Source organism: Chenopodium album, chromosome 1 (genome assembly GCF_948465745.1).
Source record: "Chenopodium album chromosome 1, dcCheAlbu1.1, whole genome shotgun sequence".
NCBI classification, from domain to species: Eukaryota; Viridiplantae; Streptophyta; class Magnoliopsida; order Caryophyllales; family Amaranthaceae; genus Chenopodium; species Chenopodium album.
Genome location: NC_137834.1, coordinates 46392497 through 46536675, shown reverse-complemented (window position 1 = coordinate 46536675; position 144179 = coordinate 46392497). Strand labels below are relative to the sequence as shown.

General features: G+C 39.7%; 1 protein-coding gene, 1 non-coding gene and 1 pseudogene across 2 annotated transcripts; 1 reads left to right on the top strand and 2 right to left on the bottom strand.

Annotated features, from left to right (window-relative positions):
• Positions 1–36162: 36162 nt before the first annotated feature.
• On the top strand, positions 36163–72331 carry LOC145632115 (uncharacterized; annotated as a pseudogene).
• A 506-nt stretch (positions 72332–72837) lies between these two features.
• LOC145555754 (uncharacterized) lies at positions 72838–90044 on the bottom strand. The gene is made up of 9 exons (XM_081617484.1): positions 89020–90044; positions 85689–85744; positions 85518–85600; positions 85333–85411; positions 80102–80212; positions 76593–76702; positions 75092–75175; positions 73632–73669; positions 72838–73224 (listed from the first exon to the last, which is right to left on the bottom strand). The coding sequence occupies exons 1-9, from the start codon at positions 89972–89974 to the stop codon at positions 73154–73156; spliced, it is 1587 nt and encodes a 528-aa protein (XP_081473610.1). The 5' UTR covers positions 89975–90044; the 3' UTR covers positions 72838–73153.
• Positions 90045–133755: 43711 nt separating this feature from the next.
• On the bottom strand, positions 133756–133862 carry LOC145565214 (small nucleolar RNA R71). The gene has a single exon (XR_014094990.1). It is a non-coding gene; the product is annotated as a small nucleolar RNA R71 (small nucleolar RNA).
• Between the last annotated feature and the right edge of the window lie 10317 nt (positions 133863–144179).

Sequence of the window (144179 nt, the reverse complement as noted above, 5' to 3'; positions counted from 1 at the left end):
CCTTTAAGTCAACCCGGATTTTTATTCCCGTATACTGCACAAGCGTCAACTTGTTTTGATCATAGCCGGAGTTCTAGAAAGAACTACGAGTCGTACAACCTATGGATCTGTAGCCCCGAGTTTTATCTTTAATTTGGCGTTGGTTTAATCCAAATCAGAGTCACAGATAAAAAGTTATGACTAAAATACCACAGTCTGTCCAGTTTAATGCATATACGTGAAGTCTTAACTTAGTCTTTGCTTGAGTCTAGTCACATAGTCTAGCCACATGGTCATGAAAAGAGTCTTAACATGTCACCTACACTCACTAGTCTTAGCACACACTTTGTATATGTCACCATGGCCATGTCTTAGGTTCATGCATGAGTCGGTCTTTTCCGTCGTTCTAGTTGGGGGTACATTTTATTCCTAATTCGTCATACCCCTCCATCTACATCATTCTTCTTTCACATTCTATTCCAATCTTTCTTCACTTCTTCCATCCATGTGTGTTGAATCGAGTTTGATTCATATGATTGACAAACAAAAAATGAGGGTAATGATGAAACAACACAAGACAAGAGGCGAGCTTCAACGACAAGATTTCGTGACCTCTTTTTCTATTTCTTTTTTTTTTTTTTTTTTTTCCTTTCCCCAATAAGTCTAGCATAGGCACCTTTCTTTTCCCTTAGATTATTTTTGTAGATTCCTTATATATTTTATTTTAATAAAAATGAGCATTTATTTCCTTACATATGATCATTTCATTATATTGCATGAAAAAAAAAAACAAAAAAAAAAAACAAAAAAAAAATTAAAAATCCATGTCGAATTAAGCACAAGGTATACCAATGATTTGAGGCACCCCTTGTAACTACATCATATCTCCTTTCACCCTTCAATAATACATCCTTTTTTTCATAAACCACTTTGAGCCTCGTCTAACAATAGACCTTTCTTTTTTCAACCTACATCTACCTAACCTTGGGATGGGATGGTGTGTAACTTATGCAATTCTAAAAAGATTGAGTGATTTCAAAAAGATTAAAATAGCAAAATAATAGCAAAAAATAAATAAAGCGTACAAAAGGGCAAGTGTTCCAATGACTTTGATATGAAAATATCTTCGATATGAACACGTCTCAAATTGCGTCTCTTATCGAGTGCTCGGTACCATGCCTGAGAAACATGAATTCCAAGTGAGTAATAGACTGCATGATCGGGATTGCCCATGCTTATAAAAATAAAATAGATGCTAAAGCAAAAAATAAAAGAGAGCTAAAAAAGAGTAGAAACTCAAGCATAAAAATACAAAGATTCAAAAGCAAGGTTGCACACCTTGGGGGCTTATCTAGGGTCTTGAGCCTTCATCCCCTTCTTCTTCAAACCTTTAGCCTAACCACGTTACAACCCTTGAAAAGACCTTTTTGAGGTATACACACTTGTGCGAGGTTCGGCTAGAGCTACGTTCGGCTTGATTCCTAACGGATACGTAGGCAACCTCACATCGAGGTGCGGCCGTTATAAACATGCATTCATATTCACATTCACGCACTTACACCATGATCATATCAAGGGATCTCCAATGCTCATCCCTATTCATTTAGAGCTAGACTTGGGGGCTTGATCCCTACATCATTAGCTTACCTAGCCTAAGAGTCACCATTATTTAACTCTTCTAATAATAATATTTTCCACACACTTAGCTCTTGCAACCTTACTTTAGTGTCACTTTCACACACATCACAGATACATGACCAAATATACTTCCCTTAGGAGCCCTTTGTCATGAAATCATAACGATGAAGCATGCCTTATCATATCAAAATCGCTCATCAACCATAATTGTCATTCCATCACGAAGTATGAAGTGCTTAGCCTCCGTGCCTAAGTTACCTAAATACTTTCATTGAGTTAACCATTAAGATAGCCTAGGATGGATTAATCCTTGCACCTTGAGAGACAGTATCAAACAACATTTGACTAAGCTCATTCAACATGCATCTTCAAACTTTCGATTCTTTTTCACGTCTTTCTTTTTTCGGGAGAAAGTCGGTACCCTCCACAAAAATGACAGAAAATTTTTGTTTTTTGCATTTTTCGAGTCACACAATCATAATACAATGCACACACGAGTCATGTACACATTGAGTCATGTCGTGTCATATCACTTTGATTTGAGTCTAACATATGTGTCATTTTACTTCGAGTCGAGTCAACCTCAAGTCAGTCAATCATCGAGTCAAGTTTATGCCTTGAGTCGTGTCAAGTCAATGAGTCAAGCAATGCTAAGCCTTAGGTCAACCCTAAGATAATTGAAAAGATTGGCAAAGTTCTATGGTCAAAATAAATATAGGTGCAGCAGAATAGGGAGGACCCTACTCCAATTCTTGGCGCCAGAGATATCTCAGCAGCGAAAGAGCTCGAAGCCTCTCAGAAAGGTGATTTTGACCTCATACAGCAATTTCGGGTTCCTTAGTACGCCAGTTAGCCCCTATAAGCAATTTGACATGATTAAGTAGTCGATTTGATTACAACAGCAAATAAGTGATCGACCTGATGAAAAATCGTCTCACTTAGCTTGAAGCGCCTAAGCATTGGCTCAAAAGCAGAAAAGGCACCGACATAAAGGTTCAAAGCAACGAAAGCGCTGACGTACAGGCATAGCGGAAGCAAATTTCAAGCGAGCTTTAAGGATCGACAAGTGTTGGTCTTCGGTAATTTTCTTCAGAATATTATCGCAACTGTTTTGGGTGTTTTTGTCCCTCGGGAGAGTTACAACACAAAGACTGATCCGGGATGAGCTGTACCTGCAAAACAAACGGAGACACCAGTTGGGTGGTGCTCCGCCTCCGACGCACAAGTTAGAAACTTGAAGGGAGAAAAAAGGTGCGGAAATTTAGGTAGGGATCTGCTCGGATTCCAAGCTTAGGATGTCTCTATCAAAGAGTAAATGTGTAAATAATGATAAAACGTGCTCTCGAAATGAGGGATATCTCCCTATTTATAGGGTCTTTGGGAATTGTGCCCCTGATTAGGTCACTGAACCCTAATCATTGGTGGGCTGCGCCGTTTTGCAGCATTCTCGGGATTTGGGCCTGAAGGCCGCCTTTTCCCTTGTTTTCTGGAATGATACGTGTCAAGCAGGGATTAGTTCATTTCAAACCAATCGGAGGCTGACACGTGTCAGCTTCTGATTGGGCCACACGGCAGGGTAAAATTACCCTAAACATTTGCCCCTCACAGATGTGACGTGGCACGCTGCGTGGCATCTGTGACACATGTCACGCTTCGGTTGGCGGTAATTTTACCGTTACAGAGTAACCGTTCACCTTCCGGGTAAATTACGGAAATGCCCCCATATTTACCCTCTATATATAGACGTTTTACCCTCATAATTTTGTACGTTTACAAAAATTTTCTAGAGAGAAAAACTTTGAGAGAGCAGAAGTCATCCGTTTGAGTCAGGCGCGAGCAAGAAACTTTGTTCTTCCGCAACCCAGCCGGACCCGCCTTACTTCAGATATCAAATCCAAAGGTACCATCTCTGTCTCTCTCATCTCTTTTCTTTTTTCACCGCTTGTACATATTTCTTGCAATAAATGGATGCATCACCAACACACACGGCACAGCCTAGGTTAGAGTCCTGCCGGTCACCAGGGACGGATGAGTCTAGGACTGGGAGTGCTGGCTCGGGGTGTTGGGACCACCCTTTGCCATGGATTCCAACCAGTTATGTATCTGTGCAGGACACCATGGCACGGACAATGCAGACGGCCACTGATCCAAATTACAGAAGCGAAGGCTCAGGCGGCCAAACGCCTAAGGGAGAAACGTCTGGTCAGGGAGACCAGACGGCTCTGGAGAGATCCCCTCCGCGCGCCCCTTCAACCCCTGCTGACTCTTTCTTGGAAGAGTGTGACCAAGGCGGCGACGAGGCCGCCTCTGCCCCCATGGACCAAAGTGAGGGGGAGACGGAGAGTGACAGCTCTGCCTCTACCTCTGAGAGCAGCGATGACTTGCCCCCTCTTCCGGATAGCGAGGAGGAAGAAAGGAAAAAGTGGAGTGAGAAGGACGATCCCTTCAGCATCCACGTCTCCTCCAAAGACCGGATCCAAATGGGGGAGAACTTAGAGAACTTTAAGAAAATGCACCCGCTTGGGGACGGGTATAAGATCCGGGTGCCGCCTGAGCTGGGCACCATCGCTTGGGGGGATGATCAAGAGAACGCCAACAGCTATTTTGGCTGTTATGAGGCGGCGTTCAAAGCCGGCCTTCGCTTCCCCCTTCACCAGGCGGTGAAGGCAATTTTGAGAGGCTACGGCCTTGGGCTCTGGCAACTTACCCCCAACTCCTAGACCAACATTCTGGGGTATGTTGCCGCCTGCGAGTTCCAAGGGCTTAACCCCGGCTGGAAGGCTTTTGCAAGCATGCATTACCTCAGCAGGAGCCTAGGCGGCTGGAGAGCGTGGTATACTCTAACCACACAGCCGCAATACATGATGACCTTGGACAAGGTCTCAAAGTTCGATGGCTAGAAGCACAGGTTCTACCTGATGTCAGCCCCAACTAGACGGGAGAATTATGAATTCCGTCTGTACAATAAGAAGACTGACTTGTTGGGCAGGAAGTGCGCTCTTCCCCGGATCCCAGAGGAAGACTTTGACAAAATAATCGAGGCAGACTTTTTAGGCCTCACAGACGCAACTCTGTCAACCGGGGAAACAATAAAAGTCCCTAAGAACTGGATTCCCAAGAGCGCCTGGTTCAGGGATGAATGTTTCCTAGCCGCCTGCGGGCTAGGGCACATGTTTAACAAACGTATGCGCCTGATGTCACACCGTCTGTAGTATTTTTCTATCGGAATTGATTTATGATTGACCAATTTCTTTCTTTTTGCAGAAGAAGCGCTAAACATGTTGCAGACGGAGGAAACTCCCAAGCGGTCTTCTGCGGCCATCCGCAAAGAGCTTGCGGAGAAAGCTGCGGCCGAGCTCAGGGCCAAGGTATTGAGCGCCTGACCCTTTCTTAAGTTTATTCTATAAACTGTCTTGCCCGGATACTAACCTTGACTTGTTTATTTTCACAGGGGGGAGAAGTTGGGAAATCGTTTGAGAGAACCTCAAACGGGCTAGAGAGGAGGCCCCAGCCGTTCTTAACAAGATAAAAAAGTCCGCCTCTGCGTCAACTCCTGGCGCCTCAGCCGGGGCTAAGACGATGCGGATAGCGGAGCGACTCGAGAAGGTAGGCAGCAGCCTGTGCCTTGATCTTGTCAACCCCTCAGCAGCCGCGGGGTTCACCACGCCTGCAAGCGTTTCCCGCTTGGCCGGCTCTGAAGGTAAGAACCCTTTTGAATCCCCGCTTGAGCTGGGGTGGCCTTTACGGGTGAAATCCCACTCCCAACAGACGTCATCCTCAGACGGTCGGCAACAAATAGGTGCTGCCTTAGTTTCGCACTCATCACGTATTGATTGTGGTGCAGATCAATCTCCCCGCTGGCCAGACGTCCAGAAGCACGCCAAGGCCATGCTGGACGCCGTTCGGAAGAGGGATAAGGACAATATCCCTGGGATAGAGACGTTCAATCTTGAACGCATTCTATCCCTTCTGGCTGAGGTAAGAAACTTGTCAATTCCATGTTATATTTTTCAAGTAATTACCCCGCCTGCAATTCTTATACCGCCTGCTTTTTGCAGGCCATGCTGCGGGTGGACGGGCTCAAACATCCTTATTCCCGCAAACGGGAAGAGGTAAAAAGGGTCAAGAAGTCTGCCATAGACGCTGATAATATTGCTTTCCACTCAACTATCGTAAATGAACTTGAAACTAAAGCAATAATTATGACACAGGCGTCTAAAATCCAGCAGCTGGAGCTAGATCTGAAGGCGGTCGACCAGCGGATAACGGATGCTGAGACGGCCAAGAAGGGGGCGGAGGAGGCTTAGAAGAAAGTAGACGAGAGTGCTAAATAGGCTGAAGAGGCGCTCAAGAAGGCCCAGGCGGACCTTGGCAAACTGAAATCAAGGGTTGAGAGGCTGGAGAAGGATGTTGCTCAAGCTCAGAAGAACTTTGCAGCAACCTTGGAGGCAGAGCAAAACCGCCTTGTTGCTGAAAGTGATGCTGACAACGACGCCCGTATGAAGATTGCTTGGGCTGCCTTGTATCCAGACGCTGATTATAGCATCTGGACAATGGCACACAGCTATGCCGAGTACGTGGTGTACTTGAGAGAGAAAGGTGAGCCAGAGCCTGCTTCCTTTGAAGCCTGGCTCAGCAACAATGAGCCGTCCGCGCCTGAGCTTCCTGGTCCCGGCGAAGCGCACCAAATTCTCTCAGATGATGAGGAGAAGGGGGAGAACCAGGAGGCTCCGTCTGCAGGCCAGAAGTGACTTTTCAGCGGCAGTATGCCAATCTCTACTTTTGTCTTTTTCTTTTATTCAGCAGCTGTATGCCAAAACTTGCTTTTTCCGGCCTGCGAGCCGAGTATTCTTGTATTTACCGGCTGTGGAGCCGTGTTAATTAACAATTTCTTTCTCCCGGACGAGGTCCGGTTAACATTTGATCCATTACAACCGTTTGGTTGGATGGACTTTTATGAATTGTACCGACTAAGTCGGTTTTGATTATTTTGCATTTGAATTTTTAATTTTTTCCTATCTTATGAAAAGCATGCGGCGATTCTTTGCCTAACTAGTCAATAGTCTGGTTGTCCTTGCCCCTGGACGGCTGTGTGATTGGTTTCAGTTGGAGCTGGTTGATTGACTTGAAAACGTCTGATGCTGCAAAGAGCATGATATGTTTGTAAGTCAATCAATCACAGTAGTGATTGCCCCAAACCAAGTGCACAGCCGTACACCCACAGGCGTTTCGGTCACTACCCAGACGGGTTACGCCCGTCTTGGTAGAGATTTCATAGCCATTGAACTCTTGCCCCAATTGGGGTGAGGTGCAATTTTTGGAATGGATAACCTAAGTGAGAACTTCAGCCGGTGACCGACTAATGCCAATGGGCATCCGGTTATGAGTTGACCAATTTGGTCGTTCAATTTTTGTCGTCTGCATGGATACGTAGAACCGACAGATAATCTGTTCTCTGCGACGATTGCACCCGGAGGGGTGTCGCCGGACGCCTTTGTCCATGTTGGGACAGGCGATTTTATAAAAAAAGCAACCATCCGGCCATTTTAGCCTCTGGTCTTGTTTGAGACCGGTTGTGTAGCCACTAAACGTTTTTGTGCTTAGTTTCTTAATCAGTGTTGAATTTACACTAAGTATCGAACTTAGTTTTTTAATCAAACGAGTCTGTCTGGGTATTACCCAGGCGGATCATGCTAAGTATCAAACTTAGTTTAGAAAAATAGAGAATCCGTCTGAGTATTACCTAGGCGGATCATGCTAAGTATCAAACTTAGTTAGAAAAATGGAGAATCCGTCTGAGTATTACCCAGGCGGATGGTTAAGCAGTTGAATAAACAAAGTATCCAACTTAAGTAAACAAGGGATCTGAGCTTAGTATCGAACTTAGTTAGGTAGATGGGGAATCCGCCTGGATATTACCCGGATGGATAATCAAATGATAACTCAATTTTGCAAACAAAGGCTGAATCTTCAATAATTGACATATTGTTTACAAAGAATTACATTCTCAGAAGTAGTACTTTTTTAGATTGTCAACATTCCAAGTTCTAGGCAGGCGCCTGCCGTTTGGGGTTTCCAGGCGGTAGGTGCCGCCTCTTACTTCTTCATAGATCCGGTAGGGGCCTTCCCAATTTGGAGTTAGCTTTCCTAACTCATTAGCCCTACCGGTTGCCTCCATTTTTCGTAACACTAAGTCGTCAACTTTCAAAGGACGCTTGTGTACTTTTTTGTCGTAGGCTCTAGTCATTCTCAGACGGTAAATCTCATGACGCAAGGCGGCATTGCCCCGGCGTTCTGGAAGTGAATCCAATGCCAGGCGCATTGCTTCCCAATTTGCCTCTTCATCATACAGCATGACTCTGAGAGTCGGCTCATAATGTTCGATGGGCAAGACGGCTTCAACACCGTAAACCATGAGAAATGGGGTTTCACCGGTTGCCCCTTTCGCTGTTGTCCGGATGGCCCATAGGACATGGATTAATTCTTCTTCCCATAAGCCACCGGCTCTTTCTATTTTCTTTTTAATGCCGTCTGAGATAAGTTTGTTGAAAGCTTCAACTTGGCCGTTTGCTAGGGGCCGGCCTACAGATGCAAAATAACTTGAGATCCCCTGATCTCCCAACCAAGTTTTTAGCTGAGGCGTCTCAAACTGAGGACCATTATCAAACACCATAGACATGGGTACTCCGTACCGGGTGATAACATTCTTTCAAATGAAGGAAATGACGTCTGAGGTCTTGATGTTTTTAACCGCCTCAGCCTCAACCCACTTGGTGAAATAATCCACAGCCACTAAGATATAGCGCTTTCCGCCTGGAGCAGGCGTGTAAGGACCTAAAATGTACATGCCCCACTTTGCAAACGGGATTGGACTGTGGATGGCCGTCAGATCAGTAGCCAGACGGTGAATAATTTTTCCAAACTTTTGGCACTTGTCACATTTTTTCACCAATTCCTTGGCGTCTACTTCAAAAGTGGGCCAAAAGTAATGTCGTCTGGCTCTGACGGCTAGGGACCTGCCGCCTATGTGAGAGGCGCAGAATCCTGAGAGCAAGTCTTCGAGAACTTCTTTCCCCTTTTCTGGGGTGACACACTTCAACAAAGGCTTCAAAAACCCCGCCTTGAAGAGTTCTCCATTTTTCAACTCGAATCTTGCAGCTTGCTTTTTCAGGACGGCTGCTTCCTGTGGCGAATCAGGAAGTGTACCGTCTGAGAGATAGGCCCGGATGCCATCCATCCAGGTAGAGCTTCGGTCCAGAATTCCAACGGGATCCTCATAGATGCTTCTCTTTCAAGAACTTCCCAGAAGACTGACCGAGGCGTATCATGGCAGGCGGAAGATGCTAGTTTCGACAATGCATCCGCCTGGTTGTTTTCCGACCTAGGCACCTGATTCAGCCGGAATTCCTCAAGTGCCTTGGTCTCTTCTTTGACTGCCTGAGGATATTTAATCATAGCCGGATGGGTAGCCTCATAGCTTCCCTCATACTGGCTAACAACCAATTGAGAATCAGAGAAGGCGTCAATTTTCATGGCCCCTGCCGCCTTACACATGCGTATGCCGGCTAGCAGGGCTTCATATTCCGCCTCATTGTTAGAGGCCTGAAACTTGAAGCGTAGTGCATATTCAAATCTGTCTCCTTCAGGAGACTCATAAATTACGCCTGCACCACAGCCGTTCTTTGTAGAGCTCCCGTCTACATACACTTTCCAAACCTGATCAAGATTATCCGGAGCCACCGGACGAGTCATTTCTACAATGAAGTCGGCAAACGCCTGACCTTTCACTGCCTTTCTTGGTTCGTAAGTGATTTCAAGACTTTGCATTTCAATAGCCCATTTCAACATTCTCCCGGATGAGTCCAAGGTAGACATCGGCCGCTTGAGTGGCTGGTCCGTGTAGATCACCACCGGATGTGCCAAAAAGTAAGGCTTCAATTTTTTGAATGTCATATACAAAGCAAGGCCAAATTTCTCAACCATAGGGTACCGGAGTTCAGCATTTTTAAGAACATGACTAATGAAGTAAACCGGGAGCTGCACGCCGTCTCTCTCAGTAAGGAGAACGGCACTGAGGGCATGGTCTGAGACGGCTAGGTACATATACAACGTCTCTCTAGGCAAAGGACTGACCAACCTAGGAAGAGAGTGCAAATGCTCTTTCAACCTCTGGAACGCCGCCTCAGCATCATCCCCCCACTCAAATCTGGTCTTCTTCCAGATTGCTTGGAAGAAGTAGAGGCATTTATCGCCTGACCGGCTGAGGAACCTCCCCAAGGCGGCCAGGCAACCGGTGAGTCTCTGGACTTCCTTGACAGAACGGGGTGACTTCATGTCTATCACCGCCTATATCTTTTCAGGGTTAGCCTCTATCCCCCTTTGATCAATCAGGAATCCGAGAAACTTCCCAGACTCAACACCAAAGACGCATTTCTTAGGATTTAACATAACCTTATGCCGCCTGAGGGTGGTGAATGTTTCTCGGAGATCATCAAGGTGATCCGTCTGTAGCTTGGATTTGACTATCATGTCATCAATGTACGCCTCCACATTCCTCCCAATCTGATTAATGAAGACCGTATTAATCATCCGTTGGAAAGTGGCAGGCGCATTTTTCAAGCCAAACGGCATCACAGTATAACAAAAAAGCCCCTGATCAGTGACGAAGGCCGTCTTCTCTTGATCTTTCTTCCTCAGGGGTATCTGATGGAAGCCGGAGTAGGCATCCATAAAGCTCATCAAGGCGTGACCGGCTGTTGAATCGACCAGACTGTCGATCTTTGGAAGCGAGTAACTGTCCTTTGGACACGCCTTGTTGAGGTCTGTGTAGTCAACACACATGCGCCAGGTCCCATTCGGTTTCTTAACAAGGACCACATTGGCCACCCAGTCGGGAAAATTACAGGGCCGGATGAACCTGGCGTCTAGCAGCTTTTTTACTTCGACAGCTGCCGCCTGACTTCTTTCCTCGCCGCGGTTTCTTTTCTTTTGCCAGATGGGCTTCTTTTTAGGGTCCACGGCGAGCTTGTGGACATCAAGATCCGGGCTGACGCCTGGCATCTCTTCCACTTCAAAGGCAAAAATGTCTTTGAATTCTTTCAGCAGAAGGTGCAAGCTTGCACCCAAGGTAGCATGAGCTACCGTCCTAACCTTAACAGTACGTTCTGGACGGCTGTCGTCCAGAACGAGATCAATGCTTTCACCAGCCGGTTGGGGACGGAGCTCGTCTGACCGTTCACCGGTCAGTGATTGCTATTTTTTCTCTTTCTTCACCTCCACCGGCAGGGGAGCCTTTCTTTTCTTCCCGGCTGCTGATGGGGCGGGAACTGCGTCGGCATCCTTGACGTTGTCAAGGCCTATTGGTTCCTGGCTGCTTGGGGTCACTGTATCTCGGACGGCTGAGAGATAACACTCTCGGGCCGTCTTCCGATCCCCATTCAAGGAACCAACAGAGCCGTCATCCCTCCCATACTTGATGAGCATGAGAGACGGGATGATTACGGCCTTGGCTACGTTGAGGGTTGGCCAGCCAAGGATGATGTTATAGGCGGTCAATTCCTCAACGACCAAGAATCTGACGACCATATGTCGTCCCTGGCCTTTCTCTCCCAGCCAGATGGGTAAGTCAATTCTCCCGGCTGGGTAGACCATCCCACCCCCAAAACCAACCAAGGGGTGGGTGACCGGTTGCATGCTGCCGACATTGTATTTCAGCTTTTGCAGGCACCGGAGGCTGATGATGTCTGATGAGCTGCCGCTGTCTATAAGGATCCGCCCAACCAGCTGGTTGGCAACCTTACATTCGATAACAACCGGGTCATCATGCGGGCGGCGGACGCTTCTCTTGTCCTTCTCAGTGATCAACACGTCTGGGAAGGAGGAGCTGGCTTCCGCCTGCTCATCATCATCTTTGTCCATCTTTCGAAGATGGCTCTTGGTGCCCCGGATGGTAGGGCCACCACATGAGAACCCGCCCGCTATGGTGTAGACCGGCTCCTTGTCGGTATCCGAGCTACTAGCAGGCTGGGGGTAGTCTTGGAGGACTGACCCTTGTTTTTATTTTTTGCCCCGGCTGGGGACTTAGAAATGTAGGACTTTAGCAGCCCTTTGTCAGCCAGACGGTCCAACGCCCGCTGAAAACTAAAGCAGTCGTTGGTGTCATGGCCAACTTCCTCATGGAACTGACAAAATTTATTTTTGTTCCGTGACTGGACATAACTTTTCATAGGATTCGGCTTCTCAATGGACAGCCGGTCCTTTACCTCCATGAGGATGGAGTTGCAATCTTTGTTAAACTCGTACTTGGGGACGTACGGTTTAAACTCTTTCTTTTTCTTCTGGGACGGCTAGTCAGACTCAGTAACCGCCCAGACTTCTTTTATTTTCTTGCTCTCTTCTTTGTTTTTGGCCGGCTGAGCTGACCGGCTGACTTTCTGTTTGTCGGACTTCTTAGAGTCCGACTAGCTACCAGGCGAGCAGAGGTCGGTAGCTTGGATGTAGCTTTCCGCCTCCCTCAGGGCCGCCTGTAAGGTGAAAGCCCCTTTTCTGACGAGGTCGAACTTAAAAGTCGACCCGTCTCTCAGACCCTTGAAAAAGTCTGTAAAAGCTACCTCGTCAGACAGTCCTTGAATCTGAATTCTTATCAGATTGAACCGCCTGACATATGAGCGCAGCCCTTCTTTCTCTCCCTGCTTAACAGTGCTCAAATCAAGGCTTGTTTTCTTAGCAGGGATGATCATTGAGAAATTGGAAGCAAACAGGAAGGCAAGCTTCCTGAAGCTGTCTATGGACCCGGCTGGCAGGTTGCCAAACCATTGTTGGGCAATTCCCTTCAATGTAGTCGGGAAGCATCGACACCAGGCGGCATCGTCCAACCCCTGCAGATACATGAGGTTGGTGTAAGCTATGAGGTGGTCTTCTAGATTGGTGGTGCCATCATAGGTACTAACCAACACATTCTTAACCTTGGACGGCTGTGCCGCCTCGGTTATCTCCCGAGTGAACGCAGAAGGCTGTTCACCTAGGCGCAGCAGACGAAGTTGCCAGTCCAATGGTTGGACATTTGGATATGCCGCCTGACCCCCAAAGAAGGTCGGCTGCATGAAGTGAGGAGGATACTGCCCGTAAGCCGGAGTAGGCACATACGGGACAGCTCCAATCATATGAGGGCCAGAATGGATAGTATTACCGTCTATCTGACTCTCATGCAAGGAGGGTGCACTCCCTGCAGAAATGTTGTTGAAGCTGTCTGGAAAGTTCGACGTTGAAGCCGACTCAGACAGCGATTGATTCCTCTTCCGGTTAATAATTTCCCGGGCATCAGAAGTTGGTTTTTTACTTCTCACCGGCTGTTGGGGCCGGCGAGTGTTATTGGTGTTCCTCCCAGGAAGGAGAATCTTCGACCAATCAATGGTCCCGGCTGCCTTCTCCTTTGGATGAGGAGTGGGCTGCCGGTTTCTGACTAACTTCCCCTTCTCTAGAGGAGTCTTCTTAGCCGACTGACCTTTACTTGGGCCAGCCCGGCTTTTGGTGATCAACTCTGTAATTTCACCCTTGAAACTAGTCATGAACCTCATGAGTTCGTCTCGGGTGATAGGGGCTGATCCAGCTGCCGTTTAGGTTGCCCCTTCCGGCTGCCCAGTGGGTCTGCTCGGACCCTCCTAGGAGGCACCCCGCTCCAGAGTCTCTCTGGGCCGGATGCGCTTGACTCTGAGAGAGACATCCTCGGCTGTAGATGTTTCGACCTGAGGATCCTCATCCTCCTCATGGTCTGTAAAAACTTCTTGGTCTTCACCCAGACGGTTAGGTGGTACAAACTCTTGAACCATCTTCGAGGTACTCTCCCCACAGACGGCCCCAAATGTTTTGGGTGTTTTTGTCCCTCGGGAGAGTTACAACACGAATACTGATCCGGGATGAGCTGTACCTGCAAAACAAACGGAGACACCAGTTGGGTTGTGCTCCGCCTCCGACGCACAAGTTAGAAACTTGAAGGGAGAAAAAAGGTGCGGAAATTTAGGTAGAGATCTGCTCGGATTCCAAGCTCAGGATGTCTCTATCAAAGAGTAAATGTGTAAATAATGATAAAACGTGCTCTCGAAATGAGGGATATCTCCCTATTTATAGGGTCTTTGGGAATTGTGCCCCTGATTAGGTCACTAAACCCTAATCATTGGTGGGCTGCGCCGTTTTGCGGCATTCTCGGGATTTGGCCCTGAAGGCCGCCTTTTCCCTTGTTTTCTGGAATGACACGTGTCAAGCAGGGATTTGTTCATTTTAAACCAATCGGAGGCTGACACGTGTCAGCTTCTTATTGGGCCACGCGGCAGGGTAAAATTACCCTAAACAGCAACAAACGTTCAAGCATCGAAGCTCTTTGCTCCAGAGACGCGTGTACATATCATCAAAGCTCTTTTATTCAGAGACGAGTGAACATTGAAATAGCAAAACGACATTCGCTAAGATTGTGGAAGTTGTCACTAAAGATTTGAGAAGATAGCACGAGATGGGCGGTCTTCAACGGCATTCGCTAAGATTGTGGAGGTTGTCACCAAAGATTTGAGAAGATAGCACGAGTTGGGCGGTCTTCGACGGCGTTCACTAAGATTGTGGAGGTTGTCACCAAGATATGAGAAGAGCGGTTCATGATGAGGCGGTCTTCAACGACTTTTGCTATGATTGGAAAGGTTGTCACTATGATTCAAGAAAAGGCTCAAGATGTAGCAACATTGATCGACGGCGTTCCCTAGATTGCAGAAGATCGTCAAAACAAACGGCAAGGTGACGTTCCCTAGATTGTGGAGAGTTTTCACAAACAACTGAGGATTGTTTCAAGAGAAGCAATCTTCAATAGTATTCCCTTGGATGAGGAGTATTATCAATGCGGATGGGGATTGTTTCAAGAGAAGAAATCTTCGATAGTATTCCCTTGGATGTGGAGTATTATCAATGCGGATGAGGATTGTTTCAAGAGAAATAATCTTCGGTAGTATTCCCTTGGATGTGGAGTATTATCAATGCGGAGGAGGATCGTTTCAGGCGAAGCAATCTTCTATATTGGAAGCAGTTACGGGCGTAGCGGTTTTCAAGCGGGATAGAATTCTCTAGCTTGCAGGAGGTCATCAAAACAATCGGTTACATTCAGAGACGTGTGCTCGACGGTGCAAGATATGCGTTTCTTAACTCTTTTATCTGTTTAACTAATGCTAGTTTTGCAGGTATTGGCGTTGCAGGAGTGATTTAGGATCGCAGAACGTTCTGAATCATTCTCCGTCCCTATCGATACTTTGACTTTTGTTTTCGAAACCTGCGTTTCTCCAAACTCAGTTAAAGAAGGGCTTCTGTAGACACCCATTTGTGTCTCCCCAAAACCAAACCCAGTGATGAGTACCTTTCATGTCGAATCATAATCGAATGAAGCGAAAGTGTGGAAAGTCTAGTGTTGCGGATAGTTTTTAATTCTTTTCTCTTCTCTCTGTTTTTGAAAACATATTTTAAGAAATCAATCAATCCAGTTCGGTTGGTCCATGTTATGGGTCCAATAAAGGTGTAGTTGGATGGGGTTTTAAAAGACCTTTCCAACGATATATTATAAGCCCAAATCCGATGAATATCGAGGAAGTTATGGCCAAAATACTAAACTGGGCCCGATTTGGTTTTATATGCGGCCCAATGATCTAGAGGAGGGTCTATTATTAATTATCATTCCTAAAGCTATTAGGATTGATTATAGTCTTTTAGAATATGCTAGAAGGTTATTTAAAATCCTAATGGAGTTAGGATTGATAATTATGTTTTAAAGAGTTTGAAATTGAATAAAACTACTCCTTTTAAGAATCCTTGTTTTGTACGAAGTGGAATATATTCAGATTTTATTTTCGTACCTCATAATATTTATCCAAATTTTATATGGTTGGATAGATCTTGAAATTATCTTTCCAATGATATATTATAATATTAAATCCAAGTTATAACGAAAAAGATATGAATGAGACATGAAACTTTATCCAAAACTGACACCCTTCCACTATTTTTTCATATCTTTTTATCTACATAATATTTTAATCTGATTCTAATTGGGTTGGAAAGTAGACTTTAAGAGATTTCCAAAAACATATTATATGCCTTATTTGGACTTTTGGATCAAAAGATATGATAAAAACAAAAACGCGTGAATTTCTGAAATCAGCGCCTGGAACCAGGCCTGGCGCCAATAAGCTGGTACTGGCGCCAGCTCTGTTTTTCGTGCGCCAACCTTGTTTTGTGTGCGCCAAGTGCTATAATACCAATTATCATCATCTACATTCATTCACCAATTGATTTCATTCATCTCTCTTAAAACATTCAATTCTTTCATTCTTTCTTACCTTGTTTTCATACAAAATTCCGCATTCGCAAGATCTAGAAACACCTAGCCATATTCGAAGTTGCCTTCGCCCTAGACGTGAAAAGTTTTTATTTCTGAGGGTTTGGTCCCAAATCTCTATTTCCAATATTTAATTTAATTGTTTGATTTATTATTTTCCTTGAAGTTACTAACGTGTGTATTTTGTTATTTAAATACACACGCTAAGTGTAGCGCCTGGCGCCACACGCCATAGTGTGTCGCCAGCTGGCGCTAAGTTGCCAGATCAGCCGCGCGTGCTCAACTTGCGTTTTTAATATTAAACTCGAGTCGGTTAATGACTTTATGGCTCCGTTTATTTTTTCCTAAACATCTTTTTTTTATCCTTTTTTCTTAATTAATTAAAATAGTTATCATTTTTAATTTATATTATTCTTTTTGGACTTTATTCTAAATTCCAAACCCCCGACATTTTATTCGATTTTTTCCCTTTTTATTTTTTTCTTTTAGGGGGAGAGAGTCGGATACCCTCCATCAATAATAAAAATGACGGAATTTTTGCGCAAAATTGTTTGTCACACTTTTTGCACACACTACATACACATAATAATAACAATCAAATGAATTCATAATAGCATAAATATACAAAATGTGTCTATAAATAATGAGTCTAAGGCAAAGTTCTATAAAAAAAAGTCAAAATAAAATACACACAGGAACAAACTACGGCGCTGAAGGACGTAGGCCCATCATATCATAAAAATGCGCCGTACAAGGAGTCACCTCTCCACCAGCTCCAGCTCCAGCTCCAGTCTCTGTAAGAGGAGGAAGACTCAATGTGGGACCACTCCGGCCAGGATCAATCTGCGGCTGAGGACGCGGAGGCTGATGCGATGACGAGCCAACCTCGTACATCCCACCACCTCTGAAAGCCGAGGTAGCCTCTCCTACCGGTGCAGCATGAGCACCCTCAGAAGAAGATCCCGAGCCCTCTGCAACGTCAGCTCGAGCAGCCTCAGAGCGACCGCCTCTACCCCCTGACGAAGTACGACGACGTCTCGAACTGGACCTCGCTGGATCCCTCCGCCCCTCAGGTCTCGTGCGGGTGCGAGAAGCAATAGGCTGGCCCTGCAAAAAGAATTAAATCAAAAACAAGATAAAATTGAAGCAGCAATGCATAAACAATGAGTACAGAAAGGCTACCTCTCGGATGACATCATCCCGACGGCAGGTGGCCGCATTCCTCATCCGGACGAGCTGGCTCCGGAAAGCATCTATACATCATGCCATCGCCGAACCCACCTCGCGTGAAAACTGTCAGAAAAATAAGTCAGTAAAAATGCATGCTATATGAACACAAAAATTCTGAAAAAACTAGGCTTACTCGAGTCTGGTGGCGAGGAATTGACTGCTCTACGAAGCGATCACCCTCGGGAGCTGGAGAAATCATCTCCTCAATCGGCCCGTACATCCCCTTGTAATGGATGGACATACGGGGTGGCACGAACTCAGCAGCACCATCTTGATGAAGGAGAAAAAATCAGTAAAGCATTACTTGGGGGCTACTTAGTGGAAAGTAAAGCTAAAAAAATCTTACCCTCACATCCTCAGCCAGTACGGGGGCTGGAGCTAATAAAGGTAGTAGCTCCTCAGCATAACACCGCCCGAGGATCACATGGGACCGCCAAGGGGTACCAGCTCCCTCAGACATGCTCGACAACCGCGCCTCGTCGAACATATGACGTGGTGTAGCGGCAGGAACGACCAAGACATCAGAAGAATGCTGTCTAGCGACCCTCTCTCCTAAGTACGCGACCGCTCCATAAGTCCCCAAGAAATAGCGACGCTCAGCGGAATACTGTGCGGCTAACCCAGGGACTGTCCAACCGCCCCACGGCCGGTATACCACCTCAAGTCCCTATAAAGAGCATCAATCAGGCAAGAATATGTCTAAAACACCGCGGAAAAGCAAGATCAACAATAAAAGTCGTACCGAGATGATCCGGTTCCGGACATGTGCAGTAGACATATCCACATGACGACCGCCCCTAGAGGCGCTCACTGGAAATCCCCGCGGCGATGGTCTCGCCGGCGCAGCAGAAGGAAAGTACTCGTAGAACCAGATCTACAAGGGTTCAAAAGTGTGAGTAATGCTAACTAATATGTAGAGCTAAACTTTATAGGGAATAAATGTTTACCTCTACGACCTTCCAAAAGGCAGACAAAGCAACGTTCGTCCCAAAGGACCGATGTCGACACGATTCCCTCAGCGCACGAATGAAGTCAGCATAGGCCACGCTGGCCCAGTCACAAGTCCCGATCCGGTGAAGATCACGGACAGCAGGAAGATAGTAAAGCAACGCCCTACTACCTTTATCAGGGGAGAATGTCCCCGACAACAACATCAGCGCAAAGATGCGCACCCGCTGCTCTCGGGTGGTCACATCGTCATCAAGAGCCGCTGCCAGCGTCGAGCGGCGAATTCCCTTAGCACTAAACTGAGTCGTCTCGACCTCAGCTCGGGCCCGAATAGCGATCGGCCCCAACAGCTCCTCGACCTCCGAAGAGAAGACGTCGATTCCACTGTAAAACGGCAGTGGCAAAGAAGTGAACTTCATTCCTGTGATGAGACTGAAGTCCGTAGGGGTGACCATCATCTCGCCCTAGGGGAAATGGAAGGTGTTGGTGGTGTCCCAGAAGAACTCCACCAAAGCGCGCACTAAATGATTACCCCCGCTGGAGGCGACCATAGCCTCAGAGGTCTCGAACAGAGTAGCTAGCCCGCAAGACTCCCATAGGAGTCTCGTCTCAAGATCCCTGGCGATGTACATCCTGTACAAATCGCCCAAACCATCACAGCCAGAGTCGTGATGTCGTGTCCTCCCGGGCGCGATGCCTTGTCTCACCCTCTCAGAAATATGGTGGACAGGGGCGAAGAACAGGGTCCGCTCATCCCACTCCGGAAGTCGACCAAGTCTAGTGTTTCGGGACCGTGAACCCGAGCCTCGCTATCTAGCCATGCTACATTGTGCAAAATTATCATGAATTAAGGTTCTATAGCATCTAATGTTCGCCTAGCCGCATGATACTATGTTCGCAAAAAGAGAGTACGTAGTACTAAAACAGAGCACAAATTCAAATTGAGCATAACAGCATTTTTCAAGAAATTAAACAATTTCTTGCAACACTATAGTGATTATTGTGACAAATTGGACAAGAATTGCTAGCAAAAATGTCAAGAACAAGCCACATTGTTCTTCACGACCTTAAGAGGTCCAACAATGGCAAATTGCTCATTTCTTCACCAAATTGAGTCAAACAAGTCTCAAATTACTCCCAAGGCAATATACAAACATAATCAAGCAATTTCATGACATAAAACTTGACAAACAAGGCAAATTGAGCATTATAAGTTTTGAATTTTCATGAAATTCGTGAATAAACATGCCAAGAATTCATAAAAACTGATGTGAGTTTGAAGAAAACTTACATAGATCAGGAAAATAGATGAAAAGAGCTTTGATTTGCAACAAATTAGAGCAAATTCGGTTGAGAAACGAGCAAGCACCGAGCAATTAAAGTTTTCGGACTTCTTTCGAGCAAAATGAAGAGGAAAGGGGTATCAACGCCTGGCGCTAATGCTAATAAGGTGGCGCTGATGATTTTTCAGCGGCGCCAAAGCACCCAGCCACCTGATGAGGTTGTGCTAGCCTTCTGCAACATATTTTTGGGTTCCTTGGTACGCCAGTTAGACCCTCTAAGAAATTTGACATAATTTAGTAATCGGCTTGATTACGTAAAGTGATCGACCTGATAAGAGATCGTCTCACTTAGCTTAAAGCGCCTAAGCATTGGCTCATTAGCAAAAGGCACCGACATATAGGTTCAAAAGCAAAAGGGCACCGACGTATAGGTTCAAAGCAACGGAAGCGCCAACGTACAGGCATAGCGGAAGCAAAGTTCAGGCGAACTTTTAAAGATCGACAGGCGTGGATCTTCGGTAATTTCCTTTGGAAAATTATCGCATCAAATGAGGATGACTTCAAGAGAAGATATCTTCGACAACATTCCCTAGCTTGAGGAGAGTTGTCACAAACAACTGAGAATTGTTTCAAGAGAAGCAATCTTCGATAGTTTTCCCTTGGATGTGGAGTATTATCAATGCGGATGGGGATTGTTTCAAGATGAGCAATCTTCGGTAGTATTCCCTTGGATGTGGAATATTATCAATGCGGATGAGGATTGTTTCAAGAGAAATAATCTTCGATAGTATTCCCTTGGACGCGGAATATTATCATAGTGGAGGAGGATCGTTTCAGGCGAAGCAATCTTCTAATTTGGAAGCAGTTACAGGCGTAGCGGTTTTCAAGAAGGATGGCATTCTCTAGCTTGTAGAGGTCATCAAAGCAGATCGATTACTTTTAGAGACGTGTGCTCGACGGTGCAAGATACGCGTTTCTTAACTCTTTTTCTTTTATCTGTTTAACTAATGCTAGTTTTGCAGGTATCGGCGTTACAAGAGTGATTTAGGATCGCAGAACGTTCTGAATCATTCTCCGTCCCTATCGCTACTTTGACTTTTGTTTTCGAAACTTGCGTTTCTCCAAACTCAGTCAAAGTGGGGGCTTCTGTAGACACCCATTTGTGTCTCCCCAAAACCAAACCCAGTGATGAGTACCTTTTACGTCGAATCATAATCGAATGAAGCGAAAGAGTGGAAAGTCTAGTGTTGCGGATAGTTTAATTTTCTTTTCTTTTCTCTCTGTTTTTGAAAACTTATTTTAAGAAAACAGCCAATCCAGTTTGGTTGGTCCATGATATGGGTCCAATAGTAGTGTAGTTGGATGGGGCTTGCAAAGACCTTTCCAACGATATATTATAAGCCCAATTCCGATGAATATTGAGGATGTTATGCCCAATTTACTAAACTGGGCCCGGTTTGAGTTTTATATACGGCCCAATGATCTAGGGGAGGGCCTAATATGATTTATCATTCCTAATGCAATTAAGAAGGTTCTTTTTATTCCTAATTCAATTAGCATTGATAAATTGACTTTTGTTGACTTTTCAGAGTTTTAATCAAAATCAAATAGCATTTTTGAGGAAATTATATGGTAAACTTATCGGATTTTCGAAAACGCGTTAAAATCAGGTTTGGTGCCTAACCCCAGGCCTTGGCGCCTGAAACCAGGCCTGGCGCCTGGCGCTAGCCATTGGCGCCTGGCGCTAGTGTTGGTGCCTGGCGCCAGCTAGCCAGGGTTGGCGCCAACTCTGTTTTTTGTGCGTCAGACTCTGTTTTGTGTATTTTATCTTTTTGGCTGATTTTCTCTATAAATATCGTATTAAAAACTCCGTTTTCATCATCTACATTCACCTATTCTCACTAATCATTCACCAATTGTCTTCATTCATTCATCTACATCCATCATTCACCTACAATCAGTTTTAATTAGCATTCATCAATTCATTCAATTCTTTCTCATTACTTTGTTTTTTCATACAAAATTCCGCATTCACAAGATCTAAAAACACCTAGCCATATTCGAAGTTGCCTTCGCTCTGGACGTGAAAGGTTTAATTTTTGAGGGTTTGGTCCCAAATCTCTCTTTCAATTATTTAATTTAATTGTTTGATTATTATTTTCCTTGAAGTTACTAACGTGTGTATTTTGTTATTAGAAAGAAGTACGAGGCATCGAAGTAAGTACTTTAATTGATTTATTGATGTTATGATGTAGAAATCATGTTTACATTGTTATTATGATATTCCTAGTCTCATGTCTAGGGTATTTTTAATATTAAATATGATTGTTATGATGCTTCCTATGTTCTTCCTAATGTTTATGATTGCTAGTATCATGTGAGGGCTAAAGATTTGATTTTTATTGCTTAGTGACATGCTAGGGTTTGTTATTAATCTTGTTAGTATCATGCCTAGGATCTTGCTATTTTTATTATGCTTTAATATTAACATGAACATGGTTATGATTGTTATTATGAATATTGTTATTTTGATGATCATTATTTTATTTGTGATGATTATGAATATTATTATTATTTTTATGATGATTATAATTATTATTCATGATGTTGATTATTATTATGTTGCTTGATTATATTTATTTTTATTGCTTGATCACACCTTTTATTGCATGTTTAAAGGGAATTTGTACTTGTAATCACGCTTAACGATCCAAGAGATCGTCAACTCCATAAGGTCTTGAACCAAATAAGGGTTCGGGGATGAAGGTACAAATCCAACCTAAAAGAGATTGAACCTGCCCTAATAATAGGCCTCTATTTTATTCTGATTGTATTCATGTGCGCTTTCTGATTAACATGCAATCAATAGGATTAACCTAAACCTGTTTATCTATGTTGGTTGAATTTAATGCACAAATAAATCTATTATTGGCGCAATATCGTTCTTGCTGGGGTTAGGCGCCACCGTACTTTAGTGTATGATCACAGTGGCCTACCACGCATGCCAAAAATATGCACCCTTTTCTTTTTTCTTTTTTTCCCTAAAATAAACCATAAAGTCAAGTTGATTCGAGTCAAGTAATTAAAACGCAAAATGGTTTAATTTACAGCGCGTGGTCAAGAAAGGAAGGACGATTAATCAAAGACAACCTCTTCGTACAAGTCCAACTTTTCCACAAACCCATAGCTCGCAAGAGAAAAGCTAAGACTATAATGGCAACACAAGAAGAAGTCAATGATCTCAAGAACCAACTGGCTACCGTGACTGAGACACTGAAGTTTCTCGCACTTAGGATCGATGATCCCGTGAAGCAACAACAGATGGACCTCATGCAAGAGAGTTTAAGCAAGTTGTCTAGCGACTACAAGTTTCAAGAGCTTACATCACAAGGGGTCTCGGTGGACAAAGATCTTCTTCCGCAGAAGTTCAACGCCAACGACATCCCAAAATTCAGAGCAATTGACAACCCTTACTTCCATTTAAGAGCATTTGAAACAATAAAGAGTATCAAGGGTATCGATAAGAAGGTCTTCCCTTCTCTGTTCTCACTATCTCTCGAGACCGTTTGCCAACAATGGTTCTTTTCTCTCAAGAAAGAAAAGACCTCTACCTAGTAGTCTATAGCAAACGCTTTCGTTGATAGGTACAAGTGCAACATTCAAGTCGAGACTGACCATAGAGAACTTGAAATCCTCAAGCAAAAAGAGAATGAAGGCTTCACCTCTTTCTTTAACAAGTGGAGAGAAACCTCAGCTAAGATGATTGAGGTGCCAAGTGAAAAAGAGTCTATGAGACTGTTTATCAAGAATCTGCAAGAAAAATATTCCAAGCATCTCAAATATCAAAATAATCTCCATACCTTCAAGGCCATTTATGACATTGGGATCAATATTGAAGATGACTTGCCTAAGTCAAAACCTGCCAACAATAACTCCAACAGTGGCTGGAAAGGAAAGAAGAACGACAATCCTTCTTCTTCCAAAACCGCCCACTCAAATAATGTTAGCACCTTTAATTTAGGAGAAGTTCTTGCCATGAAAAACCAAGGACAGAAGAAACCATTTAGGAGGAACTTCACTCCTATTGGCATGAGTTATGACACCGCATTTGATCGATTAAATGCAAAAGTTCTTATAACTCCTATTGGACCATTTAGGGACCCACCAGTTGAGAAGAGGTCGGTTAACTGGAATCCCAATGCACACTGCAATTATCACCAAGGTAGGGGCCATCTCACTGAAAGCTGTTGGAAGCTTAAGGAAGCTATCCAAGACCTAATTGACAATAACAAACTACCGTTGCCCCCTGCCAGTAAGAAGCCAAGTATTGACAATGCACCTCTCGCTCATACCCTAGCTATCTCCGATGAGGAAAACGAGGTTGACCCCTCCTCTCTCATTAGACCTGTCAAAGAAATCAATGCCATAGAAAAAGAAGAGGAGATCTTTTTCGATGTCAAGGATAACCTTCCAGAACTGGCAAATAAAGACGATACACAACTGCTCACACTGTCTATGAAGGAGGCATCGCAATTACTACGTGAAGCTCTCAAAGTTATGAACGAACTCCATAAGAAATACGATGAGCTTCCACTTCCGAAAGAAGAACCTAAAAGACAATTCACACCAGTGGGACCGACTTATGAGGCAAAACACTTTCCCTTACAAGTCACTAAAAAACCCAAGAAGAGCAATAGAATCTACACTCCGATTGGGATCCCATATGCGCAAATGTTTGAAATGCTCTCCAAGAGTGGCGAGGTCAAACCTCTCGAACCGAGACCATTCGAGTCATTAAAAAGGACAGATACATATTACTGTCAGTATCATCAATCAGGGGGTCACACTTGAAAACTGTTTCAAATTCAAGGATTTGGTACAGAAAATGATTGATGAAAAGAAACTGGTCCAAGTTCAACAAGAAGAGGATACAACCATTAATGGAGTCTGGGACAGTGATGAATGTGTGGAAACTTCTAGCAACATCTCGAGAGCATAGGTTGGCTGTAATGAATGCCTTGGACAAAATCGAGATAGATTCTGACACTACTCCTGAGGGACTAGCCAACTTCCTCACAAGTGACCTTCCTAGTCCGATTAATTTGATCACCTTTTCTAACAAAGAATTACCCCAGAAGGTGACAAACATTACAAGGCATTAAACCTCATGGTAGTTTGCAAAAGGATGAATGTTCCTATGACTCTTGTAGACAATGGATCGGCTATCAATGTCTGTCCACTTAGAACTGCGAGGATGCTCGGCATAAGGGAAGAAGACTTAACTCCGTCTACACAAGGAATAAGGGCCTACGACAACACTCGTCGTCAAGCTCTTGGCAAGATTACCCTAAATGTAACGGCAGGAGCAATAGAACATGCTACTACTTTCCAAGTAGTGGACATCAAAGCTTCATTCAACTTATTGTTAGGACGCCCTTGGCTTCATGATATAAAGGTCGTCCCTGGAGTCACCTGGCCTCCCTAAGTTAGATACTTTCGGACTTGGTTTTGAACCGACTCGGAAGGATCTCAAGCGAGCCCAGGAAAAGTTGATAGCACGTAGGGACGCTCGCATTCAAAAGAAAGCAATTCCAATGGATCAGTACCCTCTTACGCTTAATGGTCAGTTTATAAAAGAAGGAGAGGACTATCCATGCCTTGAATTTCCCGAGCCATTTGTTGTAAACGACATAAGACAACCGAGATTCGAGATTTTCTTGGATTGCTACTTCACTGATGAAATCCCAACTCCCGTCCATAAGGAGAAAGCCCCCCCATGCTTTGACTTTAACGTCATGGGATTACTGTTCGGGCGAGAAAAGAATGAGCCAACTTATGAAGAAGATAACTCCTCACTCATTCAAACGGTCCTACAAAGTGAAAGCTTCGACCCCTCGAAGCTAATTACTCCAGCTGAAGGATCACTACAAGGGTGGCTCAAGACTATCAAAGTGACTACTCCAAGCGGAAGGAAGATATCAATCACGACGGGGCAAGGACCGATGTTTGAGGAGTCGTCTGAGTCAAAGTCCGAGTCAGAGTCTTTCCCTTTATAATCTTCTAAGTCTTCAGTAGTAACACCTCCCCCTCTTATTGCTTCTCCTAGGATAGTTAGTGATCCAGTCCCTGAGGACATATCACTCTTTGATGTAATGATCTCAGAGTATAATAATATTTCTCATTCTCCTTACTTCTTGTGTTCTTCCCTAACCCAAGATGACGAGCATTGCTTAGCTAACGATGAAAAAGACAAAGAAGTTATTAAAGCAATGGAAACACTCGAAAAGAAAACACCGGTAATTGAAGAGACTGAAACAGTTGACATCTCGAATGATTCAACCCATAAAAGAGAAGTTAAAATCGGATTAACATTGAATCAACAAGAAAGAACCGATTTAATTAACTTACTTAAAGAATTTATCGATGAATTTGCTTGGTCATATGAAGATATTCCAGACATTAATAGAGAGATAGCTCAACACACTATACCACTAATTCCAGGAATGAAACCTGTAAAACAAAAGTTACGTCGAATGAAACCCGACGTAGCACTTAAAATAAAAGAAGAAGTTCAAAAACAAATAACTGCAGGTTTCATCAAGGTATCCAAATACCCCGAATGGGTCGCCAACTTCGTCCCAGTTCCGAAGAAAGACGGAAGGGTAAGGATGTGTGTCGACTGTCGAGATCTAAATAAGGCAAGTCAAAAGGACGACTTCCCTTTGCCACACATCGATATTCTGGTAGATAACACGGCAAATCACGCGCTTCTTGCGTTTATGGATGAATACGCAGGTTACAACCAGATTCTCATGGCAGAAGAAGACATGGAGAAAACAACCTTTATAACACCATGGGGCACTTACAGCTACACGGTAATGCCATTCGGGTTGAAAAATGCGAGTGCTACTTACCAACGTGCAGCAACTGCCTTACTCCATGACATGATGCACAAAGAAGTCGAGGTATATGTCGACGACATGATTATAAAATCAAAAGACCGTCCAGGCCATCAAGTAGCCTTAAGGAAATTTTTCGAAAGGCTAAGAAAATATAATATGAGGTTGAATCCATCAAAATGTGCTTTTGGAGTCACCTCAAGCAAGCTCTTGGGATACGTCATAAGCTCTAGAGGAATAGAGGTAGATCCAACCAAGATCAAAGCAATCATGTCAATGCCACCGCCCAAGACTGAGAAATAGATTCGAGGATTTATTGGCCGATTGCAATACATAAGTAGGTTCATATCAAAACTGACGACAATATGTGAACCAATCTTCAAGAAGCTCAAAAAGAATGTACCTGTAATATGGGATGACGAGTGTCAAAAAGCCTTTGAAAAGATCAAAGCCTATCTCGCAAATCCTCCCGTATTAGCGCCAGCACTTCCCGGAATACCTCTTAGGTTATATTTGACGGTTACCAAAGAGACAATGGGAGCCATGCTAGCACAAGAAGTAGAAGGCACAGAGAACTCAATCTATTACCTAAGTAAAAAGATGCTCGAATACGAGGCACGCTATACACCGCTCGAAAAATTGTGCCTCGCCTTGGTGTGGGCCACAACTAAGTTAAGACATTACATGTTGGTGCATACCGTTTTCGTAGTCTCCCGATTAGATCCACTCAAGTATCTATTCAAGAAATCTACACTCAATGGACGCATTTCAAGATGGATAGCCAATCTAGCCAAGTTTGATGTAAGATTCATGCCACAAAAAGCTATTAAAGGATCCGTGGTGTCATACTTTCTAGCAGACTTTCCAATAGAAGACTCGACGCCAATATAAGACAATGAATTTCCAGATGAAGACCTAATGGTCACTGAAGATGATACTTGGACCTTGTATTTCGACGGAGCCTCAAACCAAAAGGGATGTGGCGTTGGAGTACTACTAGTATCACCTAAAGAGGAGCATGTTCCAATCTCCATAAAGCTTGATTTCGACGTTACCAACAATGCTGCTGAATATGAAGCATGCGTGGTAGGCCTTGAAACAGCTTTGGCATTATGAGTAAAGAAGTTAAAGATATTCGGAGACTCTTCTTTGATCATCAATCAGATATCTAAAAGGTGGAAAGTAAGGAGCGAAAGCCTAGCCCCTTACCAAACCTATCTGGAAACTCTTACCAATTAGTTAGAGAAGGTAGAATACACATATCTACCTAGAGAATAAAACCAATTTGCTGATGCTTTGGCAAGATAAGCCTCAATGGTTAGGATTCCCACGGAAATCGAGCAAATGCCTCTAACTATCGAAAAAAGGCACAAACCAGCATATATCCAGGCTCTAGAAGACGACGACTTAGTCCAAGAAGAAGAAGAAGAAGAAGAAGAACCGTGGTACACGGACATACTCAACTATGTCACCAATGGAGAATACCCTCCTCATGCTGACAAAAGAGCAAAACGAGCATTAAGACTTTTGGCTTCTCAATATGAACTCATAGACAACGAGCTATATAAAAGGGTACCTAAAGGTCGAGCTCTCCTATGCGTAGGAAAGAAGGATGCACAAAGAGCAATGCGAATAGTCCAAGAAGGAATCTGTGGGACACATATGAATGGTAAAATGTTAGTCCAGAAAATAATGCGAGAAGGATATTATTGGACTACAATGAATAGGGATTGCCATCAATACGTAAAAAGATGCCCTAAGTGCCAAATTTATGCCAATTTACAACATGTCCCTCCATCTTTGCTCTACACCTACACATCGCCATGGCCATTCTCTACATGGGGAATTGACATCATTGGCAAAATCACTCCCCCAGGAACAGGAGGCCACGAATTTATTTTAGTAGCAATTGATTACTTTACAAAGTGGGTCGAAGCGCAATCGTACGCTAAACTCACTGCAAAACATGTAGCACTCTTTATCGAAAGAAATATTATTTGTCGATATGGAGTCCCACGTGAAATGATAAGTGACAATGGAACTCACTTTCAAGCCGAATGTGAAGAATTGCTACAAAAATATGGCATTCAACACCATCATTCTTCCCCTTATAGACCTCAAGCAAACGGAGCAGTCGAGGCAGCTAATAAAAATTTAAAGACCATCATCGAGAAAATGACGGAAAATTATAAGGATTGGCCTGACAAGCTTCACTTTGCATTGTGGGGTTACCACACGTCAATCCGTACATCAACAGGAAATACGCCATTTTCCTTGGTATATCGAATGGATGTCGTACAACCTGTTGAATTAGAAATACCATCTCTACGCATTGCGCTAGAGAGTAAACTCGATGAAGTTGAATGGACTAGGGCAAGATACGAAGAATTGATTCTACTTGACGAAAAACGACTAGAAGCACTACATCACACTCAGTGTTACCAGACTCGTATGGCTAGGAATTTTAATAAGAAGGTCAAGACAAGAAATATCAAAGTAGGAGATTTGGTATTAAAAGCACTAAGGAAAAACGTTTTAGACCCAAGGGGAAAATTTTGACCTATTTGGTCTGGACCCTACATTGTCAAAACAATCCTGTGAGGAGGTGCAGCAAAACTAACTGATATGGATGGAAATGAATTCTCAAACATGACAAATCTTGACCAACTTAAGAAATACTACCCATAAGTACTTGAGTAAGATACTCAAGAGAGCTACGTTCGACCTGATTCCTTAAGAAAGGATACGTAGGCAACCCTTTGCGGGTGCGGCCACTTTATTTTTTGACATCTCCGCGTTCCAGAATTAATTAAAAATTCAACAGATAATCGGCGAATTATTGGCGTCGTAGAAAAGAACCTGGCGCCAGCCAGAAGTCATCAGCGCCAGCCGATGGAATTGGCGCCTGGCGCCAGAATTAAATGACAGACGCCAAATGCCAATAACTGGCGCCAATCTGGAAATAAGCTCTGGGCGAATTTCGGTGTTTTTCGGAAAATTTTCGACTTCCGTACTCGAAGAGTTTCTGGAAAATTAATTTTTTTTCGATTTTCATTGCTTTAATAAAATAAATTTAAAGTAAATAATTTAATTGACAACTGAAATAAAATTACATTATTGATGGAATTTAAAATAAAGCTTAAATAAATTAACTTTAAATAAAAAATAATAATCTAAGTCTAATAAATTTAAAGTTAAGCAATGCTCTTAATCTTTCTTTTCCTTTTTAGCTCTTTTCCAATTCTTGTCTGCTTCCTCCTCTTCATCCATAACCTTAGCTAGTAGGCATCCTTTAGAGGACCTACATTCAATTTTGGAGTAGATGGTCTCCCCTTCAGCTAACACTCCATGCTTCTTTTCCACCCAAGCCTTTTTATCTGTGGTGTTAGCTTTCCTTTTCCCTTTGTCTTTGGTAGCACCTTTCTTCCTAGGCATTGCAGGTGTTTTGAATTCAATTCTTGCACCTAAGCGTTCCTTGGCAGGAATCACCCTGTCACCTAGACGATTCTTCACATCGGTTCTACCTTGATCAATCGAAGATTTCTTCAGCAACCACTTCTTTACATCATTGGGCAAAGAAGGAGGGACCTTTTGGGTAATCACTTCCCATAAAGGTCTAGCACCCCAGTAAGCATCAAATCTGTCTACTTCTTGAGAAATAGGGTACTCAAAGGGAGGACGAAGATCCCCGGAAGGAATATTCTGAAGCAAGCCGTATTGTCTTTTTACCCTGCAGGGGTAATAATAAGTTACACGAGACATGCTTGGAAGACGGCAGAAAGGTTGCTTGTTAACACCAACCATCCTTTCTATTTTCCACCATGTGACGACCCACTTGATAGCAAAATCACGTGATTCGAAGACTTTTCTCCACCCATGGTGCCCAATTTTAGGGATGCGCTTCTTCCTTCTCACGAAGCAATTGGGAGTATACTTTTCAATATCGTCCGGAGGGCTAATTAATCCTAGCCTCTCCATTAGCCACATCTGTGAAAAAGTTTCAATGCAAATAAATTATTATTACAATACAAAAATATATTTTTTGATTTCTGTAATTAAAAATATTATTTTTCTACCTTTAATAAAATTGGAGAGCCGCGAAGAGGCGCTTTTGGGTCCCTTTTCAATTCATCTAGACTAATCATAGTCTCTCCAACTATCAATGGCATTGGATTTCTCCCTGATTCAATTTGTTCTAAAACAGTGGTTATAATTGATTGGCCCTCATTATTTTTACCACTACTAAGAAAAAATTGATTAAGCATGCAAAACAGGAACGCCTTTCTTCTATATATATGAAAAGATTCAGAAAGAGGTTTATCAAAAAAATGGCATGCGAATTCTTTCAAATTAACTATGTTGCCATCCACTATTTTTGATAAATCCCTTTCTTTTAAATTAAATAAGCGCTCAAAATCCTTATAATAGTATGCGTCTACTCTAGGGATTACTACAAGATCTATTGCAGGGAAGCCTAAAATAGCACCAAATTCCTCCGGCAAAGGGCTAATCTCATCATACCCTATTCTGAAATAATGAGTATCAACATTCCAAAATTCTAAAATGGTATGTATGAAATCTAGGTCAAGATCTACCCCTTTGATGCCATAAATTCCCCCCAAGTGAAATCAATCTAATTCCTTTCTGTCTCTAGCATTAAGAGATCGACACCATTCATGAGTGTATTGAGTGAAGGTTTTGGTGACTAAAGACATGATTATTGTTTTTCTAAAGAAGAGAATTATTTATTCGCTGGAATTATGAGAAGAATCGGCTGGGCAGAGGGACATTTAAACACAAATCGCGAAGAATTTTAATCAGAATGAAATACGGAATCAGCGTAAATTGGTGTCAAAACCCCGTGATTGGCGCCAACCGCCAGCGCTTGGCGCCACACGCTAAGTGTAGCGCCTGGCGCCACGCGCCATAGTGTGGCGCCAGCTGGCGCCAAGTTGCCAGATCAGTCGCGCGTGCTCAACTTGCGTTTTTAATATTAAACGCGAGTCGGTTAATGACTTTATGGCTCCGTTTAATTTTCCTAAACATCCTTTTTTATCCTTTTTCTTAATTAATTTAAATAGCTATTATTTTTAATTTATATTATTCTTTTTGAACTTTATTTTAAATTCCAAACACCCGACATTTTATTCGATTTTTTCCTTTTTTATTTTTTTTTTCTTTTTTGGGGGAGAGAGTCGGATACCCTCCATCAATAATAAAAATGACGGAATTTTTGCGCAAAATTGTTTGTCACACTTTTGCACACACTAACATACACATAATAATAACAATCAAATAAATTCATAATAGCATAAATATACAAAATGTGTCTATAAATAATGAGTCTAAGGCAAAGTTCTATAAAAAAGTCAAAATAAAATACACACAGGAACAAACTACAGCGCTGGAGGACGTAGGCCCATCATATCATAAAAATGCGTCGTACGAGGAGTCACCTCTCCACCAGCTCCAGTCTCTGTAAGAAGAGGAAGACTCAATGTGGGACCACTCCAGCCATGATCAACCTGAGGCTGAGGACGCGGAGGCTGCTGCGATGACGAGCCAACCTCGTACATCCCACCACCTCTGAAAGCTGAGGTAGCCTCTCCTACCGGTGCAGCATGAGCACCCTCAGAAAAAGATCCCGAGCCCTCTGCAACGTCAGCTCGAGCAGCCTTAGAGCGACCGCCTCTACCCCCTGACGAAGTGCGACGACGTCTCGAACTGGACCTCACTGGATCCCTATGCCCCTCAGGTCTCGTGCGGGTGCGAGAAGCAATAGGCTGGCCGCATTCCTCATCCGGATGAGCTGGCTCCGGAAGGCATCTATACATCGTGCCATCGCCGAAACCACCTCGCGTGAAAACTGTCAGAAAAATAAGTCAGTAAAAATGCATGATATAGGAACACAAAAATTCTGAAAAAACTAGGCTTACTCGAGTCTGGTGGCGAGGAATTGACCGCTCTACGAAGCGCTCACCCTCGGGAGCTGGAGAAATCATCTCCTCAATCGGCCCGTACATCCCCTGGTAATGGATGGACATACGGGGTGGCACGAATTCAGTAACACCATCCTGATGAAGTAGAAAAAATCAGTAAAGCATTACTTGGGGGCTACTTAGTGGAAAGTAAAGCTAAAAAAATCTTACCCTCACATCCTCAGCCGGTACGGGGGCTGGAGCTAATAAAGGTAGTAGCTCCTCAGCATAACTCCGCCCAAGATCACATGGGACCGCCAAGGGGTACCAGCTCCCTCAGACATGCTCGACAACCGCGCCTCGTCGAACATATGACGTGCTGTAGCAGCAGGAACGACCAAGACATCAAAAGAATGTTGTCTAGCGACCCTCTCTCCTAAGTACGCGACCGCTCCATAAGTCCCCAAGAAATAGCGACGCTCAGCGGAATACTGTGCGGCTAACCCAGGGACTGTCCAACCGCCCCACGGCCGGTATACCACCTCAAGTCTCTATAAAGAGCATCAATCAGGCAAGAATATGTCTAAAACACCGCGGAAAATCAAGATAAACAATAAAAGTCGTACCGAGATGATCCGGTTTCGAACATGTGCAGTAGACATATCCACATGACGACCTCCCCAAGAAGCGATCACTGGAAATCCCCGCGGCGATGGTCTCGCCGGCGCAGCAGAAGGAAAGTACTCGTAGAACCAGATCTATAAGGGTTCAAAAGTGTGAGTAAATGCTAACTAATATGCAGAGCTAAACTTTATAGGGAATAAATGTTTACCTCTATGACCTTCCAAAAGGCAGACAAAGCAACGTTCATCCCAAAGGACCGGTGTCGACACGAGTCCCTCAGCGCACGAACGAAGTCAGCATAAGCCACGCTGGCCCAGTCATAAGTCCCGATCCGGTGAAGATCACGGACAGCAGCAAGAGAGTAAAGCAACACCCTACTACCTTTGTCAGGGGAAAATGTCCCCGACAACAACATTAGCGCAAAGATGCGCACCCGCTGCTCTCAGGTGGTCGCATCGTCATCAAGAGCCGCTGCCAGCGTCGAGCGGCGAATTCCCCTACAGCTCGTCGACCTCCAAAGAGAAGACGTCGATTCCACTGTCAAACGGCAGTGGCGTAGAAGTGAACTCCAGTCCTGTGATGAGACTGAAGTTCGTAGCGGTGACCATCATCTCGCCCCAGGGGAAATGGAAGGTGTTGGTGGTGTCCCATAAGAACTCCACCAAAGCGCGCACTACATGATGACCCCCGCTGGAGGCGACCATAGCCTCAGAGGTCATCAAAGCAAATCGGTTACTTTTAGAGACGTGTGCTCGACGGTGCAAGATACGCGTTTCTTAACTCTTTTATCTGTTTAACTAATGCTAGTTTTGCAGGTATCGGCGTTACAAGAGTGATTTAGGATCGCAGAACGTTCTGAATCATTCTCCGTCCCTATCGCTACTTTGACTTTTGTTTTCGAAACTTGCGTTTCTCCAAACTCAGTCAAAGTGGGGGCTTCTGTAGACACCCATTTGTGTCTCCCCAAAACCAAACCCAGTGATGAGTACCTTTTACGTCGAATCATAATCGAATGAAGCGAAAGAGTGGAAAGTCTAGTGTTGCGGATAGTTTTATTTTCTTTTCTCTTGGTTTATTTTAAGAAAACAGCCAATACAGTTTTGTTGGTCCATGATATGGGTCCAATAGTGGTGTAGTTGGATGGGGCTTGCAAAGACCTTTCCAACGATATATTATAAGCCCAATTCCGATGAATATTGAGGAAGTTATGGCCAATTTACTAAACTGGGCCCGGTTTGAGCTTTATATACGGCCTAATGATCTAGGGGAGGGCCTAATATGATTTATCATTCCTAATGCAATTAGGAATGGTTTTAGTCTTCTAGATTCTTCTAGAAGGTTCTTTTCATTCCTAATTCAATTAACATTGATAAATTGACTTTTGTTGACTTTTCAGAGTTTTAATCAAAATCAAATAGCATTTTTGAGGAAATTATATGATTTTATCCTCCAGTACGATAAACTTATCGGATTTTCGAAAACGCGTTAAAATCAGGCTTGGCGCCTAACCCCAGGCCTTGGCGCCTTGAACCAGGCCTGGCGCCTGGCGCTAGCCATTGGCGCCTGGCGCTAGTGTTGGTGTCTGGCGCAAGCTAGTTGGCGCCAGCTCTGTTTTTTGTGCGTCAGACTCTGTTTTGTGTATTTTATCTTTTTGACTGATTTTCTCTATAAATATCGTATTAAAAACTCCGTTTTCATAATCTACATTCACCTATTCTCACTAATCATTCACCAATTGTCTTTATTCATTCATCTACATCCATCATTCATCTACATCCATCTTTCACCTACAATCAGTTTTAATTAGCATTCATCAATTTATTCAATTCTTTCTCATTACTTTGTTTTTTCATACAAAATTCCGCATTCACAAGATCTAGAAACACCTAGCCATATTCGAAGTTTCCTTCGCCCTAGACGTGAAAGGTTTAATTTCTGAGGGTTTGGTCCCAAATCTCTCTTTCAATTATTTAATTTAATTGTTTGATTATAATTTTCCTTGAAGTTACTAACGTGTGTATTTTCTTATTAGAAAGAGGTACGAGGCATCGAAGTAAGTACTTTAATTGATTTATTGATGTTATGATGTAGAAATCATGTTTACATTGTTATTATGATATTCCTAGTATCATGTCTAGGGTATTTTTAATATTAAATATGATTGTTATGATGCTTCCTATGTTCTTTCTAATGTTTATGATTGCTAGTATCATGTTAGGGCTAAATATTTGATTTTTTTTGCTTAGTGACATGCTAGGGTTTGTTATTAATCTTGTTAGTATCATGCCTAGGATCTTGCTATTTTTATTATGCTTTAATATTAACATGAACATGGTTATGATTGTTATTATGAATATTGTTATTTTGATGATCATTATTTTATTTATGATGATTATGAATATTATTATTATTTTTATGATGATTATAATTATTATTCAAGATGTTGATTATTATTATGTTGCTTGATTATATTTATTTTTATTGCTTGATCACACCTTTTATTGCATGTTTAAAGGGAATTTGTACTTGTAATCACGCTTCATAAGATAATTAATAATCTTGTTAGGGTTAATTTGATTATAATTCAAGTGATCGCCAATAATAGATTTATTTGTGCATTAAATTCAACCAACATAGATAAACAGGTTTAGGTTAATCCTATTGATTGCATGTTAATCAGAAAGCGCACATGAATACGATCAGAATAAAGTAGAGGCCTATCATTAGGGCAGGTTCAATCTCTTTTAGGTTGGATTTGTACCTTCATCCCCGAACCCTTATTTGGTTTTAGACCTTATAGAGTTGACGATCTCTTGGATCGTTAAGGGTTGTAACCTTCACCTCGTGAACGGTTTACAAGTTCCTAAAAAAACTTGTTGGCGACTCTTTTGCTCTATCTTCTTCCCTTTTGGACGCCACCGTACTTTAGTGTATGATCACAGTGGGGTTCAAGCTAGTGGGATTAAAAGCTTGAAATTATTCCCTACAGTATGGTTTAGATTTAATGAGGTTTAGGCTTTTATTTCATGTAATAGTGCCTCCTTATAAAAGGAGTTACTTTATGATGTAATAGAATAGACTTGTTTTGAATATTGAAAATTTGAGAGTTTTTTCTCTTCTTTGAGTTCTTTGTGATCTCTCCTTTGTGGTAAAATCTCAATCTTTATCAAACTTTGTGGTCGATTAGATTGAAACCCTTGTTGAGGGTTAAACATGGGATCATCATTTTCTGAAGAGTAATAGGGCGCATATTTGTGTGGAATTCGATCACCAAAGTTATGGCATGGAGGAGGTTGAGAAGTATATTAAGGGTTAAGATGGATAAAGTCCTTGTGAGCAATGTTACGGTATAAATATTTCCAATTAGTTACCTACTAACCATTATAATCCTTATACTCGGTATAGTTAGCTACAACATTTGGCAAGTGAAAATCACAAAATCAACTATAAATAGCCTCATAAAGTGGATAATTAGGGAAACAGTGAACAATCATTGCTGAGACATAATCAGGTTGGTCTAGGTGACGCTCCCCAAATACATCAAATCTATAAGTACAATAAAAACGAATTCTGCGAATATAATCCCAAACATGCTCATAGTCTTTCTTGACCAAAATCAAACATCCTGCAAGGTATTTCAGGTTATGACTCAATAAAAAAAAAATATTTACTTAATCAAGTATACATTTCTTTATGCAAAAGTTTAAGTTTGGTGTTCAATCATACAATTTTTGTCACCATCCATAAATATTCTTTCACATAAATACATATTATCATTGAACATGCTTGAATCTGGAATTTTTGTTAGGTGGGTGTTTGGCCTGTTATTTTTCATGTCTTGTGATGTTTTGGTGCTAGTTATAACTTAGCCCTTGTAAGTTGTAACTTTCTCTCTTTGGTAATAAAATCTCTATTTACCAAAAAAAAAAAATTTACATAAAATCTCTATTAACACATAATTACATACTCCCTCCGTGTTTTTTTAACTGCTACAGTTTGACCGGCACATAGTTTAGGCAATTTAATTGACTTAAATAAAATAATGTAAGTGGGGTAGTTGGAGTGTTAAAAAAATTGTAAATGAAATATTGTGGGGTTAATAGTTTATTGAAAAGTAATGAATGTGAGAGGAAAGATATAATAAAAAAGTACAAGTGCGTTTAGGTGGGGACCATGAGAGGAGAGAGATATAATATTTTAATGTAGCTTTTTGCCAAAAAAGGAAGTGTAACACTTAAAAAAACACGCCCGGAAATGGAAAGTGTAACACTTAAAAAAACACAGAGGGAGTACCTTAAATCCATTGCATACATGCACACATAATTTACTTTAAATTCGAAAACATTTTAAAAAATATTTATTTGTGCAAATAAAAAAAATTACGACCTTTTGAAAAAAAAATATTTAAATTGGCCCTCCTTTAAAAAAAAATCGGACCCCCTTAATAAAAAAAAATGAACTTTATAAAACAATTTCAAACTTGTTAAAATAAGGACTTGGCCAAGTTTTTTTTTTAAAAAAAAAAATATAGGTACCTAAAAATAATTATTACAACTTTAAGGTAATAAAATCCAATCAAAACTCCTAGATACCACTTTGTAATATCCCGGAAATTCCTTATTTTAAATTACTCTTTTTATTCTAATTAAAGTTATCTTAATGAAATAACCAAAATATTACCGCCACCGTGATAATGACTAAGTCTATTTTCAAAGTTACACAACAGAAGTCTAAATAAAATAAACAAACTTCTAAAATAAAACTTGAGTTCTCAACCTCAAAACAAAATAAAAGTAATTAAATCACAAATTGGAACCATTCCAAACATGGCTCCTTTAAAATCCAACTTTAAATAACACATAAAGGTTAGTCCATAATAAAATAATTCAAAACATAAACTAGGAAAGCATAACAAGTAACTCTCGGCACTCATTATCATCATGCTCTTCTTGCTTCAAGTACCCGTCACTTCCCCTTTATTTGAACCCTCTACTCACCATATAAATTGGTCATAGTAGGGCTCACCAAAGGAAAGACAAACACAAACACAAAAGGTATGAATCAGCAAAAGCTGAGTACATATGAACCACACTAACATGAATAACCTATCAATAAGAATTGTAATAAAACATTCATATCAATAAGAATAGTAATAAAACATTCTTTCACAGTCAAGTTACCTTTGACTCATAACTAGCAATATTAATTATTAATTTATATCATTTGGATTACGCATCGAACAAGTTTCCTTCCTTAAAAATATAGCCCATTAAAAATGGAGCTTCCAACCAGGGAGCTACCGTAATTGGCACCTGCTATGTCACACCTCGGTGACGGAATTCCAGTGCATAAATAATACTAATAAAAAAAACTCAATAACTCCCCCCATGTGTTCATACTCATGATATATACATTCCAAGAGTTTTGGTGTGTATCCTCTTACAATTTACGTGGTTTATCAATTTAACATGTGAAGAATCCAACAAATCAATCAAGATTAAACATAATAATAATCAACACATATTTCCAATCAATTCTTGAATTGATTAGTGAGAACATACTATTTATTTTAATTAAGGTTCCTTGCCTAATTTTATGCACAAAGTTACACGATTACTACCTTAATGCATAGAATGAACTAATAAACTTTCTTGACTTAATCTCAACTTACTTGTGTGAGAAATTAAATAAACTAACTTTCTTGACTCAACACCAATAATAAATGGGTTAGAATAAAATTCATGAATCATGTTCAATAATTCTAATTATAGTTATTTTAAACAACATAAGCCTTGCTTATTAATTTCATGCGTCCTTGATACACAAAAATAAAACATAATTCCATGATTCACATATATACAACTTGTATCATGCTTCAAATATCATATTCACGTGCTTGCATAATGACTCATGTTCAACCAACATCAATTCCAATGATATTATCAAAAAAACATGCTACTAATTCATCACTTCAATCACAATTCACAATCCCAGCATGATACTACGCATACACCAATATTCTTGTGCACATACGTACCCTGAATAATGCCTAAAGTTGGCCACACTTGCTAGAAATCACCTTGCTCGAAACTTCATACAATTAAAAATACATAACTATAATTAATCTATTGTTCTCACAAATTTCCAGCAACTATAATAATATTTAAACCATACTAATTAACCCCTTTTAATGACATAGAAGCCATAAAAATATTTTATACTCGGTGTAGGGAATATTTTCAAGCGTGAATCCCTTTCTTGAACCCCACAGTGATCATACACTAAAGTACGGTGGCGTCCAAAGGGAAAGAAGATAGAGCAAAAGAGTCGCCAACAAGTTTTTCAGGAACTTGTAAACCGTTCACGAGGTGAAGGTTACACCCCTTAACGATCAAAGAGATCGTCAACTCCATAAGTTCTTGAACCAAATAAGGGTTCGGGAATGAAGGTACAAATCCAACCTAAAAGAGATTGAACCTGCCCTAATAATAGGTCTCTACTTTATTCTGATCGTATTCATGTGCGCTTTTTAACTAACATACAATCAATAAGTTTAGCCCTAAACCTGTTTATCTATGTTGGTTGAATATTAATGCACAAATAAACTATTATTGGCGATCACTTGAATTATAATCATATTAACCCTAAACAAGATTATTAATTATCTTATTAAGCGTGATTACAAGTACCAAATCTCTTTAACATGCATAAAAAGGCGTGATCAAGCAATAAAAATAAATATCAAGCAACATATAATAATCATAATAATAATTATAATCATCATAAATTATAATCATTATAATCATAATCATGTTCATGTTAATATTAAAGCATAATAATAGCAAGATCTTAGGCATGATACTAACAAGATTAATAACAAACCCTAGCATGTCACTAAGCAATAAAAATCAAATCTTTAGCCCTAAAATGATACTAACAATCATAAATATTAGGAAGAGTGTAGGAAGCATCGTAACAATCATTTTTAATATCAAAGCTACCCTAGATATGATACTAGGAATATCATAATAACAATATAAACATGATTTCTACATCATAACATAAAAAAAAAACCATTAAAGTACTTACTTTGATGCCTCGTACCTCTTTCTAATAACAAAATACACGCGTTAGTAACTTCAAGGAAAATAATAGACAACAATTAAATTAAGTAATTGAAAGAGAGATTTGGGACCAAACCCTCAGAAACTAAACCTTTCACGTCTAGGGCGAAGGCAACTTCGAATATGGCTAGGTGTTTCTAGATCTAATGAATGCGGAATTTTGTATATAAAAGCAAGTTTGAAAAGAGAAAGAGAGAGATGGATGAATGAATTAAAAGAGAATTCTTGATGAGAATTAGCGAATGATTAAAGAGAATGAAAGAGAATTGAAAACTGGTTGTAAGTGAATATAATTGAAAACTGATTGTTGATGAATGTTGATAAGAATTGGTGAATTGAAATGGAGTTTTACGACGTTATTTATAGAGAAAATCAGCCAAAAAGATAAAATAATTAAAACAGAGTCTGGCGCACGTGAAACAGAGCTGGCGCCAGCACCAGCTGATTGGCGCCTAACACTAGCGCCAGGCGCCAGGCCTAGCTCTAGGCGCCAATGCCTGGCGTCAGGCGCTAGTCCTGTTTTTGACGCATTTTCAAAAATCAGATAAGTTTGCCGTACTGGAGGATAAAATTGTATATTTTCCTCAAAAATGTTTTTGATTTTAATTAAAACTCTGAAAAGCCAACAAAAGTCAATTTATCAATGCTAATTGAATTAGGAATGAAAAGAACCTTCTAGAAGAATCTAGAAGACTAAAACCATTCCTAATTGAATTAGGAATGATAAATCATATTAGGCCCTCCCCTAGATCATTGGGTCGTACATAAGGCTCAAACCGGACCTAGTTTAGTAAATTGGCCATAACTTCCTCAATATTCATCGGAATTGGGCTTATAATATATCGTTGGAAAGCTCTTGTCAAGCCCCATCCAACTACGCAACTATTGGAGCCATATCATGAACCAACCAAACTGGATTGGCTGTTTTCTTAAAATAAGTTTTCAAAAACAGAGAGAAAAGAAAAGAAATTAAAACTATCCGCAACACTAAACTTTCCACAATTTCGCTTCATTCGATTATGATTCGACGCGAAAGGTACTCATCACCGGGTTTTGTTTTTGGGGAGACACAAATAGGTGTCTACAGAAGCCCCCACTTTGACTGAGTTTTGATAAATGCGAGTTTCGAAAACAAAAGTCAAAGTATCGATAGGGACGGAGAATGATTCAGAACGTTCTGCGATCCTAAATCACTCTTGTAATGCCGATACCTGCAAAAATAGCATTAGTTAAACAGATAAAATAGTTAAGAAACGCTTATCTTGCACCGTCAAGCACACGTCTCTGAAAGTAACCGATTTGTTGTTGTATCCGTGTTTTGATGACCTCCTGCTAGCTAGAGAATGTCATCCCGCTTGAAAACCGCTACGCCCGTAACTGCTTCCAATTTGGAAGACTGCTTCGCCTGAAACGATCCTCCTCCGCATTGATAATATTCCACGTCCAAGAGAACACTATCGAAGATTATTTCTCTTGAAACAATCCTTAGTTGTTTGTGACAACTCTCCACAATCTAGGGAACTCCACCTTGCTGTTTCGATGTTCACTCGTCTTTGAACAAAGAGCTTCTTTTTTTTCGGATATGTTCACGCGCCTCTGAACAAAGAGCTTCTTTTTTATATGATCTTCTGAATGATGTGTCCACGCGTCTCTGAACGAAGATCTTGATAATAGGATGCCCACGCGTCTCTGAGCGAAAGAGCTTGAAAATAGGAGATCTTTGATGATATGTCCACGCGTCTCTGAACAAAAGAGCTTTTGAATGATATGCCCACGCGTCTCTAGAGCAAAGAGCTTTGATGGAAATGTTTACGTGTCTCTGAACAATAGAGCTTTGGTACTTGAACGTTTGTTGCGATAATATTCTGAAGAAAAATTTTCGAAGACCAACGTTTGTCGATCTCTAAAGCTCGCCTGAACTTTGCTTCCGCTAAAACCAGAATGTCGGTGTTTCCGTGATGAGCCTATTCTTAGGCGCTTTAAGCTAAGTGAGACGATCTTTCATCAGGTCGATCACTTATTGTGATTGTAATCAAACTGACTACTTAATCATGTCAAATTGCTTATAGGGGCTAACTCGCGTACCAAGGAACCCGAAATTGTTGTATGAGGTCGAAATCACCTTTCTTAGAGGCTTCGAGCTCTGTCGCTGCTGAAATATCTCTGGCGCCAGGAATTGACTCTGTCGCCAGACGCTGTGATAGGGTCCTGTATTTATTTTGACTATAGAACTTTTCCAATCTCTTTAATTATCTTAGGGTTGACCTAAGTTTTAGCATTGCTTGACTCATCGACTTGACACGAATCAAGGTATAAACTTGACTCGAGGTTGACTCGACTCGAAGTGAAATGACACGTGTGACTCATGACCCGTGTGTGCATTGTATTATGATTGTGCGACTCGAAAATGCTAAAAAGCAAAAAATTTCCGTCATTTTTGTGGAGGGTACCGACTTTCTCCCGAAAAAGAAAGACGTGAAAAAAGAAAATCGAAAGTTTGAAGATGCATGTTGAATGATACTATCTCTCAAGGTGCAAGGATTAATCCATCCTAGGCTATCTCAACTGTTGACTCAATGATGAAATCATTTAGGTAACTTAGGCACGGAGGCTAAGCACTTCATACTTCGTGATGCAATGATGAATATGATTGATGAGTGATGTGACAAGGCATGCTTCAACTTTATGTTAAGATTCCATGACAAAGGGTTCCTAAGGGAAGGTATATTTGGTCATGTATCTGTGATGTGTGTGAAAGTGATACTAAAGCTAGGCCGCAAGGGCTAAGTGTGTGGAAAGATATTATTGAAAAGAGTCAAATGGTGGTGACTCTTAGGCTAGATAAGCTAATAATGTAGGGATCAAGCCCCCAAGTCTAGCTCTAAATGAAAAGGGATGAGCATTGGAGATCCCTTGATATGATTATGGTGCAAGTGTGTGAATGTGAATGTGAATATGAATGCCTTTTTATTACGCCCGCACCTCGATGTGAGGTTGCCTACGTATCCGTTAGGAATCAGGCCGAACGTAGCTCTAGCCGAACCTCGCACAAGTGTGTGTATACCTCAAAAAGGTCTTTTTAAGGGTTGTAACGTTGTTAGGCTAAAGGTTATAGAAGAAGGGGATAAAAGGCTCAAGACCCTAGATAAGCCCCCAAGGTGTGCTACTTTGCTTTTGAGTTTTTATATTTTTATGCTTGAGTTTCTACTCTTTTTTAGCTCACTTTTATCTTTTGCTTTTGCATTTTTTATCTTTATAAGTGTGGGCAATCCCGATCATGCATTCTATCACTCACTTGGCATTCATGTTTCTCAGGCACGATACCGAGCACTCGATAAGAGACGCAATCTGAGACGTGTTCTTATCAAAGATATTTTCATATCCAAGACATTGGAACACTTGCCCTTTTGCACACTTTTATTTTTCTTTTGATTATTTTTGCTATTTTGATTTTTTGAAATCACTCAAGCTCTTCTGAAATTGCATAAGTTACACACCATCCCATCCCAAGGTTAGGTATATGTAGGTTGAAAAACAGAAAGGTCTATCATTAGACGAGGCTCAAAGTGGTTTATGAAGAAAGGATTGTATAATTGAAGGGTGAAAGGTAATAGAATGTGGCTACAAGGGGTGCCTTAAATCATTGGTATACCTTGTGCTTAGTTCGACATGATTTTTTTTTTTTTTTTTTTTAAATTTTTTTTTATGCAATGCAATGTGATGATCATATGTAAGAGAATAAATGCTCATTTTATTAAAGGAAAAAAATATAATGATCCTACAAAATAAATCTAAAGAGAATGAAAAGGTGCCTATGCTAGACTTATTGGGGAAAGGAAAAAATGAAAAAGAAATAGAAAAAGAGGTCACGAAATCTTGTCGTTGAAGCTCGCCTCTTGTCTTGTATTGTTTGCTTTATCATCCTTCGCTCTTCCTGTTAGCTGGAGGTATGCATGGGAAGCTTGTTATTGTCAATCAAATGTTGGATATCCTCCTTTAGCTTCCAACAGCTCTCAGTAGCATGACCCCTACCTTGATGGTACTTGCAGTGTTCGTTTGGATTCCAACTAGGCAACCTTTTCTTAAGTGGGGGATCTTGAATAGGTCCAATGGGAGTAATGATTCCCTTGTCATGGAGTCGATCGAAAGCATCATCGTATCTAATTCCAATAGGGGTAAATTCCCTTTTCGGTTGCTTTCGATTACCCATGGCTAGGATCTCACTAAGGTCGAAAGTACCAACACTATTACTAGAGTAGGTGTTTTCGAAAGAAGAAGGATAGTCGTTCTTTTTCCCTTTACAGCCACTGTTACTATTGTTACTAATCTTGGCCTTCTTGTCGCGCGGAGGAACATGAAGGAGATTTGAATCACTGAAGTCTTGAACACGATCCTTGAGGGCGAGGAACTTTTCAATAGTGTGTCCGCGACCTCTATGGTATCGACAATAGGAATTTGGATCCCAATTGGGAAAACGTTTTTCAGATGGAGGGTCTTGACTGGGACCAATAAAGCGAATATGACCTTGATCATGTAGACAGTCAAAAGCTTCATTGTAAGGCGTTCCTATTGGTATGTATCCTTCAATGGTCCGTTTTGCTAGTGGCTTAGGAGCATTGAGTTCTTCATTAAACTCTTGGCGAGAATTTAGTTCAATGGTCATTACCCGATTTGCTAATCCTTCTACCACATTCAAGGGCATGGCAATGACATCTTGCAGTTTTCAAACGTCCTCTTTTAGACTTGACGAGTCTTCCTTGGTATTATCTAAGAAAAGACTTTCATCCTCCCCAATCATGGCCACCTCATCGAGAGAGGTTATATAAGCTGTCTCGATCATGGGTTCTCCTACAGGTGTGATAAGAAGTGATGGATCGAAGGATGCTTGGTCATCTTCGATGGATAGAACCTCGGAAGTTTCATTGCTATCGATCAGATCTTGAATAGCTTCTTTGAGTTTCCAACACTCCTCAGTGTCGTGACCCTATCCTTGGTGATATTTGCAGTGCTTGTTAGGGTCCCACTTAGGTGGCCTGGCTTCTGGAACTGGATCTTTGATAGGCCCTATGGGCATGACTAGTCCTTTGTGGTGTAGCTTCTCGAAAGCCATTTCATAACTCATACCAAGTTGAGTGAACACTCTTTTTGATCTTTGGACTCGTGGTTTAGAGGCGTTCGTGGCATGTACTTCATTAATGAGAGAGGAAGAAGAAGGATGGTCGTTCTTCTTTCCTCTCGCACCATTATCTTTCAGAAGGTCATCTTCAATGTCAATGCCTATATTATAGATAGCTTTGAAAGTATTTAAATTGTGTTGGTACTTTAAATGCCTTGAATACTTCCCTTGGAGATTCTTGATAAACATCCTCACAGATTCCTTTTCAGTGGGAGCCTTGACCATATTAGCAGAAGTTCCCTCCATTTGTTGAAGAAAGACGTGAACCCTTCGTTTTCTTTTTGTTTTAACATCTCAAGTTGTCTGTGGTCTGTTTCGTCTTGGATGTTGCACTTATATCTATCTATGAAGCGTTTGTTATTGACTCCCAAGAAGAGGTCTTCTCTTTCTCGAGAGAAAAGAACCATTGTTGAAAAACGGTTTCGAGAGATAGTGGGAACAGAGAGGGGAAAACCTTCTTATCGATACCCTTAATGCTCATTATAGTTTCAAAAGCTCTTAGATGGAATTAAGGGTTATCTGTTGCCTTGAATTTAGGGATGTCAGTGGCGTTGAACTTCTGCGGAAGAAGTTCTTTGTCCAGCGAGACCACTTGTGAACTCATGCAATGAAATTTATAGTCACTAGATAGCTTGCTTAGACTCTCTTGCATGAGGTTCATTTTTTGTTGCTTCACAGGGTCATCGATCTTGATCAGTGTGAGTAGCTTCAGTGTCTCAGTCACGGTAACCAATTGGTTCCTAAGCTCATTGACTTCTTCTTGGGTTGCCATTATCTTTTTAGCCTTCTTCTTTTGACGAATCGGTTTATCAAAAAGCGAGACCTGAATAAAGAGGTTGTCCTTGATTAATCGCCCTTCTCTCCTCGACCAAGTACTGGGTGGAAAAGGAAATTGGGGGTATTTATTGTTATATGTCAATTCCCACTTCCTAAGAGTGTCAAGCATATTCACAACATGCTTTAACGTAGGCGCACTTCAAACGACGCCTACAGAGCATATCATACAAATGTCAATAGTGCTTTAGTTTTGTACTTTTAATGTATGAAGGGTATGACTTTCTTAAGGAGGATATAGGCCTCGATCGACTAACAGGGTTGATTCAGTTAAATAGTTGATTAGTGTTTGTATCATAGACTAGGATTAGACTAAGTCGATACACTTAATCACAAGTGCCTAAGTAACCATCTAAGCTTAAAGAAAGTAACAATATGAGCTGTTTTAACTGATAACATGTATTGAAATTTCGAATGTATTGCAGGTTTGGGTACCAACAAATCCACCAGGAGCTGAAAGATTACCCCCTGGAATTGTTGTATCTGAGACTGATTTTTATGAACACAAACTCTGGGGTCTTCCTGAAGAGGTGCATCTTCTATCCAATTCCTAGAGTTTATGTCTTTTTGAAATTATGTACGACCTCAAGTTCATGCTACCTGTGGTCTTAGGAAAACTATACATAATCTTATCTAGTCGTCAAATCATGGTCTGATACTTATTAATTCAAATTTATACCATAATTTAAAATGAAATTTTAATTTGCAGGACCTGAGTAGCAAACCAAAGTACCTCATTGCCTTTACAGTACGCTATGATCTAAGATACAATGGTCATGTTTGGTAAATGACTCTTTGATGTCTTTTTGGTTAGCTTTTAGATTTTGGATTTTTTATGTGGTCAAACAGCTAAAAAATTCTTTGGTAATTGACTTTTTAGTCAGCGAAAAAGCTGGCTTTAAAGCTAAAATGAAAAAGCTACTTTAAGTAGCTTTTTTTTTGTTGGCTATTGGCTTGTTAGCCCACAAATTATCTAATAAAAAACCAACAATTAATTTACCAAACACTTTTATAAACAGCCAGCTTAAACAGCCAATTTCAAAAGCCATTATAAACAGCCAAATATTCCAGCTGGTCAAACAAGCCAAGTGAACCAGCCAACAGCCAACCGCCAACAGCCATTTGTCAAACAAGGCCAATATTGATACTTATGTTAAAAAGGTTTAACCACGACTCTTTTGATCTAACCTCCGTTCCTCAATTAAATATATGTTCGTGTGCTGAATCTGATGCTCACAGTTTTCAGTCAACTTTACTATTCTCCTGTTTCATTATGATGGACGAACAAGTGAATGGGATGAATTTGAGTGGTCAAAGCGCGCTATCCATGTTAGTGCCCAGAAACAAACGAAATGGTGAGTGATTTTACCTTCTAATCCATTCGCCTTTGAACATATAATATTTTCATGTTCATTAGAAGAAATACATGGATTAGAAATTTCAAAGTCGATTTTGTTTTTAAAAGTTGTATATGATAGAATATATAAACCGATTTTAGGCTTCAACCACCAGCTTAAACTTTTGATTGAATCGGTCCTAATGTTCTATAACATAGTATCAGAGCCAACTTGACATGAAGGTCACAAGTTTAAGCTCAAAAGGCTTTGACATGAGGGGGAATGATAGAAAATATAAACTGATCTTAAGCTTCACCATCCGCTTAAGCTTTTGGTGACTTTGATTTCCTTTATTTTCTGTTCAGGTGGTATGCTAAACGATTTTTGCACCCTAATGTTGTAGCTGCATACGATTACATATTTATATGGGATGAAGATCTTGGGGTTGAACACTTTGATGCAGAAGTCTAAGCTGTTTATAACATCGAAATTCTAAGTTATGTACTTTCTTTCATTTGACTTATCTAGACCAGATTAATTTAAGTTACCCTTTAATGTGTTTTAGATATCTTAAGTTGGTTAAGAAGCATGGGGTAGAGATTTCGCAGCCTGGCTTAGGGCCAAACGTAGGTCTAACATGGCAAATGACAAAGAGAAAAGGTGATGGTGAAGTCCACAAGTAAGAATGGCATGAGAATTTATCCCTTTCTCACTCGGCCTTTTAAGCATGACACAAAATTCGTCGTTATTTATTTTTATTTCTCCTTGCATTTGTAGAGCGATCGAGGAAAAGCCCAGATGGTGCCCTGATCCTCAGTCTCCACCGTGTGCAGGGTATGTATGTATATACTAATACTATTCCCTTTTACAAGAATTATAAGTCACGGTTTATTTCATTATGTCTCAGAAAAGTTGTCACCTCTCCTAATATGAGATTGGTTACGATTAGATTATTCGATTTCGCAATACTTGCAAATATTTTTTTTAGATTTTGTTTATTTACAGTTTCATTGAAATCATGGCACTAATATCCTAAAAAGTTGTGACCTTTTTTTATATAAGATTGGTTTTACGATTAGATTTTTTAATTTCGCAATGCTTGCAAATATTTTTTTTTTTAGAATTTGTTTATTTACTGGTTCATTGAAATCATGGCACCAGTATTCTCAAATAAGGCATGGCGTTGTGTTTGGCACATGATTCAGGTGTCCATTCTTTTACCTACCCTAATTGTTCTAGTTTTTGTTTACTAATTTATTAATGACCAAATATTCTTGTGCTTTATGACTTTCCAGAATGATTTGGTGTATGGTTGGGGTCATGACTTTGCTTTGAGGATGTGGGTTGAGGTTTTGTCATTACTTTCATGATTACCACTCTTTGGAATAATTTATGAGACTAAATTACAACATTTACTACCCCTCTCCCTTCTCCTCCTGGCCCCAAGCCTCAAATCTCCAACTCCGACCACTGAGCTAGCAAGCGCGCTTTTTACTTTTGATTATGATATATAAGATATAAACTTATTTTCTAAAATAATACACCCTTGAATTCTAAATGTTTTTGTACGGATACTTTTTTCTTTTTTTTTTTAAAACAATGAATCATCCAAAGGAGTACAAGTTGGTGTTAATCATCCAACTTATTTATACACTTTTTTTAACAATGAATCATCCAAAGGATTACAAGTTGGTGTTAATCATCCAAAGGAGTACAAGTTGGTGTTAATACACACTTTTTTTAACAAATTAATCATCCAAAGGAGTACAGGTTGGTGTTATTTATGATTAATAATTCTTAGGTCTTCCATCACCACTTATTTACTGTATGAGTTCCTGATCTTAATACAGCCAGCACATGAAAAGATTGGAGTAATAGATTCACAGTGGATAGTCCATCAAACAATTCCCTAACTTGGGAACCAGGTGAACTTGTTTTGTTTCTCTTGTTTATGTTTTTTAAAAATATAAGTTATAATTTAGTGTGAACAAATTCATATTGGATTAATTATTTGCACAGGGTGAAGCTCAGGATGGGAAGGGGTATCATCTCTTTTATTCATTAATAAGCATATTATTATCTTCATCCCAAAAAAGCAGGCGGCGTTTCCTTACTAGTTCATTTTACAATACCGTATGTCAAAATTTTGAATTTATTTATGTAACATATCTTTTAGTCATGATATTAAGAAAATGATTAGAAAAAAGAAGAATAGACTAATTAAGCCATAAAATCGAAACCATTAACAACTTAACATTTTCTTTTCAACCAATTTATCCGTTTACTTCATCTAATATCTTCCTTTATGAGTGTGCCAAAATGTGTTGCTAATAAATAAAAACAGAGGTTACATAAATTTTCGTTTTTTTAACACATAAAAGACGATTATATTAATTAATTAGATTTGTTACATAAAAACAAGATCAACCTCATTCCGTAGGCAAAATAAGAGGCTAATAAATAGCTAGAAGTATGCGACCATAATCTAACAACAAAATTTATGGCCTTAACACTAAGTTTATATACTGTGCCCAACCGAAAAGCAAGTAACACCAAGTTTTTTACAGCAACTATAGTATAACCTAGGATAGATTGCAGTAAATTACTCCTCATCCGAGTCCTCCTCAGCATTCAGAGCAGCAATTGCAGCTAACTCTTCATTGTAGATAGGCAGAATAGCATCAGGGCAAGAGAGGTACAAGCGGACCAATACTCATAACTATCCCAATTTGAGCTAACTCATGAGCAACAGTATTTTTGTTTCTTTTCACATGAAGGATTTCAAACGTATCGAAGTACTTGATATCCTCCTCAATATCTTTCACCACCGCAGCCAATTCATGATGGAGATTATTACCTGAGTAAGCATAACCCTCAAAGAAAGAGCATCCACCTCAAGCTCAACATCCTTCACTTCAAGTCTTTTCACCATGGAAATACCTTCTCTATTAGCAAGGAGCTCAATTGCAAAGGCTGAAACTGTATTGTATTTGCTTGAAAAATCCATGATCCACGTACCATCATCCCTTCTAACAACACCTCCAACTGCAGCCATATTGATAGCAGTCTAAGCTCCATCGGTTTTGAGCTTCCCCCAACCTTTTGGAGGAGGACTCCATGACTACAGAGTGTTTGAATTGCTTGGCTTATATGTGATCTTTGCTTTGCCATGTAATATTGTAGACACCCATTTGTGTCTCCCCAAAACCAAACCCGGTGATGAGTACCTTTCGCGTCGAATCATAATCGAATGAAGTGAAAGTGTGGAAAGTCTAGTGTTGCGGATAGTTTTAATTTATTTTCTCTTCTCTCTGTTTTTGAAAACCTATTTTAAGAAAATAGTCAATCCAGTTTGGTTTGGTCCATGATATGGGTCCAATAATGGTGTAGTTGGATGGGGCTTAAAAAGAGTTGTCCAACGATATATTATAAGCCTAATTCCGATGATAATGAGGAAGTTATGGCCAAATTACTAACCCTCAGAAATTAAAACCTTTCACGTCTAGGACGAAGGCAACTTCGAATATGGCTAGGTGTTTCTAAGTCTTGCGAATGTGGAATTTTGTATGTGAAAACAAAGTTTAGAAAAGAGAGAGAATAATCAAGAAAATCTTGATGAGAGTTGGTGATCGAAAACGGAGTTTTTGATACGATATTTATAGAGAAAATTAGCCAAAGAAGATAATTTAACAAAACAGATTCTGATGATCGCAAAAACACCTTGGCGCCAGCCCTGACTAGTTGGCGCTAGGACCAGTGGCTAGCGCCAGACGCCAATGGCTAGCGCCTGGCGCCAATCCTGGTTCCAGGCGCCAAGGCCTGGGGTTGGACGCCAAACTGATTTTCCACGCGTTTTCGAAAATCTGATAAATTTCCTGTACTGGAAGATAAAATAATATAATTCCAATCGAAAATGCTATTTGATCTTGATTAAAACTCTGAAGAGTCCTAATTGAATTAGGAATGATAAGACCTTCTAGAGTGTTCTAGAAGACTAAAACCATTCCTAATTACATTAGGAATGATAAATTATATTAGGCCCTCCCCTAGATCATTGGGCCGTACTTAAAACTCAAACCAGGCCCAGTTTAGTAAATTGGCCATAACTTCCTCAATATTCATCGGAATTGGGCTTATAATATATCGTTGGAAAGGTCTTTGCAAGCCCCATCCAACTACACCACTATTGGACCCATATCATGGACCAACCAAACTGTATTGGCTGTTTTCTTAAAATAAAGTTTTCAAAAACAGGGAGAAGAGAAAAGAAATAAAACTTTCCGCAACACTAGACCTTTCCACACTTCGTTTCATTCGATTATGATTCGACGTGAAAGGCACTCATCACTGGTTTTGGTTTTGGGGAGACACAAATGGGTGTCTACAGGTCCCAAATCTTTATTTCAATTATTTAATTTAATTGTTTGTTTTATTATTTTCCTTGAAGTTACTAGCGCGTGTATTTTGTTATTAGAAAGAGGTACGAGGCATCCAAGTAAGTGCTTTAATGGTTTTATTGATATTATGATATAGAAATCATGTCTAGGTTGTTATTATGATTCCTAGTGTCATGTTAGGGCGTTTTGATCTTCCTAATATCATGTTTAGGGTAACTTTAATATCAAATATGACAATTATGATGCTTCTTATGTTCATTCTAACATATCATGTTAGTATTATGTTAGGGTTAAATATTTGATCTTTATTGCTGAGTGACATGGTAGGGTTTCTTATTAATCTTGTTAATATCATGCCTAGGATCTTGCTATTATTATATATGCTTTAACATGATTATGATAATTATGATTATTTATTGTTATGATGATTATTATGTTGCTTGATTATTTATTGTTATTGCTTGATCACGCCTTTTATGCATGTTTAAAGGGAATTGGTAATTGTAATCACGCTTAATAAGATAATTAATAATCTTGTTTAGGGTTAATATGATTATAATTCAAGTGATCACCAATAATAGGTTTATTTGTGCATTAATTTTTTACCAACATAGATAAACAGGTTTAGGGTTAACCTAATGATTGCATGTTAGTCAGAAAGCGCACATGAATACGATCAGAATAAAGTAGCACTAGTAGAAAAAGGCTCATTTGCGTCGCTCATTTATAGTGTATTTGCGTCGCTTCTATGAGCGACGCAACTGCTCGCGACGCAAATGATTTAAAAGTCATTTGCGTCGCTCCTAGGCGCGACGCAAATAAGAGTCATTTGCGTCGCTCCTTTATAAAAAGCGACGCAAATGACTCTTATTTGCGTCACTCTTTTATAAAGGAGCGACGCAAATGATTCTTCTGATAAACTTCTTTTTTGTTATTTGCGTCACTCCTTTATAAAGGAGCGACGCAAATGACTCTTTTGATAAACTTCTTGTTTGTTATTTGTGTCACTTGTTTATATAGGAGTGACGCAAATGACTGACTAGACAATACAAAATTGCTTTATTTGCGTCATTTGTTTGTTTAATGAGTGACGCAAATGAGGTGAATTTTTTTTTTTAATTATAATAATTGTCTTGTATATGTTTGTAGTACCTGTTTTCCTTACTAGTGGTATAAAGTAATATGCTAACGCTAATATAATTGAAATTAAAATGCAATATTATTGAATAATGCAAATGTAAATTTCGGCAGAGTCTCCTTTGTAATTTGGCCTACCCATAAAATTGGGAATGACGACATTATATTAACAACCTGTCCAATAATTTACATCTCAATATCATAGACATTATACTCATCATCCCAACACTAATTAACCAAAATCATTCATGTCAAGCCTATAATCCAAAACAAGAGTCCAACATGCGCTAAGTGTAAATCTAAAGTTCAACATTACATATAAAATACTCTGCCCAAATATCTCGAATCTCATTTATCTCCTCCTCGGTGTACGGTGTAGTTCTTGAAAAATCCTATCAACACAACAAATATACAAGAGGAAAGTTTTAATTCAAGATTGTAGCTAACATCAAATTGTATTTATCAAACAAAAATCAAATATTTGACAACTCGTACCTGAATAAGATCCTCCCTGCTATGGTGATGTTCAAGTATTTTGTACATATAACGCATGACGTAGTAGTCACACTCACGTCCACCCAATTGTTGAGGACACTACATGTAATATATTTATAAGTTGAATTAAATTGCTATACTTAAATTATTAAGAAACTAAAAGTTAGGGTAAGAAATTAAGGTAACCTGTCCCAAATGCCATGTCAATTTACTTCCCCTAGATTGTCCACTTAATGCCTTGAAACTTCGAAAAGCACTACACATTTGAAACAAATAACATATATATTACCCTTACACACATAAAATCATGACATTAATAACAAACTAGACTTACTTTGTCATTGTAAACTTAATTGCTAAATTTCGCTTCTGCCTCACAGAATCAAAGATGATGACTTCACGCTTAGCCATGCATAAGACCAAAATAACCCAATGATTCCTACATAATAAATTAGACACACATTTGTAAAAGAGTAAAATAATATCAACAATTTGCAAAGTTCAAATAAATACAAGTTCAAAGTTTATACTTTTCATGGTATGGGCATAAGATGAACTGCTTAGATTTTTGTTTTTCCATCACATGTGTCATGTATAGTAGGATACGATCTGTATCACTATGCAAATAGGTTTCTGAAATCATTTCCGGACACATGAATCCAATGGAAGCCACATCCACCGTATCGAGTAAGTCACTCAAGGCACTACATATATATCATGTAATAACATTATAAATGGTAATAAATAAGTATATATGGGAAGAGTGAAATTTGAATATCTTACATCATAAAAACTTGCAAAACTGAAATATTCAGCCAAGCTCCCGTGAGAAGTTGATTGACATCTTCACGTTTGATAATGATGTCCTTACTGTCTTCATAACTAAAGGTCCAAGCATCAACCTTTACCTTAATAGTTTCACCTTCGGGTAATGAAGATAACAAACTATTCAAAGACCCACACTTCTGAGACAAGTTTTCCAAAGCATAATCCATAAGAAAAACTTTTTTTGGATTGGTGTTGGACTCTTTTGTTTCGTGACCACTTTCAACTACTTTCAGTTTGTCTTGCATGTTTTCTTTGTCCGCTTTGTTGTTATCATCGTTCTTATTTGATATGAATTCCTAATCAATAGTAAAGCAAATCTATTTTTAAGAAAAAGCATGTGCTCCTCCAAGTAAGGATGAACCTCACTAAGATTTTGCAACACAAAAAGCTTGATCGGCCTTATTTTTCATTTCAAAGCCCATGGGTATCCTTTTCCTGCCAATATTACCTTGACCTCCAAGCCTCCCATCGTGTCGAGACTTTGGCAACCCAATTTTCTGTGAACGTGCAAGATATTGAGCAACCCATGCTGCCACTTCCTCAGCAACTGTTCGTTGTACAATACTAGCTTCAGGTTTGGCCGGATTCATGACTTTTCCCTTTAAGTCACCCATTTCTCGTTCAAAAGGATACATGTATCTCATACACACTGGTCCACAAAGTTTAATTTCACGTACAAGATGAATAACCAAATGAGGCATCACGTCAAAAAAAGATGGGGGAAAATACATTTCAAATTGACACATTGTCTCAAGTACATCTGCTTGCAAGTCATCTAAAATACTTGGATTTATGACTTGCTACAGATAGTGTTAAAAAAGACACATAATCTTATAATCGTATACCTCACTTGAGGTGGCAAAATTCCTCGAATGGCAACTGGTAATAATTGTTGCATCAAGACATGACAATCATGAGATTTCATGCCACCCAATTTCAAGTCAGACATTGACACAAGTCTACAAAAATTAGAAGAAAATCCAGCCGGGACCTTTAAACCATGCAATGACTCACAGAAGCTAGTTTTTTCCTTTTTAGACAAGGTAAAGCAAACTAGGAGAAGATACCAGCGTTTTCCTCGAGATTCGGGTGCCAACTCTGAACGACCCATAGCAGCCATGTCTTTTCTTACTTTAACTCCATCCTTTGTCTTTCCTGGCATATTATAAAGTTCCCACAATGGCATCACAGAAATTTTTCTCAATATGCATTACATCTAGACAATGTCTAACTTCCAAATGTCTCCAATATGGAAGAGACCATAGCTCAGACTTCTTCTTGTAACCCCCAGTTGATTTTCTTTTGTAAGGCTTACCAAACTCATTCTCAATGTCTTTGACCCGCTGATAAACCTCACTTGCACGTAAAGGGCCACGAGCTTCTCTCAACTCCACTTTTCCATTAAAAGCATCCTTATTGAATCGAAAAGGGTGGTCTTCTGTAAGATGTCTTCGATTATCCATGTATACATGCTTGCCACAATTGTCTAGGCGCAATGCCTCCAAATCATCTTCACAAATGGGGCAAGGAGTTGTTCCCTTCATAGTGTACCCCGACAAATTCTCATAAGCTGGGAAGTCATTTATCGTACAAAAAATCATGGCACGTAAAGTGAAATTGGTTTTACTATATGCATCAAACATTTGGACACCTTCATTCCACAACAATTTTAAATCTTTAATGAGAGGCGCTAGATACACATCAATGTCATTTCCAGGTTGTTTAGGCCCAGATATTAGAAGGGACAACATAATGTATCTAGACTTCATGCATAACCAAGGAGGCAAATTGTAGATAGTTAGAAGAACCGGCCAAGTGCTATATTGGGTACTTAATGTCCCAAATGGGTTCATTCCATCTGTACGAAGACCAAGCCTAAGATTTCGATCTTCTTCACCAAAGTCCTTGAACTTTTGATCAATGTTCCTCCATTGCAAGGAATCAGTAGGATGCCTCATTAACCCATCTTTCTTCCTCCCATCAGCATGCCACCTCAATAATTTTGCAGTTTTTTCATCCGAGAAGAGTCTCCTAAATCTCGGTATAATTGGAAGATACCATAATACCTTAGCCAGAGACCCTTTCTTACGCAACTCGCTAGTATCATTCATCTTGTAACGAGAAACTCCACACCTTGGACACTCATGCAAATCAGCATACTCATTTCGATACAACACAAAGTCATTGGGACAAGCATGTATCTTCTCATACTCCATACCCAAGGGGCACATAAGTTTCTTGGCCTCATAGGTGGAGTTTGGAAGTTCATTCCCGTCGGGAAACATTTCTACTAAGGCTTCTAACAACTGCGTAAAACCCTTGTCGGTCCAACAATTGCTCGCCTTTAAGTTGAATAACTTCATAATAGCACCAAATTTAGTGAACTTAGTACAACCAGGATATAACGGGGTTTCTGCAGCTCTCAAAATACTATCATATGTCTGGGGACACTCTGTGAAATAGTCTTCAACGTCATGCATCATTTCATCTATCCTGTCCTTCTCCACTTCACTCTCACTTTCAACACCAATATCAGCTGTATCGATATCCTCACCTTGGTGTTCATTATCATCATCACAATGATTCTCATCTTCCCTTGGACAATAACTAGAACTTGCCTCAATATATATGCTCTCACCATGCCATGTCCACCTTGTGTAGTTTTCTATAAACCCAAGACGAATTAGATGATCTTTAATATCAACTATATCACGATATCCCCTCGAATTATTACAGTCACAACAAGGACAAAGAATAATCTTTGATTTATTCTTTGTTTGGTGTTTAAGGCAACAGTGCTAAACTCTTCAATTCCTCGTAAAAAACTTGTACAATTTCGTTTACCATACATCCAACTTCGATCCATTTTCAACCACTGGATAACAAAATTAATTTTAAGATAATGTGTATATTTTGTAACATATATAGCTCCTTAACCATAAACAAGAATATAAGGCATCAAACATTTTCATTCAAAGTTTATATCATGTAAATGCAACTTCGGATGATCCAATAAGGTCCTTATCACTCCAACCTAACCCATTCTTGAATGTCCTATCTCACTAATAACTACTTGTAAAGTTTGGTTCTAAAGAAAATCCGGCAGCATTTCCCTATAGTTCTCCAAGCACAAAATGTAGATAATCGGCTATCAACATATGTACCCAAAGAACAATCGGGAAATAGTGAGCCATGATCTTCTTAGACCCAAAAACAATTCAAGTAATTATCACCTAAATGAGATAGAACATTCAAGAACAGTCCCAAACCGGGGACTATTCAAGACTTACTCCTAATGAGTAAGCCCTAAACGGGTATCTAAGCCAATGATGCAAGTATTATTGCAATTCCAATCAATTATATCACAATTAAAAATCTCATACAATTCACAATCATTATACCAACCAGAACAAATAAGTTAATATTGCAAAGAATGGTTCAGATATATATACCACAAGTGAAGACAATCTCGTATGCGTACTACCGCCTTAATCGTTTGTCCACAACCAGAACCTCGAGCAACTTGTGGAATTCACTTCCGCATAATTAAGAATCTGCCATAAAAAATTACATATATTAAACCAACATAGTTGATTCAACTTAATCTGCCATGTGAAATAAAAGTTGTTATTCGGCATTGCTTATTAGCCAATCATGGTGTAAAACTTGAAGACCTGAAACGAGTGTTAAGCCATCCGCAGGTATTTAGATCTTATACTAATCCATGTCTTTATTGCCATCAAAGTTATATTGCCATCAAAGTCCAATGAATAAAAAATCTTATAACAGCTATATATAAATGAATGTAACAACATTGCTAAAATTTGAGGTGATGATTTTAGTTAAAAGGTTAAAATTTCCACGTTTGTTATAAGTTGAAATTTGTGAAATCGTGACATCCAATCCATAAGTTCAATTAATAACATTCCCTGAATATATATATATATTTAACCTTTTAACTAAAATCATCACCTCAAATTTTAGTTCTTCCATCTATTAATTTGTATATGGTAATCAAGATTTAGGATCTAATCTCATCTATGTAAGTAATGTTGTTACATTCACTTATATATAGCTTCCAACAAAAAAGTAAAAGACCATACACATTTATTTTTAAATTTAGATCAAGATAGCATCTATCTTTATGTGCTTCATATATGTTTTCATTGATGCTAGGCCGCTAGGGTACAAAAGCTTATTTTGAGCACATTCCATGAACATTATTGTGTCATAGATTTTACATGTATTTTGTAATTTATTTAACAGCATTTTTACAGCAAATTAAAGATAAGATAGTTGAAAAACAAGGGTAAATGTTACTGAATTTAATGGCCAGGATGACAATCGACAGCACGTGGCTTATCTATTTTTTCAAAACCGCTCACATAGTCATACTATGCACTCGATTTCAGTTATATATTTGAAATCAGTAATATATTGCAAACCAACAGCTCAAAAATCAGTAGCTCAAAGATGCAACCAGTTATATATTCAACTAAAATCTGCCATATATATTTTCTAATTAATGAACTAACACTAAACCTGAAATTAAACTAAGTCATTGTTCAAGTTAAATGCTACATTCTATCTACCATGAAAAGATTGAACATAAATAGAAGCAATCTTACCTTAGGTGAAATTGACTTCACAAATTCAACAATGTCAAGCCGAAATCCCCCCTCAAATTATTGTTGCTGTAATTTCTTGACTGAAATTCGAACAATTTCTATTTATGACTGAAATGGGGGATTTCGAACCCTTAAACCTAGAAAAAAGACGTAATTCGAACAATTATTGTTGCTGTAATTTCTTGAAATCAACTATTGTTGCTGTAATTTCTTGACTGTAATTCGAACAATTTCTATTTATGACTGAAATGGGACGAATTTCTTAGGGTATTTTGCGTCGCTGCCAAAAACCCTAGAAATCCCCCCTCGAAATCCCCCAATCGAACTTGAAGACCGAAATTGAATTTTTTGGGGTTTCTAGGGTTCGAATTCGTATGCTTTTGAGTTGATTTTTTGCTCGAAATTACACTAGGCGAAAAAACCACTTAGCCACCGGTTCAAAACACCCCTAAGCCACCGGTTTTGAACCGGTGGTCATTTGGGGGGTGGCAATAACCCCAAGAAAGGCCACCTGTTCAAAATCAGTGGCAAAAATGATTATTGCCACCGGTTAACCGGTGGTAATATTTATTATGGCCACCGGTTAACCGGTGGCTAAAACCCATTCCCGCTTTTTTTAAAGGGGTTTTTGGCACCGGTTCTGTTCAAAACCGGTGGCAAAAATGGCCCAAAAAAATAAATTTTTTTTTTTTTTTTTTTTTTTTTGCATTTTTTCCACATAAATTGATATATAAACACTAACATATATATATACTTACATATTTTCATTAAAAAAGGCTGTAACATTACAATTTTGGTCCAAAAAATTTAAAAAAAATACTAGTCACTGTTAAATACAAGCTAAGTCACACCAAAAACCTATAATTGTCAGGATTCATGGAGAGCAGCAATCTGTATAGTTTCGCAGCTTCTTCTAGACGATTAAGTTTCAGCAGAAGAGAAGTTTCCTGCTCTTTGTAAGACAATCTATCAACCTATATCCAAACCAACAAAGAAAAAATCAAGATTATAGATCAACACATAGAAACTATACCAGGACAAAAGTAATATTATTCAATCATCTCACGATTTTGATTTCCTTCCGCTGTAGTTCTTCATGAAATTACATATTTGATAAATGTCATTGCTTAACAAAAACAAGAACATAAAATTAAAGGCAGATAGCACAAGAGCAAGCCAGCAAATGAACCCTGTTAACAGAAATTGAACTACCATAACCCACCACCCAGAACACAAGACCCCCTACCACCACCAACCGCCACCCCACACCACCCCAACACCACCAGCTCCAACCCCAGCCCAAACCCTCGCCCAGAACACACGACCCCCCTACCACCACCAACCGTCACCCAACACCACCCCAACACCACCAGCTCCAACCCCAGACCCACCCAAACCGCATCCAAGCCACCAAGACCCATCACCGAAACCCACCACGACCCATCACCCAAACCCACCACAACCCGTAACCGAACCCACAACCAAACCAAAACCCTACCCAACGCCACACCCACCACGACAGCAACCACAACAGCCGCAACTAAAACCCTACCCACCGCCAGAACCACCACGACAGTAACCAAAAAACAAGCGAAAATTTAAAAAAAAAAAAAAAAACCAAAAAACATACCTTTATAACCGAAATTGGTTTGAATTTGGTTTAGTAAGGTCAAATTCGACCATGAAAAGTCTAGATCTAGAAATTTCATGGTCGAATTTAACCTTAAAAACCATTAATTTTTTAACACCACCAACCACAAAAGTTTTTAACACCACCGCCGGCGACGAGAGAGCTTTGAGATGAGAAAGGAGGAAAAAGAAGTGAGACGAGAGAGGGGTGAGACGAGAGAGAGAGCAGGAGAGAGTGAGACGAGAGAGAGAGAGCAGGAGAGAGTGAGACGAGAGAGAGAGAGCAGGAGGAGAGGGGAGGGAAGAGAGAGGCTGAGAGAGGATTTAGTTAGGGTTAGGGGTTTATAAAGGGGAGGGGGCGGTTTTTTTTTTTAAACAAAGCCACCGGTTTGGAACCGGTGGAATTAATATTTTGACCACCGGTTCGGTTCAAACCGGTGGCAATACCCTTCCCACAAAATCCCGCCCATTTTCCCTTATTTTTTTGCCACCGGTTTTTAAAAACCGGCGGCCATTTGGCGGTGCCAAATTCAATTTTTCTACTAGTGAAATGGGGGATTTTTGGTCGGAAACAATCAATTTTTCTGGGTTTAAGGGTTCGAATTTCTTAGGGTTTTTGGTCTAAATTTTTGCTCTAAATTGCTCGGATTTGCTGCCGATTATGGCTCTTCAACTTGACTGCGATTTTAGATGTTAAATTTGCTAGGGAATCACAGTTTTTTGGCCGAATTTGTTGGATTTCAGAGACGAATTTGTGGGTGTTTTGCTGTACAAATTCACTGGAATTGAAGAACTCTTGCTTTTTTTCTTTTTGTTTGGTGAATGTAGGCGTATGTGATGAAAAACTAAGGTCAAAAATCGCAGAATAACCTAAAGCCAAAAGAGTTATTATAAAAAAGCGACGCAAATAACCTTGTTTATAATGTTGTACACAGCTCATATGCGTCGCTCATTTAGTAAAAGAGTGACACAATTTACTCAATCACTTATTTGCGTCGCTTGTTAACAAATGAGTGACGCAAATAAGTTTATTAATTGCGTCACTTTAATAAATAAGAGCGACGCAAATGATAGAAAGCTGAAATGAACTTGAGTTTTGCGTCGCTTCTTGAATAATATGCGACGCAAATAACTTAAAAGGATGGTAAAAATAAACATTTGCTTCGCTTCTTAGAATGAGTGACGTAAATATGGTGACGCAAATGTACATTTTTCTACTAGTGTAGAGGCCTATTATTAGGGCAGGTTCAATCTCTTTTAGGTTGGATTTGTACCTTTATCCCCGAACTACCAGTCATGGTTCCAGACCTATTGGAGTTAACGATCTCCTAGATCGTTAAGGGGTGTAACCTTCACCCTGTGAACGGTTTACAAGTTCCTAAAACTTGTTGGCGACTCTTTTGCTCTAGCTTCCTTCCCTTTGGACGCCACCATACTTTAGTGTATGATCACAGTGGGGTTCAACTTTGGGGTAATACTTGAAATATTCCCTACAGTTTTTTGGCGACTCCACTGGGGAGGATTTCTATTTTAATTCCTGAAATTTATTTCGGAAATGATTTAAAATGAGTGGATGAGACTCGAAAAGTTCTAAGTATTTCATGTGCGTAATTTTGATTAAAATTATTGTCATATGCATAAAAAAGATCTCATTGGAAAGACCATCCGTAATGAGTTAAAAACATAGGATTTTTACGCGTAGGAAATTTGAGGAATATCTTTCACAACTAGAATCGAAATAATGCTGCGTGAAACTGGAAAATTTTATCGAGCTCAGAAAGCTGCTAAGGCATATAGGAACTAGCGTCAGGAAACAGAGTCTAGCGCCACTGATTTGACTTTAGCGCCAGGCGACAGCTTCTGTCGCCAGGCACTAAAGCCAAATCATTGGCGCCGGCCTCTGTTCGCTGGCGCCAAGTTCTTCCAATACCGAACCAGAAATATGCGTTCTAATTTTAACCAGTTTTTAGCACTATTTGCTCGATCCTACTTCCTGATTGAGTTTTTTCTCACTTTTCCGAAACCCATATGTGTTCTACATATGGACATAACCCTCTAGGAATTCATGCTCCATCTACCTGATTGAACGCTCTGTGCAACAAAGGGTACATCCGAGAATGTTGAATTCACCAAACCATGGAAGCGAGTTTTTCTTAACTCACAGTGTCCCATCCACTCGCGCCAACCCTTCACGGTTAGGCTTCAGCGCGGTGCATCCGGAAAATTAACCATGGACCCTCTTTGACTAACCCATATCCCGAACTTTAGAAAACTAGAGCCATGGTTAGGTTGCAAATTCATTGCATCATGTTGTGACTACTTGACTACTTGTGCATCTCTTACTTGTGCATACTTACATGTGACTAAACTAACCGTTTGGTTTGACTTGTGTTTGTAAATAAGTCTTAATAAACTGATTAATGACTAAAGGACTTTGCTTAATTAATTAATTAACTAATTTGAGCTAATAAATATGTCTAAAATCGAGTCATAGTCCCTTTAAGTCAACCCGGATTTTTAATTCCCGTATACTGTACAAGCATCATCTTGTTTTGGTCATATCCGGAGTTCTAGGAAGAACTACGAGTCGTACAACCTATGGATCTGTAGCCCCGAGTTTTATCGTTAATTTGGCGTTGGTTTCATCTAAATCAGAGTCACATATCAAAAGTAATGACTAAAAGATTACAACCTGTCCAGTTTAATGCATATACGTGAAGTCTTAACTTAGTCTTTTCTTGAGTCTAGTCACATAGTCTAGCCACATGGTCATGACACGAGTCTTAACATGTCACCTACACTCAGTAATCTTAGCATACACTTTGAGTATATGTCACCATGATCATGTCTTAGGTTCATGCATGAGTCGGTTTTTTTTTTCGTCATTTGAGTTGGGGGGTACATTCTATTCCTAATTTTTCATATCTCTCCCTATACATCATCTTTCTCCATATCACAACTTTCATTCTTTCTACCTTCTTCGATCCAGTGCATGTTGAATAGAGTTTGAGTCAAATAATTAACAGTCAATATCCCTAATTTCCCTTTCCACAGTACTTGGTCAAGAAAAGAAGGGCGATAAATCAAGGACAACCTCTTTGTTCAAGTCTTACTTTTTGATAAACCGATTCGTCAAAAGAGGAAAGTTAAGAAGATAATGGCAACTCAAGAAGAAGTCAACGAACTTAGGAATCAATTGACTAACGTGACTGAGGCGTTGAAGGCTTTAGTCCTCAAAATCAATGACCCTGTGAAGCAACAACAAATGGACCTTATGCAAGAAAGCTTGAGCAAGCTATCTAGTGATTACAAGTTTCAGGGCATCAGTTCGCAAGGGGTCTTGGTGGACAAGGAGCTTCTTCCGCAAAAGTTCAATGCCAACGACATCCCAAAATTCAAGGCAACAGATAATCCTTAATCTTCACTTAAAAGCCTTTGAAACTATAATGAACATTAAGGGGGTTGATAAGAAAGTCTTTCATTCCTTGTTTTCCTTGTCCCTTGAAACCGTTTGCCAACAATGGTTCTTCTCCCTTGATAAAGAGAAAACCTCTACCTGGGAATCAATGGTAAATGTTTTCATTGATAGGTATAAATGCAATATTCAAGTCGAAACCGATTATAGACAACTTAAGATGCTAAGACAAAAAGAGAATGAAAGCTTTACTTCTTTCTTCAATAAGTGGAGGGAAACTTCCGCTAAGATGATTGAGGTGCCCACCGAAAAAGAGTCCGTGAGGATGTTCATCAAAAACTTACAAGAAAAGTATTCAAAGCACTTAAAATATCAACACAACTTGAATACTTTCAAAGCCGTCTATGACATAGGTATCGAGATCGAAGATGACCTCGCAAAGCAAAAAGCTATTAACAATAGTAACCACGGTGGCTGGAAAGGAAAGAAGAACGACAATCCTTCTTCTTCCGAAAACGCCCACTCTAGTAACAATGTTAGTACCTTTGATCATAATGAAGTTTTAGCCATGGATAACTATGGATCTAAGAAGCAACTAAGGAAAGAATTCACCCCCATTGGGATGAGTCACGATATTGCCTTCGATCAACTCCATGCTAAGGGACTCATTACTCCCATTGGACCTATTCAAGATCCCGCGCCTGAAAAGAGATTGTCTAGTTGGAATCCATATGCACATTGCAAATATCATCAAGGTAGGGGTCATAAAACTGAGAGTTGTTGGACGCTAAAGGAGGCTATCCAACATTTGATCGATAATAACAAGCTTTCCATGCCTCCAGCTAGCAAGAAGAGCGAGTGATAATAAAGCGAACGACACAAGACAGAAGCAAGCTTCAACGACGAGATTTCATGACCTCTTTTTTCTATTTCTTTTTTATTTACCCTTTCCCCCAATAAGTCTAGCATAGACACCTTTCTTTTCCCTTAGATTAATTTTGTAGATTCTTTCTTTTTTCCTTTTAATAAAATGAGCATTTATTTCCTTGCATATGATGATCGCATTGCATTGCATTCAAAAAAAAAAAAAATCCATGTCAAACTAAGCACAAGGTATACTAATGATTTGAGGCACCCCTTGTAGCCACATCATATCACCTTTCACCCTTCAAATATACAATCCTTTTTTTGATAAACCGCTTTGAGCCTCGTCTAACGATAGACCTTTCATTTTTCAACCCATATCTACCTAACTTTGGGATGGGATGGTGTGTAACTTATGCAATTTTCAATTTCATAAAAAGCTTGAGTGACTTCAAAAGATCAAAATTAAAAAAAAAAAAACAATAAAAATAATAATAATAATAAAAGTGTACAAAAGGGCAAGTGTTTCAATGTCTTTGACATGAAAATGTCTTCGATATGAACACGTCTCAGATTGCGTCTCTTATCGAGTGCTCGGTACCGTGCATGAGAAACATGAATGCCAAGTGAGTGATAGACCGCATGATCGGGATTACCCACACTTATCAAAATAAAAAAATGCAATAGCAAGAAAAGAGAGCTAAAAAAAGGAGTAGAAAGCCTCAAGCATAAAAATACAAATATTCAATAGCAAAGTTGCACACCTTGGTGGCTTATCTAGGGTCTTGAGCCTTTGTCCATTTCTTCTATAACCTTTAGCCTAACCACGTTACAACCCTTAAAAAGACCTTTTTGAGGTATACACGCACTTGTGCGAGGTTCGGCTAGAGCTACGTTCGGCCTTATTTCTAACGGATACGTAGGCAACCTCACATCGAGGTGCGACCGTAATAAACATGCATTCATATTCACATTCACATACCATGATCATATTAAGGGATCTCCAATGCTCATCCCTATCTACTTAGATCTAGACTTGGGGGCTTGATCCCTACATCATTAGCTTACCTAGCCTAAAGAGTCACCATCATTTGACTCTTCTTGAAATAATATTTTCCCACACACTTAGACCTTGCAGCTTAACTTTAGTATCACTTTCACACACTGCACAGATACATGACCAAATATACTTCCCTTAGGAACCCTTTGTCATGAAATCTTAACACAACGCTGAAACATGCCTTGTCATATCACTCATCACTTATCATTGCATCACAAAGTACGAAGTGCTTAGCCTTCGTGCCTAAGTTACCCAAATACTTTCATCATGGAGTCAACGATTGAGATAGCCTAGGATGAATTAATCCTTGCATAACATTTGACTAAGCTCATTCAACATGCACCTTCAAAAACTTCGCTTCTTTCTTTTTCGCGTTTTTCTTTTTCGGGAGCAAGTCGGTACCCTCCACAAAAATGACGGAAAATTTTTTCTCTTTTGCATTTTCGAGTCGCACGATCACAATACAACGCACACACGGGTCGTGAATCACACGTGTCATTTCACTTCGAGTCGAGTCAACCTCGAGTCAATCACAGCGAGTCAAGTTTATACCTTGAGTCGTGTTAAGTCAATGAGTCAAGCGACATTAAAACTTAGGTCAACCCTAAAATAATTAAAGAGATTAGCAAAGTCCTATAGTCAAAGATAAATACAGGTGCATCCCAGCGGCAGCAAGAGCAGAATAGGGAAGACCCTACTCCAGCGCCAGACGACAACATCTAGCGTCTGGAAACAAATTTCAGCGCCTGGCGCTAGATCCCAGCGTCTGGCGACAGAGCCAAATCGCAGCGCCAAAGGCATTGCAGCGGCGACAAAACGCTCAACCACTCAGAGCAGTTATTTCAACCTCTTTTAGCAATTTCGGGTTCCTTGGTACGCCAGTTAGCCCCTATAAGCAATTTGACATGATTAAGTAGTCGGCTTGATTACAACCGCAAATAAGTGATCGACCTGACGAAAGATCGCCTCACTTAGCTTAAAGCGCCTAAACATTGGCTCATCACAAAGGCACCAACATACTGGTTCAGAAGCACCGACGTAATGGTTCACAACACCGACATACTGGTTTACAAGCAGCAGAAGCGCCGACGCACTGGCTAAAGCAAAGTTTTAGCGAACTTTAAGGATTGACAAGCGTTGGTCTTCGGTAGTTTTCTTCGGAATATTATCGCAACAACTGAGGATGACTTCAAGAGAGGTTATTTTAAACGACATTCGCTAAGATTGTGGAGGTTTTCACCAAGATTTGAGAAAATAGCACGAGATGGGCGGTCTTCGACGGCTTTCGCTAAGATTGTGTAGGTTGTCTCCAAGATTTGAGAAGATAGCACGAGATGGGCGGTCTTCGACGGCATTCTCTAAGATTGTGGAGGTTGTCACCAAGATTCGAGAAGATGGCACGAGATGGGCAGTCTTCGACGGCATTAGCTAAGATTGTGGAGGTTGTCACCGAGACTTGAGAAGGGTTGTTCGTGATGAGGCAATCTTCGGCAACTTTTGCTATGATTGGGAAGGTTGTCACTATGATTCAAGAAAAAGAAGCTCTTTGTTCAGAGACGCGTGAATATAACCAAAAAAAAGCTCTATTGTTCAGAGGCGAGTGAACATCAAAACAGCAAGATGACGTTCCATAGATTGTGGAAGGTTGTCAACAACAGCAATGCAACAGCAACAAATCGGTTACCCTTTAGAGAAGTGTGCTCAACGGTGCAAGATACGCGTTTCTTAACTCTTTTATCTATTTTAACTAACGCTAGTTTGCAGGTATCGGCGTTACAAGAGTGATTTAGGATCGCAGAACGTTCTGAATCATTCTCCGTCCCTATCGCTACTTTGACTTTTGTTTTCAAAACTTGCGTTTCTCCAAACTCAGTCAAAGTGGGGGCTTCTGTAGACACCCATTTGTGTCTCCCCAAAACCAAACCCGGTGATGAGTATCTTTCGTGTCGAATCATAATCGAATGAAGTGAAAGTGTGGAAAGTCTAGTGTTGTGGATAGTTTTAATTTCTTTTCTCTTCTCTCTGTTTTTGAAAACCTATTTTAAGAAAATAGTCAATCCAATTGGTTTGGTCCATGAAATGGGTCCAATAATGGTGTAGTTGGATGGGGCTTGAAAAGAGTTGTCCAACGATATATTATAAGCCCAATTCCGATGAATAATGAGGAAGTTATGGCCAAATTATTAAACTGGGCCCGGTTTGATGCGACCCAATGATCTAGAGAAGGGCCTAATATGGATTTATCATTGCTGATGCAATTAGAATTGATTTTAGTCTTCTAGATTCTTCTAGAAAGTTCTTTTCATTCCTAATTCAATTAGCATTGATAAATTGACTTTGTTTGACTTTTTAGAGTTTTAATCAAAATAAAAGAGTGATTTTAAGGAAAATATGATTTTGCCCTTTCTGTACGGCTAAATTTTATCTGAATTGTGAAAACGCCTGAAAATAATTGTTAGCGCCTGACGAAAGGGATTAGCGCCTAGCGTTAATGCTTGGTGCCTGGCGCTTGCCTTAGCGTCTGGCGCTAATGTTCAGCGTCTAGCGCTAATCTGTTTTATCCTCGTTGAAACTTTGTTTTTTTTTCTATCCGTTTGGCTGATTTTCTCTATAAATAGCCTCCTAAAACCTCCGTTTTTCATCATAAAAAATCATAAATTCTCCCTAATTCTCATCAACAATCATCAAATATCATATATTCTCTAGTTTTCTTATTCTCTCTAGTTTTTAAGAATTCTTCTCTCTCTAACTTTAAGATTCCGCATTCACAAGATCTAGAAACACTTAGCCAAATTTGAAGTTGCCTTCGCCCTAGACGTGAAAGGTTTTAATTTCTGAGGGCTTGGTCCCAAATCTTTATTTCAATTATTTAATTTAATTGTTTGTTTTATTATTTTCCTTGAAGTTACTAACGCGTGTATTTTGTTATTAGAAAGAGGTACGAGGCATCCAAGTAAGTGCTTTAATGGTTTTATTGATATTATGATATAGAAATCATGTCAAGGTTATTATTATGATTTCTAGTGTCATGTTCGGGCGTTTTGATCTTCCTAATATCATGTTTAGGGTAACTTTAATATCAAATATGACAATTATGATGTTTCTTATGTTCTTTCTAATATATCATGTTAGTATCATGTTAGGGTTAAATATTTGATCTTTATTGCTTAGTGACATACTAGGGTTTGTTATTAATCTTGTTAGTATCATGCCTAGGATCTTGCTATTATTATGCTTTAACATGATTATGATAATTATGATTATTTATTGTTATGATGATTATTATGTTGCTTGATTATTTATTGTTATTGCTTGATCACGCCTTTTATGCATGTTTAAAGGGAATTAGTATTTGTAATCACGCTTAATAAGATAATTAATAATCTTGTTAAGGTTTAATATGATTATAACCAAGTGATCGCCAATAATAGGTTTATTTGTGCATTAATATTCAACCAACATAGATAAACAGGTTTAGGGTTAACCTAATGATTGCATGTTAGTCAAAAAACGCACATGAATATGATTAGAATAAAATAGAGGCCTATTATTAGGGCAGGTTCAATCTCTTTTAGGCTGGATTTGTACCTTCTTTCCCGAACTACCAGTCATGGTTCCAGACCTATTGGAGTTAACGATCTCCTGGATCGTTAAGGGGTGTAATCTTTACCCTGTGGGTGGTTTACAAGTTCCTAAAACTTGTTAGCTACTCTTTTGCTCTAGCTTCCTTCCCTTTGGACGCCACCGTAATTTAGTGTATGATGATCACAGTGAGGTTCAAGTTTGGGGTAATGCTTGAAATATTCCCTACAATTATATGATGAGTACACTAATAATCGATAATGAATCTGCTAAAGACTATTCGAGAATTGAACATTTTAAGCTCAAAAACAGTCGGGTTTCTTTGCTTTCATATGTGCCAAATAGCTATGGTAAAAGTCATTTTCCAATGATTATCAAAGGCAAGATTAAATCGAATCCATTCATTCAAATTCAAAGAAAATAAACTATGAAAGCTAAAACCAGTAGGGAGCTGAATTTTTGCAAAAATATCCTTCCACAGGATAGAAGAAGAAAAGGAGTCTCTAAAAAGATGAATATGAGATTCATCTAGCACATAAAGGAGAAATCAAAGCCATGATGAGAGCTAGCTTTTTAGCCACTGGGAGGATGCTATTAACTAAGTTCCAAAGAATCATTCTATACTTTGAAGGCACTGTGACTTTCCATAATTATTTCCAAGAAGAGAAAAAGGGGAAGGGGATATAGGAGGATGAGATAAGAGAGTGATAAGCAAACTTAATAGTAAACTTACCTGATTTTGAAGCAGTCCAGTGAATGAAGTCATCAAAGTTAGAAGCTTTAGAAATAGGAGTAGCCAGAATTTCCGAAATTAGAGAAGCATGAAGGAGATAATTTATCTCATCTAAATACCAAACCCCATCCTTGATGATATTACTAACTAACCAATGAGATTTGGAAGGGGCACATCACTAGAAATAAGAAGATAGATAGGAGCTTTCCCTACCCAATGGTGATACCAAAGAGATGTGGTAGCATCATTTCCTATCCCAATTTTCAATCCCGAGGCAAGAAGATGTCTTCCCTTAAGGATATCCCTCCAAATAAGAGATTGAGAAGACTTTGGAGTGCAATAAAAAAGAGTCGAATTCTTCAAATATTCTTCATTAAAAATTCTTACCCGTAACTTCGAAGGGTTATTCAAAAGAGTCCAGCCAAGTTTAGCCATAAAAGAGACATTCCATTCCCTAAGTCTTCTAATACCCAAACCTTGCCCGCTAAAGGCATAGTGACATACTTCTAAGCAAGTCTAAGACTGTAATGTATATTGTTTACCTTATTCCATAAAAAATTTCGACACCTTTGCTCTAGTTTGTCTAACACAGTGACAGGAATGAGATTAGTTTGCATATGATAAACAGGATAAGAATTCAAAACCGACTTGATCAAAGTACATCTCCCAGCAAGATTTAAAAGCTTTGCCAGCCATCCCCTATGCCTATCCATACTTTTTTCTAGAAGACCAAAACAATGGGAAGGTTTAAGCATGTTAGGACTAATCTCAATACCCAAGTATTTACCAAACGAAATAGCACATTTAAAGCCAAAGGAATGGGCAATGTTAAACCTAATCAAATGGTTCATTTTAGGTGAAAAATCATGGAAGATTTGGAGTGATTTAACCTTAATCCTTACATATAACCAAAAAGGTTCAAAACTTTCATCATCTCATTAATATTCTCACTATAAGAGTTTCCAAAGAGGAAAACATCGTCTGCATAAAAGATATGAAACATGTGAATGGAAGGAGTAGGCTTAATAGGTTTCCACAGACCTCTTTTAACATGTTGCTCAATCATAATGTAAAGCCTTTCTAAACAAAGGACAAAAATATAAGAGGAAAGGGGATGACCCTGCCTTATACCACGAGAAGGAGTAAAAGAACCACAAATTTCACCATTCCACAAAACTGAGATAGTAGGAGAACATATACAATTCAAGATTTGCTTGCTCAAGGAAACAGGAAAGCCAAAAAAATTTAAAGTATCCTCAATAAGCTTAGTGAGATCAAGTTTAAGAGCACAGATATTTTTTCCTTTTTTAGCTTTCTTAAAAACATGAGCAATTTCCTTCACCACTATAATATTATCCTCAACCAGGGATGAAGCTTGATTGTAGAGGATTAATAATTTTGGTGAGAAAGGGTTGTGTCCTATCTGAGATTAACTTGGTGATCAATTTATAGCTAGTATTACACAAACCAATAGGTCTAAACTCCGAAATTTTGGAAGGAATTTCAATCTTTGGTATAAGGTCTGTGTAAGACCTATTAACACTAGCTAGAACTATTAACACTAGCTAGAACCTCACAGGAAGTGAAGCAGTTAAGCACAAAATTATAAATGGAGGAGCCTAAGTCAAACCAAAATTATAAATGGTATAAGGTATATGTAAAAACTGAGGCTGCACACCATCTGGTCCAAGGCATTTCATAGGATTCATTTTGAAAAGGCATAGAAGGAATTCGAGACATAGCATTACGATTAAGGTCAGTTAATACGAAATTAGGCTCATAATTATCCTGATGATTAAAAGATTGCAATTTTGACTTAAACATATTTGTGAAATATTCTGTAGCCAAAGATTTTAATTTGTCACAATCTTTAATTCAAACCTCATTGACATCCTTAGGCGCCAAATTTTACCTTGACTTTTTTTAAAAAGGTAAAAAAGTTACATTAAATTAATATCTTAGTATATCTTATGAATTACCCAAAACAAATTTAACCTATTATTTAGGATTCTATTTCTGCTTAAGCCGCCATCAGTAACGCAATGCATTTTCTTTTCAACCCCTAAATATTTTTTTCCACGGGTTGGAGAGAGATGTCGGAGAGAATGGTCAATGTTCCAAGATCGCATCGCAGATGCTGAACAAGCCTATTTCGAGTCTTTGGGATTTACTGTCAATAACACAGCTCTCTATCCTACCCAAATGTAGATCTGAAATCACTTTGTTTCCGGAAATAGACAAGTCACTAGAACTGGTATGGTTGGTTGAAGTACAAACATTCGTCAGACAGTCTCCCTAGAGGTATTCTAAGAGGCTATTGAATTGCATTGCATGGAACTCTTTTGTAGAATCCTTTAACATTGCTCAGTTGCTTTGAGTAGAGCCCTGTTTATATAACAGCTACATGTATAATAGATTAATAGTACTAAATAAATTCTATTTTCTGTGGTAAACGTAGATTAAGGGTGTCTATTCAGTATTCATCTCGGATTTGGGCCTTATCCCATCAATCTGAAATAACACTCAATTTTGACATACGCAGTATTGAAAATAATCCTGATACCAACCTGATTCGATCAAATCAAATCCATAGTCCAAATAAATATGTTATAATCGGTAGAAATTTGGCCTAAAACCTCAATAATATATGACAATCAGCCAATGACACCAATCTAGCCCTTGTTTCGCACCACAAAGCTGTTAACATAATGTAATGGTATAGGTAGGAAAGATTTTACATTACTACTTCCACAGTTAAAAGAGCATCAAACAAGCATTGAAAAATAAATTAATGCAAGATACAGGCTTTCAAAAGTGCCTGAGGACAGGACATCTGATATACTAATGTTTGTTTCAATGAACTCGATCTAATATTTCTGTACTAATCTAATATCCAAAATTAACAATGCTTAATATGACTCAGATTTACTATCCGTTGTACTTCTACAAAAAAAAAATAGCATAACTTCCCAAAGTATAAACAAAAAAACCGCTCTAAACCTTTGTCAGAAGCAACATGGATTTGTGCAGCTAGAGGTACCTTTTTGTAATTTGATCCTCTAGTTCTTGGAATTCATAGGCATCATCAGCAGTGTATTCCCCTGAATCAATGAAGAAATACAATTTCAGATTCAAAACACAGTGCAAGTGCTACTTCCAGAACGAAAGTATATAATTAAGTTGCATTATCCATTAATATGTCCCATGTCCAAATTAATACTTCCTCCGTTTCTTTTTAGTTAACACATTTCTTTAATCACGTTTGCCAATGCACAAATTAAATCATTAATATCTTTAATGACCAATAAGCAAAAATTATAAAAAGTTGATATTTTGAAAATATACATTGTGATGAATCTAACAAGATCTCACTTGACTATATTTTTCCTTACATATAAATCACAAAACATGGTCAAAGGGAGGTGTGTGAATAGTGCTAAAGTCACAACGTGTCAACTTATAAAAAACGGAGGTAGTAATATATAAGGAAAAAAAATTGAGACTTTACCAATTGAGTCTCTCCGCAGGGCAGTTAAATGAGCACAGCTGCAACACCATAAAAAAATGTGTGAAAAATTAAACGACAAATGTCATCAAAGAAAATCAGATGTGCAGAAACCGCCATTGGGAGGCAAAGGAGAAATAAGAGAAGGCTGCAGTTAACAGGCACATAAACAAAGATTGAGAGTCTTGATACTAGTAAATCAACCATAATATTGCTATTTGTCTCTGATACGTAGTAATTAAGGAGTAATTAAACTATCCAAGTTTTTTATCTCTAGTTTTATCAATTTAATACTCAATCAATCAAAGCCTTAATCCCATAACGGGGGTCGGCTACATAAACCAAATTTAATTATTCCATGTGGTCATCCAAAAATAACTTCCTCCTCCATCACTTACGATCCAATACCTCATCCTCATGCAAGTCTATATATTTCATATCCTTCCTAACTCCTTCCAACCTAGTCAATTTAATCCTCAATCTATTTCTAACATTTAATAAGTGTTTTTGCTCTTAATTATCTGGCCAATAAAACACCCTTTTTCCAGATCTTTTAATCCCTAGCTGCAACTGATCCTAAACTCTCTCTCTACAGCTCTTCTAGCTCCCCCGGCACCTCCAGTCAATCACCTGCCATAGCTGGGATTAATTCAATTAGATAGTAAATGGATATCACTAAATGTTCTGGATCAACTATCTTGTAAGATTTTGCATCTCCTTTTTGCATATCTATATTCTCACTTCTATTATTTGTTTCCAATTATAATCAGCCTAGTAACGCAGCTACGTTATTGAATAGTGTTATACCCAGGCTAAACAAACACACATAAATATTACAGATTATTGTAGGAGGTAATAATTAACTCATTGTTACAAAATAAAATATAGCACACACACTCTACCTTCAATAGACCTAACCTCGCCACACACACACAGTGAGTTAATGGCTCCATTCCTTTTGAGTGGTTACACTTTTTACATTCGTTCATTCCTTTTGTTGGTTACACTTTCTATATTCATTCATTTCCTTTTGTTGATTACACTTTTTTTTCTCTGTATTGGAAAAAGTTTCCTTAACACAAAGCCACTTACAACAATGTGTCTCTATCTCCTACTTTTTCTTACACGATCATGTACCCCATTTCTTATACTCTCTCCTACTCTCCTTGGTCTACAGCTACAGTTAGTGTAGCACCAAAAAAAAACAGAGGAAGTGCTAGGATGTTGATCTGTTTACAAATTAAGATGAAAAATTATGTCAAATTAAAAAGAATTGCACAATAATTAAAATTCCATTACAGTATATACATACATTACCTGTCTTTTTGCAATCAAGGGGTAAATAAATATATAAAAGAGTGTAGCCTAGGAAGAAGATATGTTAAAGCATCATGATAAATAGCAAAGTAACAAGCCATTCTAATAGAAGGGAGCTTTACAAGATTACAACAAAAATAAATTACCTTCCAAGAGCCTTCCCCAAGTCTGCGCAGAGGGATCGAACGTATGTGCCTTTTGAACAGGTAACTCGAAATATCAAATTCTGCCTGCAAACATATTGATAATGTAAATATGTGGATAGACTCCTTGCTAGCATCTTTTAGCCAACCCTAGATGTGGTCAGATTAATACTACCCCTGTTTTCAAAAGTTCGGAACACTTTGACTTTTGTTACCAGTTACAAATCCACTTACCAATCACCATTCGGATTTATATGCAAGGAATAAGGAAATTATACATAAATGTAGGGTCTTGTTAGATACTTAGATTTGTCTCGGAACTCTGGCTATTTATTATTTTACAAAAACATAATTAGAGATATTATTGGTCAAACTTTCACAATGGCAGTTGTGAATATGTAATGTGTAAAGAACTTTTAGAAATAAAGGTGGTAACTGGTAATAGATTGTCAAAGTTATGTAGATCCCAAAACAAAAAACAATGGCAAGGGCACATGGTACTAGATTTTGGATATCACATGCATAATATCTTGCTGTAACTAACATTTTTTTCACCTAAATTAGTGGTATTGATCATGCTATGAATCTTATGATTGGCATGTGTCCTAGTAATATTTTACAAATTATTCAAACTATAGGATTGTAATTAATGGTAAACAGAAGTAGATTGGAGATGGGCCCTCAATTTAGGACAAAAATTTAAGGCAAGATTAATGATGGCAACCTAAAGCAATAATAAGAGATTCATACAGATCACACTTAAGGTCACTCTTGCCCTTGTGCAAACATACAGAAAAGAACACCAGTATGCCAAAGATTGGTAGAGTTGTGCGAGTCAAGTTAAAGCTCCTCCGACCATTTCTCTCCGTAAATTTTGCTTTCTCAATAATTTTATTAATCTAACTTCTATTCACATTTAACTTAACTCGGGAGGAATTTTTGAAGTATAATTTTATTTAAGGACCTTGTGGCTAAAATTGTAGTTTCAAGGTTGAGCTCATCTCTAGGGTTTTCAACTTTGCTTAAACTTTTGATAATTTCTTTAGCCGACATTTTGATATATTAAATGGTTTAAATGGGTAAAAGACAAACATATACAGATCTTTTAGTTGTTGTATTACTTAACATGCCCAAGACATTCATTGCGTACTAAATATACTTCACCAATATTGATAATGTACTAAATATAATTCACCCACCAAATTCTATTTCCAATACCATAAAAACTCATGCAAGTATTGAAACCCCCGCTCATATACAGCCAAATACTAAATGAAACTAAGCATATTAAGGTGCAACAAGTAAAATTCTTAAAAATTAGATGACAGACACGTAATCAGATGGGAAAAAATAAGACACATGGAAAAATGGAGGTGCTGAGATACATATGCAAAACAATAGCCATAAAGTGCACCTCCAGAATGCAAAAAGATAGTCAAACTATTAACAAAGAAATAGGCAAGTATCAGAATTCTTGCCTTCCTATAGCTGAGTTCTAACTGACCTGTCTTCTAGGCTGCGCTCAATGTCAAACTGAAATATTGAAACTCGTCGAGGGGAAAGTTCAATGCTTTCTCCTCTCCTGGCTTTCTCATACATTTTTTCACCACCAATCTATATATTGGAATACATCAAACAATATCAGCGTTAAAAATTCACCAGCAACAATTACAATACAATGTTCCTAAACAATGTTGTAAAATCTTAAAGGAGGCATACATTTGCATTTCATACTTCATATACAACAAACTACAAACATTTCAAGAAATAAACTCAATCAAAACTCAAATTAAAGGACAGAAAAAATGTTAGATATCTCTATAGGATCCAGTGAAAATTATACTTAATGTGAGAAGGTGAGAAAGATCTAGATACAATAAGTATATACTTGCACATTGATTATAAACAGTAGGTACAATGAGTGTAGACCATCGATACAATTAATATACTTATATACGCAATAATTACGTGTATAGACAAGCAATTCATTAGAATGATTGCACTAACAGCAACATGTGCGCAGTATATCAAGAGTTCTTAGTATAATAGTATGGTTAGACCATCCATAGATTAAGTAGATAAGTCAAGGGGTCGTTTGGTAGGGGGCTTAAGGAAAGAGCAAGGGAATGAACGCTTTTGATTCCCCTGTTGTTTGTGGGATCACTCTTTCCATTCTCTTTACCTTCTTGTTTCCCCCACTTTCCCTTAACATGATTCTCTCCACCCCACCCCACCCCTCCCCCCAACCCACCAAGTGGTTCATCCAAGGGATTAATTTGTTTACAATCACCTACCTTCATCACTACTCAACCACCAATATTACCCAATCATCCATGCCGACCACCTGCACCCAACCCAAACCATCCTACCACCAACAGACCCACTCCTCACCTCAACCAATGCCCGAAAAAACTCTCCCTCCACCCGAAAATCTCCAGCCACCCATTAAAAACCTTGCACTCACTGAAAACCTTCATCTCGTCCACAGAAACCCTCCTTGCAACCGGAAAACCATCCCCCCAACCACGCAGAACCCTCCGGCCTCTGCCCAACCCCGATCACCCCGTCTTAACCATTCCCCACCACGCAAAACACCCACACGAAACGCAAAACCTGAGAAAGAAAGAATGAAGGAGAAATGAAAAGGGAAAGGGCTAATTATGGTAGTCTTCTTGTTGGTCATCGCCACCTCGCTAGAGAGGGCAGGAAGATGTTGGTCGTTGTTATTGTTATTGTTGGCCTAAAAAGAGTAAGATTATTGTGGTTGAATATCTTAGTTGTGATGAATATTGTGCAATGGTGGATTGGTGATGGTTGTTTCTGTTCCCTGTCACCTCGTATCTGTACAAACATCTAAGAAGTAAGATTTTTCTTTCCTTTCTCCTTGTATCCCCCCCCCCCACCCCCCTAACACACACACACACACACACACACACACACACACACACACAATACAAACTAGAGGTAAAGGTTGAAGCTTTGATTTATATTAACAAATGGCTTACAACTAGTAGCTTGAGGTTACCTCTTACCAGTCTCTAAAATAGTGAGTTTAGGTCACAAGTCTCTTTAAACTATACTATAAATCTGCCTATCTTCTTTCTATTTCCCCCACCAGTTTATATTACAAAGTCTCATCCCTAGGTTGATTCTAGTCTTCACTGATTTGTCTCACATGCACAGGTGATGATTGATTTGGCTGCTCCTGCTGTTCTCGGTTGCCATTGGTTTTGTCTTCTTCTGGTATAAGTGAAAATCACGGGTGGCCTATCTTGATCCATCACAATTTTAAAAAGATACAGAAAAGAATGAAGCCTAAACACTCCTAACTGCAGTAGACCAATTCAACTTATGTAGGACACAAAATGGGGCAATTTGGTAAACAGTTATCTCCAAGTCTAACCATTTTAACAATGCTCATTGACTCCTAGCTCATCTGACCCAACCACATGTTTTGCAAATTCACATTCCCGACACATACAACAACCTTTCCCTATGGTAAGCCCCATGACTGACTATCTGCACTTTTCTACCAAATTCCAGACAATTTCCACCAGGAGAGCTTTAGATTACCTACTAAGCACTGCTACTGCTTGTAATTGCATCACATTACAGCCATTTATCAACGGCGTTACAGCTCAAATTACATTTTGTCAAGTTTTGGCGGGAAAATCGGTTACTAGAGTTTGTTAGCCGGTTTTGTCCTTATCCTGGTCGTTAGAAAATAAGATTCTTTTTGCTTTTCTGTATTTAGATTGATTAGCTGGCTATATAACTGAATGAATGTATTAATTTCATTAAGCAATTAATACACTGAATCTAATCTTCTCTCTTTCTCTCTCTTCTCTTTCTCTCTCTATTCTGTTACTTCTTCTCCTTCCTCTCTATCTTTCTATTTTCTGAAACTTTCTGCTGATTTCTGAGCTAAGAAATCAGATAAGGTTTCCGACCTTATCACAATGTCACTAAATATCCAGTTATAGAGACCTGACACCCAGTCAAAGTATCCAGAAATAAGGCAGAGATGGTGAGGGAATAAAAACGATCAAGCATTGGGGGTAGTACTCTTGCCTGTAGTCAGGATGCACAGCAAGATTTACAAATACAATTTTTTACATTTAATTTATCCCTAAGACTAATAGCTCTAGTCCCTAGAGGCCTAGAATAAGACAGACACGAAACATTAGACTGATGACCAGACCAATTGACCAAAAACTAAAAGGAATCACTCTTTGCTATCAGTTTATTCCATATGCATGAACAACTATACACAGTATTTTCATTTCTTCTTTTGTTATCACTCTCCCAAAACCCAACCCTCCTGTTGCCTTCAGACAACACACCAAATTCCATTTCACAAGGTAATCTTATCACACCTCTCTATCCCCCAACTAAAAGTATTCCCTCATCAACTTATAGAAGTCGGCGTAATAGCTGACACCAATACTGTTGGTCTAGTTCAGTGGTTTTTACAGCCTCACCGGAACCACTAGAGAGAAAAGTCGCGTGAAAGAAAACTTGTCTGCATGCCGTAGATATGTCCAAGAGACATTTTCTTGTTGGAGGAGAGGGGGGTGAAATTTCAATGTTATGATGGGGGACGGCAATAGAGTTGTCTTGCCGTTCTTTAGATATCCTCAAAGAACAATGGCGTCATATCCATCAAAGTAATCTGTGCCCATTTTTGGCAAGATGTTCCAGTTACGTATTTTTGGCGTATCCAGCTTATACCCATCCCCGGTAGGCCAGTACTTTCTATGTTTTCCAACCTCCACTTTCGGAGACCTTCACCTTTAGCAGAAATTTGTAAAAAAGAATGCACAAAGTCTAATACTTTAGGATGCTCTTTTGACGATTCAACTGAATATTTTAGCTAAATGAAGGGTTCTTAGAGAATAGAAATATAGAACTATGTCAACAATTGTTTTTAATGTTTGTAGCTTCATCATGCACTCTTGATATCTTAGCTGCAATTTCTAGGTAAATTTAAAGATATAGAATAGCTAGACTTACTTTGATTGCAGAAAACATAGGAGGAACTTGCCAAATTTCACCGGTAAAGGATGCAACAGCCTTTCTTATGTCATCATCCTTGATATGTTCCCATGGTTCCCGTTGAATTACCTGGGAAAAAAACATGTTACATTCTAATGGGATAGCAGCTACAAAATTTAGATGAAAATAAATATCTACAATGCGCATATAAATTTTTTTTCCATCATGCAATAGATCGCAATGCACAAATATAATAGATACTATCAAAAAAAAAATCAGGTACTCTTCTAATGATACAAATTGCAAATGAAACTAACCAGCTATTTAAACAAAAAGCTTGAGAAGTACACTTTTCTGTCTTATGCAATATGAAGGACTATCACAGTCCTAAGACACAATTGAAGCTACAAACTCATGACTCATATACATTTCATCTATAAAAACACAAAAGGCCACAAGTCATTTTTACTTTTTACTCCTATTCTTCTTGGAAAAAATATGAAAAGGAGTAATGAAGATCATTAATGATCATTCGATTTACATTCTTTCTCCTATTTATCTCTTTTCCCTAAATTTATTTTTGACCTAGCCCTTACCTCTCTCATTTTTTATCATCTTTCTCCATTCCTTCTAGATTACACCTCATGCGTTGCACGGACTATAAGAGTGGTTTGATAAATTATTAATTAGTGATAGCAACAATAAGGACTCAAGCAGTCATCTTACTAGTTTGGAATGACCAAAGTGACATTGCATACATCTAGCATTATCAAGACACGTCATTGGGTGCAATTTATACTGAATCACAGTGGTAATGGTAATTTTGAAATTTTCTCTCAATTAGTTAAATTGATTATAGCCTTATACATCCTTTGTTATCCTTAGTTATAATCATTTCCATTTCCATTCGTTTTTCAAGTTCTACTCATTCTCATATATTCCTTTTTATCACAACCTTTTATTCATTTTTTATCATACACAACCCTACATTGAGGCCCAATTATATTTAATAAAACCCTACTCTCTATCTTTCTAAAGCAAAAGTACCCACATGCATGGTCCCTCTTTTCCATTTTCTTGGGTTTGAGGAACTCAATAAAGTGGAGGGAGTATTGATAAGGCTGCAACTATTTGGGCATCAAATCTTGCATAAGGTGATTCACACAAGTGAAGGTTGTTGATGTTGTAGTAACCGCACGGAATTTACAAGTATCCGTCCCTTTTTCTATAAAGAATTGCCTCTGTACACTACGGGGGGAATAAAAAGAAAAAAAAGGAATGAATTTCTCAAAAATAATGCCTAACAAGCATATCGAGGTGAGTAGTAGTATAGATAGGTGATGAGCGTCATTTATGGCGCTCAAAATAAGAAGTTATAGGTCCTTTTTCCATATTTTCTTTTATCATTTTCCTCTAATTTTCTTAGTTTTCTTTGGTATTCCATTTTAATAACTCATTTTGGTTTTCAATTAGTTTTTATGATTTTATCATACTTTCAGTTCTTAATTCATAGTTTTAGTATAGTTTTATTTTATTTTGTTTTCCCCCTTAGTTTTATTTGTGTTTTGTTGGTGAACATTCAAAGTTCCAAGTTGCCACACTCTCGTGATTACGCTTGCGCTCTCATTAATTTTGGTGATGAACAAGCAAAATATGAGCATTTGGGCTGCCTTGCTCGTGGGCATCACGTGAGGATGACGATCGAGAGCAGACGAGCCCACCATACCTTCTCACGCACAACCTCACCTGCTCACCACTCACTTAACTCAGCTCCCCTAATTCACCACCACCAACAACAAGCTATTAACCCACAACCGCAACAAACAACCACCCACCGAGACAAATCGCCGCAGCTCCCTAATCTACATATTTGTGGTAAGAAGGTGTTGCTTCCTAAAGTGAATTTGAAACCAAGAGTGAGTTTTTGCTACAACCACGTGAGGTTTCATTTTTCTAGCCTTCTACCTATCTTGTGTGAGTGGCATGGATCCTTGACTACTGCATTCTCTTATCTAGAACTTGACTATAATCTCCTAAAATCGCGACCGAACCATTTCAGAAGGATAAAGGCATCTTTTTGGGATGGTTATTTTTACTTTCTACGTTTAGTTTTATCATTTTTGGTTTTTGGTTTACATTTGCCACCTTTGCTAACCTTTTGAGCCTTATCCACTCTTTTCTAGCCATATCTAGCTCTATAACCATTTGTTTCATTTTCTTTTCCATTTTTGGTTTTTGTGAGGCATATGGTCTATGGTTTGTTGGTGTTTATGGAGGATTATGTATGGATGTTTGCTTCTTTTAGAGAGCAAGTTTATATTATACATAGTTTGTGAATAAAGGCAAATGCAAGTTAAAAAAGTCGTCTACAATTAAAAAAGGCGAGGACAAAGCACTAAAGCATGAATTAAAAAAGAAAAAAAAAAAAGAGCAAGAGCAAAAGCAAATGCATTAAATAAAAAATTAAAAAAAAAAAAAAAGAGAAGAAAAAAAGAAAAATGAAAAGCATAAAAATATTTTGTTGCAATCATTATCTCCATAATTTAGAGAATTAAGGATAATGCTCCATTTAAGCTTGGGTGAAGCTTGTCTACGCTTTTTGTATATATGTTTGTGATTTTGCTTTGAATAAGCTTGGGGCTGTTAGGTGTTTTTATTTGGTGATGACTTGACTATGATGTTGAGGATTAGTTACCCTTTGCTTTACAAATCAGGTATACCACCAAATTTCAAATTTTAGCCTACCTTTACCCTCTTTGCTCATACATTACAACCCTTTCTATGACCTTTTGACCTTTGTTGTAGAGTCACAAGTAGGTGGAGGGAGATGTGAGTCAAGCCTATGGAGTAAGTTTAAATAATCAAGACGCCGAGTAGCCCTAAATCTCTTCTTTTCTGGTTCCTTCCATGAATCATTAAGATACTCACTAGAGGTGGATTTGAAACTAGTAAGAAGAACGAGGTAAGATTGTTTGGAATGAAGGTGAATTGTGCCTTATTAGTTCTATATGCCTAGCGTATTTTATGTTTTAATCAACCTTGGATATCTTAGAACGTGCAACCCTTTTGCTTGTTTAGAAATCTTTATATCTGTTTGTGTTTGTCTATTTGCGAAGGTCCATTTCAAAAGCATTTGTGTTCTTTTTATTTTTTATTTTATTTTCCTTTTATGCTTTGCCTCGTTTTACTTTGAGAGTTACGGGTTAAGCTCTTTGGAAACCGTTACGAGACCTCACTCGTCCTCATTGGCGACTTTTTGGTTTAAGGGCTTGTTGTAACTAAAAACAACCGTGATTCCTACGTTAGTGAGTTAGTGTATATTCCCAACCCTCTTTCTTTCTTCTCTTTAATTGAATAAGCTATAATGTGAGTGTCATTTGCTTTCTTTTTCCTTTTTCTCGCTTTTAGTTTGCTCAAGGACGAGCAAAAGTCTAGTTTGGGGGAATTTTATGAGTGTTATTAATGGCACTCATTTGGTAGCATTTCAAGACGTTTTCTTTCTTTTTATAGTTTTTTCTCTTTAAACAATGCTTTAGTTTCGTTTGTTTATGTTTTGGTTTCGTCATTTCCTTTATTATGTGATTTCTTATGATTTAAGGGTATTTTCGACTTATCTACTTTACTCGCTTTATTTTCTTTTATTGTAGGACTTGTTCGAGGCTCGGGATTTACTTTGGAAGGTTCTCCAAGTCTTTTGAATGCCCTGGACAAGATCTCATATCATTTGGTTGGCTAGAGTTCAAGATAAGAAGCAAGCCCCCACTCTTGGCATTAGCGCTCTCGTGCATCACCCTCATCATATGTATTGGTCATGAACACACAAAAATGAATGAGAAGCGTTAGTGAGGAGTATGCTTGTGAGCGCAAGCACCAAAGCAAGAAGCCGAGTATGCAAGCTGCTAGGCCATCACTATGGTGCGTGAGGGCAGCAGGGGCCATGAGGGGCACAAATCCATGTGTGTGTGGGGGCAGGACTATGCGTGCGTGCACACCACATGGTGGATGAGCCTCATGGCTAGCTTCCTATATATACTTCTTTTCTTCCTATTTTTGGGAATGATGTTTTTACTAGTACAATTTGTAGTTTTCCAAATTAGTAAAGAGAGAAAGAAAAGAGAGAAACACTTGTATTTTCAATTTACTTCAATAAAGCTTGGATTTCCCCTTAATCAATGATAATTAGTGAGATTTCTTTCCTTTAATTCTTCTCCTTCGGTTTGATCTTTAGTTTTTGATGTTTGATAATTGTTTGCTTGGTTTAAATTCTTGATTAGTTGCTTAATCATTTGAATTTCTCTTAAATCTTGATTTTCTCTTTGACTGGTTGAAAATGATGATGATCATGATTAGTTTGGTTTTGTTTCTTGAATTAATGATGATTAGTGAGTAGATTTCTTAGAAAGGGTGTAGGGAAGCATGTTAGATGGGTAGTTTGATGTTGATTTAGGGATTTTGATCCATAGATTGTTGTAATTAAATTGATTGATGAATTTATGCATGCGTTTAGCATAAGTGGATTGACGAACCTTGAATTTTAAACTTGATTGCATTGATAATCATGATGACATGACCAATTGATTTGAGATTATTAATTTTCATCTTGTTTGATTTGTGATTCTACAAATTTGTCATCTATAGAAGAAACCTAGCTTGGCAATTAGTCTAGATAACCTTTTGAACACTTTGAATGCATTTATCATTAGTCCTTGCAACACTATTTGGCTCAATGTACCCCAATTTAGCACCTCTATCATGAAAACATGTGGAACCTAATCCTTAGCATCTTTGTTGTTGATTTGACTCCTTTTATTTGATTGCTTTAGTTGATTTGCTTGACTACACATTCATACACACTTTCGAAATAGCTTAACACATAGACTATAGTAATTGACCCTCCATTCCTCGTAGATCGACTTGGACTTGCCCCTATACTAAGAGTAGGTTTGGTTATAAATTTTGTTGACTTGGGAAGACCAGCCTAACAACCCTAGTTTCACCCCATGTCAATAGGTTAGGTAAGTCCAAAACTGGTGAATAAAGCCACAAATCAACAACCCTAATTGTTAGTGGCACTCATTTTGGGGGTAGGAAGTAATAGTGATACTCAGCTTGTTTTTCTTTTTTCCTTTTTATTTTTCCTTTTGTGGTTTTAGTTGAATAAAGAAAGACTATAACTAATTAACTAATAGTGTGACTAAAAGAATTGTATTTCAAGAAATACAGTCGATACCAAGGAGCATTGGACAGACCGGTGAATCTGCATCCCAAGTGGAAGTTGCCTCCCCTAGACGGAAAACTCCACTGTAGCCCTTAATCATACCCTGATACCTGCAGCAATAGTATTAAATTCAGGAATCTGATGTCTATGATAGGATGTAGCTCAGATGACCAAAAAAGGATAGTAGAAAAGTCATTGTTATGCTTGAAAACTAACTTGTCAGCCAATTTAGTAGCTTTCCCAACACAAACAATCAACAGGCCAGTAGCCATAGGGTCTAGTGTTCCGGCATGTCCTACCTGTATCACAATAATTATTTGAGAATAATACATTGCAAAGGAAAGAAGCAATCAAAGTAGCATAAAATATAGAAAACAAGCAGCATACCTTTTTGACTTTAGTCAGACGACGCAGCTTGCCACAGACTGTGAATGAGGTCCAACCTGTACAGTACAGGAGTCAATTTAGTTTACAGATTCAAAGCCCATATGATCATCAATTTTGTTGGTTAATCAGCAAGCCAGCATTTATTTGGCCACATCACTACATTTTACAGATTAAACTTACCACAGGCATGATATTGGGCCATGACAGCCACAAAATCCACAATGCCAGAATAATTTGTTCTGCGGCAAACCCATGCATTTCAAACCCAGCCTGAGTTATAACTAATTATAATCTCAAGGTCATGATTGTGTAAGCATATACATAGGCTAATATTAACTACCACTATTTCAAAAGGTTCTCAATTTCTCACAGATCGTGTAACAACTTTTTGTGGCATCTTATCACAAAGTCAATAGACAACAGTGTGAATGACTAGAATTTGTTTTTAAATAAGAAGTAATGCATAGTGCAGTAGTTATAGTACTTCAGTAAAAGCCACATAAATAAGCATATCCCAGCAGAATACTATTGCCATAGAAGCATGGTTAATATAAAAAAAACCTTACTGACCCATAATTAAAAAGAATCATTGAATATTTCATAATGACTAAACAACTTCGCACTACTAAGGGTCAGTTGGTAAGAGCCTTCCTCCCGATTCCAGGGATCATGAGATCGATTTTCATACTCTGGCAATTTCTTGGGGGCTTTCATCCAGTGTACAAAAGCATCGAGGGTACAGTACTTTTTGCTCTAGGCAAGACATATTCAAAGAGGCGCACCAATAGCGCATGAGGCGCACTTCAGTACATATTTTTTAGTTGTTTATATTGTAAGCATCACTTCAAGAAGGCAACCGAAGCGTGCCCAAGGCACACCTAGGCAGCACGCCTTGAGCTATTTTATACATTGATTTCATCCACAAACGCAAAGTTAATGACTAGCTGATATTGCTCATCCTCATTTAGCTATTGCATTAATATTCTTGTTGCTAGTCATACATATAAAACAAACCTTGTTTTTGTTTGAAGATTAAATCTAAACTTCGCTTCATTTAAGAATGATCTGAATCAGAAAATTTACCCTAATAGGAAAACGAGCTTCGCTCTTCTAGGAACTAGGCATTCTCATGGTTCACAAGAAGAAAGCTTGACTCATCCTTTGTCGTGTTTAGAAAGAGATGATGAAGATGATAAGGATGATGATGACGATGATGAGTTTTCACCCTACCTTTCAATCATTACAAATTTCATAGAGCTGGGTAAGGCAATAATAATAGTTGTCTTTGGAAAGAAGCAGCTTATTGGATACTTAGCAAAAGCAGTTATTCTCTAACTTTCTTGGTAGTGACACTTGAATGACCCCTAAAAAGACCTTGCGTCAATCAACAAGATTTAAGTTTGAAAATTGAATTAAGCTCAACCACTCCGCAAGTATCTTATAATATTATAATTCATAGAAACACAACTGCCAATCCTTCGACCATTTCAATATCCAGCATCAACCAAACATATGACTGTCCTTCATAAGAACAATAATGTACTTTTATGTAATTGTCTTTCCCCTTGAAATGTTGAGACTCTTGGGAGTTCCTTCCATCTCCTCTCGGATCTCTTATATTGCTATCCTTACCTTCTAAACTCATGAGAGCCTTCCACATCCATCCCCTAGCCAGCTCATCAACCCACCCGTGCCTTGCAAACAGTTCAACCACTCATTCATTCTACGAACAACAGACAAGTTTGGGACAGGGCAGCCCATGCCCTTTTCCCATATATTGATTTTTTGCCTGCTTTCCTTGCTTATTATGTTCATCAATAGGAGGTTAAAACAGCTATGGCTGTAAACAAAAATGTCCCTATTCAAAAGATTTTATACAATTCCCTTCATAGCTCACATTAAATACACAAACTTCTTGTCTCTTAAAATGGAGATGTGCAATTTTTAACACATGGAATTTCTCCCCTCTTCAGTCCTCAAAGTTGACATTAGATTTTTCCACTGCCACCAAATTATGCATCAATGGTCTCCCCACATGGTTCAGAAAGCAGCTTTATATTCATTGGGGCACTTTATTTCCATCTATTTTCAAAGCTAGTTAGTTCAACAAGTGAGTTGTTACACTAACTAAATTACTTCTATGACAAACAGTCCTTTTGTTCAGTAGACCAAAACCCTCAATGGGAGGACTTTCACTTCACATCCTGAATTGACAATTCGCTTACCAGGAATGAACCACTTAAAGAAAGCAAGTATTCAATGCCTATTACCTTAGCCACAGATTTCATGAATGAGCTCCACTCTACTAAGAGTATATCTCTTCTCTTGAATTTTAATTATCTGAACTAATAAACCCTCAACTCCCCTTACATGAACTTATCAACTGATTGCCTGTGAAGTTTCATTCTGAGCTTATCTGATGAGTTAATTATAGTTTTGAATTGAACTCCTGGTAATATTTGAACAAAATGGAAAACTAGATTTTAAGAAAATAAAATTGAAAGAAAACTAGATTTCAAAAGTTGATAAGAGCTTTATTTGACACCTGGATCATTTAAAGATCCTAAAATACAGCCCCTACAGCAAGAAGCTTTAGAAAAGCACTTTCTTTTGTTAAAAAGCCAAAATACATGTGTGGTGCAATCAAAGAGACTAAGCTTATTATAGAAAGCTACATTAGGATTCAAGAAGCCCAATAATTTGTGAACCACTATTGATTGGGCTCTAAGCAATGCAAGTGTAACAGGCTAACAGCTGCTCACTGCATAATCTTTCACGTGGCCTGTCCAATCTGCCTTCTGTGCTCAAATGCAATCCATGCAGCGGTTGCATATAATAGCTATTTCTGCTAATGCAAACAAATTATTCTCACATATTTTTACTTTCATTACATTCCAAGTAAACAGAATTTAACAAACATTGTTGTCAAAATTTGGATTTGAGTTGTATAATTGTATATACTTCGTATATACATATTCAATGACATAAAACGGTGTAAGTTAAAATGAAAACAAAACAACTTTTGTCTTCCAGTAGCTCAAAAGGTGCAAGATGTTCTAGGCTACATGGATCGGTTAATCATGTTGCATCAGGTTTTTAACCCATTTCCATCTATTTCAAGATCAAATCATCAATGTACTATGATCAACTAGCCAAGCAAATCAACACGAAAGCAGCATACACAAGACAAAGATAATCAATCACAATTTCCAATTTAGTATGCAGAGAAATTGATACTATAAATACTAAACCAATTCTGAGTTAATATACATTAGCAAGACTATTGAACAAAATTTATAACTCGAAACGATAAATAAGAACAAACTCTCACCTTTAGGCTTGTTCACTAAAACGACAGTTCCAGCAGGACTATCCCATTTATGAGGTAATCCAGAAGTTCTAGAAGCCAAAAAAGGCTGATCAACACCACAAACTTCATCATTCTTATTAGGGACTTTCTTCAAACACTTAAAAAACTCCTCTACCTTCTTCTCAAATACATCCTTAACCCCACCCCCACTAACCTTCCCACCATCACTTCCTTCCTCAAAGAAAACCAACCCTTTATCCTCCTCACCCTTCCCCACACTATCAACCCTCTTCTTCTTCGCCCGCCCTTTTGAATCACTCGAAATTGATTGCCCGGGTTCTAAAAATGCCTTATCTAAACACTGATCAGGAAAATACTTCTTCTCCAATTGATACATCATCTTATAATGCTTATCCTTTTCCCAAGGAAAAGCCAAAGCATCATAGAAATACAACTCTTCTTCTCTCTTATGCAATGTTCTTGGCTCAACAACTTCAGGCCTCAATTCAACGAATTCGCCCTTTTCCCTAATCTTCCTCCTCTCATCATCAGAATCATCGCCAAACATTCTTTTTTCCCTTTTCTTGTAAAATTTCCTCTTAGACTTATCCAACCCCTCCAACCTATTGACACTATTAGCTTTACTGAATCTTACATTATCATTCTGGGTAAGTTTCATGTCAACCCAATCCTCGAAACTGGAAGATGGGTCGGGCTCTGGCGAATCAGAATCGGATAAATTTGTGGGTTTTGAGTGAGGAGGAGAAGGGAGTTTGGTGGGGGAAACTCGGGGAGAAGGGTGGGAAATAATCATGTCGTATTGTAGAGGGAAAGGGGTTGAAGGAGAAGAGAAGGGTCGAGTTTGAGGGAGGAAACATTTTGTGGGTTGAAAATATGGGATGAGAAGACGCTTTGAAGAGTGGAGGAGGAGGAGAGAGAAAGGGGAAATTTGAAGTGACTTACAGACGGCCGCCATTGTTGTTCTGGTTGTGGTATTACAGTTAAGCGTTAGAGCATTGGTGCTAAGGATAACTAAGCAGATTTTTTTTTTTTTTTTTTTTTTTTTTTTTTTTTTTTTTTTCTTTCTTTTTACACAAACTAAGCAGATTACTTAGGGCATGTTCTCATCAACTGAACTCAGCTGAAGTGAACTGAAATGAAATGAAATGAATATTTTATAAGAGAAGAAAATTAGGAGCTGAACTGAACTGAGCTGAACTGAACTGAACTGAACTGAATTTCAACGTATGAGAACAGACCCTTACGCCCCGTTCTTTTTGAGCTTTTGGGCAGAATAGAGCAGATTTCAGCAGAGCAGATTGAAACAGAGCAGTGCCCGGATTATTTATTGAATTTTACTTTCTCCGTTTTAAATACTTGCTCCATTTCTCCATGTGCATATTTTTAGGAGAAATTAGAGAAAGTAATAATATATGAAGATAGTGGGGTTGGTAGAAAAATAAAAAATTGTACTCCCTCCGTTTCAATTTGTTAGTCCATATACTATTTTGGGCGTTTCAAAAATATCTACTCATATTGAATGTATTCTACTTTTAACTTAGTTTTTATTTCCTATTTTATACCTATTAAATTATGATTGGTTAAATTAATGATTGTGCATTGATGACATGAGTCTAAGGGCCTGTTCTCATTGACTGAACTCAGCTGAATTGAACTGAACTGAACTGAATTGAGCTAAACTGAACTGAACTGAGCTGAGCTGAGCTGAACTAAACTGAACTAAACTGAACTAAAATGAATATTTTATAAAAGAAGGAAATTAGGAGCTGAGTTGAACTGAACTGAACTGTACTGAGCTGAACTGAACTGAACTGAATTTTAACGTAAGAGAACAGGCCCTAAGTAAAGAAATTATTCCCTTGAATTATGCAATTATACTTGACGGTTTCCTAAAAAAAACAAAAAAGTTTAAATAAGGCAAAACTATTTATGAATTGTTTTTTATTTTAATGTTAGATTCCAAATATTCTTCTTTTCTTATTTTATGTGATAGATTCCATATGGGACTATCATATTGAAACAGAGGGAGTAAAAAAAATCAAAAGTAGTAGAGAGAATGGAAGGAGAGGGAATATGGAATTAATATTGTTGGGTATACTTGGTGAGAGAAGTTAATTAAATATTGTAAAAGATTTTCAAATAATGAAATGGAGCAAGTATTTAAAAACGGCCGAAAAAGAAAAGTAGAACAAGTATTTAAAAAAAAAAGAGGGAGTAAGATAAATTTGTAATCTATATGTCAACACAAAGTTATGTATGTGGCTGGCCACATGATGTGGCCAACATACATAACGGGCCCAAGTCGTTTAGGCCCTAACTATTATCGACCTCTTTCTAAAATATAACGGACCCATTACATTTTTCGTTATTTTAGAATTTCAACTGTTTTGTTTGAAATGCTTTTTTTATTTTTTCCAAACCGCCATTAACACAGACTTGTCATTTCAATTAAACCGCCATTATTACTCACATCTATTTTCTATCTCCTCCTACAATTTTCTCTCTCCTTCTGCAATTTTTTCTTTTTTGTTTTCTCTCTAAATTCTCTCTTTGTTATCTCTGTAAATTTTCTCTTTGTTTTCTTTAAATTTTCTTCATTTTCTGAATTATTCAAAATGGTTAAATTGAATATCATTCAACCTAAGGGAAAGAAAGGATCGTCTTCTTGTAAAATTGTTGATGAATCAGGTAATTTTTTAACCCTAATTTTATCTTTTGAAGAATTTTGACATTATTGTCGTTTTTGCGATTGTTGATTATATGTATTTTGCTCAATTTTGACATTTATCGGCATATTTTGTGAGTGTTTCGTATTATTTGGAAGTGTTACTTGTTTAATTTGTTGTTTTATTTATTTATTGCTATTTTAAAGGTTATGTGTATGTTTGTTAGGGTTATTGTTGTTATTTTTGGCAATTGTTAGGTTTAGATTTGGTTTTGTTGTTGTAGTGCTTAATTTTGTTCTTCGTTTTATTTGTTGCTATGAATTGTTTATTATATGTATTTTGCTTAATTTTGACATTATCGACATATTTTGCGAGTGTTTCGTTCTAAGTTTTAATTGTTTTGAAGTGTTACTTGTTTAAGTTGTTGTATTTATTTTTTGTTTTTTTCAAAGGTTACGTGTATGTTTGTTAGGGTTATTGTTGTTATTTTGGCGATTGTTAGGTTTAGACTTGGTTTTGTTGTTGCAAATGCTTAATTTTGTTTTTTGTTTTGTTTGGTGCTATGATTAGTTAATTGAAGTCTCTATTTGTTTTAGGGCTACTTGTATTGTGTTACTAGTTTGGTCAAAGGTTGCTAGTAAGGTGTTACTGATTTTGGTCAGGGGTTACTTGTTTGGTGTTACTGGTTTGGTATGGGCCTAAAAGCAACCTTTGAATAAGTAACTCATACAAGTAACCCTTGAATAAGTAACTCATACAAGTAAACCCTGAAGTAACCAATACAAGTAACCCCTGAATAAGTAACTCATACAAGTAACCCTTGATGAATAAGTAATTCATAGAAGTAACTCTTGAATAAGTAACTCATACAGGTAACCCTTGATAGCCCATACAGGTAACCCTTGATAACCTATACATGTAACCCCTAAATAACAAATTTATACAAGTAACCCCTGAAAAAAAAAAATACAAGTAACTCCTGAAAAATACAAGTAACCCTTGAATAAGTAATATGTACAAATAACCCCTAAAAAAATACAAGTAACCCCTGAAAAATACAAATACAAGTAACTCTTAAAAAATACAAGTAACCCTGCCAAAACCAGTAACATCCTTGAAAACGCTTATTTTTGTTTTTTGTTTTGTTTGGTGCTATGATTAGTTAATTGAAGTCTCTATTTGTTTTAGGGCTACTTTTTATTGTTATTTATTTGTATTTTATTTTTACTATTCTAGTTTTAAGTTTTATGTGTATGTATATCATACTTAATTTTTTTGAGTTTAGTGTGTCTGATGATGTGTTAATTGAGTTCTTTACTTGTTACTTTTATTTTATCACAGTTATTGTTATTTTGTTAAGGGCTTGATTGATTGCATATGTTTAGTTGTTTGTTGTTTCTTGGAAGCATTTACGAAGGGTTACTGATGTTTTTTTTTTAATTTTGTTGATTCAACAGAGAAATTGAATGTTACACAGGAAGAGTCTAGTGAAAAAGTAATGGATAAATCAAATGTTATAGAGAATGAGCCTACTAAAGAAGTTGAAGCGGCTAGAGTAATTAAAAAAAAAGGGGTAGGTTTGTGCTTGATGAAGATGATTTTGAAGAAGAGAATGGTCTTGCTAAGGATTTGAATTCCTCTAAGGATGCTGATGAAACTAAGGATATGAATACAGTTGATCTGAATGCTAATTAATTATTCAAATGCTGATAATCTCAATACTGATAATTGTAGGAGTTTATAGGTACTATAAAGCGGAAAATCATGAATCGTATTCAATCAAGCACTTAATCCCAAGATCGCATGCATAACACACAAGACATGTTTTGGGGGTTTGTTGTCCCTTGGGAGAGTTACAACACTAAGACTAGATCCAGCAAGGAGCGCCTGTACCTGCAAAATAAACGGACCGCCGGATGGTCGGTGGTCCGCCTCCGAAGATTAAGTTAGTATGTGTCTGGAGTGTGCGGAAAAGAGGTTATCTGCTTGGATTCCAAGCTCAGGTGTACTGTTTCTTGAGAGTGACAGTTCAGACAATGATTGGTATTCAATCAAGGTTATGTCATAAAAGTTGTCCAAAAGATCAGATCCCCATAAATGAGGGGAATGTTCCCTATTTATAGGGTCCTAGGAATGTGTGCTCTTTCTAGGGTTTCGTGCCCTACGAAAGGGAACACCGTTTTTTGCAGGGGCCCCTTGGGATTTGGGCCTTGAAAGCAGCCATTCCCAAGGGGCTAAACCTCCTGCCACGTGTCACCATCTAGAAGGTCCAAGGTGGCGCCCCTTCCAGTGACACGTGGCTGGCTCGGATTAGGCCAGTTGGTAGGGTAAAAATACCCAAATCATTTTCCCCTCACAGGGGACACGCGCTTGCCACGTGTCGCCTGTGACAGGTGTCAGAATCCGGCTGGCTGGATTTCAAATTTACTATGGAGGGAAAAATTAGGGTTTTACCTCCTCTATAAATAGAAAGGTTTGACCCCCCATTGGATTCACACCTTTGCGAATCTTTGGAGAATCCCTGGACTTCTGACTTTCAAAGACTCTCAAAGACTTAACTTTTCAAGCATCCGACACTCGGCTTTCTGTCCGTCTGTTCCAGCAAACCAAGCGTCTCCTAGTACCTTCTTCTAAGGTAACCGCCTGCTCTTTTCTCTTACTTTACATTTTTCCTTTGTTTTTTTTAAAAAATAGTTTCCCAAACGCACGTGGTACGGCATAGGATAGTGATCAGCCGGTCACCGAGGACGGCTGAATCTAGAATTAGCGGTGCCGACTGCTTGGTCAGAGATCCTGCTTTGTGAACTTCCCCGAATCCGATCGTTTCTGTGTCTGTGCAGGACACTATGGCCAGAACGAAGAAAACAACAAGGGTTTATAATTCGGATGGCACTTATTACCATTCGGAGGGGTTGACTATTTATTCTTGTGGCTCCATTAGGGTGCCTGTCAATGAAGTCTTTGAAAACCCCCCCAACCCTTCATCTTACCCTCCCCCAACTCCAACTTATCACTCTTCCCCTTCTTCAAGCGGCACCCCCAGTGATACCATACTGTGGGAAGCCGACAACCAATACAGACCCGAGCGCAGCCTTTAGAACGGGCGTCGGAAGAGAGATTGGGGGAGGACCCTGCTGGCACCAGTCGGCATTCCCCCAGCTCTGATGAGAGTTCAGATGACGATTCGGCCTCGTCATCTTCTAAGAATGCCTCCATTACTTTAGAGGAGGCTAGAACAAAGATAAGCACTGCAAGGGAGTCCTTGTCAGTAGAGAAGGGAGAAGGTTGGGCCAAGCCAAGTGCTTCTCGGCGCCTGGAACGTGCTCCCTTCTATCATCATGTTCCGCTAAGCAAGCGGACCTCTATGACATCCGGCCTTGCCATTTTAGGCGCAAGACCGTCATAGGCCATGGCTTTTCCTTGTCTGTGCCAAACAAGGATGATACCATAACCTAGCCCAGCTTGGGCAGCTATAAGGACCAAGCATTCGGCTGCTATGAGGCGGTCCTCCAAGCTGGCCTACGCCTCCCTCTCCATCCGTCCGTGGATAGAATATTGGACGGATACCAACTAGGTATCTGGAAACTTGTCCTGAATTCCTGGATTAATATCATCGGGTATGTCGCCGCATGTGAAATGCTGGAGGTGGAGCCTATCTTTGAGGCATTCGCCCACATGCACTACCTCAGCCGAGCGCCGACTAAAAGCGGCGAAGGCTGGTACACCTTGTCCACCTGCAAGGGGTACATGATGGCAGTCGGCAAGGAAAACAAGTGGAAGGACTGGAGAACAAAGTTTTACATAGTCCATTCTTCTGATAGCCGACTGAATCAGAAATACAATAGGTGGAACAAGGATCCACCCCTCTTGGCTGGCAAAAGTGCTCTGCCGCCTCTTCCTATGCGAGCCCAGGAGGAAATCTTTGATAGGGGGTTGTTCAAGGTGTCCGTCCAGACAAATGAGCAGGGAGAGAAAGAGGTCATCCCTCAGAGATACATCCCCTTATACAAATGGTTAGAGGATGGGGTGTTCTTGGCCGCTTGTGGGCTAAGTTCCGAGATGCCGAGAGGTAGTCGGCCGTATGATATTTATGCAACTTTAAATTGCTTTTCGATACTTGTTTGCAGATTCTAACTCTTGCTTTTTTGCAGACAAAGCTATAGAAAAAGTCTCGGCATTAAGGAAGCCGACTGCCGTCTCTGCGGCAAAATACCGCTCGAACGTCCTTAATCGGACGAATGACGAGCAGAAAACAGGCGGGACACCCAAGGTAGTTGTTTTTCATACTTGGTATTTTTTAGCAAGGTCAATTTTGCCCGCATGTTTTCTGACACCTTTTCTTTTTGCTGATGCAGGGTGGCTCCACCAGACCTTCTCCCTCTAAGCAATCCCAACCCAAAATCCAAAAGATTGGGGCGGGTGATGTGAGCGCATCCGGCAAGTCCCAAAAGCACATTGCTCACAAACCTAAGAAAACAGGAGACGACTCTTGATCGCGGATAGATAGGTCGTTATGCTACCACCCTAACCAAATTAATCATTTATAATACCTAAACCTACACTAAACTAGTTAGTGGCAAGTAAAGGGTCGAACCACTAGGGAAGCATGCTAATTCAACACTAAATATCACTAATGCAAGAGTGAAAAGGGGATTGTTTTTGTTGGTTTTGTTGAGTAGAACACTAAAACTACAAGTAAGCAAGAAAATGATGATTAAAATCAATAGAAAATGACGCTAGGGATACGGGGGTGTCCAATATGATTAGAAAGAGGAGAATAATGGTGATTATCATGAAACATATGCCAAAGAACACAAGGTTCTACCTAAACAATTCATTCTCATGCAATAGTCTAGGCAAATCAATGAAAGAGGTCTACACTAATAAGGATCATTCTCATGCATCCTATTAGTTACAATCAAATCAAGAGAATAAAGAAGCACAATCCATAAAAACTCCAGTTTAATAACTCATTCTCATGCAATCATTAAAATAGAGGTGATCCTAATCTAGTTCAAATCACTTTCATGCATTTAAACTAGAAAACATCAAATAGAGTGCAACAATAATCCCAAGCTAATAAAAATCATGTCTTTCATCAATTTATGGCATAAGTTCAATCCAACCATCATCATTCATCCAATATCAAATCATATCTTCCACCCCCTTCCCCTAGCTAAAAGCTTAGCCTAGAGAAGGGAGATTAAACATAATATCAAAACTAGAAAATAAACACAAGAAACTCAAAACAAAACATGATTGAAATATATGAAATCAATAATAACTAGATAAACTAATAAGATTGACAAAAATAAGTAACAATAAAACAAATAAATAATATTAAAGGAAAGGAGATTACTAAAGAAAGGATTAAAGAAAGATGAAAACTTGGATACTTGCTTGACTGATGGAAGATTAAAGCTTGAGCAAAGTTGAATACAATAAAGGAAGCTTGAATAACAATCTATTTTCTCTCTCTAGATTAGGTTAATGTTCTATGGAATTAGTACTAAGTGTTTTCTATTACAAAGAGTCCCGTCTATATATATGTGGCTCCCCCCAAAAGAAAGAGACTTGGACAACAAGGCGCAAATAAATCATAAACCCAGCCGTGCGCGCCCGCACACGACATATGCGCGCCCGCGCAGTAGGTGTGTGCGCCCTCTCAGCGTAGTGTGCGGCCGCAACTTTGAGGATACGGGGAAAATAAGCGCGCCCGCAAAGTAGGCCTGCGCGCCCGCGCATCAGGTGTGTGCGCCTGCACAGAAGACGCACAACAAGTCGCGCAAACTCTCTGGTTAGGCTCTGTTTCTTCAGTCTGGCTGTGCGGGTTCTGACAGGGCTGCGCGCCCGCACAGCCTAACATGCGCGCCCGCACAGAAGCCGCACAGCACCCCGCGCACAACAGTTAGCTTGGCTTCTTGATAACCTCTTTCTTTCGGCACATAATACCTACAAAACCAAAGCATGGAAATCAAAATAAAAACAAAGCGAGAAGACTAAGAGAAGGGAAGATAAGGGAGAAAAGAAAAGAGGAAGCAAAACTAAGTAAAAATGCTTAGAAAAAGGGCCAAACAAGTGCAAATGAGGGGAGAATCCTTAGAGAAAAAGGATAAAAGAGTGGCATAAATGCCACTCATCAAAATCCCCCACACTTGCCTCTTGCTTGTCCTCAAGCAAGGAAAACCGGAACAAAAAGACAAACACAACAAACATAACATGACAAGGTTTTCGCAAAACCAATCAAACCTCAAGGTAATGGAATGCTCAATTTGGACTCATTTGCAAATAAATGCACCAAAGAATACTTATCTTTCTCAATTCAAAGAGGAAAAACACGTTCCAATATGCTCAAGGTTAAAAAAGACAAACCTAAGCTAAGCGTAGAGAACTAATGATTTCATTCTCCGCTCTAGCCTCAACCAAGACGGTCCGCGTTCTCTCCACTAGCTTCAATTCATCCCCTAGCTAGCTCCTCATGGTTCCTCGAGGGAACCGGAAAAAGAAAATTTTATGTGGAGTCATAAGGTCATCCCGACATCTCAACTATGCATACTCTCTCCATAGGGTTGAAATCTATCTCCCTCCACCGTTCTTTGACCACACCCCTCTAGAATCCAAGGTCTTAAGTAGGGTTGTAATGTCATGGCTAGGGGATATGGTTGGGATACAATTTGAAAATTTTGGTGGCAATTCCCAAGTGAAGCGTAAGAGTGGCCATCTCTCAAGAACATCCTAAGAATTGAACCTATTCTTTAAACTTACAACCTTTCAAAACAAACCACACCACATTACTTCAATCTTTTTCATTTTTTTTGTTTTTTTTTTTGCTTGGTTTTCATGAGTTTCAACTTTCTTGCCAAGCCTTTTTGCATACTCTTTTCATGAATAGCCTTTCAAAACCTTATTTGAATCAAATTACACAACTTTCTTGCTCAATTTCAACATTATCAAACTCGAACCTCACAAGCCAATGCTTCACTAACTACAAGGGTTGGTGGAACATAGGCCGATAGGTTTGTAATATGGCTACAAGGGTTGGTAGAACCAAATTTGTAACAAAACACAAAGAAAACAAAGAAAAATGAGAAGAAATGCCCTCTTCCTCCTCTAGAGTTTTATGGTCACGATCTTGGGAGCTAGACGCCAACACAAAGATTAAGACATGCATAGTTAAGGATCCTAAGTGCCGCTCACAAGAATGATGAAGGCTAGAACAAATGACGCTCACACGGGATAAGAAACATAGCAAATACTAACCAAGGGAATCCTATCCACCATAGAGAGCAACACCATCTTACCACTTTCCCGTGAACTAGGGGTTCAAACGTCCTCAAAAGTTCTAAACCGGGCTACCTTAGCTTACAATGTGTCTAACTCAACCCAAAGCATTCTCAAACCGTGCAAACCCTCAACAACTAGGAAGATAAGCATTCAAAGACACATCGAGGCAAACCAATCCAAAAGAGTGAGCAAATTACACATAAAAAATCATTTCAAATTGTCATAATTATGCTTGTAACACAAAAAAGGGGAAAACAAAACAAAAGAAAGATGAAGAAATAAAAAAGGTGCTCCAGGTTCACATCCGAGGCATATAATTCAATCGTCATACAAGTGATCGTTCGATAACAACATCAACGATCCCAGGTTCCATAGAACCAAAAGCAAACATCCTCGAACCATTCAACTTCTTCCTAACCTAAACCTAAGCTAAACACCCAAGGAAAAAGAAAATAAAAGAGAGGAAAGGTCTCACCAAATGCCGCTTGCAATGAAGACAAGATAAATTATGCAATCTCACCAAGTGGGGCTCGATTTGCCCTTAGACTTCCTTCGTTTCCGCTTTCAAGCTTCAAAAGTGAGCCAAAGTGAAAGAAACGACTGGGATGAAACAAAAATAAAATAAAAAAGTTAAAAATCAAAGAAAGAAACTAAGAATTTAAACAAAATGAAGAAATAGAAATAAAATAAAATAAACTAAAAGAAATTTGGATTAAGGGAAGTTTGAACTATCGGGAGTTTGGATTTTTCCTCATGGGAGCGCCATCACCTACACAAACACTTGAAAATTCATTAGCAAAAACTTATCAAAATCACCCAGGGACATAATCATCACAATCAAGCAAATAAATCAACATCAAAACATGATAAAGCCAACCGAACCATGAGAGCTCTACCACCTACAATGAAATCCCCCCCACACTAGCATGATGACGAGCCTTCCCCCACACTATAAAAAAAATCCCTTTGCCTCTTACACACCCCCCCACACTAAAACAATGCACCGTCCGCGGTGCGCCAAATTAAAACATTGGGAGGGGGCAAAGGGGAGAAATAAAGAACAAGGGGGGCTAGTGGCCACTAGGGTCAGCTTCGTCATCATCTCCATCATCCTCGGTGTCGTAAGAGAAACTGTCCGGAGGGATGCTGTGTGGGTCCCAACCACCGGAGTAACTCGGAGGCCAACCATACTGACCTCGGAAGAGGTCTTGTTGCCATTGATGCAACGGGTCGAAAGGGGTGGGAAGCTGAAGAGGGGAAGGGTGGGTAGGGTCGACATATGGATAGTTGGGGTCACCCCGAAAATCGCTCCCCCCGGGGGCAAGATAATCGTACCCGGTTTCCGTCGGGTAGTCTACCCGGGAAACACCGTGGGAGGAGGGCCCTTGCCAATAGGGCCAAGTAGGTTGTGATCCCTGCCACCCAGGGACTGGGCCTTGTTGGGGTGGCCAATAGGGGTAGTTTACCGGGGGGTGACCTCACCCCTATCCACGGCCGCACCATAAAGAGCTTGGGTTTGCATAAACATACCCTGTTGGTTCTCCATTATGCTTTGCATGCCAAGTTGCATGCTCATCATTTGTTGTTCAAGGCTACTCGCCTTGATGATGTTGCTGTTGTTGATGATGTTGTTGTTGTTGTTGTTGTTGTTGCTGCTGCTGCTGTTGCTATTGTTGTTGTTGCTGTTGCTGTTGTTGCTATTGTGGGCCGACTTTCATATTCCTTACGCCACCCAGAGCAGTGGGTAGCACACCATTATCTCGCGGAATCTTCCATACATTCCTTGCGTTCTGCTCCAGGGATGTACGACTGGGGTATGGCAAGATACAATGGTGCTCTCGGTCAACCATCCAGGCATGAAAATTGTTGGCATCTGAAGTTCCTTGGAGGAACCCCGACCTTCTCATCTGTTGTATGTCGATGAATAGATCTTTGTCGGCCCCAACTTGAGTGCACGAGGGGAAGAAGCGTTCATAGTTGAGCTTCTTGGCAATCCTTGTAATCATCCCACCGAGGGCAATTTCTCCTATCTTGTGGCCCGACTTGATTGCCTCGCAGCACACGACGAACCAGTACCCCATGTTGAGCCGCCCTTTCAATTCCTCCCTAGTGGCAACCCACAAAGTAAATAGCTCCTCATGCGAGAGCTTGCTCAAGTCCTGCTTTCTAAACACCGCAAACCATAGAATGCGATGTAGAATACGGAGCACAGGGTGGATAATGTGGTTGGCCACCGAATACCTGGTGTTGAACTCTTCAAAGTCAGTAATCGTTTGCCACCGTCTAAATGCATCGTACTCAGGGAACAGGCTCAGTGAAGGGGCTAGGAGGTCCGCCTCGGGGTTCAAATCCAACAATACATTAAGATCACTAAAAGTCATAGTGTGCTGGTTGTTAAACTGTTGGAAGGAAATTTGGAAGTCGTTCCCAAGAGGCTCCTTTTCAAAAGAGGCCAAGAATTCGAAGGTGGGCTCCTTATAAGTTCGGAATTGATGTTTTATGAACTCACTCATCCCCAATTTGTCAAGGAGCGACCTTATATCGTCGTCAATCCCCAAAGCTCTCATGGAGCGTTGATCATAGTGTCAGGAGGGATTTAACTTTCGTCCGTGAAGGTCGTTGAAGAACGTACACTACGTGAAAAAATGAATTTGGCACCGGTTCAAACCCGGCCTAAGGCACCGGTTTGAACCGGTGCCAATGTGGGGGGTGCCAAAAAGGGAATTAAAAAGGCACCAGTTCAAACCGGTGCCAAAAATTGAAATTGGCACCAGTTAACCGGTGCCAAAAAGGCCCACTAAAAATTATTTCAAAGTTTTTGGCACCGGTTAGCCGGTGCCAAAAAACCCCCAAAAATCATTTTTTTTTGTCTTTTTTTGCTTAAAAATTAAATAAACTAAATTAAATAAAAACACAAAATATAAATCAAACATCACAATCAATATAAACGATTCTGTTTAATATATATATAATCAATAAAATTTTACAGCATAGATCAATAAAAAAAATTACAACATATAAATAAAAAAAAATTACAACATATAAATAAAAAAAAAAACTACAATATAAATAAAAAAAAAATATTACAACATCACAATCTAAAAATCCCCATATTCTTGATTCTTGATTCTTCGATTATGTATACCTGCGCCAATTAAAACATCAAAAATAAATTGATTAAAATGAATAAGCTGCGAAAAAAATAAAAAAAAACCCAGAAAATAAAAAAAAAATCGAATTAAAATCGATTAAAATAAAAACAAAATCGAAAAAACCCAGAAATCAAAAAATCAAAACAAAATCGAAAAAATAAAAACAAAATCCCAGAAAAAAATGAAAAAAACCCAGAAAACATAAAAATAAAAACAAAATCGAACAATTAAAAAACCCAGAAATCAATTAAAATAAAAACAAAAACAAAAAAAATTGAAATCGAAAAAACCCAGAAAAAATCGAAAATCAAAATCGAAAAACAAAAATCAAAAATCAAAATAAGACAACGAAAGTAAAAATCGAAACACCAAAATCAAAATCGAAAAAAAAGAAAAACAAAAATCAAAATAAAAAACAAAAATCAAAAATCAAAATCATACAACAAAAGTAAAAATCGAAACACAAAAATCAAAATCGATAAAAAAGAAAAACAAAAATCAAAATCGAAAAACAAAAATAAAAAATTGAAAAACCCAGAAATCGAAAAAATAAAAACAAAAACGAACAAATAAAAAACCCAGAAATCAATTAAAATAAAACAAAAACGAACAAAAATTGAAATTGAAAAAACCCAGAAAAAATCGAAAATCAAAATCGAAAAACAAAAATCAAAATCAGACAACAAAAATCAAAATCAAAATCAGAAAAACAAAAATAAAAACCGAAAAAAAAATCTAAATCGAAAAACACAAACCCAGAAATTGAAATCAAACTCGAAAAAAAAAAACCCATATGTTTCATGTTGGTGGTCTTCAAATGAAAGAAAGAAAGGAGAAGGAGATAGAAAGAGAAATAGTAGAAGAGGCACTAGTAGAAAAATTGCATTTGGCAGCGGTTCAAACCCGGTCTAAGGCACCGGTTTGAACCGCTGCCTATGTGAGGGGTGCCAAAAACATGGTTTTTGGCACCGGTTCAAAACCGGTGCCATAGGGTGTAATAGGCACCGTTTAACCGGTGCCATAGGGTAGAAGAGGCACCGGTTAACCGGTGCCTAAAACTGCTCTCCCGCCATTTTTTTTTTGGTGGTGGATAGTTTAGGCACCGGTTGCTGCCTAACCGGTGCCTATGATGTAATTTTTTTTTTTCATTTTTTTTTTTCCATCGTGCAATAATATTTTAAAAAAAAAACCTGCAATAATAATAACCTGTAATTCCAGCAATTATATTAAATATAATAATTAATAATTTTATTATTATAATAACTAATAATAATATTATTAATTATTATATACAAAAATAATATTAGAAACAAGAATTCAATTATATATATAGATATAAATATTCCCAAACGCAATACAAAAAAAAAAAAAAAAGTTGCTTACATATACAAATAATAGTAAGTACACATATATAATGAATAATAAGTTATATAGTTTAAAACTTAACATAAATAATATACAATTACAATGCCATTTACATGTTGAAGGTGATAAAAGACGCCAACATGTCACGAACTTCATTAAGCTCCTTGATTGTCAACGGACCATCCTTTTGGACCTTGCAAAACTTGAAATACAAAAACATTATTTTAAAAATAATTAATTAGGCAAACAATATGTATTTTATCAAATATTACCTATATGACTTCTATATAGCCCATTTACTACATTACTTATCAAATGAACTATTATTTCTTTCTCATAACATGTCAATATTGGATAGTTGTATGTGTGTAAGCCCTAAAATTGTATAGGAGAGCATTTTGTTAAGGTTTATGACGCTTTTTACCCAAAATGGCCCGAATATGGCCTATATGACCTTACTTTGCCCATTTCCTAAATTTCTTATTAAATGAACTTTATTTATCTCATAACATGTCAATATTATCTAGTTATAGGTGTATAAGGAAAGAAATCACATCAAAAGAGCATATTAACACAAAATGGCCCTAATATGGCCCCATATGACTTCTATTAAGCCCATTTTCTACCTTTCTTGTGAAATAGCCTTTTTGTTTCTCATAACATGTCATTGTTGGATAATATTAGGTGTCTAAGGCTATAAATCACATCAATATAGCATTTCAAGAAGTTTAACAACGCATTTTACTCAACATGGCCCAAATAGGGCTTATATGACTTCTATGTAGCCCATTTTCTACATTACTTATCAAATGAACTATTTCTTTCTCATAACATGTCAATGTTGGGTAGTTGTATGTGTGTAAGCCCTAAAATTGTATAGGAGAGCATTTTGTTAAGGTTTATGACGCTTTTTACCCAAAATGGCCCGAATGTGGCCTATATGACCTTACTTTGCCCATTTCCTACATTTCTTATTAAATGAACTTTATTTATCTCATAACATGTCAATATTATCTAGTTATAGGTGTATAAGGAAAGAAATCACATCAAAAGAGCATATTAACACAAAATGGCCCTAATATGGCCCATATGACTTCTATTCAGCCCATTTTCTACCTTTCTTGTGAAATAGCCTTTTTGTTTCTCATAACATGTCATTGTTGGATAATATTAGGTGTCTAAGGCTAGAAATAACATCAATATAGCATTTCAAGAAGTTTAACAACGCATTTTACTCAACATGGCCCAAATAGGGCTTATATGACTTCTATGTAGCCCATTTTCTACATTACTTATCAAATGAACTGTTTCTTTCTCATAACATGTCAATGTTGGGTAGTTGTATGTGTTTAATCCCTAAAATTGTATAGGAGAGTATTTTATTAAGGTTTATGACGCTTTTTACTCAAAATGACCCGAATATGGCCTATATGACCTTACTTTGCCCATTTCCTGCATTTCTTATTAAATGAACTTTATTTATCTCATAACATGTCAATATTATCTAGTTATATGTGTATAAGGAAAGAAATCACATCAAAAGAGCATATTAACACAAAATGGCCCTAACATGGCCCATATGACTTCTATTCAGCCCATTTTCTACCTTTCTTGTGAAATAGCTTTTTTGTTTCTCATAACATGCCATTGTTGGGTAATATTAGGTGTCTAAGGCGTGAAATCAACTCAATATAGCATTTCAAGAAGTTTTAGGACTTACCTCATCAAGCTGTTGAGTGTCCGTACAATGAGTCACAATGTCAAGCATGAATCTCATCACATACAAAGCACAATCAAGTCCATTCTCTTGTTGTGCGCACTAGCATATGACAAACAAATCACATCAGTGAAACATGCAAAGGAAATGAGCAAATATTTACTACCATAGATTTTCAAGATAATCACAATATCATGTAAATTACCAACGGTGTCTTCCATGTTGGACCCTTTGGAGCACGACAATGTAGCTTCTTCATAACACTGTAGTATAAAGAAGTACATTCAAATTTGATTAGTCGTATGATTACTAAATTAGTTATTATTAGCAATAATCATCACTATAGGTTGCTATATATATTTACTTTTGCAATATAGACTTCACGAGCCACTTCTCCGATGATCGAGCTGAATCAAGGTGATAAATTGTGTTGGTGGAATTACAAATCACCATGAGGCTCCAATGCTCCCTACATAAGTTCACAATAGACAAGGTAATTAATATTTAGGAGTCGACATATAATGAGGCAAAATCGATTGAATTTGACATGGTTAGACTTACTCTCTATAACATGGGGCGAATATGAACTTGTCTCCCGCACGCGCTGATTCCCTTATACTCTGTTCAACATAGTACAACACGTCATAGGGGTTGCCTATGATTTTAGTAGTGGATAACTGCTCGGGGCATAACCACCCAACTTTACAAGGAGAATCAGTGTCAGTTAAGTGCTCCTGTAGTGCTCTGCGTGCATGAACATTGAATAATTTATCAGATGTAGGATAATCACCATCAATTTGAATAACTTGAAAAAAGTATAGAATTGTGGGCATTGAAGTACCTCATGAATGTTTGAATGAGGGAAATGTTAAGCTTTGCACCACGTAGAAATTCCTTCACATCTTCTTTGCTGATCCATGCAATTGCATCCTCATCATAGTGGAACATTTCCTTAGGAAGTGCAACTTCCATGGGATCGACCAAATGACAAGCACGGTTGTGAAGAAAGGTCATGTCAGTAGAAAGCGATTGAAGAACAATGTCTTCAACAAGTGGAGTAGGTGGCATGGGTGAACCTTTCGAAGAGTGCAACTTCGATGCTTGTTCACTCTTGGACTGTTGTTCACTTAGCTTCTTCTTAGGTTGATCAATTCTTTTAGGCTTCTCCACCCTCTTTCTCTTTGAAGTTTTGCTTCCATTGGAAATCTGAAATAGTTTGAGAAATAATAAGTTTCAACTCACAATCACTTATAAATATGTAATTATGATATGGTTTGAGAATGTATAAGTTTAGTAGTTGAGAAATGAAGAAAATAGCCAAGTGAGTAGACATTTCGGCTCAAAATGGCTTTATTTTGATGAATTGGACCCAAAAACTTAGAACTTGGCGAATTTTATGTAATTTCAAATGACAAACACTTATAAATATGTGATTATGAGTTGTTTTGAGATGCAAGGAGTTTATAAGTTGAGAAATGAAGAAAATAGTCAAGTGAGTAGCCATTTCGGCTCAAAATGGCTTTATTTTGATGAATTGGACCCAAAATCTTAGAACTTGGCGATTTTTATGTAATTTCAAATGACAAACACTTATAAATATGTGATTATGAGTTGTTTTGAGATGCAAGGAGTTTATAAGTTGAGAAATGAAGAAAATAGCCAAGTGAGTAGCCATTTCGGCTCAAAATGGCTTTATTTTGATGAATTGGACCCAAAAACTTAGAACTTGGCGATTTTTATGTAATTTCAAATGACAAACACTTATAAATATGTGATTATGAGTTTTTTTGAGATGCAAGGAGTTTATAAGTTGATAAATGAAGAAAATAGCCAAGTGAGTAGCCATTTCGGCTAAAAATGGCTTTATTTTGATGAATTGGACCCAAAAACTTAGAACTTGGCGATTTTTATGTAATTTCAAATGAAAAACACTTATAAATATGTGATTATGAGTTGTTTTGAGATGCAAGGAGTTTATAAGTTGAGAAATGAAGAAAATAGCCAAGTGAGTAGCCATTTCGGCTCAAAATGGCTTTATTTTGATGAATTGGACCCAAAAACTTTGAACTTGGCGATTTTTATGTAATTTCAAATGACAAACACTTATAAATATGTGATTATGAGTTGTTTTGAGATGCAAGGAGTTTATAAGTTGAGAAATGAAGAAAATAGGCAAGTAAGTAGCCATTTCGGCTAAAAATGGCTTTATTTTGATGAATTGGACCCAAAAACTTAGAACTTGGCGATTTTTATGTAATTTCAAATGACAAACACTTATAAATATGTGATTATAAGTTGTTTTGAGATGCAAGGAGTTTATAAGTTGAGAAATGAAGAAAATAGTCAAGTGAGTAGCCATTTCGGCTCAAAATGGCTTTATTTTGATGAATTGGACCCAAAAACTTAGAACTTGGCGAATTTTAAGTAATTTCAAATGACAAACACTTATAAATATGTGATTATGAGTTGTTTTGAGATGCAAGGAGTTTATAAGTTGAGAGATGAAGAAAATAGCCAAGTGAGTAGCCATTTCGGCTCAAAATGACTTTCTTTTGATGAATTGGACCCAAAAACTTAGAACTTGGCGATTTTTATGTAATTTCAAATGACAAACACTTATAAATATGTGATTATGAGTTTTTTTTAGATGCAAGGAGTTTATAAGTTGAGAAATGAAGAAAATAGGCAAGTAAGTAGCCATTTCGGCTCAAAATGGCTTTATTTTGATGAAATGATGAAAACTGCTTAAATATTTTTTTTTTAAAAATGCAACGGCAGCCGCAACGGGACACTTGAGGGAGCCGCCCCCGCTGCCGGAACAGCGAAGGCAGCCCGTGCCGAGGCCACAGCAGCCCCGACAGGTGGCTGCCAAGGCTATAGCAGCCACGACAGAAGGCTGTAGCAGCCACGGCAGGTGGCTGCCAGTCTGCTGCAGCCTGCCTGGGCTGCTGCTGCCTCGACAGGCGGCTGCCATGGATGTAGCAGCACAGGCAGCACCTGCCGAGGCTGCAGCAGCCATGGCAGCCGCCTGTCGAGGCTGCAGCAGCCCAGGCAGGCTGCTGCCGAGGCTGCAGCAGTCTGGCAGCCACCTGCCGTGGCTGCTACAGCCTTCTGCCTTGGCAGCCACCTGTCGGGGCTGCTGTGGCCTCGGCGCGGGCTGTCTTTTCTATTCCGGCAGTGGGGGCGGCTCCCTCGGGTGTCCCGGTGCGGCGGAAGTTGCTTATTTTAAAAAAAAAAAAAAATTTGAACTTGGCGATTTTTATGTAATTTCAAATGACAAACACTTATAAATATGTGATTATGAGTTGTTTTGAGATGCAAGGAGTTTATAAGTCGAGAAATGAAGAAAATAGGCAAGTAAGTAGCCATTTCGGCTCGAATTGGGTTTATTTTGATGAAATGCGCCAAAAACATTAGAAGTTTGCTTCTTTTATGCAATTTCATGTCACAATCACTTATACATATGTAATTATGATATGGTTTGAGAATGTATAAGTTTATTAGTTGAGAAATGAAGAAAATAGGCAAGTGAGTAGCCATTTCGGCTCAAAGTGGCTTTAGTTTGATGAATTGGACCCAAAACCTTAGAACTTAGCGATTTTAATGTAATTTCAAATGACAAACACTTATAAATATGTGACTATGAGTTGTTTTGAGATGCAAGGAGTTTATAAGTTGAGAAATGAAGAAAATAGGCAAGTAAGTAAATAATTTACCTCCTTATTAATCAGCTTCACCCATGCACGTGGCCAATCAACGAAGCTACCTACAGCTTGCCAAAGCGCTATTATCTCAACCTCCTCTATCGGTACGGGTAGTGGGATGTCTTCGAACCCCGCAACCACAGAATCGATCCCAACCGAGTAATGATGTGGCCCCGCCGTAGCACCCGTCGTCGGTTGGGCACTACCATACGCCACCAAACTCAACACGGTACTATTTGCATGCCCCGGGGCTAGAAGTGCACACTAGGTGTCTTCCTACACAAGTATATATATAAAAAGAAGATAGTTAAATAGGACTTTTACAATAGCATAGATATAACAAAATTCATTAAGGTAGAGGGTTACAAATCACCTGTAACTCTGGAAATTCATGCGGTGTTGGATTTTCAAGCTCCCTCGAGTTCGCATGTGTAGGAGTAGGAACCTGCAACAGTACATCAATCATTGCACCTCAAATCTCAATTAACTCGGTATTTTAAAACTTTTAATAACCCAATTGATTTTACCTCAGGTGGCACATCTTCACCACGTATCTCATCTCCTCCATGTCTATCACCTTCTCCTTGTCCTTTTGGTTCAGAACATGAGTCGACCGGGGTACGAGTGAGGAACGGAAAAGTCGGTAAGTTCATCAGCTTCGCCCAAGCATTCAATTCACCAACTAACTTGTTGCGTACTTGTTCCTTAATTGATGCCACCTTGGCATCCAACTCCCCCGGTGAGTTAACACTGGCTCGAGATCTACCCGATTTTGTGTATTCGGGACCCATCACCTTATTCCATCCAAGCAATGACCCTCCCGAACCTACTACTCGTCCTGGATGGTATGGCCTTCCCAAAGCCATGGTGAAAGGGTCATTCTCCACACTTGGTTCAAATTTGCCCTCCACCATCTCTTGAGTGTGCTCAAGCTATAGCATAAGGAAAAATGAGGTCAGTAAAACAGTTAATGGTTTGTACAGTGATTAGATGCAAAAGTGACTTAATTTCAACAATTCATAGGTAACTTACTAGCTTATCCGCCAGTTTTTTGGCTTCCGGACCCTTGATGAACCATTTTCCGGTTTTCTTATCAAACGAATGGAGAGAACAAAAGAAATCACCGGCACGACTCACCAATGTAGTGATCGTGGAACTAGAGGGTTCCTTCGATGCCACTAGAAGCGCTTTAGGGTATAAACCTGAAGCGGCCCACTCAGGTCTCTTTTCAGCAAAAGTCTTAGGACCCATACAATGGACGTATTCCTTCTTTTCTGCATTCGCTTGATTTTGCTCTCGAAGTTCCTACAAAACAAAAAATGTTAGTCTCATTAATACAAAAAGTGTCAAGCTATTATTCAATTGACATCAGATTTACACAAACTTACAATGGCTTTCTTTTGACTCTTCATTCTAACGAACTCTTCCCAATCATCTTTTGACACGGTCGACCATATTTGCCACGGGAGACGGTCATCCTCTTTGGCATTCTTCTTCTTTGTTTGCACCTTCTTCTTCTTGTGGATCCACCGATTAGTCAACTTGGTCTTAAAGCCTCTGAATCTTTCCCCTAATAAAGAGACAAACACCCTTTTCTTCTCGGGATCATTAGGAATAGAAAACTGCCTTTGCAAGCACAAATTAAAACCAATTATTAGTTTCTATTTAAAAACAATCATAAGGTTAAGGTATCTTAAATTGTCTAAATGTGCCAAAAACACACTTACCCTTGTATCATCCCAAAATGCTTGAATCAAACCCGGAGGTACTTGCCGCATTACAAGTGTAATGGGGATTTTCCGCGAACATAAGCCAACTTGATTAGCATATTGTCGACGCCATTTGGGCCCGGGTTGGCCTTTGTTGTCATAATCCAAGACCATGGGACCGTCCGGTTTCTTAAAGCTTCTCGTCGGACCCCTTCTTTTTCTTTCAGCCGGTGCCTTTTCCCCCCCTCCACCACCTGTGTTGTTTTCATCTTGTCCTTGGCCTTGACTTTCAGGAGTCGGGTTCTCACCAACAATCTCACGTGCTGTATTTACAATGGCCGGTGCACGTTCAGCTGACATTTCAAAATCGTCAAGCCTACGCTCGTACTCATCTTGAGCCTGATCCTCTGGCTCACCCAAGTCATCCTCCTTATTCACATCATAAGGAGCATCACTATCATCGGAGTCGTCATCCTCGTACTCGTCCTCATACTCATCATCGTCAATGTCCTCTACCAAAGGAGGATCATGATCGTCCGCCATGAGATATAAGCACCTGTCAAAGCAATCATAAAACAATATTAGTGTATAGTAAAATATATGCATGATAGTTATTATGGTTATGTAGAAGCTATTTTAGCCATTTTCACCTACTTATTATGGTCCTATAACCTTGTATATACATGATAATGAGTACAAAATGCCAATTTCAATCTACATATGGAAAATAGGTTGTTAGAATGAATAAATGTTAGTTCATACACAAAACAAAGGAGTTGGGTTAAGTAGAAGCTATTTATGCCAGTTTCACCTACTTATGGTCCTATAACCTTGTATATGCATGATAATGAGTACACTTAGGCAATTTCAAACTACAAATATATCATTTTCACCTACTTATGCTCCTATATACATGATAACTAAACTATATTTGCAATGAAACCATTACTAACTTTTAATCAAACTACCTCATTCTGAAATTCCTTCGTTGTGGTCTGATCGCATATAACCTGCTTCGTTGTCTATGTCATTTAGTACAACAGGTCTAGGAACAGTGAAAGGTGCTGAATCATCAAACGCATCATATTCTTCCTCATCCTCAACATCTCTAATGCCTAGGATTCTTCTTTTGCCAGCTAGCACTATAGACCATTTTGAATCCATTGGGTCAGTTACGTAGAACACTTGCTTAGCTTGAGATGCAAGGATAAATGGTTCTGCACTATCATTCAAGTGGCCAAGATCTACAAGAGTAAAGTCCTCATGTTTGACGTTACGCTTGATTTTATCAACCCACTTACACTTGAAAAGAGCAACCGTGAAGTCACAATAATCAAGCTCCCATATTTCTTGAATTCGACCATAATATGACAACTCTGCATCGACAGGTGATTTATCCTTAGAACTTGCAAACTCCCTTGACGATGCCACAAGAGTTACACCACTGTTTTGGGTGGAGGAAGATTTCAAATCACGAGCCTCGGTCCAAAAAGTGTACCCATTGATGTCATATCCCTCAAATGAACGGACATCATCCCTAGGACCGTACGCAAGCCACCGTACTGTATCGGTCACATTAGTATCATTAAATCCACTCATTACTCGTTCACAAAACCAATCAACAAATTTCTTATTATGCAACTGCATAAGTGCCCTTTCACCTTTGGATGGAAATTCGGCACGCAAACAAGCCATGTGCTCGTCTAAATATGGGTGCACATCTGAAACATGGTGCAACACATAAAGGTGTGCTTGTAAGAACTGATCTCGGTCTGGTGACATTCGTTTCGACCCAATTGTGCCATGACCATCAAGTCTACCTTCATGTCGAGAAGTAGGAAGACCAATAGGTTGAGCAAGGGCTATGTAGTCCGCCACAAAGTTACCTATCTCCTCACCCACTGTCCCTTGCATTATACTTCCTTCAGGGTGAGCTCAGTTTCGTACTTTATCTTGTAATGTCCCCATGTGTCTTTCAAAAGGGTAGCACCACCTCATGAACACTAGACCGCACAACTTAATCTCACGCACCAAATGAAGAACCAGATGAACCATTATGTCAAAAAATGAGGGTGGGAAATACATCTCAAATTTGCACAAAGTCACAACCACATCTGCTTGCAAAGCATCTAGTGTACAAGGATCAAGAACTTTGCTACAAATTGTATTGAAAAACGAACAAAGGCTTGTAATCGCTTCCCTCACGTGTTTCGGTAGAATACCACGGATTGCAATCGGTAGGAATACTTGCATCATAATGTGACAATCATGGGATTTCATACTTGTCAGCTTCAATTCTCCATTTAAGGTTACAAATCTTTTCATGTTAGATGAGTACCCTGATGGAACCTTAATGCCGTACAAACATGCACAAAACATACGTTTCTCTACCCTTGACAATGTATAGCAAGCCGGGGGTAAATAATTCTTTTCATCCTTCCCTTTACCCTTAACTTTCTTCTTTGACGCATCTTTGGCCTTTCCCTTTCCCTTGCTCTTCTCCTTCCCTTTTTTCGAAACACTTTCATCTTCTATTCTCGGCTCCTTCCCCTTTCTAACCTTTTCTTGAGGCCACAATTCTGGACAAATCCCCATCTCTTTCAAATCTAACCGTGCACCCTTTTCGTCCTTTGTTTTGCCTGGGATATTCATAAGCGTCCCCAAAAGAGCATCACACACATTCTTCTCTATATGCATCACATCAAGACAATGCCTAACGTCATGTTCTCTCCAGTACGGCAGCTTCCAAAAGATTGATTCTTTCTTAAACAGAGCAGCTGAGACCACAGTTTTTTCTGATTTTCCAAACACCGTTTGTATCCCTTTCACCCAAGCACTAATCTCAGCACCATTCAATGGTCTAGGCGCAGTATCCTCTTCCACGGTTCCATCGAAAGCCTTTTTCTGCCTACGGTACGGGTGATCACGCCTAAGGAACCTTCGAGTCTGTAGGTACACATCTTTGTGAGAATGAGTCAGGTATACGCTTGATGTGTCATCAATACATATGGGGCATGCTTTTTTCCCTTTGACCTTGTACCCACACAAGTTGCCATATGCAGGGAAGTCATTCATGGTCCACATAAGGGCTGCACGCAATGTGAACATCTCGTTCTGATGAGCATCGAAAACGAAAACCCCTTCGTCCCACATCTTTCTCAAGTCGTCAATAAGCGGCGCAAGGTAAAAATCTATGTCGTTTCTAGGTTGCTTAGGACCAGTTATTAGCAATGAAAGCATTAAATACTTACGTTTCATGCACAGCCAAGGAGGCAAATTATAAATCACTAAAAGTACCGGCTATGTGCTGTGTTGGGTACTAAGAGTGCCAAATGGATTCATCCCGTCCGTGCACAACCCAAGCCTTAAATTTCTGACTTCATTACCAAATTCCTCAAACTTCAAATCAATGTTCTTCCACTGTGGAGAGTCAGCTGGATGCTTCAGCATTCTGTTTTTCTTTCTTCCCTCTACATGCCACCTCAAGTTTTTAGCGTCTTTTGGTATTGAGAACAGACGCTTAAACCTTGGAATAATGGGAAGATACCACAACACCTTAGCAGGAGGTCCCTCCGTGCCAGGATTGCAACTCATGCGCTTGTACCGCGATCGCTTGCATCGTGGACACTCCTGCAGTTTTTCATACTCATTTCGATACAAAATACAGTCATTAGGACATGCATGTATCTTCTTATACTACAAACCAAAGGGACACATGAGCTTCTTTGCGTAATAATAAGACTTAGGAATTTCATTCCCATCAGGCAACATATCACTTAATGCGGTCAACAAAGAAGTAAAACTGATGTCCGTCCACCCATGCTTCGACTTAATGTTGAAAAGTGTTAGCACGGCCGATAGTTTGGAGTATTTTTTGCACCCGAGATACAAAGGCTTTTTGGAAGCCTCCGATAATAATTCAAACACTTCACCTTCAACACCTTGCAACATCTCATCCACTTGTTCATCCTCGACCTCATCCGCCTGATCTTCATCGGCTCCATCCTCACCATTATCAACAATATACTCATCATTCTCGTATTCCTCGTCCACATGAATCTTAGTGCTTCTAACACGCACATCATTCCGATCAAGATCCCCACTGTACTCTCCACTTTCTCCGTGCCAAATCCACACATGGTAAAATTGCCTAAACCCACGACATAATACATGATCTCTAATGATTTCAACACTATAGACCACATTCACACAATTACAATCAACACAAGGACAATAAAGGCCTTTGCCTCCCAGTGTGTGTTGATAAGCTAAAGCCCTCTCGCAAAACTCTTGAACCCCATTCCAAAATTCCAATGTATCGCGTCTACCATACATCCAACCACGATCCTTCTCCATTTAGTAAATTGTCTCTAAACATATATATAGCACCATATAATTATAATGTGTAAGTGCTACATATTTTATGTAAATCAAATTCAAGTACAAAACGTGAATATACCATTCATATAGTGAAAAAATGCATGTTTCCAAAGGGTCCTTATCACTCCAACCTAACCCATCCTTGAATGTCTACTCTCACTAGTGAATGTATGTCAACTTTCCAATTTTAAGGAAAATCCGGCAGCATTTCCCCCTAGTTCTCCAAGTACACGATGTAGATAATTAATTACCCACATATGTACCCAGAGAACATAGTGAGGAAATGGTAAGCCAAGATGTTCCTTAAAATCGAAAAGAAAACATACATTCACCACCTAAGTGAGAGTACACATTCAAGAACAGTCCCAACCGGGGACTATTCAAGACTTTCTCCTAATGAGAAAGCCTTGAACGGGTATCTAGGCATATGATGATGCAATTCAAGTATTCTATATATTGTTGTATTTATTTGCAATTAAACAATACACAAGTTGCAATTTCATGAATAAACTTTTATTAAATGGATGAATAGAAAGAAATATAGTTAAGTAAAGTTTAGTAGTCATACCAATATAGCAACTACCCACTTGAGCTCAATATGTAGTCCTCAAGCTAATTAAACTCTTGCTTCAATTCACATATGAATCTATATATTAAAAAAATAAAAAAACAAAAATTAGGTTAAATATTATGTATGTACTTCTCATAACATGTCAATTCACTAATTTATTTCTAAGCTAAAACACATCATTCATCGAACTAACAATTGCTAAACTATGTATTCACTACTTTAATTTGTTCAAAATTCATTTTTTTTTATTCAAAATTGCTAAACTAAAAAGGTTACTAATCTTTAATTTTAATTATTCAAAATTGCTAAACTAAAATGGTTACTAATCTCTAACCATTATACCAAACCAAAATTCAACTAATTAAGTAACAAGGCTAATATTCTCTACTTTATTCAAAATTACACATCAAAACAAATTAAATTAACCATTAAAACATACTAATATCCAACTAAATGAGTAACAAAGTTACTAATTTCTAATATTTTCACAATTTCCCAATTAAAAAAAAAACCAATTATTGAAACAAATTGAAGTAAAATTATATTCTAACCTAAAATTTAATTTGCCTAACAATTCTTCAACATGCAAAACAAATTAATATAAGTTCATAAATGGGAAATTATTGAGAATAAAAAAAAAATTATACCTAAAACACTCAAATTGAGATTGTAGCTAGTGGTCAGTGGTGCGGTGGTCAGTGGTGCGGTGGTGCGGCGGCAACCTTCAGCAGGGCGGTGGTGCGGCGGCAACCTTCAGCAGGGCGGTGGTGCGGCGTCGAACAGATGAGGTCGGCGTGGAGGGGGTTGAGCTGAGGGGAGAAACACCACGGCAAGGGAGAAGAGAATGCCAGGGGAGAAAGAGAAGGCCAGGGGTGGCGGCGGTGATGGTGGCCGGCGACTGTTGCGGCGGTGAGGTGAGGGGTTTCGTAGGTGAGGTGAGGGGTTTAGAGAATGGAACAGTGAAGAAGAGAACGAGAATAAACAACGAAAATGAAAGAAAGAGAAAGAGAAGGAAGAAGGAAGAAAGAAAGACGCGGTTTTTTTATTGTTTGAATTAGGCCCCGGTTCATTTGGCACCGGTTCAAACCGGTGCCTTTTACAATTTTGGCACCGGTTTGAGTTGAACCGGTGCCTTTTCCCTTTGTTTAAAAACCCGCCCAATTTTGGGCCGGTTTTTGGCACCGGTTTGGGCTGAACCGGTGCCATATGGGGGGTGCCAAATGCAATTTTTCTACTAGTGAGGAGATCGTGAAAGAGGAGGAGAGGAGGAGAGGAGAGGAGAGAGAAAGAGGAGAAGAGGAGAGAGAGCGGCTGTTATGTATTAGCTAGGGTTGGGGGTGATTATAAAGGGGCGGTTTTTTTTATTAAATAAAGGCACCGGTTCAAACCGGTGGGCTTTATTTTTTGCCACCGGTTTGAAATGAACCGGTGACATATGTCTTGGTTCATTAGACCGGCATGTTTTAAGGCTATTTTTGGCACCGGTTTGGACCAAATCGGTGCCAATTAGGGGGTGCCTTTTTGTATTTTTCTACTAGTGGTAGCATGGACCTTGTTCAAGAATCTCAATCTAGGGGGAACATTAGGTCCTTGAGCTTGAGTTTGTTGGGTACTCGGTTCCTCAACCCTTAACCTGGGCTCCTTTCTGCTCTTCCTTTTGCTCATTATGTTCAAGCAATACAAACAACCCAACCAAAAGGAGAACTACCTTCGAATTCAACCAACAATTGGAAAACAACAACAACAACCCAAGTCTCAACAATCTGCAAAAGGGTTAGTACTAACAACTAACCACACAAATATAGTTCCCAAGATAACAAGAATCAACAACAAAGCAGTCAATCAAAACACATTATGATAGCAAGCAATTCACATGAAAGTAGTTGCATTATCATCAATACAAACACCAAATTTCTCAACTTAATTTCATGAAAATGGCTTCCAAAACAATAGTATTAACAACAATGTCCCCAAAATCACTAAATTTCACACTAATAACCAACAAATCCTTCACAAAGAAAACCAAAATCACATGCAATTCACTAAAGCTAATTCATGTTTAATAACTAAAAATTTTGCATAAACAAGTGAAATTAAGTAATAAAATAGCAAAATTTAGAGTTATACCACTTTGTAGAAGCTTGAACACCACTAAGAGCCTCCAAGAACACCACCTTCAATTAAGCTTGCAAACCATGAAAATGGAGGATTTTTGGGTATTTTAGAGAGAGAAAGTGGGTGAATTTGTGAGTAGAGTGAAAGTTTTTGATGGATTTGAAAGAAAATCAATGGAATTTGTGAGAAATGGGTGAAATTTGAAGGTTAGGGTTTGGGTTTGTGAGGAGAGAGAAAAGAGCATGAAAATTGGGTTTCGAAAATATGAGAATGAAATCGGGAAGAAGAAGGTTAAAACCCGATTTTCCCAGCTCTGCGCGCCCGCACAGAAGTGGCTCACTAGGTCGCGCAAACTTTCTGCCTCGAGCTTCAATTTGTGAATAAATCTGTGCGGGTTCTGACAGTGGCTGCGCGCCCGCACAGATCACACTGCGCGCCCGCACAGATGTCGCGCACAGGGTCGCACAGAGTGAAATTCGATTTATCCTCACATCTTCGAAATAGAAAATCCTTGTTCCTTCATTATCCAAACATCTATCAACCAAAAAGGTGAAAAAATCAAATTCAAATTCAAATTCAAAAAGGAGAAAGTGAAATCGGAATATTCTAAAAAAAAGTATAGAAAGGAGTTAGAAACTCGGGTTGCCTCCCGAGAAGTGCTTCTTTATGAGGTCACTAGCTTGACCATGTGAAAAATTCTTCAAGTGGGAGGCTTGGGATCCAAAGGATCAAGCATTATACATTCGATGATACCAACTTCTTCCTTGCAAAAGTAATGCTTTAAACGATGACCATTAACCATAAACTTGTTACCATCCGCATCTAACTCAAAGGAGCCATAAGGAGTAGTCTTTGATATCACAAAAGGACCCGACCACTTTGACTTGAGTTTACCCGGAAACAAACGAAGCCTTGAGTTGAAAAGCAAAACCTTGTCTCCAACCTTAAAGTTCTTGTTTCGAATATGTTGGTCATGCCACTTTTTGGTCTTATCCTTATATAACCTTGAGCTCTCATAAGAATCATCTCTAAGCTCTTCAAGTTCATTGAGCTTAAGCAATCTCTTCTCACCGGCCAACGATAAATCCATATTGAGCTCTTTGATGGCCCACCAAGCCTTGTATTCTAACTCAACCGACAAGTGACAAGCCTTTCCATAGACCAACCTATAGGGGGTCGTGCCGATTGGAGTCTTGTACGCCGTCCTAAGAGCCCATAGTGTGTCATCAAGTTTGAGAGACCAATATTTCCTTGATTTGTTCACCATCCTTTCAAGAAGATTTTTGATTTCACTATTCGAGACCTCCACTTGTCCTTGAGTTTGAGGGTGGTAAGGTAATCCAACCTTGTGATGAACGCCATATCTCTTGAGAAGAGCTTCAAATTGCTTTTTGGCGAAATGGGAGCCTCCATCACTAATTAGCACCCTCGGAACTCCAAACCTAGGAAAAATGATCTTCTTTAGGAGCTTAAGCACAACCTTGTGATCATTGGTAGGTGAGGGTATGGCTTCAATCCATTTCATCACATAATCGACCGTTACCAAGATATATAGATTCCCACAAGAAGAAACGAAAGGCCCCATAAAATCCACCCCCCAAACATCGAAGGGTTCAACTTCTAAAACACTTTGTTGGGGGCATTTCGTCCCTCTTGGTAATGCCTCCGCTCCTTTGACATCTATCACATTGCGCAACGAATTGGTGGGCGTCTCTATGCATTGTCGGCCACCACAATAAGGATTGAGAGATTTTTGCCACTGTTTTGTCAACACCACCATGTCCTCCACATGGTAGTGAGTGGCAATGCTCAAGAACACCTTGAATTTCATGATCTGGAACGCACTTCCGATAAAGGCCATCTCCACATTGCTTGAATAGGTATGGGTCATTCCAAAAGTATCTTCTCACCTCCTTGAAAAACTTCTTCTTTTGTTGAGAAGAGTACTCCGGGGGAACGACTCCACACGCAAGATAGTTGGCTATATCCGCGTACCAAGGGGTAGAAGTTGACACTAAAGCCATGAGAGCCTCGAATCCTATCTCATCATTAATTGGTACATCCTCCTTGTTCTCAAATGGTAGCCTAGACAAATGATCCGCTACATAGTTCTCTGCTCCTTTTTTTGTCCCTCATTTCCATGTGAAAGTCTTGGAGATAGAGAACCCAACGGATCAAGCGAGGCTTTGCTTCTTTCTTGGTCATGAGATACCGCACCGCGATGTGATCCGTGTACACAATAACTTTTGAGCATATGAGATAGGACCGAAACTTATCGAATGCAAACACTACCACTAACATCTCTTTCTCCGTTGTTGTGTGATTCCTTTGAGCCTCATCTAGAGTCCTACTTGCGTAGATGACACATGATTTTCCTTGTTTCTTTTGACCAAGAACGACACCTACTGCAAAGTCACTAGCATCGCACATTAGCTCAAAAGGCAAGCTCCAATCCGGAGCTTGCACAACGGGAGAAGAAATGAGAGCTTCCTTGAGCTTACGAAACGCCTCAAGGCAAGCCTAATTGAAGTAAAAAACAACCTCTTTTTTGAGCAATTCGGTCAAGGGTTTGGCGATTGAAGAAAAATCTTTGATAAACCTCCGGTAAAAACCGGCATGCCCAAGAAAAGCCCGTACCCCCGTGATGGAAGTAGGAGGGGGCAACTTTTCAATCACCGAAACCTTGGTCGGATCTACTTCAATGCCATTTTTTGAAACCTTATGGCTGAGGACAATGCCCTCCTCAACCATAAAATGGCACTTTTCCCAATTTAAAACCAAACTCGTCTCTTGACACCTTTTCAAAACTTTTTCAAGGTTAAAAAGGCAAGTGTCAAAAGACAAGCCACCAACACTAAAATCATCCATGAAAACCTCAATTTCTTTTTCAAGCATCTCAGAGAAAATGGAAGTCATGCATCTTTGAAAAGTAGAGGGAGCATTGCATAATCCGAATGGCATTCTTCGGAATGAAAATGTCCCATATGGACATGTGAAAGTAGTTTTCTCTTGATCACTTGGATGGATAGGGATTTGGAAAAATCCGGAATACCCATCCAAGAAACAAAAGAAAGCATGGTTAGAAAGCCTTTCAAGCATTTGGTCCATGAAAGGGAGAGGAAAATGATCTTTCTTGGTGTTTTCGTTCAATCTCCTATAATCAATGCACATTCTCCACCCGGTCACCGTCCGAGTGGAGATTTCCTCTCCCTTTTCATCCTTGATTATGGTCATCCCACCCTTCTTTGGAACTACATGAACCGGGCTAACCCATTTGCTATCGGAGATAGCATAGATGATGCCCGCCTCACATAGTTTCAAAATTTCTTTCTTCACAACCTCTTGAAGGTTGGGGTTCAACCTTCTTTGAGGTTCAATGGAGGTGGAATGATCATCTTCAAGATGAATACGATGCATGCATAAAGAAGGGCTAACACCTTTGATATCATCAATGCTATACCCTATCACATCCCTATATTTTCTTAAAACATCAAGAAGTTTTTCCAAATTAAGACCATCTAGGGTAGCATTGACAATAATAGGGTATTTTCCCTCCTTATCAAGAAAAGCATATTTCAAAGAAGGGGGAAGGGGCTTGAGTTCTACCTTGGGAGGAGGCTTAGAACTCTCCTCCAATTTCTCCTCCTTGGACTCAAACTCGGTCTCAACTTGTTGTTCAACTTCCTCCTTTGAGGATTCCTCCATTGCCATGACAAATTCTTTAGCCTCTTGAGAGTGGAACTCTTCTTTGCATGTAAGGGCTTCTATCATTGGATCTTGAGGCCTCATCACGACCCTCCCCAAGAGATCTAGCTCCTCATTCACAACATCAACTCTATAGCATTTTTCAACCATGGGGGTCTTGAGCAACTTAGAAAATTCAAAGACAATATTTTCATCGGCCACTTCACAAGTGATGGCAATTAATGACCGCCCCCAAACTTTTAAGAGCTTCACGTCCCAAAATCAAAGGAGTGTTAACATCCTCCTCCATATCCATCACTACAAAGTCACAAGGCACGTAGATGTGTCCCACTTGAATTGGACATCCTCAAGCTCTCCACAAGGTAATTTCACCGATCGGTCAGCCAATTGAATTGTCTTTCTTGTAGGGATCATCTCTATATTGAGTTTTTGAGCAATGGATAGAGCGAGGGATTAAACTAACACTTGCTCCAAGATCGGCTAAGGCACCCCTAGCTTCCATGTTCCCAATTTTCACCGGCAAAGTGAAACTTCCCGGATCTTTTTCCTTCTTGGGCATCTTATGTTGGACAAGAGAACTCACTTGATGTGGAAGGGTGATAAGCTCATCATTGAGCTTCCTCTTGTTGGTGAGAATATATTTGAGGAACTTGGAGTAAGATGGCATTTGTGTCACAACTTCAAGAAAAGGGAGGTTGATATGCAAATTCTTCATGACACTAAGAAATTTTGCGAACTTGTCATTCAACTTCCTCTCCGCAAGCCGACCGGGAAAAGGAACCGGTCCATCAAGATTTCTAGCCTCACTAGTAATTGAAGTTGTCTTCTCATTATCAAGCTTCTTCTTCTCCGAGCCTCCTTCTATCTCATCACCCTTTTCTTTCTCACCTCCCTTGTTTTCATTCACACTCTCCTCTCCTCCCTTTTTTTCCTCACTATCCCCTTCATTTGGTCCTTCATAAGAAGTTCTCGACCTCAATGTGATCGCCTTGCATGTATCGGGTTTTGGATTGTGAAATGGGTTAGGTTGTGGTTGTCCGGGTAAAGTGGATGGTGAATTGAAAGAAGTTCTCTCGGCCAATCGAGCTAGTTGTGAATCAACCATCTTGTTGTGAGCTCTTATCTTTTGCATTTGTTGCCCAAAAGATTGCATTACTATTGCATGAGAATGAAAGAGGTCTACACTAATAAGGATCATTCTCATGCATCCTATTAGTTACAATCAAATCAAGAGAATAAAGAAGCACAATCCATAAAAACTCCACTTTAATAACTCATTCTCATGTAATCATTAAAATAGAGGTGATCCTCATCTAGTTCAAATCACTTTCATGCATTTAAACTAGAAAACATCAAATAGAGTGCAACAATAATCCCAAGCTAATAAAAATCATGTCTTTCATCAATATATGGCATAAGTTCAATCCAACCATCATCATTCATCCAATATCAAATCATATCTTCCACCCCCTTCCCCTAGATAAAAGTTTAGCCTAGAGAAGGGAGATTAAACATAATATCAAAACTAGAAATAAACACAAGAAACTAAAAAAAAAAAAAACATGATTGAAATATATGAAATCAATAATAACTAGATAAACTAATAAGATTGACAAAAATAAGTAACAATAAAACAAATAAATAATATTAAAGGAAAGGAGATTACTAAAGAAAGGATTAAAGAAAGATGAAAACTTGGACAACAAGGCGCAAATAAATAAGAAACCCAGCCGTGCGCGCCCGCACACGACATATGCGCGCCCGCGCAGTTGGTGTGTGCGCCCTCTGAGCGTAGTGCGCGGCCGCAACTTTGAGGGTACGGGGAAAATAAGCGCGCCCGCGCAGTAGGCCTGCGCGCCTGCGCATCAGGTGTGTGCGCCCGCACAGAAGACGCACAGCAAGTCGCGTAAACTCTCTGGTTAGGCTCTGTTTCTTCAGTCTGGCTGTGCGGGTTTTGACAGGGCTGCGTGCCCGCACAACCTAACATGCGCGCCCGCACAGAAGCCGCACAGCACCCCGCGCACAACAGTTAGCTTGGCTTCTTGATATCCTCTTTCTTTCAGCACATAATACCTACAAAACCAAAGCATGGAAATCAAAATAAAAATAAAGCGAGAAGACTAAGAGAAGGGAAGATAAGGGAGAAAAGAAAAGAGGAAGCAAAAATAAGTAAAAATGCTTAGAAAAAGGGCCAAACAAGTGCAAATGAGGGGAGAATCCTTAGAGAAAAAGGATAAAAGAGTGGCATAAATGCCACTCATCAACTCTACTCTCGAAGCTGACAGGGAGATCAGCAAACAAGATGTCAACCAGGCATCAAAGGGTGGCTTTAATCAACCCACCACTGCTATCGGCTCAGCAGGAGAGAAGAGGCGTCTCGGGAAAGAGGAGGAGGCTCAGCCGGATGGTATAAACCACCTCTATCTTTGATACTATCACATAGATAGATCCTTAAAATTTTCTTAACTAATTCTCATCTTGTAGTTCCTGTGCAAAGGCCGACTGTCATCCAGATGGCCAAGGAGATGTTGAGGGCGCTTAATCCGGAGGACAAGGCGTCCGTGAGAGGAGTCGGCACCCTTAACTTGGATGCCATCTTGGGGAACCTCTGTGAGATAAAGAATTAGCTTGATTTATTTATTTTCAAGTACATATCCGACTGGTCCTGACCATTCGGCTCTCTACTTCATTGCAGGCCATGCTGCGCATTCAGGGACTACGGAAGCCTCTCCAGGAGAAGTCCAAAGAGGTAACGGCCGCTAATGCTCGAGCTGAGTCTGCCTTAGACCGAGCTTAATTTGAAATTGCTCAAAATGAGCTACTGACCCTTGATATGATGTATTCCCAGGCGGACGCCAACCTGCAGGTGAAGGACTTGGATTCGGCTCACTCCAAAATCAATGATCTTAAGTCCGAAATTAAAGGCCTTAAGGAAAAACTTGAGCCTCTGCAAGAGGCCAAGAAAGAGGCCGAGAGGGCCAAGGAGCGGGTTGGCTACCTGGAGAAGCGTCTGGCGAACCAGGAGCAGCAGCTGAAGGCCAAGTTTGAGTCTCGAGCCGAGGAGAAGAAGGAGGCCCTTGTTAAACAAATGATGGAAGATTATGAAGCCATCATGCGAATGGCATGGGAGGCAGTACAGCCGGGTGCCGACTATGGCACTTGGAAATCCAAGTTTGATCAAGCCAACAAGGATTTTAGTGCTGACCTTCTTTAACAAGCTCAGGAGGAGGCGGCCAAGGCTGCTGCTGAGGGTGAAGAGTCCGACTTCTCATCAGACTCGTCTGGGGACGAGCAGGGGGACGAGGAGGATGGTGAAAATGTTGAGCAGCCGATGGGTGGAAATACGGATGATACGGCTACCAACGCTGAGAACCTCTCCCCTGCTACTTAAGCTTTTTATGAATTTCTTCTGCGGCCGAATGGCCATGTATTTGATCTTCCGGCCTGTGTGCCGAGTATTTATATGTTTCTTTACCGACCGAGGGGTCGGGTTAGTTGACAATTTTTGGCTCTGCCAGTTAACGTTTTATTTTTTATTTTAATGAAGCATCCGGCTGTATGAACGGTTCTGTTTATATTTACTCTATTTAAATTTTTTTTGCATGTTTTTGGCTAAGTAATTATAACCTGTATACCATGCGAATATCCTTGCCCCTGGACGGATGTCGATTGGTTTCGGTTGATTGGATTGGTTGACTTAGAAATTATTGATACTTAGAAGAGTATGCATGGTTTTTAAGTCAATCAATCACTATGGCGATTGCCCCAAACCAAGCGACAGACGGCCATGCAGAGCAGTCGATCCTCTGATTTTATACGGCCATAGGCCTTGTTAAAATAAGATGTTAAGTTTTCAACTTAGCTCATTTGTTAAAGAAAAATATTCTGCCTGGTTTGCCCCAAAGCAAAGAACAGGCGCATCCGGCCTAAGGCCTCTCTTTTGTATAAATAATCTGCTAAGTATTTTAGCTCGCTTTCTTAATAAGAAAAAGGTCCGCCTGTCCTGCCTTAGAGCAGAAGCAGGCGCATCCGGCCATAAGCCTCGTATACGTAGAATGCTAAGTTTTTAGACTTAGCTTTTTGATTGAAAAAGAATTTTCCGCCTGTCTTGCCCCAGAGCAAAAACAGGCGCATCCGACCTTATGCCTCGATAGCCTCTAATCATGAAACAGTGACCTTTTTCCAATTGTACTAGAACAGTTGAAAAATTCTCGGCCTTTTATATTTCACTTTAGATTAAATCAAATAACTCCGAATGCTGCCTTAGCATTCGGTAGGGCCGTTTGATGTATTAGTAGAGCAATGTGCCACCCAAATGGGAGATGCTTCTCCTCGACGAATTCGCCTGAATGGACGTCGCCGGTTATCTGACTCATGTTGGAGCAGACGGTCATACTAATGTTGGAACAGACTATGGTCGTCGGCCTCTATTGATTTATTAATATCCGGCCATTGGCCTCTTTTAAAATAATTTCCGGCCTTAGGCCTCTTTAAAAAATGGTAAATAGCCGTTAAGTGTTGGACTTAACTTTAAAAATAAGTTCGTAGGGTCGACTACTTTGGTGCAGTTGGCTCTTTCAGATGAATTGGGGCGTCTGCTGTTGGGGAGACGCTTTGCACATAGGGTGGCCGTCTGCACTTTGTACAGGCGACGCTAATACAATTTACAAAGCTTAGTAAAAAGACAAGTTAGGAAATGAATGCATATTCTCATTAACAAAGTTTCGAGAAATTTACAAAAATTCTTAGAAGTAGTACTTTTTAAAGTTGTCTACATTCCAAGTTCTGGGCAGCCGCCTGTCGTCTGGTTCTTCCAGGCGGTAGGTGCCATCTCTTACTTCATCATAAATTCTGTAGGGGCCTTCCCAATTTGGGGTTAGCTTTCCCTTCTCATTCGCCCTACCAACTGCCTCCATTTTCCGTAGCACAAAGTCCCCCACTTTGAGAGGACGCTTGTGTACTCTTTTATTGTAAGCCCGAGTCATTCTCAGACGGTAAATCTCATAGCGTAAGGCAACATTGCTCCTGCGCTCCGGAAGTGAGTCCAATGCTAGGCGCATGGCCTCCCAGTTTGCATCTTCGTCATACAACATGATTCGAAGAGTCGGCTCATAGTGTTCAATGGGCAGGACAGCTTCTGCACCATACACCATGAGGAAAGGGGTTTCTCTAGTTGCCCATTTTGCGGTTGTTCTGATGGCCCAAAGGACGTGTGGTAATTCATCCGCCCAAAGGCCACCAGCTCTCTCTATTTTCTTTTTGATCCCGTTTGAGATTAACTTATTGAAGGCTTCGACCTGACCGTTTGCTTGGGGCCGGCCGACTGATGCAAAGAAGCTTGAGACCCCCTGGTCCCCTAACCAACTCTTGAGCTGAGGCATCTTAAACTGAGGACCGTTGTCATAAATAATAGACATAGGCACCCCGAAACGAGTGATAATATTCCTCCATATGAAGGAGATGACATCTTTAGTTTTGATGTTTTTTACTGCCTCCGCCTCTACCCACTTGGTAAAGTAATCCACAACTACCAATATGTAGCGCTTACCGCCTGGGGCGGCTGTGTAAGGCCCAAGTATGTCCATGCCCCATTTAGCAAAGGGTATTGGGCTGTGGATGGCCGTCAGCTCTGTAACCGGACGATGGATGAGCTTGCCAAACTTTTGGCACTTTTCACATCTTTTTACCATTTCCATTGCATCCGACTCTAAAGTTGACCAAAAATAGAGCCGCCTGGCCTTGGCAGCTAGGGACCAACCGCCTATATGGGAGGCGCAGTAACCCGCATGCAACTCTTTGAGGACTTCTTTACCCTTCTCTGGGGTAACACACTTCAATAGCGGTTTCAAAAAACCAGTCTTGAAGAGTTCTCCTTGTCTCAGCTCGAAGTTTGCCGCTCGCTTCTTTAGAACAGCCGCCTCCTGGGGTGAATCAGGGAGCGTGTCGTCTGCAAGATAAGCCCGGATGCTGTCTATCCAGGTTGAGCTTCGGTTGAGAATTCCAATGGGGTCTTCATCAGATATACTTCTTTTCTCCATGACCTCCCAGAAAACTGACTGAGGTGTTTCACAGGAGGCGGATGCTGCCAGTTTGGACAGAGCATCCGCCTGATTGTTTGAAGACCTGGGCACTTAACTTAGATGAAATTCCTCAAGTGTCCCAACTTCATTTTTGACCACTTGCAAATATTTTATCATGTTCGGGTGAGTGGCTTCGTATGTTCCATTGACCTGGAGTACGACCAGTTGTGAATTAGAGCAAGCGTCAATTTTCTTTGCCCCTGCCGCCTTGCAATACCGGATGCCGGCTAGCAGAGCTTCATATTCGGCCTCATTATTAGAGACCTGGAACTTGAACCGTAGCGCATATTCATACTTATCTCCCTTAGGAAATTGACAGATAATCCCTGCACCACAGCCGTTTGTAGTGGAGCTCCCATCCACATACACTTTCCAAACCTGACTGGTATTGTCCGGAGCAACCGGCCCTGTCATTTCCACAATAAAGTCGGCGAATGCTTGCCCCTTTATTGCCTTCCTTGGTTCGTAAGTGATTTCCAATCCTTGCATTTCAATCGCCCATTTGAGCATTCGTCCAGAAGACTCCAGGGTTGTAAGCGACCGTTTGATCGGTTGGTCAGTATAGACTACTATCGCATGCGCCAAGAAGTAAGGTTTTAACTTCTTGATGGCCATGTAAAGGGCGAGGCCAAATTTTTCATCAACCATGGGGTACCGAAGCTCTGCGTTCCCAAGAACATGGCTAATGAAATAGACCGGGAGCTGGATGCCATCTCTTTCAGCTAAGAAAACGGCACTGAGGGCATGATCGGAGACGACCAGATACATGAAGAGCTTCTCTTTTGGCAAAGGGCTAACAAGTCTCGGCAAAGAGTGCAGATGAGTTTTTAACTTTTGAAAGGCCGCCTCTGCGTCATCCCCCCATTCAAAGTTGGTCTTCTTCCTGATTGCCTGGATGAAGTAGTGACACTAGTCACCTGACCGGCTGAGGAATCTCCCTAAGGCCGCCAGACAACCTGTTAGCTTTTGCACTTCTTTCACGGTACGGGGCGACTGCATGTCGATTACCGCCTGTATTTTTTCAGGGTTGGCCTCTATTCCCCTTTGGTCAATCAAGAATCCGAGAAACTTCCCAAACTCAACACCAAAGACACACTTTTTTGGGTTCAGCATGACCTTGTGCCGCCTGAGTGTGGCGAATGTTTCTCGGAGATCAGCAAGGTGATCCGCCTGTTGTTTGGATTTGACTATCATGTCATCAATGTACGCCTCTACATTCCTTCCAATTTGCTTAATGAAGACCGTATTAATCATTCGTTGGAAAGTAGCAGGCGCATTCTTCAAACCAAACGACATTACAGTATAACAGAACAACCCCTGATCAGTGACGAATGCCGTCTTTTCTTGATCTTTTTTCCACAAGGGGATTTGGTGGAAACCTGAATAAGCGTCCATAAAACTCATCAGGGCATGTCCGACTGTTGAATAGACCAGACTGTCGATCTTTGGCAGTGGATAACTATCCTTCGGACATGCTCTGTTCATGTCAGTGTAGTCAACACACATGCGCCAAGTTCCATTCGGCTTTCTTACTAACACAACGTTAGCCACCCACTTAGGGAAATTGCATGGCCGAATGAACTTGGCATCCAGCAGCTTTTTTACTTCAGCGGCTGCCGCCTGACTTCTTTCCTTGCCGTGGTTTCTTTTCTTTTGCCGAATGAGCTTCCTTTTGGGATCCACAGCGAGTTTGTGGACAGCGAGATCCGGGCTGATGTCTGGCATCTCCTACACTTCAAAGGCAAAGATGTCTTTGAATTCTTTCAGCAGCTGGTGCAGGCTCTCACCCAGCTTAGCAAATGCAACCGTCCCCACCTTAACCATCTGCTCCAGCCGACTGTCGTATAGAGGGATATCAATGTGTTCGCCAGCAGGCTGGGGACGGAGATCATTTGACCGTTCCCCGGTCAGTGATTGCTATTGCTTTTCTTTTTTTATCACCACCAGCTGTTCAATCTTTCTTTTCTTACCGGCTGGTGGGGTCGAATGATCTTCCTTGATATCATCAAGGTCGATTGTCTGTTTGCCTCGGCCGACTGCTGCGGCCGCGGGCTTGACGTCCAAGAGGTAGCACTCCCGAGCCGTCTTCTGGTCCCCGTTGAGGGAACCGACTGTTCCATCATCCTTCTCATACTTGAGCAGCATGAGAGCAGGAATGATAACGGCCTTGCACTCGTTCAGAGTGGGTCGGCCAAAGATGAGGTTGTAGGCAGTGAGCTCTTCAACCACTAGGAAACGGATGGTCATGTGCTGACCGCTTCCCTTATTTCCTAGGCGGACGGGTAAATCAATTCGTCTGACTGGGTGCACAAGTCCTCCCCCAAACCCAACAAGGGTGTGACAGACCTCCATCATGTTATCCGGTTTGTACTTGAGGTTGGATAAGCAATTGAGGCTGATGAGGTTAAAGGAGCTGCCTGTGTCAATCAAAATTCGACCAACCAGTTGGTTGTCCACTTTGCATTCAATGACCATAGGGTCATCATGCGGCTGACGGACTTTGCCTCTGCCCCTTTCGGTGATGATGACTTCAGGGAAGGCGGATGTGCTTGCCGCCTCTCCCTCTTCAACAGAATTGACCATCTTTTTCAGATGGTCCTTGGTGCCCCGAATGGTCGGGCCACCCCCGGCGAATCCACCTGCTATTGTATATACCAGATCTTTATCTGTTTCGGTACTAATAGCAGGCTGGGGAGTCTTCTTTTTGGACTGCCCCGGATTCGCCTTGGAAGTCACTTTGGACTTCACATAGGACTTCAACTGTCCTTTGTCGGCCAGACGGTCAAGCTCCCTCTTAAGAGTAAAGCAGTCGTTCGTGTCATGGCCGATATCCTCATGGAAGTGGCAGTGTTTGTTTTTGTTCCGATTTTCAGCGGAACCTGTCATAGGAGTCGGCTTCTCAAGAGTCAGCCGATCCTTGATCTCCAAGAGGATGGAGCAGCAGTCCTTGTGGAACTCGTACCTTGGAACGTACGGCTTCCACTCTTTTTTCTTCTTCTGGGCCGATTGATCGGAGTTATCAACGGCCCAGATCTGTTTTTTCTTTTTGCTCTCTTCTGGCTTTGGAGTCGTTTGAGCAGGCCGACTCTCTTTCTGTCGGTCGGACTTCTTTGAGTCCGACTGTTTGCTGGAGGAGCAGAGTTCGGTCGCCTATATATATGCTTCCGCCTCTCGCAGTGCTCCTTGTTGAGTGAAGATTTGTTTGCGGACGAGTTCATACTTGAAAGTAGACCCGTCCTTCAAACCCTTGAAGAAGTCTGTGTAGGCGACCTCATCTGACAGCCCATGGATCTAGATTCTCACCAAATTGAACCGTATGACATAGGAACGCAGCCCTTCTCTATCTCCTTGCTGTACATTGCCTAAATCAAGGCTTGTCTTTTTGGCAGGGATGTTCATAGAGAAGTTTGAAGCAAACAAGAACGCAAGCGTCTTGAAGTTATTGATGCAACCAGCCGACAGGTTGCCAAACCATTGTTGGGCTATGCCCTTCAGGGTGGCTGGAAAACAGTGACACCATGCAGCATCATCAAACCCCTGTAAGTACATGAGGTGGGTGTATGCTAGCAGGTGGTCTTCAAGGTTGGTGGTCCCATCATAGGTCCCAACCAACACATTCTTAACCTTAGCCGGTTGTTCAGCTTCGACTATATCCCGAGAGAATGCAGAGGGTTGACCTCCAAGGTGTTATAGTCTAAGCTGCCAGTCCATAGGCTGATAGCCATATGCCGCCTGTCCTTCAAAGAAGGCAAGTTGGATGTATGGTAAAGCAGGTGGCATGTACGATGGCGAAGCCATGTACTTAGCTGATTGTATCACATGAGGACCAGGCTGAACCAGAGGGTTGCTTGCTGGGGTCTCATGTACAGATTGGGAATACCTCACAGAGGTATTCTGAAAGCTATCATGGTAGGTCGACGTAGAGGCCGACTCTGATAGCTGGGTTCTCTTCTGCTCCATGTAATGTCGAGCATCAGAGAATGTTTTCTTGCTACCATCCGGCTATATTTGCCGAATGGCTTTTCTTGTACCCGTTTCTGGGAAACGGGGTCTAGAGAGGTCAAATTGAGACCGGGCCTTCTCCTTAGGGGCAGGTGAGGAGTCGGTTGGGGGTCCCTGACCGACTTTTGTTTGCCAAGCTAAGCTGGCTTCTTGGCCGACTGCTCCTTTCTAGGAGTAGACGAATTCTTAGTGGCAAGCTGCTTGATTTCACCCGTGAGACTACTCACAAGTTTCATGAGTTCGTCTCGGGTGACTGGGGTTGATCCTTGATGTGTCTATTTTATACAATATTTTACCCCCGTCCCTTGGTCATAATTAGTAGTGTTTTTGGCTCTTTAGAGCCACTTTTATTACTAATTGGTGTTTTCTAGTGTTTTCGTAGATTTAGTTGACTTTTGCTGGGATTTATGCTTTTGGAGTATTTTCCCGAGTTATTTTGGAACAATCACGAGCATTGGAGAAGCACGACCAGAGTTTATAGCCTAGGGCCGGTTAGAGCCATCGAACCGGTGATTAAGGGCTCGGTATAGGTGATACCGGGGCATTTGGACCGAGTATTCAAGACCGGAAGAGGAAACCCAGATTGGCCCGAAGAGTTGGAGCCCAATCGAAGTCCAAATAGTGGCTCAAATGAGCCGCCCGGCCAAAAAGGCTGGCGCCCGGAGGCGCGCCCGGCCGGGCGGGAGAAGCTTTGGCTGGCGCCCGGTGACACGCCCGGCCGGGCGCGAGTTTAGTATTAGGGAGCAAAAAGGCGCGCCCGATCGGGCGGTGCCTCGCCCGATCGGGCGCGTGTATTCCTTAGCAGACGTTTAACGTCGTTTTAATTTGTTTTAATTTCCTGTTGATTGATTTAATGCTCTGTGACTAGATTAGGCCTATCTTTTATGCATGAGTTTGACAATATTGATTGAAGATTCGAGAGATGAGAATTGATGTTTAGGTCTAGTTTCAATAGGCAGATTAACTTATAAATGGTTAAGTCGAGATTCGAGAGATAAGATTTAATACCAGTAGATTAATTCTGTGATTGTAATACGTAGCAAAAGCTCTTTACAATCTGGTTAATTGATGCATTGATGATTGACTATTATTGATTATTGATATTGCATGATAATTTCTTATTGAATTGTTTTAACGTTTTACAATTACGGCTTGTAAAAGTATAGCAATATTGAATTGATGAATCGAGCAGATGTTAATTTGATATTAAAGACTATTTTTAATAAGAACTTAGATCTAGTAAATTGCAAGATCCTGTTAGATCTATGTTGATTAATAAATTGCGAGAGCCTGTTAATCGTGTTATTTATGCAATGTCAACGATAGATTATTATGTTTTACCCTGGAGTATTATTTATTGGTGAACCTATGCCCTAGATCCTTTTATTCATTGTTTTCTTCCTACTCTTAATCTTCGTAGTTTAGTTTCCATTGATTACAATATATTGGTTACTTTATAATCTGGATTATATTAATTAATTAGGAATAGAAAGACTCGTTTCTCTGTGGATTCGACCCTACTTCCCTATCTACGTTAGTTAGAGGATTTAGGAATTACTTTTGATTAGGGGATACGACTTTACCTTGTCAAAATTTGGCGCCGTTGCTGGGGAAACAGTTTTATTTTTATTTCTGATTGTTTTTGTAGTCTAGATTATTTCCCTTTTTGTCTCAGAGAGCGTTAGTTCTCTGAGACAAATCTCATATTTGCTTCTAGTTTTTGTTTATGCCCAGGTGTTCCAGATCAGGTTACATCCCATTCGATCCTGAGATCGAACGTTCCTTCCATAGACAGAAAAATCTCTACAAGCAAATCCTGGCGGATTCTGGTGATAATAACAATAATCACCGAAATCCTCCAACTGGTTCTAGCAATTCAGAGACATCATCAGACGCAGAATCAGAGATGACGGCTCCAAAGAAGCATAGTGATTATTCACAACCAAAGCTTACGGATTTTCCACATCTCACCCCTACTCCGGCTCTTGATGGGGTTCAATTTGAAATTAAACCTCAATTTATAACGATGATAGAGAGGAAGCAATTCAGTGGAGCCAAGGGTGAAGACCCGAATCTTCACATTGCCGACTATTGTCAATATTGCAACACCATCAGACAAGCCGGGGTCACTCAAGACCAAATCAGGGAGATTCTCTTTCCCATCTCTTTAACTGGAAAAGCTAAATTGTGGTTTAATGGCTTAAATAGAACTACACTTGGTATAACTGACTGGGAACTCTTGTTTTGAATTTCTATATCAAGTATTATGCTGCAGAGAGAACAACAGTACTACAGAGTGCGATCCAGAACTTTTCCCAAGAAGCCGATGAATCTTTAAATGAGGCTTGGGAGAGGTTCAAGGACTTACAAAGAGAATGCCCTCACCATAATTTAGCGCAATGGCAGTTAATCCAAGCCTTTTATAATGGCATTGGAAATTCCTCTAGAATAATTTTAGACTCTGCAGCTAGTGGAAGATTTATGAATCTTAATGTTGATGATGCAAGTCGGGTTATTGAAGACATGGCGATACACAATTCCCAATATGGGAACCCTAGAGGACTTGCTAACAAGGGGAAGCATAGTGTCGACTCTGTATCCTTTTTGCAAGCTCAACTAACCTCTATTTGCCAAAAATTAGATAATCTGAGAACTGCTAATGTAGCTAATGTTTCTGCAATTAATAATAATTCTAATGAGGCCTTCTGTGAAAATTGTGGTATTGTAGGTCATTGGGAGCAAGATTGCAGGAATTCCGTGGAGCAATTTAATGCCTTCCAAGCTTATAGGCAGAATAACCCATACTCCAACACCTACAATCCTGGGTATCGGAATCATCCGTACTTTTCCTACCGGAGCACTAATGTTCAAAATCCACCACCACAAGAACCACAGGCGCCACAGCAGCAGAAATATTATCATCCCAATGCTAGCCAGAAGAACCAACCACAACAAACCCCCTCATCTTCCGACCCTTCTCCGGCGGAAATTAGAGCAATGTTGGTTAATATGCAAAAGCACATGGAGAGCAGAGATGCGACAATTGACCAAATTCTAGCGCATAATAAAATTGTAGATAATCAAATTGCGCAACTCTCCGCTACTCTACAAGCCCGCCAACAGGGAGCTCTACCGGCGCAGCCAACCCGACCTACGGATCAAGCATTTGCAATTACTCTAAGGAGTGGTTCAAACTATGAAGGGCCCTCTATGCCTAGAGTTGATGAACCTGTTTTATTAAATAATGCTAATCTTGATTCCGTTAAACCAAACAATGTAGTTGATAGCCCTGCAGGGCTAAAGGATAATACTAACATATCTAATTCTACATTGCAGGGTACAACTCCAGAGAAGGTGGCTACTCCAGACAAGAATAATAATGCTCCAAAGCCAATTATCAAACTTCCTTTCCCCAATCGTCAATTGAGGACAAACTTGGATAAGCAGTTTTGTAAGTTCCTGGAGGTGGTAAAAGATTTGAAGGTAACAATTCCCTTTACTGAATTGATCACACAAATCCCCTCGTATGCAAAATTTATGAAAGAAATATTGACGAGAAAAAGGTCTATTAGTGAGGTAGAGACATTAGCTTTCACTGCAGAGTGTAGTGCCGTACTTCAAAATAAGTCTCCACCTAAATTAAAAGATCCGGGTAGTTTTTCTATCCCTTGTCATATTGGCAATCTCTTGATTGATAATGCATTATGTGATTTGGGTGCTAGTGTTAGCGTCATGCCATTATCTGTGTGTTCTAAGTTGAATATGGGTAAATTAAAAGCTACCAATATAACTCTACAAATGGCCGACCGTTCTTTCAAATACCCCTTAGGTGTTTTAGAGGATGTCCCCGTTAGAGTAGGTAAATTTTATATACCTGTAGATTTTGTTGTTCTTGATATGGCTGAGGATATGCAAACCCCAATTATTTTGGGTAGACCATTCCTTAACACTGCAGGAGCAGTCATAGATGTAAGAAGTGGTAAGTTAACATTATCAGTAGGGGATGATAAAGTTGTTTTTAATCTGAATAATGCCCCTAAAAGCTCCATGATTGAGGAGAAATGTTTCAGTGTTAATGTGGTTGTAAATTATTCTAACAAGCTCCAAGCTCTTGAAAAAGATCCCTTGGAGGCGGTATATTGTGTTGCATCCTTTTCAGATGAGATAGACAAATGGCAGAAGGAAGTCGATGCAATAGAAAGAGCACTCTACAATGTTGGTTTTGGTTTCAAGGATGAACAGGTGGAACCGATCGAGCAAGTTGTGCAAATCGAGCCTACGGTAAGTGTTCCGTCAGATCGAGTTGCAAGTGTTGAACGCAATGACAATTTGAAGCAACCTTCGATCGAAGGAGGATTTTTAGTGCGTAGCATTGAAGACCCCCCAGTCCAAGTCAAGGAGGATCCACCAGATAAGGTGATTTGGCGTCCCACAGGGTATGTCAGGAAGCCGCATCGCAGCCTGAACACCGCTAGACCGGGTGAGAAACCACCCGATCAAGCGTTAGGCCAAGGGTCCTAGAAATTGTACTTGGTAAGAAGGTCGTGCGGGACCTAGATAAACCAGCGCTTTGCGAGAGGCAACCCGTATTTTTAATGCTTTTTAGTCTAGTTTTTCTTTTCTTTTTCTTATGAGAGGAGAGATGAGGGAATTTAATGAGTTTTATGAGTGTTTGTACAGGGTTGAAGGAAAAGAGTTAGCCAAATTTTGGAGAAAAGAAGAAAATTAATATGTCGCCGATTTAGTCTCGGGCCCGACTGGGCGAAGCTCGCCCGATCGGGCGCAAGAGCAATGATCTGAAAATAAGTATTTTTGCCCGACCGGGCGCAAAATTCGTCGTATACGGACTAATTTATCCGCCCGATCGGGCAAGCCTTGCCCGACCGGGCGCGAGAAGGGCGAAATTTTGAACCTCGAGATCGCCCGATCGGGCGAAGGGCGCCCGACCGAGCGTTAGACCAAGGGAAAATTGGTAATAAAGATCGCCCGACCGGGCGAACGGCGCCCGACTGGGCACGTGAATTGACCAAAATCGGGTACCTTAGATCGCCCGGCCGGGCGACCGGCGCCCGACCGGGCGCGAGAGCTTAGCAATTTTAAAAAACAAGATCGCCCAACCGGGCGACCCACCGCCCGACTGGGCGCGAGCGTGTCCGTTCCCTTCTTCTTCTTTCTTTTCTTCTTTCTTTCTCCATTTCTTCTTTCCTGCATTACTTTCTCTCTCTAAAACTCAAATTCTCTCTACCTTCTCTCTAAGATTTCTCCTCCATTTCTTACCCAAATTCAAAACTCTTTACATATTTGCGATCCTCTCTTCATCCTCTTCACTTTCATATAAAAATTTTTCAGTTTTAATTCAATAAATTTTCAAACCCATTTCTTGAACATGGCTTCAAAGAGGGCTAGGTCCATTTTTGGTAGGAGCTCCAGTTCGAGGGAGGAATACGATCCGGACTTGCAACTCCCGTACTGGCCGACGATCCGGATTGTGAGCCGAGAGCAAAAGGAACGGCTAGAGCACTTAATCGGTCGTGAGGTAATTCCTTCTCGGTGGTTACACCGCCCTATCCTAGAATCATTTGGTTTGTATGATTTTGTTAAACGATTTTTGAATGACATTGGCATGAGAAAATTTGTTGACATGCACTATCCTACATACCGAGAACTTACTTGTGAATTCCTGTCCACTTTTCATGTTGTTAGTAGTAGAAATGGGCCAAATTTATTTTTTAGGTTAAATAATAGAAATATTAGTTTAACTTTTGTAGAATTTTGTAAAATTTTTTAATTAAATTCTGAATTATCTCACCAGTGGCATGCGGACTATAAAATGGGTGACTTATATTATTCTTTGACTGGTTTGCCTACCCCCGACCCCCAACATGCTAGTACCAAACCTATTCACCACCCTGTCCCAAAAATCTGGCAAAGATTTGCGGGTTTGTGTTTTTTAGGTAGGGCCGAGCCCCATAACGCTCAATCTAACGAACTAGCTGTCATAGGACACTATGTACACGGGTACGGGAAATTGAACATAGGTAGGTTTATAGTTCACCATTTGAGTAGGCATGCCACAGCCAGCACCACTTCCAAGACCCCTATCCGTTTAGGTGGCCTTATCACTCGAATAGCGGTGAAAAAGGTCGGTTTTGTAGTAGACGGACCCCACCAGCTGACCAACTGTGGACCAGATACCTACATGACTACTAGGTATTTTGAGGATGTTGGGTGGGTTAGACCGGATAGCGAGCGGACACCCTTTTGGTGTATTCGGACTGGGAGCGAGCAACCTTTGCCCATTTTTCCCCTACCCAGTCCTGACTTGACCGCCTTCCCCCCAGGGCAACCTTCTTACACTTATGATGTTTTAGTTGCCAACGCTAGGGGGCAGGCACCACCACCACCAGTTCCACCACCCCAGCCTCAGCCCGAGGTGGCTTTCTCTCCACCTCGTATGTCCCACTCCGTCCCTCATGTTGACTCTGACCCAGTTTGGGATCTTCAGAGTATAGGTCAGGCCCTAGGACGTATCGAGCATTCACATACTGACCTTAGGAGGATGGTAGGCTCCATAGACCAGAGATTAGGGTACCTAGAGAGGAACCAGGGTAGAGCTGTCTACCCTATGTACGATGATTATGCTCGTCGGGGCAACATTCCCGACGACGCTATTCACCCTGACTGGTTTCAGCCTCCACCCCAGGGATACGATAGGGATCCCACTGCCCGTGGTATTTACACTGACTATTCCTCTTTCTTCGGGTACGGCCAGGACATTCCTTTCAGGGGACCGGCGAGGGGAGGGAGTTTTCACGCTGATTATTTTGGTGGTAGCTTTTCTGGTGCAGGTGGTGCAGGTGGCAGTGGAGGTGCGGGTTTCGGCTCGATGGATGAGGATGATCAGGACTAGCTATGCTGGGCTAGTTCCCGAGCCAATGAGGACATTGTCTGATTCTGGCTTGGGGGAGATTTTGGTTTGGTATATTTCTTTTTCTCTTTTCTTTTTTTTTGGTGTGTTTTCTTAGGTTAGATTTCCTGCTTTCTAGGTTAGTTTTATTGCTTTCTTATATATACAAAAATACAAAAAAAAATTGAAAAAATAAAAAAAATTCAAAAATACGTTCCAATGAATTATAAATTATGCTTCCCTATGCCCCTTACTTGAGAAAATTGTTTTGATTCTTGGTATTTGATGATAGGCATTGTGGATTAGTTGATCATGATTTGATGTTTGATTGCCTTGAAACCTTTACATGCGTCAATTTTGTCCAACTACTTGTGAATATAGTGCTTGACTAGTTGATTTGGTAAGGAATGTGTGATAGTTCCATAGTTCCTGGTATGTCAATGAATTTGAGTATTGGTTTACAACGAAGGCATTTGTTGTTTTAGGTAGCCTCCAGATATTGTTGATACATTTGTTCCCTTCTTGCTACCCATGTTGTTGCCTTGACTTTTTGTTGTTTATTAGCCACATTACAAGCCTGTTTTGCCCTATTGGTTACTAGTCCCAAGCTTGGCTTGGGGGAGCTATTAGTGAGTGAGGTGAGGGAGTTTGTAGTGTGCTTATTATTTGCACAATTTGGGTGGGTTATTGAGAAGTTGTTTTGTTTTTTATCATGTTTATTTTTGATGAGTTAGAGAGTTATATTTTCTTGAAAAATAAAGCATGATGCTATGGAAAAAAAGAAAGAGAAGTTCAAGAAAAAAAAATGTGAAAAAATAAGTGAACTTCAAAAGAAAAAAGTGTTCAAATGTTCTAGTTTGAGGTTTATCAAAAGAAAAAAAATGATAGAGCTTCAATGAAAAAAAAAACTCAAGTTTGGAAAATAAAGTTTGTTTATTCACTCTACTTCTTCATTATTATATCTTATGAGTGAAATTGTAAGTGTTGGGACTATTTATTAATTGGAGTATATTTGGTTGGTGTCTGAGTTGGTTATGTTGTTGGATATGTATGATCATCATTATTTTGATCGTGGGTTTTATTAGGATATGGCTCCTTTAAGCATAGCTTTTCTCTCACTTATTCCCAAATTTATCCTACCCTTTACCCTTTACATTACAAGCTTTAAAGACCTTCCGACCTTTGTGCATAGAATTGTATGAATGTGAAAGTGTTGTTTATCAATGCAAGTTATGATTTGGCATATTTCGAGTCGACTAGTAGGGTTGAGCGTTCATTGTTTTATACACACGAGAGTGTGAGTTGGGAGGGCATTGTTCACATAAAGGGGTTGGATGGAGAGCGATCGAGTACATCTTTTACTCGCCACATAAATGAGAGTTGAGTGTGTGAGCACTAGTCTTGAATTCTATATACTCTTGTGGTTTGCTCTATTTGATAATTGTTAGGGAAGAAAGGTAATTGGATGGATTTGATTGGTTAATTTTGAAGCGTGTTTATTTGATTTACTCTGAATCGTTTGTGCTTGAGTTTTACCTTTTGGGGTGAAGCATATTTATTGATTCATTGATGAGATCTTTGCTTAGGGACAAGCAAAGGTTTGGCTTGGGGGAGTTTGATGTGTCTATTTTATACAGTATTTTACCCCCGTCCCTTGGTCATAATTAGTAGTGTTTTTGGCTCTTTAGAGCCACTTTTATTACTAATTGGTGTTTTCTAGTGTTTTCGTAGATTTGGTTGACTTTTGCAGGGATTTATGCTTTTAAAGTATTTTCCCGAGTTATTTTGGAGCAATCACGAGCATTGGAGAAGCACGACCAGAGTTTATAGCCCAGGGCCGGTTAGAGCCATCGAACCAGTGATTAAGGGCTCGGTATAGGTGATACCGAGGCATTTGGACCGAGTATTCAAGACCGGAAGAGGAAACCCAAATTGGCCCGAAGAGTTGGAGCCCAATCAAAGTCCAAATAGTGGCCCAAATGAGCCGCCCGGCCAAAAAGGCTGGCACCCGGAGGCGTGCCCGGCCGGGCGGGAGAAGCTTTGGCTGGCGCCCAGTGACGCGCCCGGCCGGGCGCGAGTTTAGTATTAGGGAGCAAAAAGGCGCGCCCGATCGGGCGCGTGTATTTCTTAGGAGACGTTTAACGTCGTTTTAATTTGTTTTAATTTAGGATTTTGTACGGAGTATAAATACTCCTCCGTAATACGATTTTAGTATCTCTTCTTCTCTTTTTAATTTTTCTTGACTCTCTTAATTATTCTCCTAGATTTCTTTTCTCTTAAACCTTTGTTCTTAATTCTACTCTTAATTCCAGATTTATTTTGGTAACAATTTCTCTTCCCTTAATCTTAGTTGTTTATTTTATTCCTTTCATCATGATTTACTCTATTACTTTGATTTGTTTAGTTTTTAATATGTGTGAGTAGTTCTATTTCTAGGGTTCATGGGGACCCATAAATAATATGAAGGGGTAAATTGTTGTTGTTAATTATCAATGCTAGATTAATTTCCTGTTGATTGATTTAATGCTCTGTGACTAGATTAGGCCTATCTTTTATGCATGAGTTTGACAATATTGATTGAAGATTCGAGAGATGAGAATTGATGTTTAGGTCTAGTTTCAATAGGCAGGTTAACTTATAAATGGTTAAGTCGAGATTCGAGAGATAAGATTTAATACCGGTAGATTAATTCTGTGATTGTAATACGTAGCAAAAGCTCTTTACAATCTGGTTAATTGATGCATTGATGATTGACTATTATTGATTATTGATATTGCATGATAATTTCTTATTGAATTGTTTTAACGTTTTACAATTACGGCTTGTAAAAGTATAGCAATATTGAATTGATGAATCGAGCAGATGTTAATTTGATATTAAAGGCTATTTTTAATAAGAACTTAGATCTAGTAAATTGCGAGATCCTGTTAGATCTATGTTGATTAATAAATTGCGAGAGCCTGTTAATCGTGTTATTTATGCAATGTCAACGATTGATTACTATGTTTTACCCTGGAGTATTATTTATTGGTGAACCTATGCCCTAGATCCTTTTATTCATTGTTTTCTTCCTACTCTTAATCTTCGTAGTTTAGTTTCCTTTGATTACAATATATTGGTTACTTTATAATCTGGATTATATTAATTAATTAGGAATAGAAAGACTCGTTTCTCTGTGGATTCGACCCTACTTCCCTATCTACGTTAGTTAGAGGATTTAGGAATTACTTTTGATTAGGGGATACGACTTTACCTTGTCAATCCTGCCGCCTGGGAAGGATAAACTGGCTGCCCTAAGGGCTTACTTAGCTGTCCAGCAGTCTTGCTTGGACCCGCCTGGTCATGGTGACGCTCCCGCTTTTCTTTACTGCGGATGCGTCTAGAGATGAGGGACCCATCAGGACCCATGTAGGTTTCAACATCAGCGTCGTCCCCTGAATAATGATCCTTCTGGATCACTATGTCCTCCGGAGGCCGATTGGTCCCAGGAGTCGGTACAGGTTCTTGTGAAGCCATCTTAGAGGTACTCTCCCCACAGACGGCGCCAAATGTTTTGGGGGTTTTTTGTCCCTCGGGAGAGTTACAACACTAAGACTGGATCCAGCAAGGGATGCCTGTACCTGCAAATTAAACGGACCGCCGGATGGTCGGTGGTCCGCCTCCGAAGATTAAGTTAGTATGTGTCTGGAGTGAAAACGTGTGGAAAAGAGGTTATCTGCTTGGATTCCAAGCTTAGGTGTACTATTTCTTGAGAGTGACAGTTTAGACAATGATTGGTATTCAATCAAGGTTATGTCATAAAAGTTGTCCAAAAGATCAGATCCCCATAAATGAGGGGAATGTTCCCTATTTATAGGGTCCTAGGAATGTGTGCTCTTTCTAGGGTTTCGTGCCCTAGGAAAGGGCACGCCTTTTTTGTAGGGGCCCCTTGGGATTTGGGCCTTGAAAGCCGCCATTCCCAGGGGGCTAAATCTGCCTGCCACGTGTCACCATTTGGAAGGTCCAAGATGGCGCCCCTTCCAGTGACACGTGGCTGGCTCGGATTGGGCGAGCTGGCAGGGTAAAAATACCCAAATCAAGACACATAATCATACCTTTGAAGCGTGAATTCCATGTAGCAATTTGACAGGCAAATTAGGGAGAGAATAGAGCCCCAAGTGTTGCTCCTCTACTTAGTCCACGAGCTTCAAACGAGATGTCCACCAATATTAGATTGGTCAAGTGATTGAGGAAAACCACGATCACCACCTTTAATGGACTAACTATAGACACCTAAAAATGTCTCCCCAAAACCAAAACCAAACCCGATGATGAACAACCTTTCACCGCCATTATTGGTCGGGTTGAGTATTTAATCTTGGAGTGCTTAAATCCATATTTCCATTTCATAAACCAACCCAATTCCTAGCCCATTTCCCCAAATCATAACTTATTTTCCTCTTTTCGTGCCTTTAAACCCGAAATAATTCATTTTGTGTCCTTTTTATAAAAACGTTTTGTCTAGTTTATTTTGGTCCATAATTTGGGTCCAATGATTTAATAATTGGATGGGGTTGAAAAGATCTTTCCAATGATAAATTATAAGCCCAAATCCGAGTTATAACAAATAAGTTATGGCCAAAATACTAATTAACTGAGGCTAAACCAAACCTAAGTCCACCTTACCTACGACCCAATGATCATGTGGAGGGTCCAAAAGATTGAATCACATCCCTAAACAAATTAGGACTAATTTGAAGCTTCTATAAGTTTCTAAAATATCTTAATTATCCTTTTTGAAAGGATAAGATTAAAGAGTTTAAAATTGAATAAAACTTTTTTTTAAAGTACTAATTCTATTCGAATTGAAAGACGTTCAAAGATAGTCAGATATTATTTTTATGCCTCATATTTTTTTATCCAAATATTAGATGGTTAGATAGCCCTTGAAATTATCTTTCCAATGATATATTATAGGAAAAATACACTTTTATAATCCCAACTATTGGCGATTTACCTAGAATAATCCCAACTAAGGTTTATTTTCTAACAGTCCCAACTTTGCCTCTTATTTTCTTTCAGCGGCCCCATTGACCGGTAACCTATTGAAAAGGTAAAAAAAAATTTATTTTTTTATAAATACCACGTGTCAACACGTGATTAGTTTAGAATTTAAAAAAATAGAAAAAAATTTAGAAAATTCATTAAGAATCTAAAAATAAAAAAAATAATAAAAAAACAAAATTTTTATAAAAATCAAAAAATTAAAAAAATTAAGAAAAATTAAAAAATTAAAAAAAAAAATCAGAAAATAAAAATACAATCAGAAAATTCATTAAAAAAATCAGAAAATTGAAAAAAAAAATCAAAAAATATTAAAAAAACCAGAAAATTAAAAAAAAATCAGAAAAGTAGGAAAAAAAAAATCAAAAAAAATTAAAAAGTAAAGAAAAAAAATAAATCTGAAAACCCACCCAGCCACCCTCCCACCACCCCGTAACCCTAGCAAGCCACCCTCCCACCACCCCGTAACCCTAGCAAGCCACCCTCCTTCTCTTTCCCTGCTGGCGGCCAACCCCCATAACCCCCTACAATGGCCGGCCAACACCCACTCATCCAGGAAACCACTCGGCTGGCCCAAAACCACCCCCCGTAACTACCCCCTCGCTATTCCCCGACCAACAAAACCACCCCCTTCCTCTTCCCCGACCCCTAAAACAGCCCCTCCTCTTTTCCCCTACCGCCGAAATGGGCGGTTTTGATGGTGGCGGAAAGGAGGGGGGTTGTTTTGAGGGTCGGGGAAGAGGAGGTGGTGGTTGTAGGG

Excerpts from the sequence above, each read along its gene's own strand:
- LOC145555754 (XM_081617484.1), bottom strand. The coding sequence starts at position 89,974 with ATGGCGGCCGTCTGTAAGTCACTTCAAATTTCCCCTTTCTCTCTCCTC. Across the intron at positions 75,176-76,592 it reads GAGCGCAGCCTAGAAGACAG|GCAGAATTTGATATTTCGAG; the intron begins GTCAGTTAGAAC and ends ATATGTTTGCAG. Across the intron at positions 73,670-75,091 it reads TTGGGGAAGGCTCTTGGAAG|CTGTGCTCATTTAACTGCCC; the intron begins GTAATTTATTTT and ends ATGGTGTTGCAG.